Source organism: Anomaloglossus baeobatrachus, chromosome 2 (assembly GCF_048569485.1).
Source record: "Anomaloglossus baeobatrachus isolate aAnoBae1 chromosome 2, aAnoBae1.hap1, whole genome shotgun sequence".
Lineage (NCBI taxonomy): Eukaryota > Metazoa > Chordata > Amphibia > Anura > Aromobatidae > Anomaloglossus > Anomaloglossus baeobatrachus.
Window position 1 is genome coordinate 440625512 of NC_134354.1, and position 133271 is coordinate 440758782.

Here is a 133271-nt window from a genome sequence, read left to right on the forward strand (position 1 = left end):
ACGGACGTGTGAAGCACATCATAGAATAACATGGGTACGTGTGACATCCGTGTTAAAAACGGATGTCACACGTACCTAAAACACGGACGTCTGAAACCAGCCTATGGCAGCACACCGGATCCAACAAAGTGGAGAAAAGCCGGATGTGTGAAACCACTAGCTTACCCCGGCTCCTGGCACACGTGTGCCAGAGCCGGCGTACGCTGTTAACCAGCGTACACATCGGGTAACTATGGAAACCGCTTTGCATAGTTACCATATGTGTACCATGGTTACTAGCTTACCCCGGCTCCCTGCCCATTCAGATCGTTGGTCTCCCACTGTCAAACACGCCGATGCGTGCTGCACAGCAGGAGACCAACGAGCAAAAAATGAACCATCATTAGTCAAGACTTACTGATTATATTATTATTCAATCTGCTAACCTACATACACATTCTAGACTACCCGATACGTTAGAATCGGGCCACCTTCTAGTGTATATATATATATAATTAATTATATGTGTGTTTTTCCAAGAGTGGTGGCAGACTGTGGAAAGTTTGCGGGGTGGAGGCGGAGCAGGGGTGGAATCTGGGCGGAGTCTCAAGGGGGCCCCATAATTTTGCCAGTATGGGGTCCTGAAATTCCTAGTGGCGGCCCTGCCCTAATATAAACATGAGAAAGTTCTGGTGATACGACTAAGAATGAACAGTCCATGGCACATGCTGAAGGTCCCTCACTGCCAAATGGGTGTGGCTAGGGGCATGGTCAAAACTTTCCAAGCGCACTCAGTGCACTGCATACTTTGTCCCTCTGTATTCTTCAGAAGTTGGGAGGTTTGTCACCGTGTGCACGCTGCCTTACAAATACTGAGGTAAAAAAAATCACTCAGCGTATTCACGTGGGCTTTCAAATACTGAGGTATACTACTGAGCAAATACACAATGTCTGTACACGGCCTTATTCTCTCTTTATTATGACACCTGAAGTTTTGACCTCTGCGCAAGCGCACAACACTGCGCTGTACGACAGCGCACATGTGACTGAATTTCAGGCAATAGGGCGGTGTGTGGGCGTGGTTAGGGCTACAGTTTCAGGATTGGATGATTACAGCTGTTCTGTGGACTGCTCCGGCAGTATCACGTGGATACAGCGACTGTCGCGATTGGTTGGACAGGGAGTTGGTGACGTAGGAGGAAGAAACGAGGAAGTTTTGACGGTGAACGGTAACAACAAGTAATTACTCGTCGGTAGCTGCCTAGTGTCAACACCGGGGGGCTGTGAGCCGACGGCAGCATGTTTCGTGGTCTGGGAAGTTGGCTGGGCTTGGACGCAGAATCCGACTCACAGTGTACGGAAGAAAAGAGTCAACCAATACAAGCCACGAGCGAGGAACCCACGACTACGGAGCAGGGAGATGGCGGAGAACCCGAGGGGACGGCACTGGAGGAGGCGGAGGATGTGCTGCTCAGGCAGGCCAGAGGCTTCGGCAGTAAGTGATGGGCGCCATCTGTCTGCTGTGATGACGGAGGGGTCCGGCCGTCTGCTGTGATGATGGAGGGGTCCGGCCGTCTGCTGTGATGATGGTGGGGTCCGGCCGTCTGCTGTGATGATGGTGGGGTCCGGCCGTCTGCTGTGATGATGGTGGGGTCCGGCCGTCTGCTGTGATGATGGTGGGGTCCGGCCGTCTGCTGTGATGATGGTGGGGTCCGGCCGTCTGCTGTGATGATGGAGGGGTCCGGCCGTCTGTCTGTGATGATGGAGGGGTCCGGCCGTCTGCTGTGATGATGGTGGGGTCCGGCCGTCTGCTGTGATGATGGAGGGGTCCGGCCGTCTGCTGTGATGATGGAGGGGTCCGGCCGTCTGTCTGTGATGATGGAGGGGTCCGGCCGTCTGTCTGTGATGATGGAGGGGTCCGGCCGTCTGTCTGTGATGATGGAGGGGTCCGGCCGTCTGTCTGTGATGATGGAGGGGTCCGGCCGTCTGTCTGTGATGATGGAGGGGTCCGGCCGTCTGCTGTGATGATGGTGGGGTCCGGCCGTCTGCTGTGATGATGGAGGGGTCCGGCCGTCTGCTGTGATGATGGAGGGGTCCGGCCGTCTGCTGTGATGATGGTGGGGTCCGGCCGTCTGCTGTGATGATGGTGGGGTCCGGCCGTCTGCTGTGATGATGGTGGGGTCCGGCCGTCTGCTGTGATGATGGAGGGGTCCGGCCGTCTGCTGTGATGATGGAGGGGTCCGGCCGTCTGTCTGTGATGATGGAGGGGTCCGGCCGTCTGTCTGTGATGATGGAGGGGTCCGGCCGTCTGTCTGTGATGATGGAGGGGTCCGGCCGTCTGTCTGTGATGATGGAGGGGTCCGGCCGTCTGTCTGTGATGATGGAGGGGTCCGGCCGTCTGCTGTGATGATGGAGGGGTCCGGCCGTCTGCTGTGATGATGGAGGGGTCCGGCCGTCTGCTGTGATGATGGAGGGGTCCGGCCGTCTGCTGTGATGATGGAGGGGTCCGGCCGTCTGCTGTGATGATGGAGGGGTCCGGCCGTCTGTCTGTGATGATGGAGGGGTCCGGCCGTCTGTCTGTGATGATGGAGGGGTCCGGCCGTCTGTCTGTGATGATGGAGGGGTCCGGCCGTCTGTCTGTGATGATGGAGGGGTCCGGCCGTCTGTCTGTGATGATGGAGGGGTCCGGCCGTCTGTCTGTGATGATGGAGGGGTCCGGCCGTCTGTCTGTGATGATGGAGGGGTCCGGCCGTCTGTCTGTGATGATGGAGGGGTCCGGCCGTCTGTCTGTGATGATGGAGGGGTCCGGCCGTCTGTCTGTGACGATGATGGAGGGGTCCGGCCGTCTGTCTGTGACGATGATGGAGGGGTCCGGCCGTCTGTCTGTGACGATGATGGAGGGGTCCGGCCGTCTGCTGTGACGATGATGGAGGGGTCCGGCCGTCTGCTGTGACGATGATGGAGGGGTCCGGCCGTCTGCTGTGATGATGGTGGGGTCCGGCCGTCTGCAGTGATGATGGAGGGGTCCGGCCGTCTGCTGTGATGATGGAGGGGTCCGGCCGTCTGCTGTGATGATGGTGGGGTCCGGCCGTCTGCTGTGATGATGGTGGGGTCCGGCCGTCTGCTGTGATGATGGTGGGGTCCGGCCGTCTGCTGTGATGATGGTGGGGTCCGGCCGTCTGCTGTGATGATGGAGGGGTCCGGCCGTCTGCTGTGATGATGGAGGGGTCCGGCCGTCTGCTGTGATGATGGTGGGGTCCGGCCGTCTGCTGTGATGATGGAGGGGTCCGGCCGTCTGCTGTGATGATGGAGGGGTCCGGCCGTCTGCTGTGATGATGGTGGGGTCCGGCCGTCTGCTGTGATGATGGTGGGGTCCGGCCGTCTGCTGTGATGATGGTGGGGTCCGGCCGTCTGCTGTGATGATGGAGGGGTCCGGCCGTCTGCTGTGATGATGGAGGGGTCCGGCCGTCTGTCTGTGATGATGGAGGGGTCCGGCCGTCTGTCTGTGATGATGGAGGGGTCCGGCCGTCTGTCTGTGATGATGGAGGGGTCCGGCCGTCTGTCTGTGATGATGGAGGGGTCCGGCCGTCTGCTGTGATGATGGAGGGGTCCGGCCGTCTGCTGTGATGATGGAGGGGTCCGGCCGTCTGCTGTGATGATGGAGGGGTCCGGCCGTCTGCTGTGATGATGGAGGGGTCCGGCCGTCTGCTGTGATGATGGAGGGGTCCGGCCGTCTGTCTGTGATGATGGAGGGGTCCGGCCGTCTGTCTGTGATGATGGAGGGGTCCGGCCGTCTGTCTGTGATGATGGAGGGGTCCGGCCGTCTGTCTGTGATGATGGAGGGGTCCGGCCGTCTGTCTGTGATGATGGAGGGGTCCGGCCGTCTGTCTGTGATGATGGAGGGGTCCGGCCGTCTGTCTGTGATGATGGAGGGGTCCGGCCGTCTGTCTGTGATGATGGAGGGGTCCGGCCGTCTGTCTGTGATGATGGAGGGGTCCGGCCGTCTGTCTGTGACGATGATGGAGGGGTCCGGCCGTCTGTCTGTGACGATGATGGAGGGGTCCGGCCGTCTGTCTGTGACGATGATGGAGGGGTCCGGCCGTCTGTCTGTGACGATGATGGAGGGGTCCGGCCGTCTGCTGTGACGATGATGGAGGGGTCCGGCCGTCTGCTGTGACGATGATGGAGGGGTCCGGCCGTCTGCTGTGACGATGATGGAGGGGTCCGGCCGTCTGCTGTGACGATGATGGAGGGGTCCGGCCGTCTGCTGTGACGATGATGGAGGGGTCCGGCCGTCTGCTGTGACGATGATGGAGGGGTCCGGCCGTCTGCTGTGACGATGATGGAGGGGTCCGGCCGTCTGCTGTGACGATGATGGAGGGGTCCGGCCGTCTGCTGTGACGATGATGGAGGGGTCCGGCCGTCTGCTGTGACGATGATGGAGGGGTCCGGCCGTCTGCTGTGACGATGATGGAGGGGTCCGGCCGTCTGCTGTGACGATGATGGAGGGGTCCGGCCGTCTGCTGTGACGATGATGGAGGGGTCCGGCCGTCTGCTGTGACGATGATGGAGGGGTCCGGCCGTCTGCTGTGACGATGATGGCGGGGTCCGGCCGTCTGCTGTGACGATGATGGCGGGGTCCGGCCGTCTGCTGTGACGATGATGGCGGGGTCCGGCCGTCTGCTGTGACGATGATGGCGGGGTCCGGCCGTCTGCTGTGACGATGATGGCGGGGTCCGGCCGTCTGCTGTGACGATGATGGCGGGGTCCGGCTGTCTTTCTGTCGGTGACGATGATGGAGGGGTCCGGCTGTCTGTCTGTCGGTGACGATGATGGAGGGGTCCGGCTGTCTGCTGTGATGGAGTCAGTCTCTCTCTGTCTGATGTGATGGAGTCCATCTGCTGTGGTGATGGAAGACTCCGTCCATGTGTCTGCTTGCTGTGGTTATAGAGGAGTCTGTCTGTCCATCTGTCTGCTATGATGGAGTCCGTCTGTCTGTCGTGGTGGAGTCCGGCCATGTGTCTGCCTGCTGTGATATTGTTCTCTGTCATCACTGGCATGTGCAATGTATTGCAGGCTGTTGATTCCCCTAAACTGGGGCAGAGTATGGCACAAGATGCACTGGAAGCAAAAAGTGATCAGTACAGAAAGGGTTGGATATACTACACCGTTATCTGGGGTAGAGGCTGAACCTGCAGGACCCCAAACCTGGCACAGGCCTTTCTCCTGCACAGTGGTCTCTCTGACCACCCAACGTCCCATCAGATAAATACATCTACATGAGGGGTGGCTGAGAGCGCCGCTGTGCCAGGAAACTACAGTGCTTGTGCCCAATATAGTAAGTTATCCTCTACTGATTGTGGGGGTCCAACCGCTGGGACTCGCAGTGATTTGGGGAACAGGCATCTGGAACCCGGGAATTGGCTCTGAGACCCTCTCTTGTCTGGATAGGAGCTGCTCATTCTCATCTTCTGCTGCATTCACTCTCTATGGGACCCAGGAGAAAGCTGATCGCTGTACTGCACTATATCCCGCAGTACCATAGACAGTGAATAGAACAGAGGCCAAGCAGGAGCTTCTGCCCTCCATCCAAGAAGGCGCTCTGCGGGTTCACAGGTTTCACAGCCCCAATCTCAGCAATCAGTAAGTTATCCCCTATATCATGGGGACGGTATAAGTTGCGATTTAGGGAAGAACCCTTTAACTTGCTTCCTTTACTTTAGAGATCAGGGGTTTCTTGGAATATATTACATAGCTTAGGAAAACCTTGAGTACCATGGTGACACCTGCCATTAGTCTGATCTGCTACTCTTTACAACCCCGGGGGGGCCGGAGAGAGACTTCTCTAACTGCAATGGTTCATGGCTATAAATGATAATGACCAGGATCTTGTTTATTTTTATTTTTTATTTTATCATCTTACAAAATGCTTTATTGTGTATAGAAATAACACCATAAACTTCCCACATTTGTCCTCAGCTTGACCCTAACAAGCCAAACCATAAAATTGGGGCGTCACTGAACCTGCACGGTGAACGCAATAAACAAAACACTGATGCTTTGCACCATTAATTGTTCAGGCCATGCGACCTTTCTCCCGGTCCAAACTGTCAATCAGGAGCGCGCTGTCCGCAGCAAGCAGGAAGGCTGAGGAGGGGACAACCTGCCATGTGCTCCCTAATAATATTATAGATATTTTTATAAATATTACTCCCACAAAGACTTCATTCCATGTTTACAAAGTAGAGTGCATTATTGTGGGAGTGTATTATGCCTGCCTGTCATGTTCCACTGATTAGCGGCCTCATAGGCAAACCTAAGGGATATTATTGGAAGGAAGCTTTTCCAGCCGGAGACCTACGTACCCGAAGATTGCTTTAGGGAGATGCTGTGGTCGTCATTGACATAATATTAGATCAGTGCTGCCCCAATTCCTGCTGCTACAGCCGGCTCCCATTGCGGATATTGTAGAATTATAAATAGCTGTTTAGGGGTATATAACTTCTTTTTGACCTGACTTGTTGTTTTTCTCTTCTTCTTTGACGAGCTTTGATTAATCTGCCCCAGCTTGTCTTCTTTTGAAGTGACCCAGGGGTAGTTATCCGCACCACAGGGTAAGTCTATAGTTTCTTGTGACCTGCCAGCAGAATGGACCTGGAATTTTTTCCTACCCGGTGTCACTGGTCCCATACTAGTGTCCGTTTCTGCCTTCACTGGTTGAACATCTAAGAGCACAATATAATGGCCTGCTGTCATAGTGCGCAGACGTTCATCACTTCGCCGCCATCATTGTTCAGTGCATACAGCTGGATGTCCATCTGTCATGTTCTGTAATGAATACCCAGGGACAATAGCTGGATGACGTCTTGTGTCACTTGTTATAACCAGCCTTACTCATGAGTCATGGGTCACTAAACAAAAAGAAAATTCAATCAATAAATATAGCTCCATAAATTGTCTGTTTTTCAGGTTATCTCTTAAGCATGGCTTCAGTTGCAACAAAGAAGATCTCTGAATCAGTTACAGAAACTGCTCATACTATCAAGAAGTCTGTTGAAGAAGGAAAGATCGATGGCATCATTGATAAGGTTTGAAGGGTTATGATTTCGGCTCCTGGAAGGGCTTGTAATATCTGTTGCTTTATCCTCCGTGCAAGGAATGTTTGTCATCCTGTAAAGGCCCAGTCACACACAACGACTTACCAGCGATCCTGACAACTATACGACCTGTTAAGGATTGCTGGGAGGTCGCTGGTGGGATGTCACACAGTCAGCCCCTACCAACAACGCAGTGACTATGAGCAACCTGTATAACGATCTCGGCGGGCCTTGGGACCGTGTTAGGAGGTCGTTGGTAGGTTTCAAACACAGCGATGTGTCCTGCCCAGCAGGACATCGCCTTTGAAGAAAATGGTCCGGACCATTCGGCAACGACTAGCGATCTCACAGCAGGGGCCTGATCTCTGGTAGGTGTCACACATAACGAGATCGCTGGCGAGATCATTGCTACGTCACAGAAACTGTGACTCAGCAGCGATCTCGTCAGAGATCTCGTTTTGTGTGACGGGGCCTTAAGACATGCTAAAATCTTCAATGTTCATCTCTGAACTGGGCCTAAAAGAGCTTTTATCTGCCCATGTTTGCTTCTTTGATGAGTAATTCGCTTATCTAAGACTACCATTAACGGCAGTAAATGAGGACAATAACGTGCTTTTTGTGGACATTACAATTATTGAATCTTCTGTTCCCGTTGGCACTTGCCAGCCTGCATAATAGGCCCAGTAAACGGATGCCAGTACACTTGGGAACGGTTGTCTGATTACCTGATTTGTGGTAGTGACCTATGTACATCATGTGAAGGCCAGTCATTCAGCATTATGATGAATGCTCAGATATCTGGACCTTTGCCACATGACATCAGATCTGATGACACGTTCCAGTACAGCTTATTGTTTATCCTGCGGATTGTAGCTTATATCAGCACTTATCTTATACAGTGGAACCTTGGTTTACGAGAACAATCCGCTCTGGGAGTGTGCTTGTTAACCAAGTTACTCCTTCAGCAAAGCAAGATTTCACATAGGAAATCATTGCAATGCAGACAATTCGTTCCACAACTTGTTAAATGTCCCATCCTGGTCCCCTATTGTGCCATTCCACACATGCACAAACACACGCAAACACGCACATATTATGCTTACCTACTGTTCCAACGCCAGCCTCCTGGAACTTGCAGTTCACCGGTACAGGCTGTGTATCTGGTAACCATCGTGACGAGGGAGGAACTTCCGCTGCCAGCGCGCTGACGTCAAAGGCAGGAGCCGCTTGCCTCTGATTGGCCAACACGCTGTCTTTGAGTAGCGGCTGACAGCGGAAGTTCGTCCATCATCGCGATGGTTACCCGATACACATCCTGTACCAGCGGACTACAAGAACCAGGAGGCCGACGATGGAATGGAAAGTAAGGTGAGCATAATATGTGCGTGTTTGTGCGGACTGCGAGAGCGGGTTAGAGCACGGTGGATGTACGGAACCGGAAGTGCGTGCAGTATTTGCTCGTACGGCAAAGCTTGCTCGTAAACTGAGTTACAAATTTACAGCAAGCTTTGCTCGTTAAGCAAAATACTCACTAACTGGGTTACTCGTTAAGCGAGGTTCCACTGTATCTGAAAAGGCTCAGCAGCTAAAGTAAAGGCTGGCAGATATAAGGATCTCTGGTGCTGAAGTTCCAGTATTATATTTCCCTCTCATAAACCCCAAAAAGATTTATCATAAAATAATCTTTCCAAGGACACACTGCGCCTTCAGGCAGACAAAAACTCTAGTTGTTGACGTAGAAGACACCTCAGGAATCTCTTCCCCAATGAGGCGTCAGAGAAATTAACGATACTCCAGAAAAAAAGAGGACACAGGACCATGGGTGTTATGCTGCCTATCCATAGGAGGACACTAAGTAGATGCAAAAGCATAGCTCCTCCTCTGCAGTATACACCCCCTGGCCAGGCAGTCTCAGTTTTAGCTTAGTGTCTGTAGGAGGCACTTCCTTTCAAGGTTTGTTATTTTTTGAGGGCGACTGTTTCCTTTTGGGACCGATCTCCCACTACCATCAACGGGCGGGAACGTGAAGTGTTGCCTACACGTACCCCCTCCCGCAACGCTGGATCCTGGGCTGAACGACGGGTTCCATAGACACCGATTTTCCAAAGCCCAGGGCAGAGGCACAAATCCTCAGCCCCTCTCTTGCAGGCTCTGAGTTGAATATGGCATCAATTCCTCAGCCCCTCTTTGGAGGCTCTGAGTTGAATATGGCACCGTTGTGACCGTACACAGCAGGCTGACTCTGCTATTGTCACTGCCTGGATTGAAGCAGTGTTTAAGGTGAGATCCCCCTGACTGGTTTCCCAGACAAAGGGAGAAAAGGCTTTGCAGGAAAGGCTCCCAGGGCTGAATATACAGTATTTATTATGAGAAAGTCCCTGGCTAATGCAAGGAAGAGAGCCCAGGAATCCTGAACACACAGTGTTAACTTTTCCCTAGCTTGCTGGCTGGAGGAGGGGGGGGGGGGGGGGGAAGTCCCTCCTGTTTGCAAACTCCTGCACAGATAATTTCCCAGTGGCAGGGGGAAGGGGGTGGCTAGAGAATCACAGAGCTCAGGGACTCACGCTGTTTATTATCTGCTCTGTTTATTTGATCTAGCAGAAAAGCCGGCTGATAACCACCAGTGACATACTGTGTGCTGACTAGAGGGAGAGGGAGGAAAACGATCAGAAGCTCCTTTCCCGCCGTTTTTTACTACCCACAGCAGGGGGGGGACACTGACTACTTCTTCGCGCTCTTTTAGCGCTAAGCCCCCCCCCCGCGGCCGCGATAAGCCCCGCCCCCCCCGGAAAGCGTGGGAAGATCTCCAGCCACCGGCTGATTCTGGTACGGTGCTGCTCACTGTAGCTCTGCTGAGCATTGCTCCCCCTCCTAGTATACTCCTATCAGAAACATGCAGAATTCAAAAGGCACTAAGAGGGCTAAGGCTCACATAGTCTATTATTCAGCCTGCACTGCCTGCCACGTTGAGCTACCACGTAAACACACCTCTTCTCTCTGTGAGTCCTGTGCCCCTATAGCCCTCCAAGACCCCCCTGCCACCACCGCCGCCGCAACCGTCAGCCCAGAGCCTAGGGCTCCCAGCCCACCGGAATGGGCACAGTTTCTGTCCCAATCCATGGAAAAACTGTCACAGAACCTGGTGCTGGCTATGCAATGTCGTCCTCCACACCCTTCTGGGTCCCTGGACGGAACGCAGCCTGAGGATACCCCTATGGAGGATCCTTCTGAGGTAATCCGGGCACATGCTTCACCGGTTGCAGGGATCAGGAAAAGAGCACACGGCCGGGTGTCTCCAGCGGGCTCTCCCTCGGGAGCACACAGGGCAGGCTCTCCCATACGCTCCACGGCTTCTGAAGAGCTGGAGGAGGGAGAATGCTGTTTGTACCAGGAGGATTCCTTGATTTCAGCCTCCCCAGATGATCAAACTGCAATAGACTCCCTTATAGCAGCAATCAACCAAACTCTGCATGTGGAGGATCCCCCATCCACTACCACTGACCATGCGGTCTCCTTTAAGAGGGCAAGGAAACCACAAAAGGTTTTCGCTGCTCACCCTGAGTTTCAGGATATACTCACAAAGCAAAGGGAGAAGCCTGACAGGCGCTTCGGTAACCGAAAACTCATGGAGTCCCGGTACCCTTTTGCCTCACCTGCCCCTAAGGGCTGGGCCGATCTGCCCTCGGTCGACCCCCCCCCCCCCGGTCTCCTGCCTTACCACAAAGACGCTCCTGTTTTTACCCGATGGTTCCTCCATCAAGGACCCGACAGACAGACAGGTGGAGCACCCCGCCCGCTCTGCTTTTGAGGCTGCGGGTTCCTCCCTCTCGCCCTCCTTTGCCTCTGTATGGGTCACAAAGGCGATCTCGGTCTGGGCAGAATCCCTTAACACTTCGCTTGAGGAATCCCAGTTCACTAATACCTTCACAGAGGTAACTGCTCAAATTTCCGCTGCGGCAGAGTACCTCATGCAGGCCTCCATGGACGCTGCTACCTGTGCAGCGTTTGCCGCCTCAAATTCCATAGCCATCCGTAGAGCTCTCTGGCTCCAACAATGGCGAGCGGACTCTGCCTCCAAGAAGTCTCTCACAGGCCTCCCCTTTTTTCCAGACCGATTGTTTGGCGAGCGTCTGGACAAGCTCATTTCTGACGCCACGGGAGGAAAGAGTACCTCCCTCCCCCAGCTGAAGTCCAGGACGTCCTTCACCAGACGTCCACAGTCCTCGTTCCGCTCCTTTCGGAACTCATGTGGTTGGTCGACACCCCGTGCTATCCACGCCACCAGCCGTGGACTACGCAGGGACCGACCGACCTCAGCTCTCCCCGAAACCTACTTCATCATGGCAGCCTAGACCGAAACAGTCCAGGACTAGGGAGACTCTGCCATGACGTTTTCCCCCCTCATGACTCCTTCGGCACCCCGGAAGACACACTCATTGTAGGAGGTCGACTGCGGCTCTTTCAACAAATCTGGGCTCCCGCCTCAGACGACAAATGGGTGCGAGACCTTGTGTCTTCCGGTTACCACATAGAATTTCGGACCCGACCCCCGAGTCGGTTCTAACAGCAGGAGTGATAATACCTGTCCCAGACGAGAAGTTCGGGGGTTTTTATTCCAACCTTTTTGTGGTCCCCAAAAAGGATGGGTCAGTTCGACCCATCCTGGACCTCAAACACCTAAACAAGCATGTGCACGTACGGAGATTCAGAATGGAGTCCCTAAGGTCCATTATTGCATCCATTGTCGAATAGGAATTCCTCGCATCCATAGACATCAAGGACGCGTACCTGTACATACCCATCGCCCCAGATCACCAAAAGTTCCTACGCTTTGCAATTCAGGACTCCCACTTTCGATTCGTAGCTCTACCCTTCGGCCTTGCCACCGCACCAAGGGTCTTCACCGAAGTCATGGCGGCCGCCATGAGCGTCCTTCACGCCAGGGGAGTGGTCGTTCTCCCTTACTTGGACGACCTCCTCATCAAGGCCCCCTCCTTCCGCGACTGCTCAACCAGCGTACAGATCACTGTGGACACCCTATCCCGCTTAGGGTGGCTAGTGAATTTGGACAAATCATCCCCGGTCCCATCACGATCCATCACCTTCCTGGGCATGTCCCTGGACACCCGTCGGGGCTTGATCCTTCTCCCTCAGGACAAGGCGATCGCTCTTCAACGAGCGGTACGCTGTCTTCTACGTCCTCCGTCTCGCTCCATTCGATTCAGCATGAAAGTGCTCGGCAGGATGGTGGCGGCTATGGAAGCAGTACCCTTTGCTCACCTGCACCTCCGCCCACTGCAGCTAGCCCTTCTAGCGGCCTGGGACAAGAGCTCCTTCTCCCTGGACAGACATCTTCACCTGACGCCTTCAGTCAGGTACGCATTCCGCTGGTGGCTTAGGTCCTCATCCCTATCGAAGGGGAGATCCTTTCTCCCAGTGAACTGGCTGGTCCTGACCACGGACGCCAGCCTCCTAGGCTGGGGAGCAGGGTACCAGCACCACACTGCTCAAGGACGTTGGACGCCCCAGGAGTCTTCCCTACCCATAAACACCCTGGAACTCCGCGCGATCTTCCTCGCGCTCAGAGCGTTCTGCCCTCTGCTAGCGGGTCGTCAGATTCGAGTCCAATCGGACAATGCGTCAGCTGTAGCCTATAACAATCGGCAGGGGGGCACCCGCAGCAAAGCGGCTTATCTCGAGGCCCACAAGATCCTCAGCTGGGCCGAATTGACGGGATCAGTGATATCAGCGGTACACATACTGGGGGTAGAGAACTGGGCAGCAGACTTTCTAAGACGCCAAGGCCTGGCCGCCGGAGAATGGTCTCTCCACCCAGATGTGTTTCTACAGATCTGCACTCGCTGGGGCACACCAGACGTGGACCTAATGGCATCAAGGTTGAATGCAAAGGTACCCGCGTTCATAGCCAGGTCACGCGACTCGCAGTCTATCGGCGCAGATGCTCTAGTCTGCTCCTGGCACCAGTTCCGCCTGCCTTACATATTTTCACCTCTACCCCTGCTGCCGCGGGTGATCAGGAAGATCAAGGCAGAGGGAGTCCCGGTGATACTGATAGCACCGGACTGGCCCAGGCGCGCCTGGTACGCCGAATTAGTACAAATGCTCACAGACGCACCGTGGCGCCTTCCAGACATCCCAGACTTGCTCACCCAAGGGCCCATTTCCCATCAGAACTCCAGAGCCCTGAAGCTGATGGCATGGCCATTGAGACCTGGCTATTAACAAGATCAAGATTCTCCCCCGCGGTTATTTCCACCATGATCAGCACCCGAAAGCCTGCTTCATCCCGCATTTACCACCGTACGTGAAAAATCTTCCTTTCATGGTGCAGAGAAACTAACGTCCAGCCTATGCCTCTGGCCATCCCCAGAATTCTCGACTTTCTACAGTCTGGCTTGCAAACGGGGTTGGCTCTCAGTTCCCTTACAGGGCAGGTCTCAGCGCTCTCAATCTTCTACCAATGCCGCCTGGCTCAAAAACCGCAAGTCAAGACCTTCCTCCAGGGCGTTTTCCATCTAGTTCCCCCGTACAAACGGCCGCTGGACCCATGGGACCTCAACCTCGTTCTGGACGGTCTCCAGAGGTCTCCCTTTGAACCCCTCAAGGAATCCTCCCTTGCTCTTCTGTCCTGGAAGGTAACATTCCTGGTGGCAATTACGTCCATCAGACGGGTTTCGGAGCTAGCAGCACTCTCTTGCCGCGAGCCTTTCCTGGTCTTTCACCAGGACAAGGTGGTTCCGCGCCCCCTTCCGGATTTCCTTCCAAAGGTTCTTACCCCGTTTCATTTGAACGAGGACATTGTTCTGCCTTCATTTTGTCCACACCCAGTTCATAGGGTGGAAAGGTCTCTGCATTCGTTAGACCTTGTCAGAGCTCTCAGATATTGCATATCCAGGACAGCCCCCTTTAGGAAAACGGACTCTTTGTTCGTCATTCCTGAGGGGCCTAAGAAGGGGCAGGCAGCTTCAAAGGCGACTCTGGCTCGCTGGATTTGCTCTGCGATCCAGGAAGTCTACCGCCCGCAACTCAAGCCCATTCCTAGTGGGCTGCGGGCTCATTCCACGCGAGCAGTTGGCGCTTCGTGGGCCATTCGGCATCGGGCTTCAGTGGAACAGGTGTGTAAGGCTGCGACCTGGTCTAGCCTACATACGTTTTCAAAGCATTACAGAGTCCAACCCAGGTTTCAACTGAGGCAAATCTGGGTAGGAAAATTCAGAAAACTGCAGTAGAGCACCTCTCTCAGTAGGCGCTCCAGGCTGTCTGGGACTGGTTCCTAGTCCTTGGGTTGTGTTGTCTTCTTTTATGTTTCCCACCCATGGACTGCTTTAGGACGTCCCATGGTCCTGTGTCCCCCAATGAGGCGTCAGAGAAAAACGGATTTTTGTGTACTCACCGTAAAATCGTTTTCTCTTAGCCATCATTGGGGGACACAGCACCCACCCTGTTGCCCTGCGGGGCCTTGGTTCTCTCAGTACCTTATTTGGTTTTGACTCTTCTTTTCTCATGTTCCTCTGTTGAGAAGTTTTTTACTGCTTTTTTTCTCCTACTGCTTGTGTACTAAAACTGAGACTGCCTGGCCCGGCCAGGGGGTGTATACTGCAGAGGAGAAGCTATGCTTTTGCATCTACTTAGTGTCCTCCTACCGATAGGCAGCATAACACCCATGGTCCTGTGTCCCCCAATGATGGCTAAGAGAAAACGATTTTACGGTGAGTACACAAAAATCCATTTATTAAGCAACTATTTTTATTTATTTATTTTATTATTGTATTTTTTTTTATTATTATTTATTTTAGTATTTTTAGCATTTCATTAGTATTTTTTTTATTTTTTTTAAAGTGCTTTATTATGGTTGCTTTCCAGACTTTTTTTTTTTGTCATTAAACAAAAAAAAAATAAAAAGCTAGTATAGTATTTGCAAAGCAAAAAGACTCTTCGGCATCTTTAATCCATTTTTCTTTGTCGCTCCATTGGGAGACCCAGACAATTGGGGGTGTATAGGCTATGCCTCCGGAGGCCGCACAAAGTATTACACTAAAAGTGTAAAGCCCCTCCCCTTCTGCCTATACAACCCCCGTGCTCCCACGGGCTCCTCAGTTTTTTGCTTTGTGCGAAGGAGGCAGACATGCACGCATAGCTCCACAGCTTAGTCAGCAGCAGCTGCTGACTATGTCGGATGGAAGAAAAGAGGGCCCTTAACAGGGCCCCCAGCATGCTCCCTTCTCACCCCACTCTTGTCGGCGGTGTTGTTAAGGTTGAGGTATCCATTGCCGGTACGGAGGCTGGAGCCCACATGCTGTTTTCCTTCCCCATCCCCCTTAGGGCTCTGGGTGAAGTGGGATCCTAATCGGTCTCCAGGCACTGAGACCGTGCTCCATCCACAGCTCCTGAGGACTCTGCTGGATAGGAGCCGAGTATCGTTCAGGGACATGGCCCTGCTACTTTGAGGTACTCTGTGTCCCCGTGGGGACCGCGCACAGCAACACTCCAGCATTGCTGGGTGTGCTAGTGCATCGGGGACCGCGGCGCTGACCGCGTTTGTGCCATTACACACTGCAGCGTCGCTGAGTGTTAGTGTATGGGGACTACCGCGCTGACCGCCGCTGCCATTGTTATCACTGCGGCGCGGCTGGGACTGTTAGTTCGCCGGGGACTTCCGCGCCGACCGCGCTTATACGGCGGCCGCGCTTATAACTCGAGTCCCCGGCTTTTGCGGCCTAGTCTCTTTTTCTTCCCGCCCCCAGCCCTGCCAGTCAGGGGAAGGGCGGGACGCTGTACAGGACGGCAGCACTGAGGGCTGGAGCATGCTTTGCATACTCCACCCCCCTCACTGTGCACAGTGGGGCACCAGTTCCCGCACTTTCTGGGTCACGCCCACAGCTCCCTCCTCTCCTCAGGACGCCGTCAGCCATTCCTGTCAGCTCCTCTGACGCTGCAGAGGGGAGACAAGCTCTGGGGGACCCAGGCAGGGATTCTGGTGGCCACACAACCGCTTTAAGCGGGCGGTAAGCAGCACCTGAGGTGCTGGCCCCACTTGTGCAGAAGTGTAATTATAGATTATATGTTTATAGGCTATACTTTACACTGTATGGTGCACGGGTGATTTCTGGCTATATACCCTATTGTGTTGCTCAGGGGAGACAACAGCATGGCGCCCACAAGAAGCAGGGGTGCCAAAACACAGGCTTACTATGCTGCCTGCGCCGCATGTACGACCTCGCTACCGGCAGGTTCCACTGACCCTCATTGTGTGCACTGCTCGGCCCTTGTGGCACTTGCTCAGCCGGAGCCTCTGCTAAGGGGGGCCCAGGGGGAACCACCAGCTAACACTGTCCAGGTGACAGGGACGGAGTTTGCAGTTTTTACTGACAGACTTTCTGAGACTATGGCTAAGATTCTAGAAGCTTTGCAGTCCAGACCGGTATCTCAGACCATGGGCACTGTGGAATCATTGCCCCCTGGTTCCCCTCAGTTGGAACAACAATGTTCCCCCGGGGTGTCTCATAGATCCCAGGGTGAGGTCTCTGACACGGACCGCAGCCCCAGACCGCCTAAGCGAGCTCGCTGGGAAATCCCCTCGACCTCATCACATTGTTCAGGGTCTCAGAGGGAGGACTCTCTGTATGATGAAGCGGAGGTAGCTGATCAGGATTCTGATCCTGAGGCCGCTCTCAACCTTGATACTCCTGATGGTGACGCCATAGTGAATGATCTTATCGCGTCCATACATCAAATGTTGGATATTTCTCCCTCGGCTCCTCCAGTGGAGGAGTCAGCCTCTCAGCAGGAGAAATTCCGTTTCAGGTTCCCCAAGCGTACAACGAGTATGTTTCTGGATCACTCCGACTTCAGAGAGGCAGTCCAGAAACACCGAGTTATTCCAGATAAGCGTTTTTCCAAGCGCCTTAAGGATACACGTTATCCCTTCCCCCCTGACGTGGTCAAGGGCTGGACTCAGTGTCCCAAGGTGGATCCTCCAATCTCCAGACTGGCGGCTAGATCCATAGTTGCAGTTGAAGATGGGGCTTCGCTCAAGGATGCCACTGACAGACAGATGGAGCTCTGGTTGAAATCCATCTATGAAGCTATCGGCGCGTCTTTTGCTCCAGCATTCGCAGCCGTATGGGCACTCCAAGCTATTGCAGCGGGTCAAGCGCAAATTGACGCACTCACACGTACGTCTGCGCCGCAAGTGGCGTCCATAACTTCTCAAACGTCGGCATTTGCGTCCTACGCTATTAATGCTGTCCTGGACTCTGCGAGCCGTACGGCGGTTGCAGCCGACAATTCGGTGGCAATACGCAGGGCCTTGTGGCTACGGGAATGGAAGGCAGATTCGGCTTCCAAAAAGTGCTTAACCGGTTTGCCATTTTCTGGCGACCGTTTGTTTGGTGAGAGGCTGGATGAAATCGTCAAACAATCCAAGGGAAAGGAAACATCCTTACCCCAGGCCAAACCAAAATTACCCCAACAGAGCAGGGGACAGTCGAGGTTTCGGTCCTTTCGGGGTGCGGGCAGGTCCCAATTCTCCTCGTACAAAAGGCCTCAGAAGGATCAGAGGAACTCCGATCCATGGCGGTGTAAATCACGCCCTAAAAAGACCGCCGGAGGTGCCGCTACCAAGGCGGCTTCCTCATGACTTACGGCCTCCTCACACCGCATCCTCGGTCGGTGGCAGGCTCTCCCGCTTTTCCGACATTTGGCTGCCACAGGTAAAAGACCGTTGGGTGAGAGACATTCTGTCTCACGGTTACAGGATAGAGTTCAGCTCTCGTCCTCCGACTCGATTTTTCAGAACATCTCCGCCTCCCGAGCGAGCCGATGCTCTTCTGCAGACGCTGGGCACTCTGAAGACAGAAGGAGTGGTGGTCCCTGTTCCTCTTCAGCAACAGGGTCACGGTTTTTACTCCAACCTGTTTGTGGTTCCAAAGAAGGACGGGTCTTTCCGTCCTGTCCTGGACCTAAAACTGCTCAACAAACACGTAATGGCCAGGCGGTTCCGGATGGAATCCCTCCGCTCCGTCATCGCATCAATGTCCCAAGGAGATTTCCTTGCATCGATCGATATCAAAGATGCTTATCTCCACGTACCGATTGCTCCAGAGCATCAGCACTTCCTGCGCTTCGCCATAGGAGACGAACACCTTCAGTTCGTGGCACTGCCGTTCGGCCTGGCGACAGCCCCACGGGTTTTCACCAAGGTCATGGCTGCAGTAGTTGCGGTCCTCCACTCTCAGGGTCACTCGGTGATCCCTTACTTAGACGATCTGCTGGTCAAGGCTCCCTCTCAAGAGGCATGCCAGCACAGCCTCACCGCTACTCTGGAGACTCTCCAGAGTTTCGGGTGGATCATCAATTTTCCAAAGTCAAATCTGACACCGGCCCAATCGCTGACATATCTTGGCATGGAGTTTCGTACCCTCTCAGCGATAGTGAAGCTTCCGCTGAACAAGCAGCGTTCACTACAGACGGGGGTGCAATCTCTCCTTCAAGGTCAGTCACACCCCTTGAGGCGCCTCATGCACTTCCTGGGGAAGATAGTGGTAGCAATGGAGGCAGTCCCTTTCGCGCAGTTTCACCTGTGTCCTCTTCAATGGGACATCCTACGCAAATGGGACAGGAAGCCGACGTCCCTCGACAGGAACGTCTCCCTCTCTCAGGCAACCAAAGCTTCCCTTCGGTGGTGGCTTCATCCCACTTCATTATCGAAGGGGAAATCCTTCCTACCCCCATCCTGGGCGGTGGTCACGACGGACGCGAGTCTGTCAGGGTGGGGAGCAGTTTTTCTCCACCACAGGGCTCAGGGTACGTGGACTCGGCAAGAGTCCTCACTTCAGATCAATGTTCTGGAGATCAGGGCAGTGTATCTAGCCCTAAAAGCGTTCCAGCAGTGGCTGGAAGGCAAGCAGATCCGAATTCAGTCGGACAACTCCACAGCGGTGGCTTACATCAACCACCAAGGAGGAACACGCAGTCGGCAAGCCTTCCAGGAAGTCCGGCGGATTTTGATGTGGGTGGAAGCCACGGCCTCCACCATCTCCGCAGTTCACATCCCGGGCGTGGAAAACTGGGAAGCAGATTTTCTCAGTCGCCAGGGCATGGACGCAGGGGAATGGTCCCTTCACCCGGACGTGTTTCAGGAGATCTGTTGCCGCTGGGGGATGCCGGACGTCGACCTAATGGCGTCCCGGCACAACAACAAGGTCACGGCATTCATGGCACGTTCTCACAATCACAGAGCTCTGGCGGCAGACGCCTTAGTTCAGGATTGGTCGCAGTTTCAACTCCCTTATGTGTTTCCTCCGCTGGCACTGTTGCCCAGAGTGTTACGCAAGATCAGGGCCGACTGCCGCCGCGCCATCCTCGTCGCTCCAGACTGGCCGAGGAGGTCGTGGTACCCGGATCTGTGGCATCTCACGGTCGGCCAACCGTGGGCACTACCAGACCGACCAGACTTGCTGTCTCAAGGGCCGTTTTTCCATCTGAATTCTGCGGCCCTCAACCTGACTGTGTGGCCATTGAGTCCTGGATCTTAGCGTCTTCAGGATTATCTCAAGAGGTCATTGCCACTATGAGACAGGCTAGGAAACCAACGTCCGCCAAGATCTACCACAGGACGTGGAAAATATTCCTGTCATGGTGCTCTGATCAGGGTTTTTCTCCCTGGCCATTTGCCTTGCCCACTTTTCTGTCCTTTCTTCAGTCCGGATTGGAAAAGGGTTTGTCGCTTGGCTCCCTTAAGGGACAAGTCTCTGCGCTCTCTGTGTTTTTTCAGAAGCGCTTGGCCAGACTTCCACAGGTACGCACGTTCCTGCAGGGGGTTTGTCACATCGTCCCTCCTTACAAACGTCCGTTGGAACCCTGGGATCTGAACAGGGTGCTGATGGTTCTTCAGAAACCACCGTTCGAGCCAATGAGGGATATTTCTCTCGCACGCCTTTCGCAGAAAGTGGTTTTCCTAGTAGCAGTCACTTCACTTCGGAGAGTGTCTGAGCTGGCAGCATTGTCATGCAAAGCCCCTTTCCTGGTGTTTCACCAGGACAAGGTGGTTCTGCGTCCGGTTCCGGAATTTCTACCTAAGGTGGTATCCCCTTTTCATCTCAATCAGGATATCTCCTTACCTTCTTTTTGTCCTCATCCAATTCACCAATGTGAAAAGGATTTGCACTTGTTAGATCTGGAGAGAGCACTCAGACTCTACATTTCTCGTACGGCGCCCCTGCGCCGCTCGGATGCACTCTTTGTCCTTGTCGCTGGCCAGCGTAAAGGGTCACAGGCTTCCAAATCAACCCTGGCTCGGTGGATCAAGGAACCAATTCTCGAAGCTTACCGTTCTGCTGGGCTTCCGGTTCCCTCAGGGCTGAAGGCCCATTCTACCAGAGCCGTGGGTGCGTCCTGGGCTTTGAGGCACCAGGCTACGGCTCAGCAGGTGTGTCAGGCGGCTACCTGGTCGAGCCTGCACACTTTCACGAAACACTATCAGGTGCATACCTATGCTTCGGCGAATGCCAGCCTAGGTAGGCGAGTCCTTCAGGCGGCGGTTGCCCACCTGTAGGACGGAGCCGTTACGGCTCTATTATGAGGTATTCTTTACCCACCCAGGGACTGCTTTTGGACGTCCCAATTGTCTGGGTCTCCCAATGGAGCGACAAAGAAGAAGGGAATTTTGTTTACTTACCGTAAATTCCTTTTCTTCTAGCTCCAATTGGGAGACCCAGCACCCGCCCCTGTTTTTTTGTGTACACATGTTGTTCATGTTGAATGGTTTCAGTTCTCCGATATTCCTTCGGATTGAATTTACTTTTTTTTTGCACCAAAACTGAGGAGCCCGTGGGAGCACGGGGGGTGTATAGGCAGAAGGGGAGGGGCTTTACACTTTTAGTGTAATACTTTGTGCGGCCTCCGGAGGCATAGCCTATACACCCCCAATTGTCTGGGTCTCCCAATTGGAGCTAGAAGAAAAGGAATTTACGGTAAGTAAACAAAATTCCCTTCTTTGAGCTTTCCCATTGATAGTCATCTGATTTGTTATCTAAAGAATTAACAGGTCACTTCTTTTATCAGCTTGGCTTTTTTTTTTTTTTTTTTTTCCTCTTTAATCCTGAAGCGATTTAAAAGAAGCATGTGAACAAGAAATTTGTTTTTCTTAGAAATGCATTTGCTCATTCTTTTGCGCTTTTTCTGAGTCCTTTTTTGAGGCATATATGAATGTGGACCCCAAATTTGCCTGGGAAAAAAAAAAAGTGTGAACATACCTTTTAAGGTATGTGCACTCTCAGGTTTGTTTTTGTTTTTTAAATTTTTTTGTGGCTCCACTCTCCCAAAACAACCCTCTAAAAAAAAAGCTCAAAAGGTTCTTGAAGCATCCTCTTATTGATTTTGCTTTGTAAAACCACTTTGCTGTCCATATGTCAAGTCTTTTAAAGGGAACCTGTCAAACGATTTGGCGACTATAAGCTGTGGCCACCACCGCTGAGCTCTTATATACAGCATTCCAGAATACTGTATATAAGGGCCCAGGTCGCTCTGTGTAACGTAAAAACAACTTTTATAATACTCACCTGGGGGTGGGGGGGGGTCCAGTTCGATGGGTGTTGCTGCTCTCCTGTCCGGCATCTCCTCTGTCTGGCACCTCCTCTCTGCTGTGATCGCCGTCCTCCTTCTTCTGAGGTCCTTGTGCATGACTTATTCCTACGTCATTCACACTAGCCGGCATTGAGGTCCTGCGCAGGCACACTTTGATTTACCCTTTTAACCTTTCCTCGCTTGTTACAGCACTTTGAGTTGCCCTCAGCAGGGCAGATTAAAGTGCGCCTGTGCAGGACCTCAATGTCGGCCTGGGCTGGATAGGAGGAGGACGGAGATCACAGCAGAGAGAAGGCGCCGGATCGTAGAGCAGCGACAGCCATCGGACCTGACCTTCCCCTAGGTGAGTATTATAATGGTGTTTTTTTTCCGTTCTACCGCGCCGCCTTTGCTCTTATATACAGTATTCTAGAATGCTGTATATAAGACCTCAGTGGTGGCTGCAGTTTAGTTTCCAAATCTGGTGACCGGTTCCCTTTAAGTGTTTTTTTAGGTTTTGATAATGCCTGGTGGGGAGAAATGAAGGCACATATCCATTCTATGAAGTGTCTCTCTCTGAAATATACTACTATTAGGCACTTTTCTATCAAAAATCCGCTTCATGCCATGAAAAAGTCCTCTAAAACACTTCAAATTTTTTCAAAACAACTTCAAGAAACAAAAAACTTCTTATAAAAGGAACATTATTTGAATCAATTTCCATTAGAAAACTCATTGTTTTTGACCTCCTCAAAAAAAGACTCCATGTGCACATATCTATACTGCTTGTTACGTATAAGCACATAGAACAGGCACTGCTCACATGGCTGCTCGGAGCCTCCGGCTGGGTTCCAGCAAATATGAACCTAATGTGATGTCAGGAGATAGGTCTTTTTGGCATTTGTCATGCCCATGATGATCTCAGCACAGATTTGGAATAAACATTGGTTGATATGCTGTGTACGAGGGGTTGTCCCATATAAAATGTTTATCACCTAGTGATAGGTTTTAGATAAATGTATGCTTTTTGGACATCTGTTTTTTGACAACCCATTGTAAGGATGGAGTGGTGATGAGCATGTGAAGCCATGACCTCAGGCCACAAGTAGATTTTATTAATCTGCTGCTTATTTTCATTTTAGTATCTGCCCTGCAAATCTATAGTGTCTCCGCTTATATGTACGACGTTCACTGCCACTCAGTGAAATGTAATCCTTTTGTTTCTGTCGCTTACTATTTCCAGACCATCATTGGTGAATTCCAGAAAGAACAGGACAAATTTGTACAGGAGAAGTCAAATAAAAAAGCAGGTATGTCCTGTATAGCCTACAGAATCACAAGTGCCCATGCCTGACCGCTTTTCCATGGCTCTGTAGGGACACATTTCAGATCTTCGTTCCTTGCCTTTGTGTTGTTGTTATTGTACTAAATGGCACATTGCCATGTCTTTCCTGTTCCTCCTGCCTGATTCTGTTTGTACATCCTATTTACCCTCCTTGTAGTAAAGTAGTTGAACAGTTTTAAAGTGTACGCTCACGTTCTGGCAAACACAAAGAGGGGATCGATTTTATATACTGTATATATAACACACTTGTCAAGTGCAACATTAAAATGAAACATTTCAAGAAAATATACTTTTACTATGTTAGTCTGGGCCGGACCGGCGGGTCAATGTCGGCCCTTTGGCTGTTTTTATGCAGACCATGTCAGCCAAAAGGGTTGGAAGTAGTAACATCCTCCATGATGTGGCTGCCCTCCTCCAGGATGCAGATACCGGTGAACACAATGATTGAAAAGGGAGCGGTCAGGTTCCTCTTCCACCATTGAATCTGTGCGTCTGAGAGCGGAACAGGCGTGATGACTTCACTTCAGCGCAAAGTTGTGCGGAACTTCAGTACCCAGCACAGTCCAGAGTAGCACCTCGGGGGAATGGGGTTAGGCGAGTAGCTTAACTTTTTTTTTTTTTTTTACATTGTCAATAATTGTGGAAAACTGAGGACTTCATACTGCGTGGGTGGCTGTGTGGGCACATCTTACTGTGTGAGAGGACCTGGGGGGACATCTTTCTGCGTGGGAGGCAATATACTGTGTGAGCTGCTTTGTGGGGACATCATTCTGTTTAAGGGACTGTGTGAGGACATCTGGCTTTGTGGGGACATCATACTAGGGTGGGTCACTGTGGGGGAATCATGCTGGTTGATCAAGGTACAATGGCTGAATATCGGGAGCAGTCTGATTTCTAAACTTTATACAAAGCAGTAAATGATAAGGTCTCTTGTAACCTAACCTATTGGAAGCTATTCAGAACCATAGCGCAACATGTATTGGCAGTAGCAAGCTAGCAATGTGTCAGCAGATTTAATTCTGCTCAATATTAAGTGATAAAAATGATTAGAAAATAATAATAATTTGTTGCAGACCTAAAAGAACAGAATGACTGTTCATACTAACAGTGTGGTAGAAAAAAAGAGATGGCAGCACATCCAAAATTCGTAAGTTGATCTAATGCCGCTAGCCAAAAAAAATTAATACCCGAACATGAGGTTCTTGGTTTAACATTCTGATCAGACTGTATGAAGCCCACTGCCACGTCACGGTGAACCTCTGAGTGGGTCCCTAATCTATGCCTTAATGGTGCGGAACCGTGTGTCAACCATCGCCACAGCAACAACGCACCAGCAGGGTGCGTTAGAGTTGGGGACCCACTCAGAGGTTCGCCGTGACGTGGCAGTGGGCGTCATTCTGATCAGAATGTTAACCTCTTAACGACACATGACGTACTGGGTACGTCATGGATCGTGTGAGGTTAATCCCCGCTGCCTGCCATGGGCAGTCCGCAGCGATCCGCACACATATCAGCTGATTTCAACAGCTGACGCGTGCCTGCTAGTCACGAGTAAAATCGTGTCCCACCCGCAAGTATTAACCCCTTACATCTTGCTGCCAAAATCTGGCAGCGAGATGTATATGCGTGCCGCCATAACGGTAACTTACCCCCCCCTATCGAAAGTGATGACGTGATCACGTAACTTCCGGTGGTTGCCATGGTAGCACAGGGTTATGTGATGACACCTGTAGTTATCATGAGTTACTTCCTATTACACCCAGCAGACTGCGGTGTGTAATAGGAGAGCTCCTTTTCTGCAGATTGTAGCTGTGATCTGGAGAAATGGAAGAGCGATCAGACTGCTGATCGTTATAGTCCTCTAGGGGGACTAGTAAAATAAAAAAAAGTTAAAAGTTCTAAAAAATTTAAAAACAAAATAAAAAAAACAAAGTTCAAATCACCCCCACCATTCGTCCCATTGAAAATTAAAGAGTTAAAAAAATAAAAAATATACACATTTGGTATCGCCGCGTTCAGAAACGCCCGATCTATCAAAATATAAGGCCAATTAATTTGATGTGTTAACGGCGTAACGGCAAAAAAATTCCAAACGCCAAAATTACGTTTTTTTGGTTGCCGCAAATTTTGCGCAAAATGCAATAACAGGCGATCAAAACGTATCATTTGCACAAAAATGGTACCGTTAAAACGTCAGCTCTAGATGCAAAAGATAAGCAGTCACTGAGCCATAGATACCGAAAAATGAGAAGTCTACAGGTTTCGGAAAATGGCGCAAAACATGCAACACTTTTTTTTTTTTTGACAGACTTGTGCATTTTTTTTTAACCCCTTAGATACAAGTAACCCTATACATGTTTGGTGTCTACAAACTTGCACCGACCTCAGGCATCACACCCACATATCAGTTTTACCATACAGTGAACATGGTGAATAAAATATCCCAAAAACTAATGTGCAATCACACCTTTTTTTGCAGTTTCTCCGCTCTTGAAATTTTTTTGCTTTTTTCCAGTACACTGTATGATAAAACTTATGGTTTCATTTAAAAGTACAACTCATCCCGCAAAAAAACAAGCCCTCATATGGTAATACTGATGGAAAAATAAAAAAGTTACGGCTCTCGGAAGAAAGAGAGGAAAAAAAAAAAGGAAAAACGCCCGGGGGGTTAAAGGGTTAAACCAAGAACCTCATGTTAAGGTATTTAATTTTTTGCCTAGCGGAATTAGATCAACTTACGAATTTTGGATGTGCGGCCATTTCTTTTTTTCTACCACATTGTTGCTATACACAATGTCTCTCCTCATTTTTTTTGTTTTGCTTGGACCAGCACTCCTCCCATTCCGCACAGGTGGTTTTAATTGGCACGAGACTGCAGAGGGGTCTGCCTTTTCTTTGCTCCCAGTTCACATACTGGGAGTTGGTGTAAGATGAGTTAATCTGCTCCCTTCACAGGGTGTTTGTGCTGTGTGGCGGCCATTGTTGCAGTCATTTTGTGTCTGTGGGGTGGTGCGACCTGGAGCCATGGGGGCTCAGCCTTGCAGCATGGGTGCTGTGAGGCACCAGGTTATCTGCCCTGCTGGTGCATTGTCGTTGTGGCGATGGTTGACACACGGCACCGCACCGTTAAGGCTAGTTTCACACATCCGGCTTTTCGCCGGATTCAGCGCACTCCAGTACAGTGTATACAGTACAATGGCAACGCAACAAGCTCCGGTGACAAACTGTCATTTGACCGGACCATGTGACCTGGAAGTTGGCGCGCTGCCATCGTACTGTATCACACTGTACTGGAGTCCGCCGGATCCGGCAAACCGGCGAAAAGCCGAATGTGTGAAACTAGCCTAAGGCATAGATTAGGGACCCCCCTCAGAGGTTCGCCATGACGTGGCAGTGGGCTTCATACAGTCTGATCAGAATGTTAAACCAAGAACCGCCTGTTCAGATATTTAATTTTTTGCCTAGCGGAATTAGATCGACTGATGATTTTTGGATGTGCGGCCATTTCTTTTTTCTATCACATTGGGACTGTTCAAACTAAGCACAGCACTGTGAATCCCTGATAAAAATCTGTCCTTTAGAGTCAAAATCTGTTTCTACCTTTGTCAGAAATTGTTCCTCTTGCGAATATGGTGATCAGGTGTCCTGTGCACCCTTGGCTGGGCTAAAATGTCCATTGGTCCTACCCACTTACTTTCTTTGTCGCTCCATTGGGAGACCCAGACAATTGGGTGTATAGCTTCTGCCTCCGGAGGCCACACAAAGTATTACACTTTAAAAAGTGTAACCCCTCCCCTCTGCTATACACCCTCCCGTGCATCACGGGCTCATCAGTTTTTATGCTTTGTGTTGAAGGAGGCTGACACTCACACAATGCTCCACATTTTAGTCAGCAGCAGCTGCTGATTATATCGGATGGAAGAAAAGAGGGCCCTAACAGGGCCCCCGGCATGCTCCCTTCTCACCCCACTAAGTCGGCGGTGTTGTTAAGGTTGAGGTAACCATTGCGGGTACACAGGCCGGAGCCACATGCCGTTTTCCTTCCCCATCCCTTAGGGGCTCTGGGGAAGTGGGATCCTATCCGGTCATCCAGGCACTGGGATCGGCCTCCCTCCGCAGCCCCTGTGGGATTCTGCCGGACAGGAGACGGAGTATCTCAGGGACAGGGCCCTGCATCTACAGGTACTCTGTGTCCCCTTGGGGACGGTACATAGAGCACCTTGACCTCAGACGCTGCAGCGACTGCGGTGATTGGTATGACGCCGAGACTACCGCGCCGACCGCGCCTGCTTGCCGGCCGCGGTTTTAACTTTAGTCCCCGGCTTTTGCGGCCTAGTGCCTTACACTCCCGCCCCCGGCCCTGCCAGTCAGGGGGAAGAGCGGGACGGTCGGTCTAACGCCGACAGTGAGAGCTGGAGCACACTTGGCTGTCCTCCGCCACCCTCACTAAGCACTCTACGACACGGATCCCCGCACAGGTACTCAGTGTCCCCTTGGGGACGGTGCAGGGAGCACCTTAGCCTCAGACTTGGCTGCGCCTGCGGGGTTAGTACAGACTACCGCGCCGACCGCACCTGCTTGCCGACCGCGGTTTTAACTCTAGCCCCCGGCTTTTGCGGCCTAGCGCCTTAAACTCCCGCCCCCGGCCCTGCCAGTCAGGGGGAAGGGCGGGACGGTCAGTCTGAGGCCGACAGTGAGGGCTGGAGCACACTTGGCTGTCCTCCGCCTCCCTCACGTTTCACTCGGGGCACCAGATTCCCGCACTTTTGGGGTTACGCCCACGGCTCCCCCCTCCACTGTAAACGCCGACAGCCATGTTTTTAAGCAGCACACACTGCTTGAGTGGTCGGTACGCCAGGGGGCTTCTTCTCGGTGCTGGGCCCCCTAGAGTGCTGAACTGTATATATAGATATATAATGTTTGTATGCATTTTCACGGTTCGACTGTACATATGTATCCCTCAGTGATCACTGTGAGCATTGCTCGGGCCATGTGGCACTCGCTCAGCCGGAGCCGGGGGCACTGGTTGAGCTCCGCCGGCGTCCCCTGTCCAGGCGGCAGGGACAGAGTTGCAGCTTTTGCTGAGAAACTCTCTGAGTCATTTTCACTATCCATGACTCAGGCTATGGACAAATGGTCTGCTAAGATACTAGGAGCTTGCAGTCCAGTCCGGCCCCTTACACAGGCCCCGGGCACTGCGGGATCGCCCCCAGGCCTCTCTCGGTCTGCGACGAAGCGTGCTCCTGGGGTGGCCTCTAGTTATTACGTGGTGGACTCCGGCACGAACCGCAGTCCCAGACCGGCTAAGCGGCCTTGCTTAGAATCTTCCCCGACTTCATCAAGGGTCTCAGCTTGAGGACTCTATAGAGGACGAGGCGGAGGTCGCAACCCAGGACTCTGTCCGGACGTGGCTCTCAAGGCTTCAGAGATGCTGTCCAGAAGCACAGGGCTTTCCCAGACAAGCGTTTTTACTAAACGCCTTATAACACACGTTGTCCCTTCCCCTCTGACGTTGTTAAGGGTTGGGGCTCAGTGTCCCAAGGTGCCCCTCCAGTCTCTTGACTGGCGTCTAGATCAGTAGTAGCAGTGGCTGACGGTTCAACGCTCAAGAATGCCACGGACAGGCAGAGCTCCTAATGAGATCCATCTATGAAGCCATAGGCGCGTCCGTTGCCCCAGCCTTTGCAGCAGTATGGGCACTCCAGGCTATCTCAGCTGCTCGGTCTGAGATTAATGCGGTCATACTCTGCTCCGCAATTAGCGTCTTGACGTCTCAGGCGTCGGTATTTTCATCCTCCGCCGTGCATGCTGTCCTGGACTCGGCTAGCCGTACAGCGGTAGCATCCGCCACTCCGGTGGCAGTCCGCAGGGCCATGTGGCTACGCGAATGGAAGGCAGATTCTGCTTCCAGAAGCTCTTGTCCGGTTTGCTTTTTTCTGGCGACCGATTGTTTGGCGAACAATTGGAAGAAACGATTGAGCAGTCCAAGGGAAAGGACTCGTGCTTACCCAGCCCAAACCAAAGAGACCTCAGCACCCTCAGCTAGGTCCCAATCCTCATCGTCCAACAGGCCACAGAAGAACCAGAGAACCTCTTCTGCATGGCGGTCCAGGTCAGGGGAGCGGTCCCCACATGTCCAAGACCGATGGATGAGACATTCTGTCTTACGGTTACAGGATAGAGCTCAGTTCTCGTCCTCCGACTCGTTTCTTCAGAGCATCTCCGCCCCCCGAGCGAGCCGATGCACGTTTTCAGGCGGTGAACACTCCGACGGCAGGAGGAGTTGCGATCCCCGTTCCCCTTCAAGAACGTAGTCGCGGTTTTTACTCCAGCTTGTTCGTGGTACCAAGATAGGACGGATCACTCCGCCCCGTTCTGGACTTCACACTACTCAACAGACAGAGAACCTGACGGTTCCGGATGGAATCTCTCCGCTTTGTCATCGCCTCGATGGCCCAAGGAGACTTCCTAGCATCAATCGACATCAGGGATGCTTATCTCCATGTGCCGATTGCAACAGAGCATCAACGCTTCCTGCGTTTCGCCATCAGGTCGAGTCTTCACCAAAGTCATGGCAACAGTGGTGCCGGCCCTACACTCTCATGCCTCGTGTCGGAGTTTCATACCCTCTTAGCAATAGTGAAGCTTCCGCTGCATAAACAGCGCTCACTACAGACAGGGGTGCACTCTCTCCTTCGGACCCAGTCACACCCCTTAAGGCGCCTCACACACTTCCTAAGGAAGATGGTGGCAGCAATGGAGGCAGTTCCCTTGCGCAGATTCGTCTGCGTCCGCTTCTATCGGACACCGCAAATGGGACAGATCGACGTCCCTAAACAAGAACGCCTCTATTTCCCTTGCAAATCTTTCCGGCCCCAGCCGGGGCTGTGGTCACGACGGACGCGAGTCTGTCAGGGTGGGGAGCGGTCTTCCTCCGCCACAGGACTCAGGGAACCTGGACTCCGACAGAGTCTTCCCTTCAGATCAATGTTCTGGAGATAAGGGCAGTGTCTCTAGCCCTAAAGGCGTTCCAGCGGTGGCTGGAAGGCAGGCAGATCCGAAGTCAGTCGGACAATGCCACGGCGGTTGCGTACATCAACCACCAGGGCGGCACACGCAGTCGTCAAGCCTTCCGAGAAGTTCGGCGGACTCTGCTGTGGGCGGAAGCCACAGCCTCCGCCACCTCCGCAGTTCACATCCCGGGCGTAGAAAACTGAGAAGCAGATTTCTCAGTCGCCAGGGCATGGAAGCAGGGGAATGGTCTCTTCACCCGGACGTGTTTCTAGAGATCTGTTGCCGCTGGGGAACACCGGACGTCGATCTAATGGCGTCTCGGCACAACAACAAAGTCCCGGCATTCATGGCTCGGTCCAAGGATCACAGAGCTCGGGCGGCAGACACGTTAGTTCAGGACTGGTCGCAGTTTCGACTTATGTATTTCCTCCTCTGGCTCTACTGCCCAGAGGGTTACGCAAGATCAGGTCAGACTGCCGCCGCACCATCCTCGTCGCTCCAGACTAGCCGAGGAGATCGTGGTACCCGGATCTGTGGCACCTCACGGTGGGTCAACCGTAGGCACTCCCAGACCGACCAGACTTGCTGTCTCAAGGGCCTTTTTTCCATCTTAATACTGCGGCCCTCATCCTGATGGTGTGGCCATTGAGCCCTGGCCCCTAGCCTCATCAGGGTTATCTCAAGATGTCATCGCCACCATGAGACAGCCAAGGAAACAACGTCCGCCGAGATTTAGCCCAGGACTTGGAGGATCTTCTTATCCTGGTGCTCTGATCAGGGTTTTCCTCCCTGGCCGTTTGCCTTTTCCACTTTTCCCTTCTTTCTTTCACTTCAATCCGGAATGGACAAGGGCTTGTCTCGGCTCTCTCAAGGGACAAGTATCGGCGCTTCCGTGTTTTTTCAAAAGCGTCTAGCCAGGCTTCCGCAGGTCCGCACGTTCCTGCAGGGGGGTTGACCACATAGTCCCATATTACGAGCGCCCGTTCGCACCCTGGGATCTTAACAGGGTGCTGACGACTCTTCAGAAGCCATCTTTCGAGCCGAGGCGGGAGGTCTCTCTATCTCGCCCTTCGCAGAAGGTGGCCTTCCTAGTGGCAGTCTCATCACTCAGGAGAGTGTCTGAGCTAGCAGCGCTATCATGCAGAGCCCCCTTCCTGGTGTTTCACCAGGATAAGGGGTTCTGCGTCCGGTCCCGGACTTTCTCCCTAAGGTATCCCCGTTTCATCTCAAGCAGGATATCTTCTTACCCTTGGGCCCTCATCCAGTTCACCAATGTGAAAAGGATTTGCATTTATTAGATCTGGTGAGAGCACTCCGGCTCTACATTTCTCGCACGGCGCCCCGGCGCCGGTCGGATGCGCTCTTTGTCCTCGTCGCAGGTCAGAGTAAGGGATTTCAGGTTTTCAAGTCAACCTTTGCTCCGTGGATCAAGGAACCGATTCTTGAAGCCTACCGTTCTTGTGGGCTTCCAAATTCCTGCAGGGCTGTAAGCCCATTCTACCAGAGCCGTAGATGCTTCCTGGGCATTGCGACACCAGGCTACGGCTCAGCAGGTGTGTCAGGCGGCTACCTGGTCGAGTCTGCACACTTTCACGAAACACTATCAGGTGCATACCTATGCTTCGGCAGATGCCAGCCTAGGTAGGCGACTCCTTCAGGCGGCAGTTGCCCACCTATAAGAGGGGGCCGTTTTTGGCTCTTTTTATCGAGGTATTCTTTTACCCACCCAGGGATTGCTTTTGGACATCCCAATTGTCTGGGTCTCCCAATGGAGCGACAAAGAAGAAGGGAATTTCTTCAGCGCTCTATTGGGAGACCCAGACGATTGGGGTGTATAGCACTGCCTCCGGAGGCCACACAAAGCAATTACACTAAAAAGTGTAAGGCCCCTCCCCTTCTGGCTATACACCCCCAGTGGGATCACTGGCTCACCAGTTTTCTGCTTTGTGCGAAGGAGGTCAGACATCCACGCATAGCTCCACTGTTTGTAGTCAGCAGTAGCTGCTGACTATATCGGATGGAAGAAAAGAGGGCCCATATGGGGCCCCCAGCATGCTCCCTTCTCACCCGCGGTGGTGCTTGTAAGGTTGAGGTACCTATTGCTGGTACAGAGGCTGGAGCCCACATGCTGTTTTCCTTCCACATTCCCTGGAGGGCTCTGTGGAAGTGGGATCTTGCCGGCCCCCAAGCCCTGAGGCCGGGCTCCATCCACAGACCCAGAGAACCTGCTGGATTTGGAGCGGGAGTGCCGTTCAGGGACAAGGCCCTGCAACTTTCAGGTACTCTGTGTCCCCGGCAGGCACGGACACTCTCAAGGCTTGCTGAGCATTATAGTGCGCCGGGGACAGTAGCGCTGTGCGCTGGGGTTAGGTCACTACAGCTTTGCTGAGTGACGTTACATGTTGGGAACTACTGCGCCGACCGCTACTGGAGCGGCGGCGCAGCTGCGACTTGTGGTGCGCCGGGGACATTGCGCCGACCGCGCTTTTACAGCGGCGGCGCTTCTAACTTTAGCCCCCGGCTTCTGCGGCCTAGCGCCGCTTCGTTCCCGCCCCCACCCTGTCAATCAGGGTAGGGGAGAGACGCTGCTCAATTGGCAGCGCCGAGGGCTGGAGCTTTATTTACATGCTCCAGCCCTCTCACTAGGCACAGTGGGAAGCAGGCTTCCCGCTCTTCGTCTGTATACGCCCAGGGCCCGCCCCCCCTCTCCACAAGGACGCCGGCAGCCATTACACATGCGGTCTGGCTGGGGAAAGGCAGCAGGCTCTGGGAGACCCAGACTAAAGGGATTTCGGCGACCACACACCCGCTCCTAAGCGGGCGGTAAGCTGCACTTTAGTGCTGGCCCCACTAGTGCCTCAGTGTTATATTAGTGTACTTTTTTCTTGGTACCATATATATATATAGTTGCACTGTAAGGTCGCTCCTTGGCTGGACACCCTGTACTGCTCTGAGGAGGCAGCAACATGTCATCCGCAAAACGCAAGGGTGCCAAGGCACAGGCTGTGTACACTGTTTGTACTGCATGTGGGGCTGATCTACCGGCAGGCTCCAATGACTCACATTGTGTGCAATGTTCAGTCCCAGTGGCACTTCGTCAGCCAGAGCCTATGGTGGTAGTGGCCCAGGCAGAGACGCCTGTGAACCCTGCCCCGGTGACGGGGACAGACTTTGCAGTTTTTGCTGATAAAATGTCTGTGACTATGACAAAAATCCTGGAGACCTTGCAGTCCAGGCCAGTTACTCAGACCATGGACACTGCTGTGTCTATGCTCTCCGGTCCCCCTCAGTTGGAACTAATCCGTACTTCAAGGGGGTCTCAAGCATCACAGGCTGACGTCTCTGACTCAGATGACAGTCCCAGGCAGCCTAAGCGAGCTCGCTGGGAAAGACCCTCCACGTCATCACACTGTTCAGGGTCTCAGCGAGAAGAGTCTCTCTGTGATGAGACTGAGGACGGTGATCAGGATTCTAATCCTGAGGCCCCTCTCAATCTGGATGCCCCTGATGGTGACGCCATGGTTAATGACCTTATATCGGCAATTAATAGACTGTTGGATATTTCTCCCCCAGCCCCTTCTGCAGAGGAGGCAGCTGCACAGCAGGAGAAGTTCCATTTCCTGTATCCCAAGCGTAAATTAAGTGCTTTTTTGGACCACTCTGACTTCAGAGAATCGATCCAGAAACACGACGCTCATCCAGACAAGCGTTTCTCTAAACGTTCTAAGGATACCCGTTATCCTTTTCCCTCTGAGGTGGCCAAACGCTGGACCCAGTGTCCAAAGGTGGATCCCCCAATTTCCAAGCTTGCGGCTAGATCCATAGTCGCAGTAGAGGATGGCGCTTCACTTAAAGATGCCAACGACAGACAGATGGACCTTTGGTTGAAATCTGTCTATGAAGCTATCGGCGCGTCGTTTGCTCCAGCATTCGCGGCCGTGTGGGCACTCCAAGCTATTTCAGCTGGTTTAGCACAGGTGGATGCTATCATACATCCAGCAGTGCCGCAAGTGGCGTCCCTAACTTCGCAAATGTCTGCGTTTGCGACCTATGCTATCAATGCTGTCCTAGAATCTACGAGCCGTACCGCTATGGCGTCCGCCAATTCTGTGGTTTTGCGCAGAGCCTTGTGGTTAAAGGACTGGAAAGCAGATGCTGGTTCCAAAAAATGCTTAACCAGCTTGCCATTATCTAGAGACAGACTGTTTGGTGAGCCATTGGCTGAAATCATAAAACAGTCCAAGGGTAAGGACTCTTCCTTACCACAGCCCAGAGCAAGTAAACCTCAACAGAAAAAGTGGCAGTCGAGGTTTCGGTCCTTTCGAGGCTCGGGCAAGGCCCAATTCTCCTCGTCCAAAAGGACTCAGAAAGAACAAGGGAGCTCAGATTCCTGGCGGGCTCACTCACGCCCCAGGAAAGCAAATGGAGGAACCGCTTCCAAAGCGGCTACCTCATGACTTTCGGCCTCCTCCCTCCGCATCCTCGGTCGGTGGCAGGCTCTCCCGCTTTTGCGACATTTGGCTGTCACAGGTCAAAGACCGGTGGGTAACAGACATTTTGTCTCGCGGGTACAGAATCGAGTTCAGTTCTCGGCCTCCACTTCGGTTCTTCAGAACCTCCCCACACCCCAACCGAGCAGATGCCCTGCTGCAGGCGGTGGACTCTCTAAGAGCAGAAGGAGTCGTGATCCCTGTCCCCCCTCAGGAACGGGGGCGAGGATTTTACTCCAATCTCTTTGTGGTTCCAAAAAAGGACGGCTCCTTCCATCCTGTTCTGGACCTAAAACTGCTCAACAAGCATGTGAACGCCAGGCGGTTCCGGATGGAATCCCTCCGCTCAGTCATTGCCTCAATGTCTCAAGGAGATTTCCTAGCATCAATAGACATCAAAGATGCTTATCTCCACGTGCCGATTGCTACAGAGCACCAACGCTTTCTACGCTTCGTGATAGGAGACGACCATCTTCAGTTCGTAGCTCTGCCATTTGGTCTGGCGACAGCCCCTCGGGTGTTCACCAAGATCATGGCGGCAGTGGTAGCAGTCTTGCACTCTCACGGACACTCTGTGATCCCTTACTTGGACGATCTACTGGTCAAGGCACCCTCTCAAGAGGCATGCCAACTCAGCCTGAATGTTGCACTGGAGACTCTCCAGGCGTTCGGGTGGATCATCAACTTCCCAAAGTAAAATCTGTCACCGACCCAATCACTAACGTATCTTGGCATGGAGTTTCATACTCTCTCAGCGATAGTGAAGCTTCCGCTGGACAAGCAGCGGTCTCTACAGACTGGGGTGCAGGCTCTCCTTCAAAGTCAGTCGCACTCCTTAAGACGCCTCAGGCACTTCCTCGGGAAGATGGTGGCGGCAATAGAGGCGGTTCCGTTTGCGCAGTTTCATCTGCGTCCACTTCAATGGGACATTCTCCGCCAATGGGACGGGAAGTCAACATCCCTGGACAGGAAAATCTCCCTTTCCCAGACGGCCAAAGACTCTCTGCAGTGGTGGCTTCTTCCCACCTCATTATCACAGGGAAGATCCTTCCTACCACCGTCTTGGGCGGTGGTCACGACGGACGCGAGTCTGTCAGGGTGGGGAGCAGTCTTTCTCCACCACAGGGCTCAGGGTACGTGGACTCAGCGGGAGTCCACCCTTCAGATCAATGTTCTGGAAATCAGAGCAGTGTATCTTGCCCTACTAGCCTTCCAGCAGTGGCTGGAAGGAAGGCAGATCCGAATTCAGTCGGACAACTCCACAGCGGTGGCATACATCAACCACCAAGGGGGGACACGCAGTCGGCAAGCCTTCCAGGAAGTCCGGCGGATTCTGATGTGGGTGGAAGCCACAGCCTCCACCATGTCCGCAGTTCACATCCCCGGCGTAGAAAACTGGGAAGCAGACTTCCTCAGTCGCCAGGGCATGGACGCAGGGGAATGGTCCCTTCACCCAGACGTGTTTCAGGAAATCTGTCGCCGCTGGGGGGTGCCGGACGTCGACCTAATGGCGTCACGGCACAACAACAAGGTCCCAACCTTCATGGCACGGTCTCGCGATCAAAGAGCGCTGGCGGCAGACGCCCTAGTGCAAGATTGGTCGCAGTTCCGGCTCCCTTATGTGTTTCCACCTCTGGCACTCTTGCCCAGAGTGCTACGCAAGATCAGATCCGATTGCAGCCGCGTCATACTTGTCGCCCCAGACTGGCCGAGGAGGGCGTGGTATCCGGATCTGTGGCAGCTCACGGTCGGCCAACCGTGGGCATTCCCAGACCGACCAGACTTACTGTCCCAAGGGCCGTTTTTCCATCGGAATTCTGCGGCCCTGAACCTGACTGTGTGGCCATTGAGTCCTGGATCCTAGCGTCTTCAGGATTGTCCCAAGGGGTCGTTGCCACCATGAGACAGGCTAGGAAGCCCACGTCCGCTAAGATCTACCACAGAACGTGGAGGATATTCTTATCCTGGTCCTCTGCTCAGGGAGTGTCTCCCTGGCCATTTGCATTGCCTACCTTTTCTTTCTTTCCTGCAATCTGGGTTAGAAAAAGGTTTGTCGCTCGGCTCCCTTAAAGGTCAGGTCTCGGCGCTATCCGTCTTTTTTCAGAGGCGTTTGGCACGCCTTCCTAAGGTGCGCACGTTCCTACAGGGGGTTTGCCATATCGTACCCCCGTACAAGCGACCGTTAGATCCATGGGATCTGAACAGGGTACTAGTTGCCCTCCAGAAGCCGCCCTTCGAGCCTCTGAAGGAGGTTTCACTTTCTAGACTATCACAGAAAGTGGCTTTTCTGGTAGCGATCACATCTCTTCGGAGAGTGTCTGAGCTGGCAGCACTATCATCCAAGGCTCCCTTCCTGGTCTTCCACCAGGACAAGGTTGTGCTGCGCCCCATTCAGGAGTTTCTCCTGAAGGTGGTATCCTCTTTTCATCTTAATCAGGATATCTCTTTGCCTTTGTTTTGTCCTCATGCAGTTCATCGGTATGAGAAGGATTTACATTTGTTAGATCTGGTGAGAGCACTCAGAATCTACATTTCCCGCACGGCGCCCTTGCGCCGTTCGGATGCACTCTTTGTCCTTGTCGCTGGTAAGCGCAAAGGGTCGCAGGCTTCTAAGGCCACCCTGGCTCGATGGATCAAAGAACCAATTCTTGAAGCCTACCGTTCTGCTGGGCTTCCGGTTCCATCAGGGCTGAAGGCCCATTCTACCAGAGCCGTGGGTGCATCCTGGGCATTACGACACCAGGCTACGGCTCAACAGGTGTGCCAGGCAGCTACCTGGTCGAGTCTGCACACTTTCACCAAACATTATCAGGTGCATACCTATGCTTCGGCGGACGCCAGCCTAGGTAGAAGAGTCCTGCAGGCGGCAGTTGCCTCCCCGTAGGGGAGGGCTGTCTTGCAGCTCTAACATGAGGTATTTCTTTACCCACCCAGGGACAGCTTTTGGACGTCCCAATCGTCTGGGTCTCCCAATAGAGCGCTGAAGAAGAAGGGAATTTTGTTACTTACCGTAAATTCCTTTTCTTCTAGCTCTTATTGGGAGACCCAGCACCCGCCCTGTTGTCCTTCGGGATTTTTGGTTTGTTTGCGGGTACACATGTTGTTCATGTTGAACGGTTTTCAGTTCTCCGATGTTACTCGGAGAGAATTTCTTTAAACCAGTTATTGGCTTTCCTCCTTCTTGCTTTTGCACTAAAACTGGTGAGCCAGTGATCCCACTGGGGGTGTATAGCCAGAAGGGGAGGGGCCTTACACTTTTTAGTGTAATTGCTTTGTGTGGCCTCCGGAGGCAGTGCTATACACCCCAATCGTCTGGGTCTCCCAATAAGAGCTAGAAGAAAAGGAATTTACGGTAAGTAACAAAATTCCCTTCTTTGTTTACTTACCGTAAATTCCTTTTCTTCTAGCTCCTATTGGGAGACCCAGCACCCGCCCCTGTTCCCTTCGGGCTGTTGTTCTTTGTGTACACATGTTGTTCATGTTGAATTGTTCTCTTGGTTCATGGTTTCAGTTCTCCGAACATCCTTCGGATTGAATTTACCTTAGACCAATTTATAAGTTTCCTCCTTCCTGCTTTGGCACCAAAACTGATGAGCCCGTGATGCACGGGAGGGTGTATAGCAGAGGGGAGGGGTTACACTTTTTAAAGTGTAATACTTTGTGTGGCCTCCGGAGGCAGAAGCTATACACCCAATTGTCTGGGTCTCCCAATAGGAGCTAGAAGAAAAGGAATTTACGGTAAGTAAACAAAATTCCCTTCTTTTGTTTTCCCCTTTATCCATCCCTTTTATGACGGGCACTTGTGGGGACATTTACTACTCTGGTAGTGCAGTGTGGTATTAAGGTACCGTCACACTAAGCAACTTACCAGCGATCCCAACAACGATAGGGATCGCTGGTAAGTTGCTAGGAGGTTGCTGGTGAGCTGTCACACTGCGACGCTCCAGCGATCCCACCAGCAACCTGACCTGGCAGGGATCGCTGGAGCGTGGCTACACGAGTTGCTGGTGAGCTCACCAGCAACCAGTGACCAGCCCCCAGCGCCGCGTGGAAGATGCTGCGCTTGGTAACTAAGGTAAATATCGGGAAACCAACCCGATATTTACCTTGGTTACCAGCTCACGCAGCTACAAGTGCAGAGAGCAGGGAGCATCGCACACTGAGCGCTGGCTCCTTGCTCTCCTAGCTACAGCACACATCGGGTTAATTACCCGATGTATGCTGCAGCTAAATGTGCACAGAGCAGGGAGCAGCGCACACTGAGCGCTGGCTCCCTGCTCTCCTACTTACAGCACACATGGGGTTAATTACCCGATGTGTGCTGCAGCTACATGTGCACAGAGCAGGGAGCAGCGCACAATGCTTAGCGCTGGCTCCCTGCTCTCCTGGCTACAGCACACATCTGGTTAATTAACCCGATGTGTCCTGCAGCTAGCTACATGTGCACAGAGCAGGAGCCGGCAGCACAGGCAGTGAGAGCGGAGGAGGCTGGTATCAAAGGTAAATATCGGGTAACCAAGGACAGGGCTTCTTGGTTAGGGTACTTTCACACCTCCGGTTTTTCTTCTGCGGCACAATCCGGCACTTTGCAGGAAAATCGCAACCGGTTTTTTTTGCTGCCGGTTGCGATTTTCCTGCATAGACTTTAATTAGTGCCGCATTGTGCCGCATGGCCTTGCGTTCCATCCGGTTTTTGCCGCATGCGGCAGATTTAGCCGATGCGGCGGCCGGATGGAACGTTGCCTGGCACGTTTTTTCGTGCGGCAAAAAAAACCGCATCGCGCCGCATTCGGCCGATGCGGCGCATCTCTCAATGCATGCCTATGGCGGCCGGATGTGGCGCGATGCGGCAAATACCGCATCCGGCCGCCGTATGCGGTTTTTGCCACTGCGCATGCTCAGTAGCATGCCGCAAGCGGCAAAAACCGGGCGGGCCGCATGGGAAAAACTTATGCAAAGGATGCGGTGTTTTCACCGCATCCGTTGCATAGCTTGCACAGCCGGATTGAGCCGCAGGGCTCAAGCCGGATGTGTGAAAGTAGCCTAACCCGATGTTTACATTGGTTACCAGCCTCTGCAGAAGCCGGCTCCTGCTGCCTGCACATTTAGTTGTTGCTGTCTCGCTGTCACACACAGCGATCTGTGCTTCACAGCGGGACAGCAACAACTAAAAAATGGCCCAGGACATTCAGCAACAACCAACGACCTCACAGCAGGGGCCAGGTTGTTGCTGGATGTCACACACAGCAACATCGCTAGCAACGTCACAAAAGTTGTTCGTTAGCAGCGATGTTGCTAGCGATGTTGCTTAGTGTGACGGGGCCTTTAGAAGTACATCATCAGCATATAATGATATTTTGAATTGCTTATCCCTCACTCTTATCCTTTTTTATGTTGCATGGTGCCTAATCCTAGCCACCAGTGGCTCTATACAGAGAGCAAACACTTGTGCATTTTTTAAGTAGCTCACTTTAACTTTACAGCATGACTGTATTATTTAAGAGACCCTGACATCTGATTCATGTGCCTAATCCATGGTTGGCATGTATTAGACACCGTTACATATGCTCACAGCCAGGTATGTTTCACTCTGAAATGCTGTGGCCTTGCAGAGATCCTATGAGGACGAGCCATGCTATAGATTAGTCATACAGGCAGGTCTCCAGTGGCTTCTTCCCGTCCACTGTCTTAGATGGCAAGTCTCTGGCTACGTGTGCGCAGAGGCAGAGACCTGTCAGGGGGCAGCGGGCCAGAAGAAGCTGCCGGGGACCCATCTGTCTGACTAGTCTAGTTTCTAAAAAGGTGTGCCATCCGTGTTTTTCCGGTAGGGATAAAGAAATTTCAAAGCTTCTTCTATACTTTTCAATTTTAAAGACCTACAGCACACGGATTGTACACTGATGCCATCCATGTGCTGTACGTATCTTTCACATATTCATAGACCTTTATTGGCCGTTGTCATCCATTCTGCCGGAAAATAACAGACATGTCTCCATGTAGTACACACAGACACACGATGCATGGGAAAACACATAAGAACAGCCCCTTAGGTTATAATGGGAACTTGGGGCATCCAAGAAAAAAAATGGATGACAAACATACGGGAAATGCCGACATGTGAGGGGGGCCTTACGAGACCTTTGTCCAGTCTGATGTGTCTCTATTCTGGTTGACTGACGTTATGCACTCTATCGACTATTATTGGAAATGTAATTTTCCGGTCATCGTAGTTCCATGTGATCTACGTCTGTATTCATATTCTATTTTTCTGTACCCAATTTACCATATTTTTAGGTATGAAAAATGTCATAAAAATCACTGTTTAAAAAGAAAATGCAGAATTGACTTACTATTTTTCTTTTGCATTCCTCATTTCTCTTGCTCAAAAGTCATTCATTAATTGAGAAATAGTCCTAAAGTAATTCAGATAATACCGTCATGCCTTGGAAGCATGGTCTAGCTCTTATCCTCCAGTGTATACATTTCTCTGTATACATATGAATTGCAAGCAGATTTAAAAAATAAAACTAAATTTTTATATATATATATATATATATATATATATATATATATATATATATATATATATATATATATATATATATATATATATATATATATATATATATATATATATATATATATATATATATTATATATACATACATATACATATACATATACAAATAAGAAAGCCGCGGAGACACCATCACGTGTTTCTCACCGCTGGCAGGAAACTAGCCAGGTCTCCTTAAGGTCAACAATGCTTGCTTAAGTAGTCTTATACTAGGCATTGCCCCCACTAGCCAGATTCCTACTCCACACTGATGAGGGGCAAATACCCCGAAACGGCTGTCTGTGGATGGATACCATGTTTGGTACAGGTGGTCTCCTTGACTGGAGACTGCCCTTCCCGTGGTTGTTCCTTCCCGGTGAAAGACCTGGCTAGTTTCCTGCCAGCGTTGAGAAACACGTGATGGTGTCTCCGCGGCTTTCTTATTTGCATACTTCCCAGGGGGCAATGCTCTAGAATCACTGCGTTGAGAAACACGTGATGGTGTCTCCGCAGTGGATATGTTGATCTCCTTAAGGTCAACAATGCTTGTGTATATATATATATATATATATATATATATATATATATATATATATATATATATATATATATATATATATATATATATATATATATATATATATATATATATATATATATATATATATATATATATAATAATATAATATTTTCCACACTGGCGGTCTCATCACAGACAGGATTACGATGACCGGTAATACGATACACAGCAAATAAGACAAGATCCGCCAATCACCTTTAGCACATGTCACAGCTGACCCTGCTCCTTCACAATGACCTTTGTACATGCATGTTAGACACTTCAGTACAAAATATGTGGTCAGATTCTCTGTATTGCTGCTAATGTATTTGTGAATTTCCTGGAAGAGTAGGAAGCCTGAGTGTAGAACAGCCCCAGTAGCCTGTGTGAAAATTGCATGACTTCTAATTTCCATAAAAGGAAAAATAAAAAGTCAAATTTTACAACAAATATATTTAATATGGGGGAGGGGGGGTTTTGTTAGTTTTCTTTTAGTTTCATTAATGCATCATACATTTTGAATTCATACTTGAAAATAAACGGGTTGTTTTTTTAAAAAAAAACCCTAATATACAGGTGCATCTCAATAAATATACAGGTGCATCTCAATAAATTAGAATATCATCAAAAAGTTACTTTATTTCAGTAATTCAATACAAAAAGTGAAACGCATATATTATATGGAGTCATTACAATCAGAGTAATCTATTTCAAGCGTTTATTTCTTTGTCGCTCCATTGGGAGACCCAGACAATTGGATGTATAGCTTCTGCCTCCGGAGGCCACACAAAGTATTACACTTTAAAAAGTGTAACCCCTCCCCTCTGCCTATACACCCTCCCGTGCATCACGGGCTCCTCAGTTTTGTGCTTTGTGTTGAAGGAGGCACACATTCACGCAAGCTCCACATTTTAGTCAGCAGCAGCTGCTGATTGTATCGGATGGAAGAAAAGAGGGCCCCTAACAGGGCCCCCGGCATGCTCCCTTCTCACCCCACTAAGTCGGCGGTGCTGTTAAGGTTGAGGTACCCATTGCGGGTACAAAGGCTGGAGCCACATGCCGTTTTCCTTCCCCATCCCTTACAGGCTCTGGGAGAAGTGGGATCCTAACCGGTCATCCAGGCAATGGGACCGGGCTCCCTCCGCAGCCCCTGTGGGATTCTGACGGACAGGAGACTGAGTATCATCAGGGACAGGCCCTGCATCATAAAGGTACTCTGTGTCCCCTTGGGGACGGTGCATGGAGCACTTGGTCTCAGACGCTGCAGCGGCTGCTGTTTTTGTGTGACGACCGGGACTACCGCGCCGACCGCGCCTGCTTGCCGGCCGCGGTATTAAATTTAGTCCCCGGCTTTTGCGGCCTAGTGCATTAAACTCCCGCCCCCGGGCCTGCCAGTCAGGGGTAAGGGCGGGACGGTCGGCTTGATGTCGACAGTGAGGGCTGGAGCATACTTTAGTGTCCTCCTCCCCCCTCACTCATCACTCTGGGGCACCAGATTCCCGCACTTTATTAAGCACGCCCACGGCTCCCTCCTCCCCTTAGAACGCCGGCAGCCATGTTTTAAACACATTCTGCCGGTGGAGGACTTCTGGCTGCAGCTCTGGGAGACCCAAGGCAGGGAATCTGGTGGACACACACCGCTCTGGGCGGTCGGTAAGCCACACCGGTCACCCGATGCTGGTCCCCCTAGGGTGCCGAACTATATATATATATATATATATTTGTATACATTTTCTAGGTTCGGCCGCAGTGTTTAGCCTTTGGCTATATACCCTCTGTGATTACTCTCCTAGGAGAGAACAGCATGTCGGTCACAAGGAGCAAGGGTGCCAAGACACAGGGTTATTTTGCAACCTGTACCTCTTGTGCGGCTATGCTACCTGCAGGTTCCACCTACCCTCACTGTGAGCAATGCTCGGGCCCTGTGGCACTCGCTCAGCCGGAGCCTCGGGCACTGGTGGGACCCTCGGCCCAGGTAGAACCGCCGTCCTCCCCTGTCCAGGCGGCAGGGACAGAGTTTGCAGTTTTAGCTGAGAAACTCTCTGAGTCACTTTCACAATCCATGGCTCAGTCTATGGACAAATGGTCTGCTAAGATACTAGAAGCCTTACAGTCCAGACCGGCCCTTACACAGGCCCCGGGCACTGCGGGGTCATCGCCCCCAGGCCCCTCTCGGTCTGCGCCGCAGCATGCTCCTGGGGTGGCCCCTAGGTATCACGTGGAGGACTCCGGCACGGACCGCAGTCCCAGACCGGCTAAGCGGGCTCGCTGGGAATCTTCCCCGACTTCATCTCGCTGTTCGGGGTCTCAGCTTGAGGACTCTCTGGAGGATGAGGCAGAGGTCGCAGCCCACGGCTCTGACCCTGACGTTGCTCTCAATCTTGATACACCTGAAGGGGACGCCATAGTAAATGACCTTATAGCGTCAATCAACCAGGTGCTAGATCTATCTCCCCCGCCTCCACCTGTGGAGGAGTCGGCTTCACAGCAGGAGAAACACCAGTTTAGGTTTCCCAAACGTACACGGAGTGCTTTTTTCGATCACTCTAACTTCAGAGATGCTGTCCAAAAGCACAGAGCTTTTCCGGACAAGCGCTTTTCTAAGCGCCTTAATGACACACGTTACCCATTCCCCTCTGACGTAGTCAAGGGTTGGGCTCAATGTCCCAAGGTGGATCCTCCAGTCTCCAGACTGGCGGCTAGATCCGTAGTATCAGTGGCTGACGGTTCATCGCTCAAGGATGCCACTGACAGGCAGATAGCGCTCCTAATGAAATCCATCTTTGAAGCCACAGGCGCGTCTTTTGCCCCGGACTTTGCAGCCGTGTGGGCACTCCAAGCTATCTCAGCTTGTCTGTCTGAGATTAATGCGGTCACACGTACCTCTGCTCCGCAAGTAGCGTCTTTGACTTCTCAGGCGTCTGTTTTTTCATCCTACGCCATGAACGCCGTCCTGGACTCTGCTAGCCGTACAGCGGTAGCATCCGCCAATTCGGTGGCAGTCCGCAGGGCCATGTGGCTACGCGAATGGAAGGCAGACTCTGCTTCCAAGAAGTTCTTGACCGGTTTGCCTTTTTCTGGCGACCGATTGTTTGGCGAGCAATTGGATGAAATTATTAAGCAATCTAAGGGAAAGGACTCGTCCTTACCCCAATCCAAGCCAAAAAGACCTCAGCAACGGAAAATTCAGGCGAGGTTTCGGTCCTTTCGGCCCTCAGCCAGATCCCAATCATCCTCGTCCAACAGGCCACAGAAGAGCCAGAGGATCTCTTCTGCATGGCGGTCTAAGTCACGTCCTCCAAAGACCGCCGGAGGCACCGTCTCTAAGGCGGCCTCCTCATGACTTTCGGCCTCCACAAACCGCATCCTCGGTCGGTGGCAGGCTCTCCCGCTTTGGCGACGCCTGGTGGCCACATGTCCAAGACCGATGGGTGAGAGACATTCTGTCTCACGGTTACAGGATAGAGTTCAGCTCTCGTCCTCCGATTCGTTTTTTCAGAACATCTCCGCCCCCCGAGCGAGCCGATGCACTGGCTCAGGCGGTGGACACTCTGAAGACAGAAGGAGTTGTGATCCCCGTTCCCCTTCAGGAACGTGGTCGCGGTTTTTACTCCAACCTGTTCGTGGTGCCAAAAAAGGACGGATCATTCCGTCCCGTTTTGGACCTCAAATTGCGCAACAGACATGTGAGAACCAGACGGTTTCGCATGGAATCCCTCCGCTCTGTCATTGCTTCGATGTCACAAGGAGACTTCCTAGCATCAATCGACATCAGGGATGCCTATCTCCATGTGCTGATCGCACCAGAGCATCAACGCTTCCTGCGTTTCGCCATTGGGGACGAACACCTTCAGTTTGTGGCGCTGCCTTTCGGCCTGGCGACCGCCCCACGGGTCTTCACCAAGGTCATGGCATCCGTTGTGGCAGTCCTACACTCTCAGGGCCACTCGGTGATCCCTTACTTAGACGATCTACTGGTCAAGGCACCCTCCCGGGTGGCATGTCAACACAGCCTGGCCGTTGCTCTGGAGACTCTCCAGAGGTTCGGGTGGATCATCAATTTCCCAAAGTCAAAATTGACTCCGGCCCAATCACTGACTTACCTCGGGATGGAGTTTCATACTCTCTCAGCGATAGTCAAGCTACCGCTGGACAAACAGCGTTCGCTGCAGACAGGGGTGCACTCTCTTCGGGCCCAGTCACACCCTTTGAGGCGCCTTATGCACTTCCTGGGTAAGATGGTGGCAGCAATGGAGGCAGTCCCCTTTGCGCAGTTTCATCTGCGTCCACTCCAATGGGACATTCTCCGCAAATGGGACAGGAGGTCGACGTCCCTAGACAGGAACGTCTCTCTTTCTCTGGCAGCCAAAACCTCTCTTCAGTGGTGGCTTCTTCCCACTTCTCTGTCGAAGGGAAAATCCTTCCTGCCCCCATCCTGGGCTGTGGTCACGACGGACGCGAGTCTGTCAGGGTGGGGAGCGGTTTTTCTCCACCACAGGGCTCAGGGGACCTGGACTCCGACAGAGTCCGCCCTTCAGATCAATGTTCTGGAGATAAGGGCAGTGTACCTAGCCCTAAAGGCGTTCCATCGGTGGCTGGAGGGCAGGCAGATCCGCATACAGTCGGACAACGCCACGGCGGTCGCGTACATCAACCACCAGGGCGGCACGCGCAGCTGCCAAGCCTTCCAAGAAGTTCGGCGGATTCTGCTGTGGGCGGAGACCACAGCCTCCACCATCTCCGCAGTTCACATCCCGGGCGTAGAAAACTGGGAAGCAGACTTTCTCAGTCGCCAGGGCATGGACGCAGGGGAATGGTCTCTTCACCCGGACGTGTTTCAAGAGATCTGTTGCCGCTGGGGGACGCCGGACGTCGACCTCATGGCGTCTCGGCACAACAACAAAGTCCCGGCATTCATGGCACGGTCTCAAGATCACAGAGCTCTGGCGGCGGACGCATTAGTTCAGGATTGGTTGCAGTTTCGACTGCCTTATGTATTTCCTCCTCTAGCAATGCTGCCCAGAGTGTTATGCAAGATCAAGTCCGACTGCCGCCGCGCCATCCTCGTCGCTCCAGACTGGCCGAGGAGGTCGTGGTACCCGGATCTGTGGCACCTCACGGTGGGTCAACCGTGGGCACTCCCAGACCGACCAGACTTGCTGTCTCAAGGGCCATTTTTCCATCTGAATTCTGCGGCCCTCAACCTGACTGTGTGGCCATTGAGTCCTGGCTACTAGCGTCCTCAGGCTTATCTCAAGATGTCATTGCCACTATGAGACAGGCCAGGAAACCAACGTCCGCCAAGATCTATCATAGGACTTGGAGGATCTTCTTATCCTGGTGCTCTGATCAGGGTTTTACTCCCTGGCCGTTTGCCTTACCCACTTTTCTTTCTTTCCTTCAATCCGGAATTGACAAGGGGTTGTCTCTCAGCTCTCTCAAGGGACAAGTATCGGCGCTATCCGTATTTTTTCAAAAGCGTCTAGCCAGGCTTCCGCAGGTCCGCACGTTCCTGCAGGGAGTTTGCCACATAGTCCCACCTTACAAGAGGCCGCTGGAACCATGGGATCTTAACAGAGTGCTAAAGGCTCTTCAGAAACCACCTTTCGAGCCACTGCGGGATGTCTCCCTTTCACGTCTTTCGCAGAAGGTGGTCTTTCTAGTGGCAGTCACATCGCTCCGTAGAGTGTCGGAGTTGGCAGCGCTGTCATGCAAAGCCCCCTTCCTGGTTTTTCACCAGGATGAGGTGGTTCTGCGTCCGGTCCCGGAATTTCTCCCTAAGGTGGTATCCCCTTTTCATCTCAATCAGGATATCTTCTTACCTTCTTTTTGTCCTCATCCAGTTCACCAATGTGAAAAGGAGTTGCATTTGTTAGATCTAGTGAGAGCACTCAGGCTCTACATTTCTCGCACGGCGCCTCTGCGCCATTCTGATGCGCTCTTTGTCCTTGTCGCTGGCCAGCGTAAGGGGTCGCAGGCTTCCAAGTCAACCTTGGCTCGGTGGATCAAGGAACCGATTCTTGAAGCCTACCGTTCTTCTGGGCTTCCGATTCCTGCAGGGCTGAAAGCCCATTCTACCAGAGCCGTGGGTGCATCCTGGGCATTGCGGCACCAAGCTACGGCTCAGCAGGTGTGTCAGGCGGCTACCTGGTCGAGTCGGCACACTTTCACGAAACACTATCAGGTGCATACCTATGCTTCGGCAGATGCCAGCCTAGGTAGGCGAGTCCTTCAGGCGGCGGTTGCCCACCTGTAAGAGGGAGCCGTTGTCGGCTCTTTTTATTGGGGTATTCTTTTACCCACCCAGGGACTGCTTTTGGACGTCCCAATTGTCTGGGTCTCCCAATGGAGCGACAAAGAAGAAGGGAATTTTGTTTACTTACCGTAAATTCCTTTTCTTCTAGCTCCTATTGGGAGACCCAGCACCCGCCCCTTCGGGCTGTTGTTCTTTTGTGTACACATGTTGTTCATGTTGAATTGTTCTTTTGGTTCATGGTTTCAGTTCTCCGAACATCCTTCGGATTGAATTTACCTTAGACCAATTTATAACTTTCCTCCTTCCTGCTTTTGCACCAAAACTGAGGAGCCCGTGATGCACGGGAGGGTGTATAGCAGAGGGGAGGGGTTACACTTTTTAAAGTGTAATACTTTGTGTGGCCTCCGGAGGCAGAAGCTATACACCCAATTGTCTGGGTCTCCCAATAGGAGCTAGAAGAAAAGGAATTTACGGTAAGTAAACAAAATTCCCTTCTTCTGTCAACGTTGATGTTTATGGCTTACAGCCAATAAAAACCCAAAAGTCATTATCTCAGAAAATTAGAATATTATATAAGAGCAACTGAAAAAAAATTATTTTAAAATCAGAAATGTTGGCCTACTGGAAAGTATGTACAGTAAATGCACTCAATACTTGGTCGGGGCTCCTTTTGCATGAATTACTGTATCAATGCGGCGTGGCATGGAAGTGATCAGCCTGTGGTACTGCTGAGGTGTTATGGAAGCCCAGGTTGCTTTGATAGCAGCCTTTAGCTTATCTGCATTGTTGGGTCTGGGGTCTCTCATCTTCCGCTTGACAATAGCGGGATCTATGGGGATAGATTCTCTATGGGGTTTAGGTAAGGCGAGTTTGCTGGCCAATTAAGCACAGTGATACTGTGGTTATTAAACCAGGTATTGGTACTTTCTTTGTCGCTCTATTGGGAGACCCAGACAATTGGGTTGTATAGGCTATGCCTCCGGAGGCCGCACAAAGTATTACACTCAAAAGTGTTAAGCCCCTCCCCTTCTGCCTATACACCCCCCGTGCTCCCACGGGCTCCTCAGTTTGTTGCTTTGTGCGAAGGAGGTCAGACACACACAGCACAGCTCCACAGATTGGTCAGCAGCAGCTGCTGACCATGTCGGATGGAAGAAAAGTGGGCCCATATAGGGCCCCCAGCATGCTCCCTTCTCACCCCACTCTTGTCGGCGGTGTTGTTAAGGTTGAGGTATCCATTGCGGGTACGGAGGCTGGAGCCCACATGCTGTTTTCCTTCCCCATCCCCCTCAGGGCTCTGGGCGAAGTGGGATCCTATCGGTCTCCAGGCACTGAGACCGTGCTGCATCCACAACTCCTATGGAGCCTGCTGGATAGGAGCCGGGTACCATTCAGGGACATGGCCCTGCTACGTGAAGGTACTCTGTATCCCTGTGGGGACCGCGCACGGCAACACCTCAGCTTTGCTGGGTGTGCTAGTGCACCGGGCCGCGGCGCTGACCGGGTTAAATGTGCCATTACACACTCAGCGTCGCTGAGTGTGTTTATATGTAGGGGCTACCACGCTAACCGCCGCTGCCATGGGAAACTGCGGCGCGGCTGGGACTTGTAGTTCGCCGGGAACTTCGGCGTGTGCCGCGCTTTTACGGCGGACACGCTTATACTCGAGTCCCCGGCTTGGCTTGCGGCCTAGTTTTCCCTTTCTCCCGCCCTCAGCCCTGACAGGCAGGGGGAAGGGCGGGACGCTGCACGGAAAGAGCAGCACTGAGGGCTGGAGTATGATTTGCATACTCCACCCCCCCTCACTGTGCACAGTGCGGGCACCAGTTCCCGCTCTTTCTCGGCCACGCCCACGGCTCCCTCCTCTCGTCAGGACGCCGCAGCCATTCCTGTCAGCTCCTCCGACGCTGCAGAGAGGGACAAACCCTGGGAGACCCAGACACGGTCTCTGGTGGCCTCACAACCGCTTTAAAGCGGGTGGTAAGCAGCACCTGTTGGTGCTAGCCCCATAGTGCTGTAGTGTATTGATACGTTATTTGTTTATAGTATATACTCTACACTGTATGAGCACAGTTCATTCTGGCTATATACCCTATTGTCTTACACAGGGAAATCAATAGCATGGCGCCCACAAAAGGCAGGGGTGCCAAAACACAGGCTTATTATGCTGCCTGCGCCGCATGTATGACTCCACTACCGGCAGGTTCCACTGACCCTCATTGTGTGCACTGTTCGGCCCCTGTGGCACTTGTTCAGCCAGAGCCTCTGCTAAGAGGGGCCCAGGGGGAGCCACCTGTTGACACTGTCCAGGTGACGGGGACTGAGTTTGCAAAACTCTCTGAGACTATGGCTAAGATACTAGAAGCCTTGCAGTCCAGGCCGGTATCTCAGCAAAGGGACTCTGTTGAATCATTGTTCCCTGACCCCCCTCAGTTGGTCCAACAATGTCCTCCCGGGGTATCTCATACATCCCAGGCTGCGGGTTCTGACTTAGACCCCAGCCCCAGACCGAATAAGCGGGCTCGCTTAGAATTTCCCTCGACATCATATCGTTTAGGGTCTCAGCGGGGGGAATCTCTGGTTGATGATGCGGAGACAGCTGATCAGGATTCTGATCCTGAGGGAGCTCTCAATCTTAATACTCCAGACGGGGACGCCATAGTGAACGATCTTATTGCGTCCATCAATCAAATGCTGGATATTTCTCCCTCAGCTCCTCCGGCGGAGGAGTCAGCGTCTCAGCAGGAGAAATTCCGTTTCAGGTTCCCCAAGCGCACACAGAGTATGTTTCTAGACCACTTTGATTTCAGAGAGGCAGTCCAGAATCACCATGCTTGTCCAGATAAGCGTTTTTCTAGGCGCCTTAAGGATACACGTTATCCTTTTCCCCCTGACGTGGTTAAAGGTTGGACTCCGTGTCCCAAAGTGGACCCTCCAATCTCCAGACTGGCGGCTAGATCCATACTTGCAGTGGAAGATGGGGCCTCGCTCAAAGATGCCACTGACAGGCAGATGGAGCTCTGGTTGAAATCCATCTATGAAGCTATCGGAGCTTCTTTTGCCCCAGCATTCGCAGCCGTTTTGGCGCTACAAGCTATCTCAGCAGGTCAAGCGCAAATTGAAGCAGCCACATGCACGGCCGCGCCACAAGTGGCATCCATTACCACCCAGACCTCGGCAATTGCGTCTTACGCTATTAATGCGGTCCTGGACTCTGCGAGTCGTACGGTGGTTGCGGCCGCCAATTCGGTGGTACTCCGCAGGGCCTTGTGGCTACGGGAATGGAAGGCAGATTCTGCTTCCAAAAAGCGCTTAACCAGTTTGCCAATTTCTGGCGACAGGCTGTTTGGCGAGCGTCTGGATGAAATCATCAAACAATCCAAGGGAAAGGATACATCCTTACCCCAGCCCAAACAGAACATACCCCAACAGAGGAGAGGGCAGTCGAGGTTTCGGTCCTTTCGGGGCGCGGGCAGGTCCCAATTCTCCTCGTCTAAAAGGTCTCAGAAAGAACAAGGGAACTCTGATGCATGGCGGTCTAAGTCACGTCCTAAAAAGACCACCGGAGGCGCCGCTAACAAAGCGGCTTCCTCATGACTTTCGACCTCCTCTAGTAGCATCATCGGTCGGTGGCAGGCTCTCCCGCTTTTGCGACACCTGGCTGCCACAAATAACAGACCGCTGGGTGAGAGACATTCTGTCTCACGGTTACAAGATAGAGTTCACCTCTCGTCCCCCGACTCGATTCTTCAGGTCATCCCCGCCTCCCGAGCGAGCCGAGGCTCTTCTGCAGGCGCTGGGCACTCTGAAGGCAGAAGGAGTGGTGGTCCCTGTTCCTCTTCAGCAACAGAGCCAAGGTTTTTACTCCAACTTGTTTGTGGTCCCAAAGAAGGACGGGTCTTTCCGCCCGGTCCTGGACCTGAAACTGCTCAACAAACACGTAAAAACCCGACGGTTCAGGATGGAATCCCTCCGCGCCGTCATCGCCTCAATGTCCCAAGGAGATTTCCTTGCATCGATCGATATCAAAGATGCTTATCTCCACGTACCGATTGCTCCAGAGCACCAGCGCTTCTTGCGCTTCGCCATAGGAAACGAACACCTGCAGTTCGTGGCACTGCCGTTCGGCCTGGCAACAGCCCCACGGGTTTTTACCAAGGTTATGGCTACTGTAGTAGCGCTCCTACACTCGCAGGGTCACTCGGTGATCCCGTACTTGGACGATCTGCTGATCAAAGCACCCTCTCAAGAGGCATGCCAACGCAGCCTCGACGCTACCCTGGAGACTCTCCAGGGTTTCGGGTGGATCATCAATTTTCCAAAGTCAAATCTGACACCGGCCCAATCGCTGACATATCTTGGCATGGAGTTTCATACCCTCTCAGCGATAGTGAAGCTTCCGCTGATCAAGCAGCAGTCACTACAGAAAGGGGTACAATCTCTCCTTCAAGGCCAGTCACACCCCTTGAGGCGCCTCATGCACTTCCTGGGGAAGATGGTGGCAGCAATGGAGGCAGTCACTTTCGCGCAGTTTCACCTGCGTCCTCTTCAATGGGACATCTTACGCAAATGGGACAGGAAGCCGACGTCCCTCGACAGGTCCGTCTCCCTCTCTCAGGCGACCAAAGCTTCCCTTCGGTGGTGGCTCCTTCCCACTTCATTATCGAAGGGGAAATCCTTCCTACCCCCATCCTGGGAAGTAGTCACGACGGACGCGAGTCTGTCAGGGTGGGGAGCGGTTTTTCTCCACCACAGGGCTCAGGGTACGTGGACCCAGCAAGAGTCCTCGCTTCAGATCAATGTTCTGGAAATACGGGCAGTGTATCTTGCCCTGAAAGCGTTCCAGCAGTGGCTGAAGGGCAAGCAGATCCGAATTCAGTCGGACAACTCCACAGCGGTGGCATACATCAACCACCAAGGCGGCACACGCAGCCGGCAAGCCTTCCAGGAAGTCCGGCGGATTTTGATGTGGGTGGAAGCCACGGCCTCCACCATATCCGCAGTTCACATCCCAGACGTGGAAAACTGGGAAGCAGATTATCTCAGTCGCCAGGGCATGGACGCAGGGGAATGGTCCCTTCACCCGGACGTGTTTCAGGAGATCTGTTGCCGCTGGGGGGTGTCGGACGTCGACCTCATGGCGTCCCGGCACAACAACAAGGTACCAATGTTCATGGCACGGTCTCAAGATCCCAGAGCTCTGGCGGCAGACGCCTTAGTTCAGGATTGGTCGCAGTTTCAGCTCCCTTATGTGTTTCCTCCGCTGGCACTGTTGCCCAGAGTGTTACGCAAGATCAGGGCCGACTGCAGCCGCGTCATCCTCGTCGCTCCAGACTGGCCGAGGCGGTCGTGGTACCCGGATCTGTGGTATCTCACGGTCGGCCAACCGTGGGCACTACCAGACCGACCAGACTTGCTATCTCAAGGGCCGTTTTTCCATCTGAATTCTGCGGCCCTCAACCTGACTGTGTGGCCATTGAGTCCTGGATCCTAGCGTGTTCAGGGTTATCTCAAGACGTCATTGCCACTATGAGACAAGCTAGGAAACAAACGTCCGCTAAAATCTACCACAGGACGTGGAAAATTTTCCTGTCGTGGTGTTCTGCTCAGGGTATTTCTCCCTGGCCTTTTGCCTTGCCCACTTTTCTGTCCTTCCTTCAATCTGGACTGGAAAAGGGTTTGTCACTCGGCTCTCTTAAGGGACAAGTCTCAGCGCTCTGTGTTTTTCCAGAAGCGCCTAGCCAGACTTCCACAGGTACGCACGTTCCTGCAGGGGGTTTGTCACATCGTCCCTCCTTACAAGCGGCCGTTAGAACCCTGGGATCTGAACAGGGTGCTGATGGTTCTTCAGAAACCACCATTCGAGCCAATGAGGGATATTTCTCTCTCACGACTTTCGCAGAAAGTGGTTTTTCTAGTAGCACTCACTTCACTTCGGAGAGTGTCTGAGCTAGCAGCGCTTTCATGCAAAACCCCTTTCCTGGTGTTTCACCAGGACAAGGTGGTTCTACGTCCGGTTCCGGAATTTCTCCCTAAGGTGGTATCCCCCTTTCATCTCAATCAGGATATTTCCTTACCTTCTTTTTGTCCTCATCCAGTTCACCAATGTGAAAAGGATTTGCACTTGTTAGATCTGGTGAGAGCACTCAGAATCTACATTTCTCGTACGGCGCCCCTGCGCCGCTCGGATGCACTCTTTGTCCTTGTCGCTGGCCAGCGTAAAGGGTCACAGGCTTCCAAATCAACCCTGGCTCGGTGGATCAAGGAGCCAATTCTCGAAGCTTACCGTTCGGCTGGGCTTCCGGTTCCCTTAGGGCTGAAGGCCCATTCTACCAGAGCCGTGGGCGCGTCCTGGGCTTTGAGGCACCAGGCTACAGCTCAGCAGGTGTGTCAGGCGGCTACCTGGTCGAGTCTGCACACTTTCACGAAGCACTATCAAGTGCATACCTATGCTTCGGCGGATGCCAGCCTAGGTAGACGAGTCCTTCAGGCGGCGGTTGCCCACCTGTAGGAAGAGGCCGTTTTACGGCTCTCTTACGAGGTATTATTTTACCCACCCAGGGACTGCTTTTGGACGTCCCAATTGTCTGGGTCTCCCAATAGAGCGACAAAGAAGAAGGGAATTTTGTTTACTTACCGTAAATTACTTTTCTTCTAGCTCTAATTGGGAGACCCAGCACCCGCCCCTGTTTTTTTGTGTATACATGTTGTTCATGTTGAATGGTTTCAGTTCTCCGATATTCCTTCGGATTGAAGTTACTTTAAACCAGTTTATAATTCTTTTTCCTCCTTCTTGCTTTTGCACCAAACTGAGGAGCCCGTGGGAGCACGGGGGGTGTATAGGCAGAAGGGGAGGGGCTTAACACTTTTGAGTGTAATACTTTGTGCGGCCTCCGGAGGCATAGCCTATACAACCCAATTGTCTGGGTCTCCCAATTAGAGCTAGAAGAAAAGGAATTTACGGTAAGTAAACAAAATTCCCTTCTTTGGCAGTGTGGAAAGGTGCCAAGTCCTACTGGAAAATTAAATTTCCATCTCTAAAAAGCTTGTCGGCAGAGGAAAGCATGAAGTGCTCTAAAAATTTTTGGTAGACAGCTGCACTGACTTTGGTCTTGATAAAACATAGTGGACCTACACCAGCAGAAGATATGGCTCCCCAAACCATCACTGATTGTGGAAACTTCACACTAGACCTCAAGCAGCCAGGATTGTGGCCTCTCCACTTTTCCTCCAGACTCTGAGACCTTGACTTCCAAATGAAATGCAAAATTTACTTTCATCTGAAAACAACACCTTGGACCACTGAGCAACAGTCCAGTTCTTTTTCTCCTTAGCCAGCTTCTGGCGTTGTTTATTGGTCATGAGTAACTTGACACAAGGAATGTGACGGTTGTAGCCAATGTCCTTGATACGTCTATGTGTGGTCGCTCTTGAAGCACTGCCTCCAGCAGCAGTCCACTCCTTGTGAATCTCCCTCAAATTTTTGAATGTCAATTTCTTAACAATCCTATCAAGGCTGCAGTTATCCTGGTTGCTTGTGCACCTTTTTTAACCACACTTTTTCTTTCCACTCAACTCTCCATTAATATGCTTGGATACAGCACTCTGTGAAAAGCCAGCTTCTCTAGCAATGACCTTTTGTGGCTTTTACCCTCCTTGTGGAGTGTGTCAATGACTGCCTTCTGGACATCTGTTAAGTCATCAGTCTTCCCCATGATAGTGTAGCCTACTGAACCAGACTAAGGGATCATATTAAACACTTAGGAAGCCTTTTACAATTGTTTTGTCGTAATTATTCTAATTTTCTGAGTTAATTACTTTTAGGTTTTCATTGGCTTTAAGCCATAATCATCAACATTAACAGAAAGAAACATTTTTGAAATAGATGACTCTATATAATATATGCATTTCCCTTTTTTGTATTGAATTACTGAAATTAACTTTTTGATATTCTGATTTATTGAGATGCACCTGTGTATAATATAGATGTATGTGTATAAAATATATATAATATAAAAATATGCATGCATACACCCCCCCTCCCCCCCCCGCACAATTATATTCTACTCCGCTAGGGTTTGAAGGGAACGAATCATCACAAAACGTCATGCTGTGTTAAATCTGGTTTCATGATTGTACATATCTCAATCATAAATCCAGATTTAACACAGCAGGACATTTTGTGATTTGTCCTCTTTAAACTCTGGTGGAATAGAATAGAGTTGTGCAGCCCTGTGTCTGGTTCCACGCGTGACGTCAGGCGGGAGCTCTTACTTAGCCTTATCAGAGCCTATAGTTATCCACAGAAGTCTGGTGCTACCGTCTTTGTGTTCTCACCCATTACAGCCAACTATTTTATAAATGTGTGTAACTATTCATTTTCATTTAGAACTGCTGCACAACTTCTTTAACCCCTTCAGCCCCGGGGCACTTTCCGTTTTTGCGTTTTTGTTTTTTGCTCCCCTTCTTCAGAGAGCCGTAACTTTTTTATTTTTCCGTCAATCTTGCCATATGAGGGCTTGTTTTTTGCGGGACAAGTTGTACTTTTAAATGAAACCATAAGTTTTACCATATGGTGTACTGGAAAACAGCAAACAAATTCCAAGTGTGGAAAAACTGCAAAAAAATTGTGATGGCACAATAGTTTTTGGGATGTTTTATTCACGGTGTTCACTATATGGTAAAACTGATGTGTGGGTATGATGCCTGAGGTCGGTGCGAGTTTGTAGACACCAAACATGTATAGGTTTACTTGTATCTAAGGGGTTAAAAAAAATTCACAAGTTTGTCCAATAAAAGTGGCGCACGTTTTGCGCCATTTTCTGAAACACGTAGCGTTCTCATTTTTTGGGATCTATGGCTCAGTGATGGCTTATTTTTTGCGTCTCGAGCTAACGTTTCTAATGGTACTATTTTTTGCGCAGATGCTACGTTTTGATCGCCTGTTATTGCATTTTGCGTAAAACTTGCAGCGACCAAAAAACATAATTTCTTTATCGTTCCTTTGGGAGACCCAGACCATGGGTGTTTAGCTTCTGCCTCCGGAGGACACACAAAGTACTACACTTAAAAGTGTAGCTCCTCCCTCTGAGCTTATACACCCCCTGGTAGCCAGTCCTAGCCAGTTTATTGCTTTGTGTCAGGAGGCATACATCCACACATGCATTTTCATCTGATTTGTTTGACTTTTGGAAAGAGTTTGAAGAAAAGCGGGTCCATGTCTGGACTCCCGGCATGTCCCTTCTCACCCCACTGTGTCGGCGGTGTTGTTAAGGTTGATTTACAAGGCTGAAGCCTTACATGCCGCGTCCTTCACCATCCCTTCTGGGCTCTGGCTTGAAGTGGGAGCCAGCATGGTCTCCATGCCTGGCAGGAGTCCGGTCTCCATCCACAGCCCCTTGAGGATTCTGTTGGACCGGAGCACTCATCCCCAGGGACATGGCCCTGCGTCTCAGCAGCTAAGTACCTGAGACGTTTATGTTGGGGGTCCCGGTTCTTTATTGTAAGGGGAGAGTATGCTGTATGTGATTGTTTTAACTTTTCCGGCGGGTTCTCTAGCTTTTGCCTGAGAACCGCGCCGATGGTGCCTGCTTGTCGGCCTCGCCGCTTAAATTTAGGCCCCGGCTTCGCCGGAGGCCTAGTTTCATTTTCCTGCCCTCGCATGTCACTCATGGAGAGGGACAGGTTCGGCTCCTCCCGGCGGCCGTTCTACACAGGGGAGGGACACTCCCCACTGCTGGGGCGTCCCTCCTTCCCTGCAGGTCTCTAAAGCCCTCCAGTTCCCGCTCTTTTATAGGAACACCCCCTAGTCCCGCCCCCTCTCTTCGCTCCGGCGGCCATTTCTCAGGCAGAGTTCACTCTGCTCTGGGACATCCTGCATTCTGCATCTCTGCTGAGGTGCTGCGACTGGGGGACCGGGCTTCGGGATCTGGAGGGCACACAACACCGCGCTCAGCGGTCTGGTAAGCCACAGCCGTTCTCCGGTTGTGGACCTCTGTATATTCTCCCTGGGGTTCATTCTCTGCAAAGCCCCCACTCCAGCAGCATGTCTCACACAAGGAGCAAGGCTCCAAAGCTTTATTCTGCATGCACTGCATGTAAGCTCCTGCTGCCTGAGCCGAGCATTTATCCACACTGTGATGGTTGCTCTAACTTGGCGGTGCCACAGCCTGGAGTCTCACCCCCAGTGGTCTCTCAGGCTGCTGCTGCACCTGTGACTGAACCCCCGGTCTGGGTAGAGTCCTTTTCTAGGTCCATATCCCAGTCATTTGCTGAGTCCATGGGACTTTTGTCCAGGACTTTGATGAATATGCATCAGCCTCCCTCACAGGGTGCCTCTAATACTCTTGACAGAGGACTCCTATCCTCTGACCTCCGTCCATCGGAGCTCACGGAGGATTCATCATCTGATCCCAGACCCCGTCCTTCTAAGAGAAGACGCAGGGTTTCCTCCCCCTCCTCATCCCACGGCTCTGTCTCAAGAGCTGACTCTCGAGATGAGGAGGATGCCCTCACTGGGGGCTCGGAGGCTATGTATCCCATCGATTTCTCTGAGGGTGACTCAGATCTTAGTGATTTGATTGCTTCTATTAGTTCTGTGCTGGATCTCAATCCGCCAGTGTCAGAGGAGCAACTCTCTTTGGCAGAAAAACATCAGTTTACCTCGCCTAAGAGAGTGAAGAGTGTGTTCTTTAACCACTCCAGTTTTCAGACCGCTGTGACCAAACCCAGGGCCTGCCCTGACAAACGCTTTCCAAAGCGTGGTTCTGATGACCGGTTTCCATTTCCACCTGAGGTGGTCAAGGAGTGGTCTCACTCCCCAAAGGTAGACCCTCCGGTGTCTAGGCTATCAGCCCGGACCGTTGTGTCGGTGGCTGACGGCACCTCACTTAAGGATTCCACTGACCGTCAGATTGACCTTCTGGCCAAATCTGTGTATGAAGCTGCGGGGGCTGCGTTTTCCCTGACTTTTGCAGCAGTGTGGGCTCTCAAAGCCATCTCTGCTTCTCTAGAGGAGATGCATTCCCTCACCAAGGAATCTGTGCCTGAGATGGTTACCTTAACTGCTCAGGCTTCAGCTTTTTCATCTTATGCCATGTCTGACATGCTAGAGGCTTCTCACCGCACTGCGGTGGCTTCAGCTAATTCTCTTGTTATCCGCAGGATTTTGTGGCTTCGAGAGTGGAAGGCAGATGCTTCTTCCAAGAAGTTTCTTGCTGGGCTCCCTTTTGCTGGTTCACGGCTGTTTGGTGAACAGCTGGATGAAATTATTAAAGAAGCTACTGGCGGGAAGAGTACTTCCATGCCACAAACCAAGACCAGGAAACCCGCCCAGGGTAGGAATCAATCGAGGTTTCGTTCCTTTCGTTCCTCCAACTGGTCATCCTCTAAGCCTTCCGCCTCGACCGCTAACTCCGCCAAGGATCAGAAATCCAACTGGCGCCCAAAAGCGCGTCCGCAGAAGACCGCAGGAGGTTCTGCCACTAAGGCAGCTTCCTCATGACTCTCGGCCCGCTCCAGCCACGTCCTTAGTCGGTGGCAGGCTCTCCCACTTTGGCGATGCTTGGTTAAAGCAAGTCTCCGATCAGTGGGTGAGAGACATCATCTCACGGCTACAGGATAGAATTCTCTTCCAGCCCTCCAAACAGATTTTTTTTTCTCAACTCCCCCCTGCTCCAAGGCCGCCGCCTTCTCGCAGGCCGTGGCGTCCTTGCAGGCAAACGGAGTGATTGTCCCAGTTCCCGCTCAGGAACGGTTCAGAGGTTTTTACTCAAATCTCTTCCTAGTTCCAAAAAAGGACGGTACCTTCCGGCCCATCCTGGATCTCAAGCTTGTCAACAAGCATGTCCGGGTGCGACATTTTCGCATGGAGTCTCTGCGATCAGTCATTGCCTCTATGACCCAAGGGGAGTTCCTGGCGTCCATCGACATCAGAGATGCCTATCTACATGTGCCATTCGCAGTGTCACATCAGCGTTGGTTACGTTTTGCGATAGGAGAGGATCATTTCCAATTCGTGGCTCTTCCCTTCGGGTTAGCCACGGCCCCTCGGGTATTCACCAAGGTCATGGCGGCAGTGATTGCGGTCCTGCACCTCCAGGGGTTAGCAGTGCTTCCTTATCTGGACGACCTTCTGGTCAAGGGTACATCCAGCGCAGACTGTCAGCGGAGTGTTTCGCTCACTCTCGCCACCCTAGCCCACTAGCGGTGCGCTCTCTCCTGAGGCCCCGCCGTTATTCCCTCAGGCGCCTGATGCAGGTGCTGGGTCAAATGGTGGCCTCCATGGAGGCGGTTCCCTTTGCCCAGTTCCATCTGCGTCCTCTGCAGCTGGACATTCTCCGCTGTTGGGACAAGCGGCCTTCCTCCTTACAGAGGTTAGTGGCTCTGTCGCCACGGACCAGGAGCTCTCTTCAGTGGTGGCTTCGACACCTCTCCCTGTCCCAAGGGCGCTCCTTCATGACTCCGTCCTGGGTGATTCTCACCACGGATGCCATTCTCGTTGCCGACCCTTCTGTCTTTTTTACAGTCCGGTCTGCAGCTAGGACTGTCCCTCAACTCTCTCAAGGGACAAGTCTCAGCTCTATTAGTGCTGTTCCAGCGGCGTCTCGCCCGGCTGGCTCAGGTCCGCACCTTCATGCAAGGTGCGTCTCACATCATTCCGCCTTATCGGCGGCCCTTGGATCCCTGGGACCTTAACTTGGTCCTCACGGTATTGCAGAAACCCCCTTTCGAGCCCCTTAGGGAGGTTTCTTTGTATCGTCTTTCTCAAAAGGTGGCCTTTCTAGTTGCCATAACTTCTCTCAGGAGAGTCTCTGATTTGGCTGCGCTCTCCTCGGAGTCACCTTTTTTGGTTTTTCACCAAGACAAGGTAGTTCTCCGTCCGACCCCGGACTTTCTTCCTAAGGTGGTCTCTCCCTTCCACCTTAACCAGGATATTTCCTTGCCTTCCTTCTGTCCGGCCCCTGTTCATCGCTTTGAGAAAGCGCTGCATACTCTAGATCTGGTGCGTCTCTCCGGATTTATGTGTCTCGCACCGCTGCGCTTAGGCGGTGCACCTCTCTTTGTGCTAACCACAGGGCGGCACAAGGGTCTCTCTGCTTCTAAGCCGACCTTGGCCCGTTGGATTAGATCGACCATTTCGGACTCCTACCAGAGTACTCAGGTGCCTCCCCCGCCGGGGATCAAAGCACACTCGACCAGAGCTGTCGGTGCCTCTTGGGCTTTTAGGCACCAGGCTACGGCTCAACAAGTCTGTCAGGCTGCCACTTGGGCTAGCCTGCATACCTTTTCGAAGCACTACCAAGTGCATGCTCATGCTTAAGCAGATGCGAGCTTGGGCAGACGCATCCTTCAGGCGGCTGTCACCCACTTGTGAAGTTAGGCTCCGCCTACTTCTTAGTTTTTTTTTTTCTGTTTATTCCCACCCAGGGACAGCTTTGGAACGTCCCATGGTCTGGGTCTCCCAAAGGAACGATAAAGAAAAAGAGAATTTTGTTACTTACCGTGAATTCTTTTTCTTTTAGTTCCGTATTGGGAGACCCAGCTCCCTCCCTGTTGCCTGTTGGCAATTTTCTTGTTCCGTGTGTTATCACCGGCTGTTGTCATGGACAGAGTCTCCGGTTGTTCCGGTTCTTACTCGGTTCTACTTGTGGGTGGCTATTCTCCTTCAGCTTTTGCACTAAACTGGCTAGGACTGGCTACCAGGGGGTGTATAAGCTCAGAGGGAGGAGCTACACTTTTAAGTGTTGTACTTTGTGTGTCCTCCGGAGGCAGAAGCTAAACACGCATGGTCTGGGTCTCCCAATACGGAACTATAAGAAAAAGAATTTACGGTAAGTAACAAAATTCTCTTTTTTGGTGTTTGGAATTTTTTTGCCACTACGTCGTTTACCAATCAGATTAATTGATTTTATATTTTGATAGATCGGGCATTTCTGAACTCTGCGATACCAAATGTGTATTTTCATTTATTTTTTAACCCTTTAATTTTCATAGGGGGGTGATTTGAACTTTTAGGTTTTTTTGTTTTTTTTTTTTTTACTTTTTTTTTTTTAATTTTACTTGTCCCCCTAGGGGGCTATAGCGATCAGCAATCCGATCGCTCTTTTCTATCTGCTGATCACAGCTATACAGCTGTAAACAGCAGATTCAGTCACTTTCTTTTTCTCTCTGCTCGCGGCCGAGGGAAAACGAAAGTGAAACTTCATAGCTGCAGGCGTCATCACATGACCCTGTGCTATGATGGCAACCACCTAAAGTCACGTGATCATGCACATGACTTCTGGTGCAGGCAGCGGTAAGTAAAAAACATGGCCGCGCGCATTTAGATCTTGCTGCCAGACTTTGGCAGCGAGATTTAAGGGGTTAATGGCCGCGGGTGGAAGCGATTCCCCCCTCGGCTAGCAGGCACACATGTCAGCTGTTGAAAACAGCTGATGTGTGCCGACCGCCGCCTGCTCGCGGCAGGGGGCGGGGCTTAACGGGACACGCTCCATGACGGATATATCCGTCCATGGTCGTGAACTGGTTAACAGTGCAATTATTGAAAATAATTTTTTTTTTTTTTTTTTTTTTTTTTTATAATAGAAGCTGCTGTTCCTCCTTGGGTGGGCTATAACGAGGAAGAGACCATTCAGCAGCAAATCTTGGCCCTGTCAGCGGTAAGACTTGTCATTTAATGATACTTGTATGCCACTCTTCATGCATACTATAAATGTATGCTCTATGCCTGCTGCAACTGGGCACTGTATTGTATGTATACTTCAGGAAGAGCTCCCTGTGTATATACTTCAGTTGTATCCATAGGTCCACCAATGCAACTCCATCGCTGCTACTCGTCTGATGCGAGCTGTGCCGTACAGAGCCTTTTAATAGGATAATAAAGTGTTAATTCTTCAGTATGTTATTCTCCTTATTAATGGAATAAAAATATATCCACATGAGCCAGTTTTCTAGTCTGTAATAGTGAGCACTCTCTATGCATATAATTTATGTTTCTTTGTCGCTCTATTGGGAGACCCAGACAATTGGGTGTATAGCTACTGCCTCCGGAGGCCACACAAAGTATTACACTAAAAAGTGTAAGGCCCCTCCCCTACTGCCTATACACCCCCCGTGGGATCACGGGCTCCTCAGTTTTCATGCTTTGTGCGAAGGAGGCTGACATCCACGCATAGCTCCACTGTTTAGTCAGCAGCAGCTGCTGACTTTGTCGGATGGAACAAAAGAGGGCCCATACTAGGGCCCCCAGCATGCTCCCTTCTCACCCCACTTTTGTTGGCGGTGTTTGTTAAGGTTGAGGTACCCATTGCGGGTACGGAGGCTGGAGCCGACATGCTGCTTTCCTTCCCCATCCCCTTAGGGCTCTGGGTGAAGTGGGATCCTATCGGTCTCCAAGCACAGGAGACCGTGCTCCGTCCACAGCCCCTGGGAATCTGCTGGACGTGGAGATGAGTATCGTCAGGGACAGGGCCCTGCTACATTAAGGTACTCTGGGTCCCCGTACAGATCGCGCACACACACCAGCATTGCTGGGTGTGTTAGTGCGCCGGGGACAGCAGCGCGGCGCGCTGGTGCTTTACTCACTGCAGCTTTGCTGAGTGAGTTTCTGTATTAGGAACTGCCGCGCCGGCCGCTGCTGGCGGTTTTTTACACTGCGGTGCGGCTGGGACTTGTGGTGCGCCGGGGACTTTCGCGCTGGCCGTGCTTATACGACGGCCGCGCTTATAAATCGAGTCCCCGGCTTTTGCGGCCTAGTTCCGTTTCGTTCCCGCCCCCAGGCCTGCCAGTCAGGGGAAGGGCGGGACGCTGGTCAGAACATCAGCGCCGAGGGCTGGAGTCTGCTTAGCATACTCCAACCCCCCTCACTAGGCACAGTGGGACGCTAGTTTCCCGCACTTTGTCTGGGGCACGCCCACGGCCCGCCCCTCTTCACAGGACGCCGGCAGCCATTCCTGTTTGCAGTCTGAGTGGAGAAGGGACACGAGCTCTGGGAGACCCAGGCACGGGATTCTGGCGGTCACACACCCGCTTTTCAGCGGGCGGTAAGCAGTCCTCGAGGGCTCACCCCACTAGTGCCGCAGTGTTCATTTGTACTGTATGCTATACATTGCATTGTACGGTCGCTTTTCTTGGCTATATACCCTCCTAGATTGCTAGACAACAGCATGTCGTCCGCAAAAAGCAAAGGGGCCAAGACACAGGCTTTCTATGCTACTTGTACCGCATGTAAGGCTGTTCTACCGGCAGGTGCCACTGACCCCCATTGTGTGCAATGTTCGGCCCCTGTAGCACTTGCTCAGCCGGGGCCTCTGCTAGAAGGGGCCCAAGGAGAACCACCTGTGAACACTGTCCAGGTGGCAGGGACGGAGTTTGCAGTTTTTGCTGATAAACTGTCGGTGACTGTGTCTAAAATCCTTGAGACTTTGCAGTCCAGACCGGTAACTCAGACCATGGGCACTGTTGATTCAATGCTCCCTGGTTCCCCTCTTTTGGAACACATCCGTGCTCCGGGGGGGTCCCATGCATCCCGGGGTGATGGCTCTGACACGGACGACAGTCCCAGACAGCCTAAGCGAGCTCGCTATGAGCGACCCTCGACTTCATCACACTGGTCAGGGTCCCAGCAGGAAGGCTCTCTGTTTGATGAGACAGAGGTTGCTGATCAGGATTCTGATCCTGAGACCGCTCTCAATCTGGATACACCTGATGGGGACGCAATGGTGAATGATCTCATAGCGTCCATCAATAAAATGTTGGATATTTCTCCCACAGCTCCTCCAGTGGAGGAGTCAGCTTCACAGCAGGAGAAATTCCATTTCAGGTATCCTAAGCGTAAATTGAGTACCTTTCTGGACCACTCTGACTTTAGAGAGTCAGTCCAGAAACACCACGCTTATCCAGATAAGCGTTTCTCCAAACGTCTTAAGGATACACGTTATCCCTTTCCCCCTGACGTGGTCAAAGGCTGGACCCAGTGTCCAAAGGTGGATCCCCCAATCTCCAGGCTTGCGGCTAGATCCATAGTTGCAGTGGAAGATGGGCCTTCACTTAAAGATGCCACTGACAGACAGATGGAACTCTGGTTGAAATCCATCTATGAAGCTATCGGCGCGTCGCTTGCTCCAGCATTCGCAGCCGTATGGGCACTCCAAGCTATTTCAGCTGGTTTGGCGCAGATTGACACTGTCACACGTACATCTGTTCCGCAAGTAGCGTCCTTAACCTCTCAAATGTCTGCATTTGCGTCTTACGCTATTAATGCTGTCCTGGACTCTACAAGCCGTACGGCAGTGGCGTCCGCCAACTCCGTGGTTTTACGCAGAGCATTGTGGTTAAGGGAATGGAAGGCAGATTCTGCTTCCAAGAAGTGCTTAACCAGTTTGCCATTTTCTGGTGACAGACTGTTTGGTGAGAGATTGGATGAAATCATTAAACAGTCCAAGGGTAAGGATTCATCCTTACCTCAGCCCAGACCAAATAAACCCCAACAGAGGAAGGGACAGTCGAGGTTTCGGTCCTTTCGAGGCTCGGGCAGGTCCCAATTCTCCTCGTCCAAAAGGACTCAAAAGGATCAGAGGAGCTCAGATTCTTGGCGGGCCCAGTCACGCCCAAAGAAAGCAGCCGGAGGAACCGCTACCAAAGCGGCTTCCTCATGACTTTCGGCCTCCTCTCTCCGCATCCTCGGTCGGTGGCAGGCTCTCCCGCTTTGGCGACATTTGGCTGCCACATGTCAAGGACCGTTGGGTGAGAGACATTCTGTCTCACGGGTACAGGATAGAGTTCAGTTCTCGTCCTCCAACTCGATTCTTCAGAACTTCTCCGCCTCCCGGCCGAGCCAATGCTCTTCTACAGGCGGTGTGCTCTTTAAAGGCAGAAGGAGTGGTGATCCCTGTTCCTCTTCAGGAGCAAGGTCACGGTTTTTACTTCAATTTGTTTGTGGTGCCAAAAAAGGACGGGTCTTTCCGTCCTGTTCTGGACCTAAAACTGCTCAACAAGCATGTGAAAACCAGGCGGTTCCGGATGGAATCCCTCCACTCCGTCATCGCCTCAATGTCTCAAGGAGATTTCCTAGCATCAATAGACATCAAAGATGCTTATCTCCACGTGCCGATTGCTCCAGAACACCAGCGTTTTCTACGCTTCGTTATAGGAGACGAACACCTTCAGTTCGTAGCCCTGCCTTTCGGTCTGGCGACAGCCCCAAGGGTCTTCACCAAAGTCATGGCAGCAGTAGTAGCAGTCCTGCACTCTCAGGGTCACTCTGTGATCCCTTACTTGGACGATCTACTTGTCAAGGCACCCTCTCAAGAGGCATGCCAACACAGCCTGAACGTTGCGCTGGACACTCTCCAGAGTTTCGGGTGGATCATCAACTTTTCAAAGTCAAATCTGACCCCAACCCAATCGATAACATACCTTGGCATGGAGTTTCATACTCTCTCAGCGATAGTGATGCTTCCGCTGGACAAACAGCGTTCACTACAGACAGGGGTGCAATCTCTCCTTCAGAGCCAGTCGCATCCCTTGAGACGCCTCATGCACTTCCTGGGGAAGATGGTAGCAGCAATGGAGGCAGTCCCTTTCGCGCAGTTTCATCTGCGTCCATTACAATGGGACATTCTCCGCCAATGGGACGGGAAGTCGAAGTCCCTGGACAGGAACGTCTCCCTTTCTCAGGCGGCCAAGGATTCTCTTCAGTGGTGGCTTCTTCCCACCTCATTGTCAATAGGAAAGTCTTTCCTACCCCCATCCTGGGCGGTGGTCACAACGGACGCGAGTCTATCAGGGTGGGGAGCAGTTTTTCTCCACCACAGGGCTCAAGGTACGTGGACTCAGCAAGAGTCCACACTTCAGATCAATGTTCTGGAAATCAGAGCAGTGTATCTGGCCCTACAAGCCTTCCAGCAGTGGCTAGAAGGCAAGCAGATCCGAATTCAGTCGGACAACTCCACAGCGGTGGCATACATCAACCACCAAGGAGGGACACGCAGTCGGCAAGCCTTCCAGGAAGTCCGGCGGATTCTGACGTGGGTGGAAGACACGGCATCCACCATATCCGCAGTTCACATCCCGGGCGTAGAAAACTGGGAAGCAGACTTCCTCAGTCGCCAGGGTATGGACGCAGGGGAATGGTCTCTTCACCCGGACGTGTTTCAGGAGATCTGTCGCCGCTGGGGGAGGCCGGACGTCGACCTAATGGCGTCTCGGCACAACAATAAGGTCCCAGCTTTTATGGCACGGTCTCACGATCACCGAGCTCTGGCGGCGGACGCCTTAGTTCAAGATTGGTCGCAGTTCCGGCTGCCTTATGTGTTCCCACCTCTGGCGCTGTTGCCCAGAGTGCTACGCAAGATCAGGTCCGACTGCCGCCGCGCCCTCCTCGTCGCTCCAGACTGGCCAAGGAGGTCGTGGTACCCGGATCTGTGGCATCTCACGGTAGGACAACCGTGGGCAATACCAGACCGGCCAGACTTGCTGTCTCAAGGGCCGTTTTTCCATCAGAATTCTGCGGCCCTGAGCCTGACTGTGTGGCCATTGAGTCCTGGATCCTAGCGTCTTCAGGATTATCTCAAGAGGTCATTGCCACCATGAGACAGGCTAGGAAACTATCCTCTGCCAAGATCTACCACAGGACGTGGAAGATATTCTTAACCTGGTGCTCTGCTCAGGAAGTTTCTCCCTGGCCTTTTACTTTGCCTACCTTTCTTTCCTTCCTGCAATCCGGGTTGGAAAAAGGTCTGTCGCTCGGCTCCCTTAAGGGACAAGTCTCTGCGCTATCTGTATTTTTTCAGAAGCGCCTAGCACGACTTCCTCAGGTACGCACGTTCCTGCAGGGAGTTTGTCATATCGTCCCTCCTTACAAGCGGCCGTTAGAGCCCTGGGATCTGAACAGGGTTCTAATTGCTCTCCAGAAGCCGCCTTTCGAGCCTTTGAGGGATGTTTCCCTGTCTCGCCTTTCACAGAAAGTGGCCTTTCTAGTAGCGGTCACGTCTCTTCGGAGAGTGTCCGAGCTAGCAGCGCTGTCATGCAAATCTCCCTTCCTGGTGTTTCACCAGGACAAGGTGGTTCTGCGCCCGATTCCGGAATTTCTCCCTAAGGTGGTATCCCCCTTTCATCTCAATCAGGATATCTCCTTACCTTCTTTGTGTCCTCGTCCAGTTCATCAATGTGAAAAGGATTTGCATTTGTTGGATCTGGTGAGAGCACTCAGAATCTACATTTCCCGCACGGCACCTCTGCGCCGCTCGGATGCACTCTTTGTCCTTGTCGCCGGCCAGCGTAAAGGGTTGCAGGCTTCCAAATCCACCCTGGCTCGGTGGATCAAGGAACCAATTCTTGAAGGCTACCGTTCTGCGGGGCTTCCGGTTCCATCAGGGCTGAAGGCCCATTCTACCAGAGCCGTAGGTGCGTCCTGGGCATTACGGCACCAGGCTACGGCTCAGCAAGTGTGCCAGGCGGCTACCTGGTCGAGTCTGCACACTTTTACCAAGCATTATCAGGTGCATACCTATGCTTCGGCGGACGCCAGCCTAGGTAGACAAGTCCTTCAGGCGGCGATTGCTCACCTGTAGAAAAGGGCCGTTTTTATGGCCCTATCACGAGGTATTATTTTACCCACCCAGGGATTGCTTTTGGACATCCCAATTGTCTGGGTCTCCCAATAGAGCGACAAAGAAGAAGGGAATTTTGTTTACTTACCGTAAATTCCTTTTCTTCTAGCTCTAATTGGGAGACCCAGCACCCGCCCCTGTTTTTTTTTTGTATACACATGTTGTTCATGTTGAATGGTTTCAGTTCTCCGATATTCCTTCGGATTGAATTTGCTTAAACCAGTGTATTGGCTTTCCTCCTTCTTGCTTTTGCACTAAAACTGAGGAGCCCGTGATCCCACGGGGGGTGTATAGGCAGTAGGGGAGGGGCCTTACACTTTTAAGTGTAATACTTTGTGTGGCCTCCGGAGGCAGTAGCTATACACCCAATTGTCTGGGTCTCCCAATTAGAGCTAGAAGAAAAGGAATTTACGGTAAGTAAACAAAATTCCCTTCTTTACAGAATGTGTTTTTATTTAATTTTTAAGGACAGGAGAAACTTCCTCAGAGACCCTCCAGCCGGTGTCCATTATAACTTTGACTTTGATCAGATGTTCCCCGTCGCCCTCGTGATGCTTCAGGAAGACGAGCTGCTGAATCGTATGAGATTTGATCTGGTTCCAAAACTGTGAGTGTTGTGAAAGTTTGCCGATCAGTCTCTACACTGTGCAGGAAACCAGTCACATAGCCAGCAGTCGTAATTCAGACCGCTGACTGCGCTGACCCCCAAGTGTCCCAAACCTTGGTCTGCAAGGCTGTCTGAATTAGAGCAGTATCTGACTTAATACAATTGGGTCTGCTTCTGGTCTGTCGATTGCAGCATCCTGGAATGTTTTCATCCACTAAAAACAAGCAGTCAGCTTTACAATTTCTAAAGGAGCACTCCATTTTTTTTTTTTTAATATTATTATTATTATTATTAATTTATTTATTATTTATTTTTTTTATTTATATATTTTTACAGTGTCTTTAAATCTAAGCCCCTTGTCATATACTCACCTTTGGGTGGTTTCACCTTTCACAGATGCCACTCCTTTCCATGGTGCCATCTTGTGCCCGTAACTTCTGACTGGCTGGAAGTCAAAAGTCACGTCACCAGCAGCCAGTGCACTCCTATGAGAGCCAGAACGAGGCTTTCATAGAGGTGCATGGAGTTGTGACCTCCTGCACGCTCCATAAAACACTGGAGCTGCTGACAGGTCACAAATCATAGGAGACCAACCGGAGCGACGGTGATGGAAGAGGAAGCCGCCGGAAGGGGAGTATAAGATGGGGCTAAGGGACTTAGATTTAAAGCACTACTCCAGCTGGGAAATACAGTGCTATGCAGAAGTTTTTGTGAACAGTTAATAAAGTTGAAAATGAAATGATCTCTAAAAGGCATAAAGTTAAAGATCACACATTTCCTTTATATTTTAGGTAAGAACAAAAACAAATATTTTCATCTTTAACATTTTAAAAACTACAAAAATGAAAATGGGCCAATGCAAAAGTTTGAACACCCTTTGAGATTTGTGTGCTCAGATAACTTTGACTATCATTTCAGACCTTAATTAGCCTGTTAGGTTTGTGGCTTGTTCATTATCATAGTTAGGAAAGGGCAGGTGATGCAAATTTCACAGCTTTATAAAAACCCAGCTTCCTCTAAGCAAATAAAACAGCCATAGGTTTTTCAAAGCAGCTGCCTAGCACTCTGAAAATCAAAATGGTGAAGGGCAACAAAGCAGAAGAAAGCTAGAAGAAAATAGCAAAGCATTTTCAAGTTGCCCTTTCCTCAGTTCAAAAAGTAATTCAGAAATGGCACTTACAGAAACAGTGGAGGTCAGGATAAGGTCTGGAAAACCAAGCAAAATTTCTGTGAGAGCTGCTCGTAGGATTGCTAGAGTGGCAAATCAAACCTTCACTTAACTGCAAAAGTCCTTCAGGAAGATTTAGCTGACTTTGGAGTTGTGGTACATTGTTCTACTGTTCAGAGACACCTACAGAAAAATGGCCTTCATGGAAGAGTCATCTGAAGAAAACCTCTCCTGCGTCCTAACCATAAAATTTAGCATCAGAAGCATAACCTCTAAACAAGACTGATGTATTTTGTAAACAAGTCGTGTTAACTGATGAGGTTAAAAGAGAACTCCTTGGCCACAATGATCAAACCAAATGTTTGGGGTAAAAAAGGAGACAATGTCATGACAAGAATATCTCGCCAACCATTAAGCATGGGGGTGGATTAATCATGTTTTGGGTTGTGTTCTATCCAATGGCACTGGGAACATTTCACGGGTAGAGGGAAGAATGGATTCAATTAAAGTTTAACAAATTCTTCAAGCAAACATAACACTATCTGTAAAAAAAGCTGAAGTTGAAAAGAGGATGACTTCTACAAATGGATAAGGATCCTAAACACAATTCAAAATCCACATTAGCCTATGTCAAAAGGTACAAGCTGAAGGTTTTACAATTGCCCTCACAGTCCCCTGTCTGAACATCATTGAAAATCTGTGGCTAGACCACAAAAGAGCAGTGCATGCAAGAGGACCCAGGAATCTTACAGAACAAGAAGACTTTTCCAAGGAAGAAAGCATGAAAATCCCTCAAACAAGAATTGAAAGACTCTTGGCTGGCTACAAAAAACACTTGCAAGCTTTGATACTTGCTAAAGGGGGTGCTGCAGGGTATTAATCATGCAGGGTACCCAATATTTTGCATTGGCCAACTTTATTTTCTGTTGTGAATTTAAAAATGTAAAAAAAAAATTATATATATATATATATATATATATATTATTTTTTTTTTTGTCTAAAATGCAGAGGATATGTGTTATCCTTAACTTTATGGCTTTTACAGATAATTTCATCTTCAACTTGCTTAACCCCATTACGACCGCGTTACGTTTTAAAACGGCACCAAAAAGGGTCCTTATTCCTTTCTGCCGTTTTTAAAACGGCGGGCAGAAATAAGTGTATAGCGCCCCCCAGCGTCAGAAAATCTCCGGGGTTTCAGCTACCGGGGGTAATAAATGGGGTGCGGGATGTGCTGGGGCGAAGCGCCAGAATTGGCACATCTAATGGATGCGCCATTTCTGGGGCGGCTGCGGCCTACTATTTTTAGGCTGGGAAGAGTCCAATAACCATGGCTCTTCCCATCCTGAGAATACCAGACCCCAGCTGTCAGCTTCACCTTGGCTGGTGATCTAATTTGGGGGGACCCCACGTTTGTTTTGTTTTAATTATTTATTTATAAATAATTAAAAAAAAAAAACAGCTTGGGGAGCCCTCCAAATTGATCACCAGACAAGATGAAGCTGTCAGCTGTGGTTTGCAGGCTACAGCTGTCTGCTTTACCCTAGCTGGCTATCAAAAATAGGGGGGACCCCACGTCATTTATTTTAATTTTTTTTTTTCTTTTGGGCTAAATACAAGGCTAGGCACCCTTTAGTGCCACATGAAAGGCACTAAAGGGCGCCAGCTTAGAATATGCAGGGGGTGGGACGTTATATATATATTTTGACATCTATCCATTCATCCATTGTAGCATTTTAGGCTATGTGCCCACAATCAGGGTTTGCAGCGTTTTGGGCGCAGAGTGTTTTCCCTGCATCCATAACGCTGCGTTGTGCAGTAGAAGCACAGTGGAAGGATTTTTAGAAATCCCGTGCCCACTGTGTTTCTTTTCTCTGCAGCATAAACCGACCTGTGGCGCAGCTTCCCGAGCCTCAGCATGTCAATTTATGCTGCGGAGATGAGTTTTTTTCTGCAGATAGAATAGAGCTAAAGTCCACAGCAGCCTGAACCCAAATCGTGGGCATGGGCAGCTGCGTTCTCCCGTGGACAACACTCACATCTCTGCAGGAAGGCTGACACTGTGTACTAGACGCCGTGTCGCTGGATCATGGCCACATAGCCTAACAGTGAGAAATTTGTTGCTACAGCAATATTTTTGTGAAGTACCTGTGGATTCAAAATGCTTACTATACGCCTGAATAAAATCCTTGAGGGGTCCAGTTTCCAAAATGAGGTCACTTGTGGGGGGTTTCTGATGTATAGGTACCCAAGGGGCCCTGCTAATGTGACATGGTGCGCGCAATTTACTTCAACTTTTCCAAAATTCAAATGGTGCTCCTTCCATTCCAAGCACTCCCATTTATCCAAACAAAGGTTTTTGGCCACATGTGGAGTATCGCTGCGCTCACAAGGAATTAGATAACAACCTGTGGGGTACACGTTTTGTTGTTGCCTCTTGAAAAAGTGAGAAATGTGTCGCTAAATCAACATTTTTTGAAAAAAATGAAAATTTCAATATGGCAACCTAAGCTTATCAAATTCTGTGAAGTATTCGTGGATTCAAAATGCTCAATATACACCTCGATAAAAGCCTTGAGGTGTCTTGTTTCCAGATTGGGGTCACTTGTGGGGGACCTCCACTGTTTAGGCACCTAAGGGCCTTTCCAAATATTGCTCCTTCTGTTCCGAGCCCTCCCATTTGTCCAAACAAAGGTTTCTGACCACATGTGGGGTGTTGCCTCGTTCATAAGAAAGTGGGTAACAAGTTTTGGGGTTCATTTTGTTGTTTTATTTCTTCTAAAAGTGAATAAATTTGGGGTAGAGCAACATTTTAGGTAAAATTTTATTTTTTGCTTTTTTTCATTCCACTTTGCTTTAGTTCCTGTGACACACCTGAAGGGTTAATAAACTTCTTGGATGTGGTTTTGAGTGCTTTGAGGGGTGCTGTTTTGAGAATGGTGTCACTTTTAGGTATTTTCTGTCACTTAGGCCTCTCAAAGTCACTTCAAATGTGATGTGGTCCCTAAAAAAATGGTTTTGTGAATTTTGTTGAAAAAATGGGAAATTGCAGATGAACTTTGACCCCTTCTAACTTCCTAACCCCAAAACATTTTGTTTCAGAAATTGCGCTAATGTAAAGTAGACATGTGGGAAATATTATTTATTAACTGTTTTGTGTGACATAACTCTCTGGGTTAAGGGCATAAAAATTAAAAGTTTGAATATTGCAAAATTTTCAAACTTTTCATCAAATTTCCAATTTTTTTCACAAATAAAAGCAAAAAATATCGTTCTAAATTTATAACTATCATGAAGTACAATATGTCACGAAAAAACAATGTCAGAATCACCGGGATCCGTTGAAGCATTCCAGAGTTATAACCTCATAAAGGGACACTGGTCAGAATTGCAAAAAATGGCCTGGGCATTAAGGACAAAACTGGCTTCGTCCTTAAGGGGTTAATTGTTCAGAATATCAGTAAACGACCAGGGGTGCTCAAACTTTTGCATGCCACTGTATAAAAACATTGGAGTGGTGCTTTAAAGGGAATCTGTCACCAGGTTCTTGCTACCTCATCTGAGAGCAGCAGAATGTAGAGACAGACCCTGATTCCAGTGATATGTCACTTACTGAGCTGTTTGCTGTCATTTTGATAAAATCACTGTATTTTCTTCTGTAGATCTAGCTGTTAGTCCAGCATATTCATGATCTCTGTATATCTGGCAGCACGACAAGTAGTCCTCAAATGATAAAATCACTAGTGATAAAATCTAATGATCAATCTAATGATAAAATCAGCAGTAGGTTTATCAAATTTTCAAAACGACACTAAGCAGCCCAGTAAGTGAAACACTGAGATGTAAATTTATTTACTGTATTTTTCGCTTTATAAGACGCACTTTTGTTCCCCCAAGTTTTGGGGGAAAGTAGGGGTTCGAAATCAGAATATACGGATTATATACTGCATGGTCCAGGGGAGGTGGGGGCCGCTCTGGAGCGGTGCTGGAGGCTGAGGGAGGCTTGTAGAGGCTGGTGAGCTGGGGAAGGCTACAGCGAGAGATCTCCTGCTGCCGCTCATATAATATGCACAGCCGCTGTCCATCACCGCGGTGCTGAGACCGCACCGCGGTAACGGGCTGGGGGAGCGGCGCATATTATATCTGCCTGTGCTCCCTTTGATCGCACATGCACCCCAGTGTTAGCTATGGCCCGCATGCTGCTGCCCATAGTAAAATAAAAAACTCTATACTCACCTCCTCCTGCGTGTCTCCCCGCTGCCGCTGTGATCAGGCACGCAGAGATATTTCTCTGCTGTGCCGATCACATGACCGGACCGAGAACCAGGAAGTAGGAAGTGCAGGAGACAGGAGGAGCTCAACCCCACGGAGGGAGACAAGGAAAGACAGTGCTGGAGAAGGTAAGGAAAGAGTTTATTTTACTAAAAGCAGCAGCATGGGGGCGATATCTAACACAGGGGGCCGTGTGCCAGCCACAGGGGACATGTGGCATCACTGGGGGATGTGTGCCAGCGCAAGGGGGTTATATTCAATATAAGGTGGCCATATCCAGATTAAGCGGGCTAATTTTAGGATGGGGGGGCTATGAGGGACATATATCCTATATGATTTGTTAGATGGACACTGGCATTATAAGACGTACCCCATTTATTAAAAAATTCTCTATTCTGTCACCAAATTTGGGGGTTCGTCTTATAATCAGGTGCGTATTATAAAGCGAAAAATACGGTATTCGTAATATATTTTTCTATTAATTATAATCTCCTGCAACTAATTATATAATGATGTTGTTTGGGCGGTTGATAAAAAGACACGTCATCCATTTAAAGGGAACCTGTAACCGGATGTTCATAATACTCAACGGTTGGTGTGGAGCAGAGTGGTCGGATGGGCATCTCCGTTCTCCGGTTCCCGTAGGGCAGATCAAAGTGCGCCTGTGCAGGACTTCAATGTCAGCTACTGTAGATGACGTAGAACGCGTCATCCACACTAGCTTCAGAAGGAGGACAAAGATGACTAAAAGAGGAGGCGCAGGACCCGGAGAACGGAGATGCCCATCCAACCAGTCTGCTCCGCGCCGACCGTTAGGTGAGTATTATAAACATCTGTTGACAGGTTCCCTTTAAGATTGAATTGTTATTCATACATTACATAAAGAAATAGTATGTGAGCTTAAAAGGAATTTATTAATATATGATAGCAGAGAAATCTGCTTCTGTCTCCACTTATCTGTTACTACTTCCCTTCCTGCCTTACCATCGAAAAAGGTTATGGGCAGCATGTATCAGACCATGGTTATATGATTGCAGCCATATATCTTTGACTCTGAAACGCTGCGGTACTTAAAAGAAAAACATATCTTAAAAGCTGGCTGGGGACTAAGCCACACAGATGACCAGTTGAAAATGCTCGCTATGGCTTCTCCCCACTCCTTACCTGATTTTTCCTTTCTTACATGCATGTGTATGGAAAGACCTGTCAGTCAGCGGCAGCTGGCTTGAACAGTACACCAGGGACCAACCTTTTCAACTAGTCTCCCATGCGGCTTAGTGCTTGGCCGGCTTTTAAAGTATGTTTCTTCGGCGCTCCATTGGGAGACCCAGACGATTGGGTGTATAGCTACTGCCTCCGGAGGCCACACAAAGCATTACACTAAAAAGTGTAAGGCCCCTCCCCTTCTGGCTATACACCCCCCGTGGGATCACGGGCTGCTCAGTTTTCAAGCTTTGTGCGAAGGTCAGACATCCACGCATAGCTCCACTGTTTTTAGTCAGCAGCAGCTGCTGACTATGTCGGTTGGAAGAAAAGTGGGCCCATATGGGGCCCCCAGCATGCTCCCTTCTCACCCCACTTTTGTCGGGTGTTTGTTAAGGTTGAGGTACCCATTGCGGGTACGGAGGCTGGAGCCCACATGCTGTTTTCCTTCCCCATCCCCCCTCAGGGCTCTGGGTGAAGTGGGATCTTACAGGTCTCCAGGCACTGAGACCGGGCTCCATCCACAGACCCAGAGAACCTGCTGGATATGGAGCTGAGTATTGTCAGGGACAGGGCCCTGCTACATTAAGGTACTCTGTGTCCCCGGGCAAGCGCGCACACACACACCAACATTGCTGGGAGTGTTAGTGCGCCGGGGGCAACAGCGCGGAGCGCTCGTGCTATTATTCACTGCAGCTTTGCTGAGTGAATTTATGTATTGGGAACTGCCGCGCCGGCCGCTGCTGGGTGTTTTTTACACTGTGGCGCGGCTGGGACTTGTGGTGCGCCGGGGACTTCCGCGCTGGCCGTGCACATGGACGGCCGCGCTTATTACTCGAGTCCCCGGCTTTGCGGCCTAGTTTTCACTTCGTTCCCGCCCCCAGCCCTGCCAGTCAGGGGAGGGGCGGGACGCTGTACAGAAAGTCAGCGCCGAGGGCTGGAGTCTGCTTTGCATTCTCCAGCCCCCTTCACTGGACACAGTGGGACGCCAGTTTCCCGCTCTCGTCTGGGGCACGCCCACGGCCCGCCCCTCTTCACTGGACGCCGGCAGCCATTCCTGCACGCAGTCCGAGCTGGGGAACGGAGACAAGCTCTGGGCAACCAGTCACAGGGCTCTGGCGACCACACACCCGCGTTATAGGCGGGCGGTAAGCAGCACCTGAAGTGCTGACCCCACTAAATACCGAAGTGTCCATTTGTATTTTATGCTTGTATGCTATACACTGCACTGTAGGTCGCTATTTTTGGCTATATGCCCTCCTAGATGGCGAGATAACAGCAGCAAAAAAGCAACGGTGCTAAGGCACAGGCTTTCTATGCTGCTTGTATTGCATGTGCTGAAGTGTTCATTTGTACTTATGCTTGTATGCTATACATTGCACTGTACGGTCGCTACTCTTGGCTATATTCTCCTAGATGGCTGGACAACAGCAGCAAAAAAGCAAGGGTGCCAAGGCACAGGCTTTATAGGCTGCTTGTATTGCATGTGCTGAAGTGTTCATTTGTACTTATGCTTGTATGCTATACATTGCACTGTACGGTCGCTACTCTTTGCTATATTCTCCTAGATGGCTAGAATACAGCAGCAAAAAAGCAACACAGGCTTTCTATGCTGCTTTTACTGCATGTGATACTGTTCCACCGGCAGGTTCCACTGACCCCCATTGTGTGCAAATGCTCCCCTGTAGCACTTGGTCAGCCGGGGTCTCTACTAGAGGTGGCCAAAGAACCCTGTCCAGGGACAGGGACGGAGTTGCAGTTTCGGCTGATAGATTGTCATGGGATAGAGACTTTGCAGTCCAGACAGGCCATGGGCAATCTTGATCAATGCTCCCTGGCCACCCTCATTTGGAACATAATCAGTGCTCCGGGGGGGTCCCAGGCATTCCAGGGTGAAGGCTCTGACACGGACGACAGTCCCAGACAGCCTAAGCCAGCTCGCTGGGTGCGGCACTCGGCTTCATCACTGGTCAGGGTCCCAGCAGGAGGACTCTCTGTATGATGAGGCAGACGTAGCTGATCAGGGCTTTGATCCTGACACCGCTCTCAATCCGGATACACCGGATGGTGACGCCATAGTGAATGATCTTATAGCGTCCATCAATGGAATGTTGGATATTTCTCCCTCAGCTCCCCCAGTGGAGGAGTCAGCTTCACAGCAGGAGAAATCCCTTTTCAGTATCTCATGCGTATATTGAGTACTTTTCTGGCCACGCTGACTTCAGAGAAGCAGTTCAGAAACACCACGCTTACCAGATAAGCGTTTCTCCAAACGTATTAAGGATACACGTTATCCCTTTCCCCCTGACGTGGTCAAGCGCTGGACCCAGGGTCCAAAGGTGGATCCCCCAATCTCCAGGCTTGCGGCTAGATCCATAGTTGCAGTGGAGATGGGACTTCACTTAAAGATGCCATTGACAGACAGATGGACCTCTGGTTGAAATCTGTCTGTGAAGCTATTAGCGTGTCGGTTGCTCCGGCATTCGCAGCCGTAGGGGCACTCTAAGCTATTTCAGCTGGTCTTGCGCAGCTGGTCTTGAGCACATGTACATCTGTGCCGCAGGTGGTGTCCTTAACCTCGCAATGTCTGCATTGCGACTTACCCTATTAATGCTGTCCTGGAGGGACAGTCGAGGTTTCGGGCCTTCCCAGGCTCGGGCAGGTCCCAATTGTCCTCGTCCAAAAGGGCTCAAAAGGCTCAGAGGGGCTCAGATTCCGGCCGGGCTCAATCACGCCCAAGGAAGGCAGCCGGAGGAACCGCTACCAAGGCGGTCTCCTCATGACTTTCAGCTCTCTCTCTCCGCATCCGCGGTTGGTGGCAGACTCTCCCGCTTGGCGACATTTAGCTGCCACAGGTCACAGACCGGTGGGTGAGAGACATTGTGTCTCACGTGTACAGGATAGAGTTCTGTTCTCGTCCTCCGGCTCGATTCTTCAGAACTTTCCCACCCCCCCCCCCCCCCCCGAGCCGATGCTCTTCTGCAGGCAGAAGGAGTGGTAATCCCTGTTCCTCTTCAGGAACAAGACACGGTTTTTCCTCCAATCTGATTGGGGTGCCAAAAAAGGATGGCTCTTCCCGTTCCGTTCTGGACCTAAAACTGCTCACCAAGCACGAGAAGGCCAGGCGGTTCCGGATGAAACCCTCCGCTCCGTCATTGCCTCAATGTCTCAAGGAGATTGCCTAGCATCAATAGACATCAGGATGCTTATCTCCACGTGCCGATTGCTCCAGAGCACCAGCGTTTGCCACGTTTCGTTATTGAAGACGAGCATCTTCAGTTCGTAGCCCTGCCCTTCGGTCTGGCGACAGCCCTACGGGTTTTCACCAAGTTCAGGGCAGCAGTGGGAGCAGTCCTGCACTCTCAGGGTCACTCTGTGATCCTTACTGGGACGATCCACTTGTCAAGGCACCCTCTCAAGAGGCATGCCAACACAGCCTGAACGTGGCGCTGGAGACTCTCCAGAGTTTCGGGTGGATCATCAACTTTTCAAGGTTGAATCAGGCACCGACCCAATCGCTGACATATCTGGGCATGGAGTTTCACACTCCCTCAGCGATAGTGAAGCTTCCGCTGGACAAGCAGCGTTCACTACAGACGGGGGTGCAGTCTCTCCTTCAAGGCCAGTCACACCCCTTAAGACGCCTCATGCAGAGGCAGTCACTTTCGCGCAGTTTCATCTGCGTCCACTTCAATGGGACATGCTTTGCCAATGGGTTGGGGAGTCGACGTCCCTAGAAAGGAACGTTTCCCTTCTCAGACGGTCAAGGACTCTCTCCAGAGGAGTCCATCCTTCAGATCAATGTTCTGGAAATCTGGGCAGTGTATCTTGCCCTGCAAGCCTTCCAGCAGTGGCTGGAAGGAAAACGGATCCGAATTCAGTCGGACAATTCCACAGCGGTGGCATACATCACCCACCAAGGCGGAACACGCATCGCCAAGCCTACCAGGCAATCCGGCGGATTCTGATGTGGGTGGAAGACAGAGCATCCACCATATCCGCGGTTCACATCCCGGGCGTAGAAAATTGGGAAGCAGACTTCCTCAGTCGCCAGGGCATGGACGCAGGGGAATGGCCTCTGCACCCAGAAGGGTGTCAGGAAATCTGTAGCCGCTGGGGGATCCCGGACGTCGACCTAATGGCGTCTCGGCACAACAACAAGGTCCCGATTTTCATGGCGCGGTCTCACGAGCAAAGAGCTCTGGCGGCAGGCGCCTTAGTTCAGGATTGGTCGCAGTTCCAGCTACCCTATGTGTTTCCACCTCTGGCACTGTTGCCCAGAGTGCTACGCAAGCTCAGCTCCGATTGCCGCCGCGCCATCCTCGTCGTCCCAGACTGGCCGAGGAGGTCGTGATTCCCGGATCTGTGGCATCTCACGGTCGGCCAACCGTGGGCACTCTCAGACCGGCCAGACTTACTGTCCCAAGGGCCGTTTTTTCCACTGAATTCTACGGCCCTGAACCTGACTGTGTGGCCATCGAGTCCGAGATCCTAGCGTCTTCAGGATTATCTCAAGACGTCATTGCCACCATGAGACGGGCTGGGAAGCCGACGTCTGCTAAGATCTACCACAAGACGTGGAAGTTATTCTTATCTTGGTGCTCTGCTCAGGGAGTGTCTCCCTGGCCATTTGCATTGTCTCCTTTTTCCTCCCTTCCTGCAATCTGGTCTGGGAAAAGGTTTGGCGCTCGGCTCCCTTAGAGGACAAGTCGCAGCGCTGTCGGTATTTTTTCAGAAGCGCCTAGTACGACTTCCTCAGGTACGCACGTTCCTGCAGGGGGGTTATCACATTGTCCCTCCGTACAAGGGGCCGTTAGACCCATGGGATCTGAACAGGGTATTAATTGCTCTCCAGGAGCCGCCCTTCGAGCCTCTGAGGGATGTTTCACTTTCTCGACTTTCACAGAAAGTGGCCTTTCTGGTAGCGGTCACGTCTCTTCGGAGAGTGTCCGAACTAGCAGCGCGGTCATCCAAAGCTCCCTTCCCGGTGTTCACCAAGACAAGGTAGTGCTGCGCCCGATCCCAGAGTTTCTCCCTAAGGTGGTATCCCCTTTTCATCACAATCAGGATATCTCCTTACCTTCCTTTTATCCTTATCCATTTCATCGATATGTAATGGCTTTGTTGGATCTGGTGTAGAGCACCCAGAATCTACATTTCCCGCACGGCGTCCCTGCGCCGCTCGGATGCACTCCTTGTCCTTGTCACTGGTCAGCGCAAGGGGTCGCAGGCTGCAAAATCCACCCTGGCTTGATGGATCAAGGAACCAATCCTTGAAGCCTACCGTTCTACTGGGCTTCCGGTTCCATCAGGGCTGAAGGCCCATTCTACCAGAGCCGTGGGTGCGTCCTGGGCATTACGGCACCAGGCTACGGCTCAGCAGGTGTGCCAGGCGGCTACCTGGTCGAGTCTGCACACCTTCACCAAGCATTTTCAGGTGCATGCCTGCGCTTAGGCGGATGCCAGCCTAAGTAGATGAGTCCTGCAGGCGGCGGTTGCCTCCATGTAGGGAAGGGCTGTTTTTACAGTCCAAACTTGAGGTATTCATTTACCCACCCAGGGACTGCTTTTGGACGTCCCAATCGTCTGGGTCTCCCAATGGAGCGCCGAAGAAGAAGGGAATTTTGTTACTTACCGTAAATTCCTTTTCTTCTAGCTCCAATTGGGAGACCCAGCACCCGCCCCTGTTTCCTTCGGGATTTTTGGTTTGTTCGGGTACACATGTTGTTCATGTTGAATGGTTTCAGTTCTCCGATGTTCCTTCGGATTGAATTTGTTTAACCAGTTATTGGCTTTCCTCCTTCTTGCTTTTGCACTAAAACTGAGCAGCCCGTGATCCCACGGGGGGTGTATAGCCAGAAGGGGAGGGGCCTTACACTTTTTAGTGTAATGCTTTGTGTGGCCTCCGGAGGCAGTAGCTATACACCCAATCGTCTGGGTCTCCCAATTGGAGCTAGAAGAAAAGGAATTTACGGTAAGTAACAAAATTCCCTTCTTTGCTCTGAAATGCCGCAGCACTTCAAAGTCAATCTTGCATGGCTGAATTTCTACAGCCAGGGTCTAATACATCTTGCCCTTGGTTGACAGCTGTCACGTTCTCTTTTAATCTGTCTTGGTCAACACATACCTCACTGTGCTGGCAGACTGTTATCAGCTTACACCTCTATTCAGACTACCAGCACAGTGAGGTGTCAGGTTACACCTCTATTCAGACTGCCAGCACGGTGAGGTGTCAGGTTACACCTCTGTTCAGACTGCCAGCACGGTGAGGTGTCAGGTTACACCTCTGTTCAGACTGCCAGCACGGTGAGGTGTCAGGTTACACCTCTGTTCAGACTGCCAGCACGGTGAGGTGTCAGGTTACACCTCTATTCAGACTACCAGCACAGTGAGGTGTCAGGTTACACCTCTATTCAGATTGCCAGCACGGTGAGGTGTCAGGTTACACCTCTTCAGATTGCCAGCACGGTGAGGTATCAGGTTACACCTCTGTTCAGACTACCAGCACAGTGAGGTGTCAGGTTACACCTCTGTTCAGACTGCCAGCACGGTGAGGTGTCAGGTTACACCTCTGTTCAGACTGCCAGCACGGTGAGGTGTCAGGTTACACCTCTGTTCAGACTGCCAGCACGGTGAGGTGTCAGGTTACACCTCTGTTCAGACTGCCAGCACGGTGAGGTGTCAGGTTACACCTCTGTTCAGACTGCCAGCACGGTTAGGTGTCAGGTCACACCTCTATTCAGCCTGCCAGCACGGTGAGGTGTCAGGTTACACCTCTATTCAGACTGCCAGCACGGTGAGGTGTCAGGTTACACCTCTGTTCAGACTGCCAGCACGGTGAGGTGTCAGGTTACACCTCTGTTCAGACTGCCAGCACGGTGAGGTGTCAGGTCACACCTCTATTCAGCCTGCCAGCACGGTGAGGTGTCAGGTTACACCTCTATTCAGCCTGCCAGCACGGTTAGGTGTCAGGTCACACCTCTATTCAGCCTGCCAGCACGGTGAGGTGTCGGGTTACACCTCTCTTTATCTGTTGAGAGGATCAGAGTGAGAAAACAGGCCAATGGAGCCACAGAAATGTCAAGTCTTTCATCTCACCTGCAGAGCTGGATTCACATCTACACTGACCAGTTCAGCTGTATAATTTCCTTTATACTGCAGTTTCCATCTTTGTGGCAGTTAAGGAATGAAGAGCAGGAATTGGGGCTCTTAGTGCACTGTAATGGAAACCTCATTGCAGCTCTTCCACCCACCAGCTCCGTCAACTGAGCAGAGGGGAAAATAACTGAAAAAGCAGGGTACAAGTCATATAATGGCCATTTTAACAGATGGGAAAAGGGATTTGCCTTTTTGACGGATTTGACCACATATAGAGCTTGTATATTTTAAGTATAAGACTTTTTTGTTTTCTTTTTAGCGTGAAAGAAGAGGCATTTTGGAGGAATTATTTTTATCGGGTGTCCCTGATAAAGCAGTCTGCACAACTGACTGCCCTAGCTGCCCAGCAATCCACTGACAAATCTGATAAGACAAACGGCAAGCAAAGTGATGAAGGCTTAGAAGGTAAAACCATGAGGAAGTATATCGGACATATAGAAATTAGTTACACAATATTGTTTATACTATGATGTTGCATTGTGATGTTAGAAGATAACTTCTTGATTGTTGTAGAGCTGCGGACTTGCTGCTTACAGTCATTATATAGTCTCTTGGTCCATTATTATGCTTCTGAAATGATGGTCACAATATTGACATTTCATTATTCCAGCTATGGCCCATACTGCAAATGATCTTGCGCTTGTATTCAATCCGCATAGTAATCCTCTACAGTAGGACTAATGAAGGGCACCCATCAGAAGCTATGGTTACAGTACCTAACAGCTGTCTGGAGGCAGGTGATTTTACTACATAGCATTAATGACAAAAAACCTGAGACTGACACCGTAAAGGACCCTACTCTCTCGCAAAAGTCGGGTCTGAACTTGAGACCCCTTTACAAATTGCAGCCCCCCTCCCTGGTACAGCACGAGATCTCGCTCTTCAAATTAATACCGCATTACCACATTTTGTACACAGAAGTTACAGATAGGTAATATTGTTTTAGCAGTGACAGATCTGTATCTTTTCTGTGTATAATGGGACAGCACTGTGTTAGTTAAAAGCATGAGATCTTGCACTTTGCCAAGTGAGGGGTCCATGGAGGGCTGAGCCATCCAACGTACTGATGGGGAACTTAGATTGTGAGCCCCAATGGTGACAGTGTTGCTGATTATGTAAAGTGCTGCAGAATATGTTGGCGCTATGTACATATAAAGATTATTATTGGATGTGGCACACCATGCCATGATGCAGTGTTACAAATGCTCTGGTTCTTGGTTATTTTCTCATGCAATGATTTTCAATCCTCCGCCTCCTCATTGGGTGCTTAACAGCAGGAATGTCGACGCATAATGATGTTCACTTACTCCACTGTCTTGGAGGCAAATGTTGCAAAATTACAAGCTCTTTCTGTAGAGCTTGTACGTGCTGCTCTGAAGCTGCTCAGTTCCCTGGATTTTGCCAGATTCAGTTCCACTGCAATTCTCCAATGCTGCAGAGGCAAAGCTACCTCATATTGCTGCATCTGACCACACACAGTTAAAGGGAATCTGTCACAGGTTTTTGCTACCCCATCTGAGAGCAGCAGAATGTAGAGACAGAGACCCTGATTCCAGTGACGTGACAATTACTGAGCTGTTTGCTATTGTTTTGATAAAATCAATGTTTTCTCTGCTGCAGATCTAGCAGGTTATACAGAGCTCATGAATATGCTGGACTACCGGGCAGCACACCAAGTAGTCCTCTAATGATCTCCTGTTGATTACCGTATTTTTCGGACTATAAGACGCACCGGACTATAAGACGCACCCTGGTTTTAGAGGAGGAAAATAGGAAAATAAAACTTTAAGCAAAAAAATGTGGTCATGACACACTGTTATAGGGCGAGGATCTGCTGCTGACACTGTTATGGGGGTAATGTCCCCAAATTCTCTACTAAGGTACCCCATCCTGGTAATGATCCTCCTGCCTTGTATATGATCCTGCTTATATACCCCCATCCTGCTCATATACCCCCATCCTGCTCATATACCCCCATCCTGCTCATATACCCCCATCCTGCTCATATACCCCCATCCTGCTCATATACCCCCATCCTGCTCATATACCCCTATCCTGCTCATATACCCCCATCCTGCTCATATACCCCCATCCTGCTCATATACCCCCATCCTGCTCATATACCCCCATCCTGCTCATATACCCCCATCCTGCTCATATACCCCCATCCTGCTCATATACCCCCATCCTGCTCATATACCCCCATCCTGCTCATATTCCCCCATCCTGTTCATATACCCCCATCCTATTGATATACCCCCATCCATCCTGCTCATATTCCCCCATCCATCCTGCTCATATTCCCCCATCCATCCTGCTCATATTCCCCCATCCATCCTGCTCATATTCCCCCATCCATCCTGCTCATATTCCCCCATCCATCCTGCTCATATTCCCCCATCCATCCTGCTCATATTCCCCCATCCATCCTGCTCATATACCCCCCATCCTGTTCATATACCCCCCATCCATCCTGCTCATATACTCCCATCCTGTTCATATACCCCCCATCCATCCTGTTCATATACCCCCCATCCATCCTGCTCATATACTCCCATCCTGCTATATGCCCCATCGTGCTCATATACCATCCTGGTATATGGCCTGTATCCTATAGCACAGAGAAAAAAATACAAACGTTTATACTCACCTGTTCCTCACTTCCTGCAGCTGATCATCTTCCTCTCTGCACCACTGACCTGTGTGTGTGTGTGTGTGTGTGGAGCCGTCCCCCTGCAGCACGCGATGTCTTCCTGTCTGTGCCGGTCAGCTGACCGGCACAGATCAGCTGACCGGCACAGACAGGAAGACATCGCGTGCTGCAGGGGGACGGCTCCACACACGGGGACGGGTGAGTGTACTGATTCACTGCACCCCGCGCTGATGATGACGCGCGGGGGGCAGTGAACACAGCCGCACATGATCATTCCAGGCTGTAGTTGCCAGGGGTGATCATGCGGACCGGCTCTTTACTATGCGCACGTCCCCGCTCGTCCTCCCGCCCACCTGTCAGCGCCGGCTTCTGCGCTGAGAAATGGGCGGGAGGATGGGCGTGCATATGTAATGAGCGGGCCCACGTGGTCACGGCAGGTGCTGCTGCTGCCTGCTCGTGCCCCCGATGACCCGCAGCACCCTCATTCCCGGCCGCAGCCCTACAGTCAAACCATAAGATGCCGCCCTAACTTTCCCCCAACATTTGAGGGGAAAAAAGTGCGTCTTATGGTCCGAAAAATATGGTAATCAGTGATTTTAGCCAAACTGCACTAAGAAGCCTAGTAAGTGACACATCATTGGAATCCGGATCTCTGCCCCTTCATTATGCTGCTCTCAGATTCGGTGGCAAAAACCTGGTGACAGATTATTTTTAAGGCTGCTGATCCCAACTGTGAATGAGTTAGGAGCGCACTGCCCTCTCATGTCAAACATTACTTGAGCAGAATAACGGTATAGTTCTGCATTATATTCTGATACATAGAGAAATGGCTGCTTTCCTTTATGCTGTTCAGGAGTGGAGTTTTCTGTGGGTGAACACTGGCCGGTACCTCCTGCTGTTAGTCAGAATTAACTATTTATAGGTGGAGCCAGCGTCTGAGGGATGTATTGCATTGACAGTGTATGGTGTTCTTGGTGCTTCTTGTATCCGCTATTGAATATGTCACACAAGTTTCTAATGACTTATTTCATTAAACTGTTCTAGAAACTGTAAGACCCAAGACTCCACCGGTAGCCATCAAGTCCTCACATAAAAATCAGGAGGTAACGTTCAACTTTTCTTCATTACTCTCTTGTGTTGTCCTCATTGTTGTGTATTTACTCCTTTCTTAACCAGTTTGTGACCTTTTCTTATAGTCTATCTTTCCAAAACAGTAGCCAGTAAAAGTCACTGTCCGTCCTAGCAGCTTTGTAGGAACAATAAGGGACAAGGCAAACAAGGTCCATGGTATTGTGAACCTGTAGCTCAGGAGCCACATGTGACTCGAGTGCCCCTGATGTGACTGCAGCTTTCATTACCAAACGGCTATGATGAGCAGGTTTCTAGATGGTGACTTGTTAGTATCTGCACAGAAGAGCAGATCTGGATGGGCATATTCTGGTTTTGGTACAGGGTGATACTGCCAGTCAGAGGAGGTGCATGAAGCTGGATGTTACAATTGGGTGGGAGAGCTTGATATGAGGATATTGAATGGGGGTATTGCGGGAACCCCTCATTCTTGGTATACTGCCTTGGTGTTATTTCTGTGGATAAGCTTTTGCTGTTACTATACTGATAATGGGGGCTCTTGGTGTCACTACTTCACAGGGTTGGCTTGATCTGCTACTTGGGGGGAGGGGAGGACTGCTCTGGATGCAATTTCTGACCCTCTAACAGACCTGAATGTGAGACTCAATGTATGAAAGGTTATGGACCACTAATATAGCGCATCAGGCAGGAATCATTTCTGTTAGGTACAGTAGTAACGTACAATAGCTATTCTACTGACAAAAAGAAGCCTTTGAGGTGATTTAATATTTAAATCCATTAACCCATGGACTAGTGTGGTTCATGTAGGAATAAACCTGGTAAGTGGTGGAATTAGGACAGTGGCAATGTTAAAGTTAATATTTCAACGTAAAACAGATTTGGGGCCCAATTCATTAAGGCTACATTCACACGACCGTCCCGTCTTTGTGGTCCGCAAAAAAAGGTCCTGTTTTTTTCACGGATGCATACGTGTGGCATCTGTGTGATATCTGTTCTGTTCCGTGTACGGACTGTGTGTCATCCGTGTACCTTCCGTTTTTTTGGGGACCGCAAAAAAAAAGGAAGCAGCTAGATGAATAGATGGATAGGGATAGATAGAGAGATATATAGATGGAGAGATAGATAGATAAAGGGATAGATGGATACATAGAGGCGTGAGAGGGATAAATAGAGAGAGAGAGAAGAATGAATAGAGGGATAGAGAGATAATGAGAAAGACATATATAATGTTCCACTCCCCAGCATTTGTAATCTTGCACACTTTAGTGCCTTTCATGTAGCACTATAAAGGGTGCTTAGCCTTGTATTTAGCCAAAAAATAAATAATTAAAAAAAACGTGGGGTCCCCCATATCTTTTGTAGCGAGCTTGGGTAAAGCAGATGGCTGCAGCCTGCAGACCACAGCTGGCAGCTTCACCTTGGCTGGTAATACAAAACAGAGGTCATGCCACCCTGTTATTTTAAATTAAATAATTTAAAATAAAAAAACATGGGTTCCCCCCCCCAAATTGGATCACCAGCCAAAAGGTAAAGCGGACAGTTGTGGTCTGGTATTCTCAGACTAGGGAGATCCGCGGTTCTTGGACTCTCCCCAGCCTAAAAATAGCAGGCCGCAGCCACCCCAGAAGTGGCGCATCCATTAGATGCGCCAATCCTGGTGCTTTTCCCCAGCTCATCCCGATGCCCTAGTGCGGTGGCAAACGGGGTAATATATGGGTTGATACCAGCTGTGTAATGTCACCTGGCATCAGTGATGTCACGGCGTCTATCAGATACCCGACATCTTAAACCCAGTAATAAAAAAAAAAAAAAAGTTGGGGACAAACAAATTTTTATTTGAAAAAACACTCCCCAACACATTCCCCCTTTCACCAATTTATTGGAAAGAAAAATTCAATCGGGTCTGATGTAATCCAATAAGGGGGTCCCACAACGATCCATACTCTCACTGTCCCAGTGAATGAAGAAAAGAACGTTCCCCATTGACTGGGATAGTAGTGCAGTGACCTGCGCTAACATCAATAGGTCAGCCCAGGTAGCTGCAGGGCATGATGAGCGCTGACTTCAGGAGGTTAGTTAGGTTCATTACCTGCGTTGATGGAAGCTGCTGCACTCCTGACATCAGCGCTGGTCACTGAGTTCAATGACCGCCGCGTTCACAAGTATCGTGAGCTGCCCGTGACGTCACCACTAGTCATTCTCGGGCCGCCCGCGAGAGGTGACCTGAGAATGCGGCAGGCATAGAAGGCAGTGATGAGCGCTGACATCAGGAGTGCAGGACTTCATCACCGCACGTAATGAACTTTCCTAACCTCCTGACTGCAACGCTCATCATCCCTACGGCCGCTCACACACTGCTGTTTGCGGGGCTGGCGGGGATCGGGACACATACTGCAGGGGCACCCGACAGAGGTCACACGGAAGTGCTTCCGTGGATTTTGCGGACCCACTGACTTGTATTGAGTCACGGTCCGTTATTACGGAACAGAATAGGACATGTTCCATATTAACGGAATGGACATACGGCATCCGATGTTTGTTTGTTTTTTTTTTTTTTTTTTTTTTTGTAGGATCGGATGGACACGGAAGTGCCTCAGTCTGCCATCCGATCCTACACAAAAGACATTAAAAAGATGGTCCTGCCAGTAGGTCCGCAAAAAAACAGGAACTGACCAGGACAGACGGAACGGCCGTCTGAATGAGCCCTAAGACCGACGTTGTTCTCTAGTTTTGAAGAGGGGGCATGCTGAGGTTAGATAATAATAATAATAATAATAATAATTTTATTCATTTATATAGCGCTATTAATTCCACAGCGCTTTACATACATTGGCAACACTGTCCCCATTGGGGCTCACAATCTAGGTTCCCTATCTGTATGTCTTTGGAGTGTGGGAGGAAACCGGAGTACCCGGAGGAAACCCACGCAAACACGGGGAGAACATACAAACTCCTTGCAGATAGTGTCCTTGGTGGGATTTGAACCCAGGACCCCAGCGCTGCAAGACTGCAGTGCTAACCACTGAGCCACCGTGCCGATGCCGATGCCATGCTCCCGATTCATGAAGAGCTGCACGCCTCTTCATAAATTGGCAATGTCTGACGAGTGCAGTGCGCTACTCCAGAAATCTAACTCAGATCCTGTAATGAGGTTTTGGAGTACGGGTCGCCACAGCTAGTCAGGAATTAAAGAGCTGTGGTGTCATGCTCCGACCGCGCCATTGTCCTACCTCAGCTCTGCCCATTTTGTCAGAGCTGGGGAAACTCATGAATTCCCAAAATTCACTAAATTTAGGCATAACTCAGCTTCTTTTACATCAGAATTCTAGCTTGAAAGCTTTGATGAATTGGGCGCTCAGTCCCTGTGGTGTACGGCTTCAGAATTGCCCTATCTGTTGTACAAGTATTAGGAACGTTACTGCAGAATATGGCACCTTGTAAACTGCCAGTGAGCCCTGTTCTGCCACTGTACAACAGATTTTTTTTTTTTTTTTAAATCCATACAACTATAGTAGTATCAGATCACACAATACAGCTAACCGTCCATAGGGCTGCTGGTTGGTCACGGTGCACATGGTGACCACCGTCTACAGCCAAAAGCACGTACGATTCATATGTGAGCATTAGAACTGGACCAAGGAGAAATGGTCTGATGAATCCCGTTTTCTTCTATGTTGGGTTGATGTGCAAAGCCTCTTCAGAGACAGAGCAGGGTCTATAGTGTCACCTGTTAGAGGGCACGTCTCGGGGATATACAGCCAAATCATAATTTGTGTGAATATGGTTCAGTGTGTTTTTTGGTTTTTTTTTTACCCTTGATCAGCAGAAAGCACTAGAACTGGTTGGCTGAGTGACAGCTCTGTGGCAAGGCTCCTTAACTGACTCCCAACATTTGGCACTAGAAAGCCTGCTCTCTTTCCCTGTGAAAAGGCAAAAGGGAAGCATTGTATGGCCGATAAGACCAAAACACCAACTTGATACTGTCCAGAAAGCGAGGCTTTACCCCCTTAGATTCACCATGCAATGTGGCACCAGAATGCAGTATGGGAGGAAGGCAAGCAACTGGAGGCAGTGAGATGCTTTTGGCAATCTCCTTCTGGGAAACCTTTCATCATAGCGTTCATGTGGATATTACTTTGACACATGATTGTTGGGACCCTCGCAGTCATGAGAATGCTATAATGTTGTGCCGTTACTACTCAGGAGGAAGAGGAGATCTCTACCAGCCCAGGAATGTCAGAATTTGTGAGTGAAGCTTTTGACTCTTGCAACATAAACCAAGAAGACCTGAGGAAAGAAATGGAACAGTTTGTTCTTGACAAAACAGATGAAGTTGACACAGCAGAAGGTAAAAACCTTTAATTGCGGTGAAATATGTATTGTTATACTAACCATTTTGTGGTATATCCAGTAACATCTGCTTGTAGACCTGTGACCCTCATTCACAGCTGGATCAGGTCTTCATATAAATGTCAGTGTAGTGGTGACCCTTGTGAGCGGTCCACTTCATGATGTCCATATGACCTGTCTAAATCAGCGAATAGGCGAAGGGATCAGATGTGAGACCCTTACTTATCAAGCTTTTATGGCATGTTGTGTGAATATGCAATAAATGTTTATGATGCGAATGTCCCTTTAGTTAGATGGGTGGTAAAATGCTCAGGGATACTTCTTGGCAGGTATAACTTGTGATCTGCTTGTTTTCCAATGTGGGGTTAATAAGTTACTGCAATAATCGAGAGCCATCCGGATGTAAAACATTAAGTGAGTTATACATACACTGTGCACAGAATTGTTTCCAGAAGACGAATTTCTATATTGAGCCATAAAATCGACACCTGACCGGTTTTTTTTCTTTTTCTTTTCTTTCCTTTAAGGTGTATCTAGAAATTAAAGGGATCTCTGGGACTTTGGTTATTTGTTCCTATGGACCTAAGCACTTAGGCCATCTCTGCTCGTTCAGAGTGATGACAGACTGCTCTTACTGCTGATTCTCTTTTTTTCCAGTGAGATTACGTCCACAGAGCAGCACCTTTTTTATCTGCTCTGTTGTGGGGCATCTCTGCCATTGTTATGCTGATTGATGGCCAGCTCCCTGCTGCCTAACTGTGGGGAGCCAGCTGTCAATGAGCATGATGCTGGCAGTGACGCCCCATCAGAGCAACCTGGAAGACATGAGGAAAAAGGAGGAGCTTTATCATCTGAGCCAGCAGAGATCATCGCTGGGCTGAACAGTCAGGTAGTTGACAACTACCTGCCTGTAAGTTCTTAGTTCCATAGGAGAAAAGTAATTAAAGTCCCGGATCACCCCTTTAGTGAACTAAGTCTACCTGCTGATTAACGTCATCTGTGGTTCTTTAAGGCCTGGCTCATGCAGCTGGTAGAGTTCCCTACTGTCAATTACTAGATGACAAAACACACCGCTAAAAACCACACTGAAATGCAGAAAGGGTTACCACGCTGCTGGGCATGTGAACTCCGCCTTAGGTCTCGGTCCCACTTGCACATTACTTAAGACATGTAAACATCGGAAGCAAAATGCTAATGACTCTCTGTTTATGCTCTGCTGCAAGCGTGAGCAGAGTGTCATGTGACACAGCTGTGGAGAAGAGGGAGGGAGCACTTTCTCCCTCTTCTCCACGGCCTGTCACTGCATATATCGCACTGCACTCAGATGACATCCGAGTGCAGTGCGATGTTTCACATGCACCCATATACTTGTATGGGTGCGTGTGAGCCGAGACACTCTCTACCAAGCGCAGCATGCTGTGATTCTTTTCTCATGGTCATATTGGCCTGAGAAATCAATCACAGATACACTGCCCTATACTTTTGCACTGGTGCGATTGCAATCTGTTGATTTATCGGATTGCACTCGTCTGTGCAAAACACAAGTGGAACCGAGGCCTTAGTGTTAAATGTAAGTAGTCTTAAAGGCATTGTACACCAAAATGAGTTTTGTAGCTTACAAGTAGTTATCAAGTATCAAAACAGCATTGATGATCATATGTGACCACTGCACCATTCATTGTGTTAATAAGAGCGGCGGTACACATACACACTGCCAGGCCACACAGGGGACTTTGGGCTCCCATTTTCTGGACCTGTGGGGGTCTCCGCAACAGACCTCCAGCCATTATGCTTTTATCATCCGTCTGATGGATAGGTGGTAATGTTTATATGGCTTCTAGTTTAATTGCTATGACCTCTCACGGTCAACTGCTAGGAGTAGCTGTGAGGCATAGATCCTCTATAAAGCGAGGTATTCTTTATAGCGTTCCTCTCTGGCTCATAGAAGGGGTTCATAATCCCGATATCTCCTCTATTAACCAAGAATGTGTAAACCCAGGACATGAAAGAGTATATTGTGCAAACAAATGTATTAAGCAAGCATATAAGAGGTGGTGCACAATGTACAATAATACACGAGATCAAATCCAAAAAGGTGGGGCAGCCTGAATCATTCCTTCCCCCCTGATGAAGCAAGTGTGAGATAGAAGAGAAACGTGGGACTTTTCCTTGGGGTGCTGGCTCATCCACCTGGGAGCGTGCCTGACTGTCCTTTAGCAATTTATGATTGGTATGGTCTTTTTACTCACCTGATACAACAATGTACATTGCAGCTCATAGCTTTATATACCTTTTGAATTTTACAACGCATTGTTGTGCTTATGCTTATAGTGACCCCTGTTTAAAAATGCTACCTATGCATATAGGCACTTTAGGTATAATATACTATGCATTATGATTCAGGTGTAGATCACTGAAGTACGTACCTCCTATATTATCCCCAGGTACAGCCAGGTTGCCCCACTTTTTGGGACTTTATATGATTATTATTGTACATTGTTCACCACCTCATCTATATGCTTTTTTAACAATTACATTTCTTTGCACAATATATACTTTCTTCTCCTGTGTTGATATGTTTATTAAATGCCTGCTGATGATTATTAGAAACAATGTAATCATCAGGATTACCTTACAATGGTTGCCTGGAGTTTTTTTCCTAAGAATGTGCTATTTTTTATCATTCCTATTACATCTACTTCTGGCTTTGAGTGAATTTACTCCAAATTTGACTGTTTTCTGCAGAGGAATCAGAAGACTGGATAAAGGAACTGCAGCAAGTGGTCCAGGAATATGAAGTGGTCTCTGGCGCTGACAAACTGAAGGACGAGAACTGGGACAAGGAGATTGAGGAACTTCTCCAGGAAAATTAACTGTTTCCTTACCCTGTTGTTTAATAGAAAGCGGATTTGCTGAAATATAACCTTACATCATTCCTGCACAATGCAAAATAAAATACCACCGACTCAGTGAAATGACCTTTTGGGATTTTATTGCGGTTTTCTACGATGGACTCTGAGGATTGCATTGAACTTTTCATTTTGGGATCTAGAAAAGTAATGCAATTTGCATGGATATATGGGAAACCTTTTCTGTTATGTTTTGTTTTTTTTTTTCTGTTCTGGTTTTATAATGTAAGAATATTTCATAATTGATCATTTAATAACTAAAGCAACAATCTCACCCTGCGTGGTATCTCTGCTCAGAGTTGTATGAGACTTTTTACAAATTGTGATCAGATTTTACTTCAGTTAGAAACCATTTCTCACCTAATATAAATAAATAAAAAAAAATTATTATATATATATATATATATATATATATATATATATATATATATATATATATATATATATATATATATATATATATATATATATATATATATATATATATATATATATATGAAATGTTTCCTCTAGCAATTTTCTGATGCCAAATGAGAAGTTATATGTACTTTGGTAATTAAATGGCCACTGTTATGAGTTCTGGAAAAATGCTTTAAATTTGTTTTTTATTGACTCCATTGTTCCTAATCATGCCTCATAGGTTGTTTGGGATGTAAAAGCAAACAAAAATATCTGCCTTTTTCAGAAACTGCCCCTTATCGGTCAATGGGTGGATCTTGCAGTTGAGTCTCATTCACTTGAATTTGGAGGAGCTCCAAGTCGAGACCAACCCATGTACCCGAGTTACTCTATCTGGAGACAAAAGCCGATCCTTTTATGTTACCATTCTACTTTCATGCTTGTGGAAAACACTAAAATATATGTAACAGACGAGGTGGAGGAAAGCTTGACACGCCCAATGGAATAGGTCACCACACATCCATGGAGTGCAATGATATGAAGTCCGCCAGGTGGACTATAACTTGAATAGAAGGAAAAGATATCGGCACATCCAACATAAAATAATTTCTTTCTTTATTGTCACATGGTATTAAAAAAGTCCATCCATATTTAGAAGACCCTAATTCAAACTTACAAAATTGAAGCACTAGATTGCTATAATGCAATAATTAGTAATTAAATCAACCAACACATTTAAAATAATGAGTGATGTTTTGCAGGTGCTTTCTCTAATATACAGCACCTATTACTTAGTAAATGTCAATGAGCTTAGTAGTGCAAAGGTATTATGTGGGACTGTAAATACTCCAGTGCCTTGCAATGATAAAGGTCTGTTTTAATATAATATTGCATTGCTTATAATATATTGTTAAACAGATCTGCAACCAGCGTTCACAATATTATCTGTATGTAATACTAAACTGATCTTACACCTAATGAGGCTGGTGTGATACTTTGATAATCCTTCAGAATGGCTGTATATGTTTTCCCGATATTTTTTCCCCCAATGTATTTTAGCTAGCGCTAACGTTTTCATAAAGGTTTATACAACCATTCTGACAAATTTTTAAATTAAGTACACTACAGTTGAAAAGTTTGGGGTCACCCAGACAATTGTGTCTTTTCCATGAAAAATCCGTTTTATTTATCAAATGAGTTGCTAATGAATAGAAAATATAGTCCAGACATTGATGAGGTTAGAAATAATGATTTTTACTTGAAATAATAATTTTCTCCTTCAAACTTTGCTTTCGTCACAGAATGCTCCTTTGCAGCAATTACAGCTTTGCAGACCTTTGGCATTGTAGCTGTTAATTTGATGAGGTAATCTGGAGATATTTCACCCCATGCTTCCAGAAGCCGCTCCGACAAGTTGGGTTGGCTTGATGGGCACTTTTTTGCGTATGATACGGTCAAGCTGCTCCCACAACAGCTCAATAGGGTAGATATCTGGTGACTGGACTGGCCACTCCATTACAGATAGAATAGCAGCTGCCTGCTTGTTCCCTAAATAGTTCATGCATAATTTGGAGGTGTGCCTTGGGTCGTTGTCCTGTTGCAGGATGAAATTGGCTCCAATCAAGCGCTGTCCACAGGTAATGGCATGGCGTTGCAAAATGTAGTGATAGCCTTCCTTATTCAAAATCCCTTTTACCAAATGTAGAACTTGTGGAGGAAGGTTGAACTAGATGGACCTAGGTCTTTTTTCAACCTTAGTAACTATGTAACCTTGTACAAATCTCCCACTTTACCACCACCAAAGCAACCCCAGACCATCACATTACCTCCCACCATGCTTGACAGATGGCATCAGGCACTTTTCCAGCATCTTTTCAGTAGTTTTGCGTCTCACAAATGTTCTTCTGTGTGATCCAAACACCTCAAACTAATAAATTAATGAAGTTGCCAGTAGATTGTCGAGTTTCACATGAAAGTTATCTTTTTCTGGCCATTTTGAGAGTTTAATGGAACCAAGAAATGTAATGCTCCAGATTCTCAACTAGCTTAGGCCCCTTTCGCACGTCAGTGATTCTGGTACGTTTGTGCTTTTTTTTAAACGTACCAGAATCACTGACATACGCAGACCCATTCTAATGAATGGGTCTGCTCACACGTCAGTGATTTGTCACTGCACGTGTCTCCGTGCAGCGTACCCGTGTGTGCGTGATTGCTGCACGGAGATATGTCCATTTTTTTCTGGCATCACTGATGTTCCACGGACCACGCAGTGGTGTGGTCCGTGAAACGCGTGCCAGAAAAAAACGTGCTTTTAAAATAATAAACATTTTAACTCACCCGGCGTCCAGCGATGTCCTCTGCAGCCCGTTCTCCCTGCTCCTTCTGTGCCGGCTGATTACTGTCGCGCATATTCATTATGCGCGACACAGCCGACCCGGAAGCAGCTCCTGCAGGGGTCACCGCCGGCCGGATGCTGCGTCGCGGGAGGATTCAGCACCACGGACAGCGGGAGCGGGCGCAGGTGAGTGAATCTCTAAGTGCAATCACGGGCCACGGAGAACGGAGCCCGGATTGCACTTAGACAACCCACGTGTGCCGTGATTTTCGGCACACGCAGGGACATGTGCGTGTTTTACACGCCAGTGAAAAACGCCTGTGTTTTTCACTGACGTGTGAAACGGGCCTTAAAGGAAGGTTAGTTTTATAACTTCTCTAATCAGCAAAACTGTTTTCAGGTGTGCTAACATACGTGCACAAGGGTTTTCTAAACATCTGTTAGCCTTCTAACACAACAATCACAATGTACCATTAGAACACTGGAGTGGTGGTGGTTGGAAATGGGCCTCTACACACCTATGTAGATATTGCATTAAAAACCAGACGTTTGCAGCTAGAATAGTCATTTACCACATTAACAATGGAAAGAGTGTATTTCTGTTTAATTTAATGTTGGCTTTGTTGAAAAAAAAAAGTGCTTTTCATTCAAAAATAAGGAAATATTTAAGTGACCCTATACTTTTGAACTGTAGTGTATATGCCGCCTCATGTCCAATATTGCATCCTGTTTGCATTGTGAAATTCGTTCACAAATCTTCTTAATAATTCCCATTATGCAAAGTTATTGCTTCTGACTGGACCAGAGGTGGCGGGAGATAGATGGAAAGTTGCACTTAAATGTTATTTGTCCCCGCCCTGATGCACCAAGGGCCTGTACTTGGTTGGAACTTTGGTTGCTCTGTGCTGACCGTCACTTTAAAGGGTCTCTCAGCACAGAATGACTGTTCAAACCAAGTACAGGCGCTCGGTGCATCATGGTGGGGCCAAACATTTAAAGGTACCTCCCCACCTGCTTGTTTTCCCTCTCTAGCTCCTCCTCTGATGGGTCTAGCTACATAGAACCAGAGATGGGAAGAGATAGATGGAAAACCAGCAGGTGGGAAGATGCAGTTAAATGTTTGGCCCTGCCATGATGCACTGAGCGCCTGTACTTGGTTTGAACAGTCCTTTGTAAATGTCTCCTGAAAGTAAAACCCTGTGCTATCTTTACTTTGTCATATATACTGTTTTTACTTTTGCACCACAAAAATCTGCTTTACACATTGACCCCATGCTCTTTTAAAAGAAAGATCAAAAATCTTGAGACAATTCTCTGACACCTTTGGGGTATGTGGCTACAATACATAGCAGAGTTTCTAGTCTCAAAATGTGTTACATATTATTGCAGAAGCGTTGTGAATGGGACCTCACATAACCTTAATCCACATGCTGTAATCTGCCAGAAACAACTGTCCTTTCTATAAATGCAACACAGAATGAAAATACAGATGCTTTTGTTGGACCTGATAGTGAGCATGTGGGCAGTAATGTAAAATTATTAAAGGGATTAGAGAACACGGCTTTTTAAGAACTATAAATATGTATCAAAAATACCCCTAAATAAGAGTCCATAAGGATGCAAAAAATAAAGGAATTGGTGATCAAAATGTTAAAAATTACTGTTTTATTAATTTTTTTTATAAAACTAGACATATATTACATGTTCATGATAAATATAAGGCAGGAGAGATTCCCAGAAATTATAGCTACGGTTTACTGGATAATAAATAGCATAATGCAGAAACTGATATTTTGAGGTTATCAATTATTCATATATAACAAAGTGCATTGTGCAGAAATTAATATCAAAGTAATGAATTAAAAATATAGCACCCCCTGAGGAAAAGAAAGCTTGAAACGCGCGTTGGGGCATAGCAGTACGCTGGATTTTTGTGACCATTTGAAAGGTGTATATGCTCTTTATTGATTAGCACATTCATTAGCACTTTATAACTTATAAAGTACACACTTTACATCTTATTTATAAATAATTCATTACTTTGATATTAATTTCTACACAATGCACTTTGTTATATATGAGTAATTGATAACCTCACAATATCGGTCTCTGCATTATGCTATTTATTATCCAGTAAACCGCTGCTATAATTTATGGGAATCTCTCCTGCCTTATATTACATGTTCATAATAAATATGTCTATTTTTATAAAATACTAATTTTTAACATCATTTTGATCACCAATTCCTTTATTTTTTTTGCATCCTTATGGATTCTTATTTAGGGGTATTTTTGATACATATTTATATTTAATGGTGATTTTATATGGATTTTTTTTTTACCATCTTTTTAAGAGCTATGCCAGTGTGTATCCAGAGACGGCACTAAACTATGGCCAGGTTTGATGCTGCCTTTGAAGGAAAACAGCCATGTTAGTGTTGTCCAGGATTCCTAGGAAAAGTGCCAGTTAGAACCCACGATAAACAAAACGATTGGAAGTGTGTGGATTATACAGGTCTGCCGAACCCCATGCAGTACATTGCTCTTCAACGATTATTTTCTTTTACTTTGTTGTACTCAGATTTACTCAGTATTTATCCAGATAAGACAATAGAACAGCCCATGCTGTATAAAAAAAGGCATGGGACCGCTAATTCCATTAATAGTCTTTATTTAGAATTTTTCACAATATGCAAAATTCAACTAAAACATTTACACTAAGTATATATTTCATACAGTTGCAGTGGAGCTTTCTGTTAATATATGCCTCTTCCACATGCATATGTGGAGGTATAGTATGTAGATACTGTGTAGCAGATGCTTACATCCTTCAAGGGAAAGTGTTATCACAATATATTTAATAGCTTTTTTTTTTTCTTTATGGTAATTGTATTATTGGGTCAAAGATTCAATAATCTAAAATACAAATCAGCTACAATATTATTGACCATAATGGAAGCACAACATCATGCGGACACATGCTTCATACACAACCACACGTGTCCGCATGGTGTCTCGCTTCAATTGTAAATGAATGTAACTGTACTGCATTTGTGCCGGGTCCGGCTTTCGGCAAAATACCGGAGATGTGAAACTAGCCTAACTGTCACTGTAAGACAAAGGGAAAAAGGGCAGATGATGTAATATGAGTGAAAAGAAGGTGAGTCTAAATGCAGCAATCATATACAGTATATTGTGGCTACAGTTGCTATATCATTATAATGATGTGAACAGACTATTGGTGTTGTTGGGGACCAGGTAAAGATATTGCCAATAGTGCATGCACTAGTTTACAGTGTGTCCACCCATGTCCTGTTCACTGCCATTAACTTGAGAACGGCAGCAGCTATAGGCATAGAAGTGGTGTCTAGGTATAGTAAAGTAGCCATGCGCTACGCAGTGAAACAATCTATAGCGCCACCTGGTGGAAAACAACAGAGTTAGCATTTTTATCTTGAACGAGAGAGAGAAAAAAAGTGAATTAAAAAATTGTAGGGCATCATCCATTCAATACGAATCAACACCTTGCATACAGAAATGCTATGATATGAAACCCATGACCCCCCCCCAAAACATTGAATGCTGGTCACGCATATGGCGCTCATTTAACTTTGATGCTCAAAGTGGCCACCGTCAGCTGCAATGCACATCTGGACTCTGGACAGCATACTGTATCTTGCTGCACGTTGTGCAATATGGTAGGTGACACGTTTGCACAAGCATCTGTGCTACGTCGTCGTAGGTCCTGCAATGTTGGTGGAGGGGGTCGCATGCACCTGCTGTTTGATGTGACCTCACAGAAAGAAGTCCAATGGGGTCAGGTCAGATGAGCGTGGAGGCCACTCCACGTAGCAACCATACCCAATGACTTGTAGGAAGGTCTCCATGAGGTATCGCTTCACGTCCGCAGCCTTGTGAGTTTTACACATTCTAATCATAGCATTTCTGTATGCAAGGTGTCGATTCGTATTGAATTGATGATGTGCTACAACTTTGTAATTCACTTTTTTTCTCTCTCGTTCCGTTTTCGAGATAAAAATGCTAACTCCGTTGTTTTCCACCAGGTGGCGCTATATGTGGTTTCATTGCGTAGCACATGGCTACTTTACTATATCTAGACACCACTTCTATGCCTATAGCTGCCGCTGTTCTCAAGTTAATGGCGGTGGACACACTGCATACAGCAACTGTGGCTTTAGTGCATGTTACTATTGTGAACAGAGCTAATGATAGAAGTATGGTTAGAAGTTACGCCTCGTAACATGTATGAGAATAGCTATGGAGAAAAACATAGTGCAGATAAAGCATAAAGTGCTTTAAGGCTATCTGTCCACGGTAGAATGTTGCTACGGAATTTTCTGCATGAAAATCCGCAGCAAATCCGCACCTTTTTTTGCCGCGGAATTGCCGCGGATTTTGATGCGGATTTTTTTTTTCCCCCATTCTATAGCCAAAATCCGGATCAAAATCCGCAACAATAATTGACATGCTGCAGATTTTTCCGGATCAAAATCCGCGGCAAATCCGCCGCGGAAAAACCCGCAGCATGGACACCGCATTTCCAAAATGCCATTGAAATGGCTTGGAAGTGCCGCTGCTGCAGATTTTCGGAAAATCCGCGGCTTTTCCGCAGCGTGGACACATAGCCTTACTGTAGCATGTACTGTTCATAATGTATCAAGAAAACCAGATATGAGAGGAAGCCTCCTAGATATAAACATAAAAGGATATGTACCTGGGCAGAATAGGACCTACGTGTACATGTGACGCCAACCCTGACGCGCAAGTTTCAGCGTCACCTTAGTCAGGGATCATGCATTTAGACTCATACCTTCTTTTCACTCATATTACATCATCTGCCCTTTTTCCCTTTGTCTTACGCTATGTGCACACGGGAGTTTGTACCTGCGTTTCCCGCAGCTGCTCGCCGGAATATGTAGCTATTTTTAGCTGCGGTAGTACAGCGAAATAGCTGCGGTAAACCTGCGGGCATTCGTGCGGCTTACCTGCGGAAGTCCCGGCCTCTATCTCCATAGTGGAGGGCCGGGATTTCCGCAGGTAATTCTGCAGAAAGAATTGACATGCAATTACGTGCGGCTGCATCCGCAGCATGTTCCGCAACCGCACGTATCCGCAGTATGGACACAGCACTCCCCATGTCCCATAGGACAACATGGGGAGTGTCTGTACATGCTGAAACCTGCCGATTTATCTGGAAAATACAGAAAATCCGCGGATTTTCCACAGATAAATCCGCAGGTTTAATCTCCCGTGAGCACATAGCCGTACAGTGATAGTTACTGAGACTACTGCTGTCATAAAATTTTCTATCACAAAAACTCTTTTCTGTCACAATTAATTCCATACATCCTTGCATAACTAAAAGATATAATACAGCTGAGTATATCTACACTCCTATTATATCCCTGACTCACATGTCTTTCTTTTTTGAACTTTGTATTGTTCTAATTCTTTTCCCTATTATTGTGTTGTACCTGTACTGGCCCTGGTCTTCTCAGTAACTTGTTCTTCCTCCTACATATAATAATTATCGGACCTTACACTCTTGCAGAATACCTGTGCCTGATTTTTAATGTATTTTTACATGTGATGCCCCTGTCTCTAGTCATACTGCCAGTTGGCGGTCATTATTTTTATTCATTAATAAAAATTGTTATATTTGATCCAATCGGTTTTCTTCTTAGAATTTGTTCTAAAACATTTTGGTGTCTTTCATATACCAGTAGAGTTGAGCGAATCTGAGGGTTGGTGTTCGGACCGAACAGACTTTACAAACAAAAAAAAACAAAACAGAGTTTGGGAAATTTAAATATGCAATCTACTTACTCAAGCATCGCTGTGCTAGGGAAACTCTCATTGCTCAGCCCAGTGTGAGGCGCTTGCACTGTTTGAACCGCTAGCACTGGAGATAACAGTATGATTGGAACTGTAAAGAGCGGGGTTAAAATTTCCCCTCGAAACATAGCCTATGACGCTCTCGGGGTCCAGACGTGTGAGTGTGCAAAATTTTGTGGCTGTAGCTGCGACGGTGCGGATGCCAATCCCGGAAACACACACACACACACACACACACACACACACACCCCTACACCTTTATATATTAGATGAGCGGCTCAGTGGTTAGCACTGTAGTCTTGCAGCGCTGGGGTCCTGGGTTCAAATCCTACCAAGGACAACATCTGCAAGGAGTTTGTATGTTCTCCCCATGTTTCGTGGGTTTCCTCCCACACTACAAAGATATACAGACAGGGACTCTAGATTGTGAGCCCCAATGGAGACAGTGTTGCCTATGTATGTAAAGCGCTATGGAATTAATAACGCTATATAAATGAATAATTTTATATATATATATATAATATATAAAGCTGAGTGTGTGTGTCCGGGATTGGCATCTGCACTGTCGCAGCTACAGCCACAAAATTTTGCACACTCACACATCTGGACCCCGAGAGCGTCATAGGCTATGTTGTGTGGCGAAATTTTAACCCTGCATGTTCCCATTTACCAATCAATTTTGCTCTTATCTATATAATGGGGGAAAAGTGAAACGAAATGTGTATCCGCACCGTCGCATTCTCAATCACGAAATTTTGCACAGACACCTCATGTGACCATGGAACGTCGTAGACTATGTTTTGACAGGAAAATTTAACCCCGCACTTTACAGTTACTCTCCAAAAAACATGCCTCCATTAAAGTAAATGGAGCCTGGAACTACAGGTTATTAGTAGGAGCTGTGATTGGTTGCTATAGGAACAAAAGACATTCATAGTATAAGAAGCTTATATGTGAGGTAATAAGATGTCGGTGGGGATACGGATAGAGAGAGACAGACAGTGAGACAGACAGAGAGACGGGGAAAGAGACAGACAGAGACAGATGGGGAAAGAGACAGACAGAGAGACGGGGCAGGAGACAGACAGAGACAGTCTGGGAAGGAGACAGACAGACAGACGGGGAAAGAGACAGACAGACAGATGGGGAAAGAGACAGACAGAGAGACGGGGCAGGAGACAGACAGAGACAGACTGGGAAGGAGACAGACAGAGACAGACAGGGAAAGAGACAGACAGAGACAGATGGGGAAAGAGACAGACAGAGAGACGGGGCAGGAGACCGACAGAGACAGACTGGGAAGGAGACAGACAGAGACAGACAGGGAAAGAGACAGACAGAGACAGATGGGGAAAGAGACAGACAGAGAGACGGGGCAGGAGACAGACAGAGACAGACTGGGAAGGAGACAGACAGAGACAGACAGGGAAAGAGACAGACAGAGACTGGGCAGGAGACAGACAGAGACAGACTGGGAAGGAGACAGACAGAGACAGACAGGGAAAGAGACAGACAGAGACAGACGGGGAAAGAGACAGACAGAGACAGATGGGGAAAGAGACAGACAGAGACGGGGCAGGAGACAGACAGAGACAGACTGGGAAGGAGACAGACAGAGACAGACAGGGAAAGAGACAGACAGAGACAGATGGGGAAAGAGACAGACAGAGAGACGGGGCAGGAGACAGACAGAGACAGACTGGGAAGGAGACAGACAGAGACAGACAGGGAAAGAGACAGACAGAGACAGATGGGGAAAGAGACAGACAGAGACGGGGCAGGAGACAGACAGAGACAGACTGGGAAGGAGACAGACAGAGACAGACAGGGAAAGAGACATGGCGAAAGAGACAGACAGAGACAGACGGGGAAAGAGACTGACCTGGAAAGAGACTGACCTGGAAAGAGACTGACGGGAAAAGAAACAGAGATAGAGACAGACAAAAAAAGAAACAGACAGGCAGGCAGACGGGGAAAGAGACAGACCTGGAAAGAGACAGACAGAGCACATTACTTGGCCAATTTAGGTAAATCTGTGTGGAATATCTGTGGTGTTGAAATTTATGTTGTGAAATGCTTCTATTAGCTTAGTTTTTGCCTTTTAATAATTACATTTCTATCTGTTTGTTTTGTTGTTTTTGAGTGCAGAATACATTTTTGTTAACAACAGTTATCTACCCGGGCGAAGCCGGGTAGTACAGGTAGTCTAATATATAAAGCTGAATGTGTGTGTGTGTGTATGTATGTATGTATGTCCGGGATTGGCATCTGCACCGTTGTAGCTACAGCCACAAAATTTTGCACACTCACACGTCTGGACCCCAAGATCGTCATAGGCTATGTTGTGAGGCAAAATTTTAACCCCGCGCGTTCCAATTTACCAATCAATTTTGTACCTATCTACATAATGGGGAAAAAGTGAAACGAAAAGTGTATCCACACCGTCGCATTTACAATCATGAAATTTTGCACAGACACCTCATGTAACCCAGGGAATATCATAGACTATGTTTTGACAGGAAAATGTAACCCTGTGCTTTACAGTTACTCTCCAAAAAACATGCCTCCATTAAAGTAAATGGAGCCTGGAACTACAGGTTATTAGTAGGAGCTGTGATTGGTTGCCATAGGAACAAAATACATTCATAGTATAAGAAGCTTATATGTGACGTAATAAGATGTCGGTGGGGAGACGGATAGAGAGAGACAGAGAGAGACAGACAGGGAAAGAGAAAGACAGAGACAAACGGTGAAGGAGACAGACAGAGACAGACGGTGAAAGAGACAGACAGAGACAGACCTGGCAAGAGACAGACCTGGAAAGAGACAGATGGGAAAAGAGACAGATGGGAAAAGAGACAGACAGACATGCAGACAGGGACAGAGACAGGCAGACAGGGAAGGAGGAGACAACCAGAGAGACAGACAAAGATAGATGGGGAAAGATACAGACGTTGATAGAGACAGACGGGGAAAGAGACAGAGAGAGACAGACCTTGAAAGAGACAGACCTGGAAAGAGACAGACAGAGACAGACCTGGAAAGAGACTGACCTGGAAAGAGACAGACAGAGACAGACGGCGAAAGAGACAGACAGAGACAGACGGTGAAAGAGACAGACAGAGAGAGACGGTGAAAGAGACAGACAGAGACAGACGGTGAAAGAGACAGACAGAGACAGACCTGGAAAGAGACAGACCTGGAAAGAGACTGACCTGGAAAGAGACTGACAGAGACAGACGGCAAAAGAGACAGACAGAGACAGACGGTGAAAGAGACAGACAGAGAGAGACGGTGAAAGAGACAGACAGAGACAGACCTGGAAAGAGACAGACCTGGAAAGAGACTGACCTGGAAAGAGACAGACCTGGAAAGAGCCACAGACAGAGCACATTACTTGGCCAATTTAGTTAAATCTGTGTGGAATATCTGTGGTGTTGAAATATATGTTTTGAAATGCTTCTATTAGCTTAGTTTTTGCCTTTTAATAATTACATTTCTATCTATTTGTTTTGTGTTTTTTGTGTGCAGAATAAACTTTTGTTAATACATTCTATTTTGTTAACAACAGTTATTAAAGAGGCGAAGCCGGGTAGTACAGCTAGTATACTGTATATATATGTATCCTGAGAGGGAGGTTGCAATTGAATATATAGAAATGTATATAGATAGTGAAGGTAGTATAATCGTATACTATGGGTAATTAGTATAGTATGGTATACTACCTGTCAAGGTGGTTCAATGTCCTTAGAGAAGGCTAACTATAAAGATAATCAACAGAGATTATGTGAAAACAGCATAATATATCTACATATTAAAAGGACTTGGTATAGGTATTACCTGTCATAGTAGTAGTAAAGGGATAAGAGCATGGTTAGTCTGTCCCAGATGTATAGGATGTACGAGCTGAGAGTTATGTAAAGTTCAGTTAGTGCAGCTCTGTATTGAATATATGTGGGTAAAACCCTCCTTGAAGATGTCTACCTGAGTCATGTAATTGCCGGCGCTTCCACACCTCGGCTCCGTGTGAAGACTGCTTATGAGCTGTATCGATGTTGTTTAAATGCAGTGAGTGCTGAGTATGGTCATGACATCACACGCATGCGCAGTCGTCAATCCCCTTACTAACGCTGTTTGTTGATTATTTGTTGCCATGGTGTGGTGCTGACATCACACACCATTATTAGACATAACTGAATTTATGGACATCTATGGTTTGATTTTGTTGCCTGTGTAGATTTGATGGGTTGTTACCAATTTTCTGTTTCACCCTTGGGGAGAATGAAGTTGCTGCAGATCGATAGCAGGGCTCGCCTGATGTAACACTGCATAACAATCCTGAAAGAGACAGTGCCGACATTGCTGGCTGGCTCCGAAGGTGCATATAAGTGTTGTTTTGAAAAGGTTAAATATCCACCTTAAGAAGGGGTTGTCTGAGTAGTGGACAACCCCTTTAAAGGTATCACTATGAAAATGAGCAACGGTTTTTGGATAATAGAACATTCCCACAAACAATGGAAAATATCTGCCTGTGGGGTTTGACACTTGGAGCAATAGTAACTCTGTGAAGGATTCATCTTGGGCTTAATCTTTGCTGTAATAAAAGCTCTATGAAATATCATTAGGGCCATGGAGTTATAATTATTACATAGAAGCATTATATCGGTTTAATTCACAGTGTCTAGTGTATCTTGTAATGATAAAGTGGGTAGCTGAAGGCACCATTTACCTGGATCTAGAGATGCATCAGACCATTTAATTTCTAGTTTAATGATTCTATAAACCAGGGGTGGGGAACCTCCAGCATGCGGCCCGCGATGACCTTTTATGTGGCCCCCGGGCAGATTCCCGGGGGGCTGCAGTGCTGGGGCTGCCGGCCCTTTAAATCACCACATGCGCTGCTTGTGCGAACCAATGGGCTCTCCCGCTGTCCAGTGTCAGTGTGCTCAGCGGTGTGTGGCCACTGGAGATGAGCGAACCGGTCACGGTTCAGCTCGAGTTCGGTTCGCCGAACGGAGGTTTCGTTCGAGTTCGGCGAACCGTTTCGGCGAACCACTCGAACCGCATAGGAAACAATGGGAGGCAATCACAAACACATAAAAACACCTAGAAAACACCCTCAAAGGTGTCCAAAAGGTGACAAACAACTCACAACACAACACAAACACATGGGAAAGTGACAAGGACATATACTCATGCGAAAACAAAAGAGCTGGACAAGGAAAAAGAGGAGGAGACACAGATATAGGCATGGCATGCCCTTCTAAAATCATGTAAAACACCGCAAGGTTACTCCAAGCGGAGTCTCCCTTTTTTCCAAAAATTGGGCCACACAGACACCCACCCCTTCAGGGGCAGCACTTGTGCCCCAGTTGTACACTTCACAGCTAGATTTGCATCAAGCACATTCAAAAGTACGCCATCCTTAACCGTCCCCAGGATGACACTGGGGTAGGTAGCAAAGTCTTTGCTGAACCATGACTTGTTCATCTTGGCTCCTTTTTAAAAACACAGTAAGAAAGAGTTACTCCAAGCAGAGTCTCCCTTTTTTCCAAAAAGTGGGCCACACAGACACCCACCCCTTCAGTGGCAGCACTTGTGCCCCAGTTGTACACTTCACAGCTAGATTTGCATGAAGCACATTCAAAATTCACAAGCATTTACTCTCCCCAGGATGATACAGGGGTAGTAAATTCCTTGTGGATCCATGACTTGTTCATTTTGATGAACGTTAGTCTGTCCACATTGTCACTGGACAGATGCATGCGCTTATCTGTCAGCACACACCCAGCAGCACTGAAGACACGTTCCGAGACAACGCTGACAGCTGGACACGACAAAATCTCCAAGGCGTAAGTGGAGAGCTCTGGCCATTTTTCAAGATTTAAAGCCCAAAATGAGCAAGGCTCCATTTGCAAAGTCATGGCATCGATGTTCATTTGGAGATACTCCTGTATCATCCTCTCCAGCCGTTGACTATGTGTCAGACTTGTTGTCTCTGGTGGCCTTGCAAAGGATGGTCTAAAAAAATTATAAAAAGATTCAATAAAATTGCTGTTACCAGCACCAGATACGGTGCTACTGGTACGGGTAGACTGTTGAAGATGACGAGACCGTCCCATGTTTGTCAAGTTACAACTGGGAGATTCACTCCCTGCACCACGGTTGTTTGGTGGAAAAGCCGAGCTAAGATCGAGTAACAGCTTCTGCTGAAACTCCTGCATATGTGCGTCCCTTTCTATGGCTGGAATTATGTCACAAAATTTGGACTTGTACCAAGGATCTAATAGTGTGGCAAGCCAGTACTCATCATCACTTCTAATTTTGACAATACGAGGGTCATGTTGGAGGTAGTGCAGCAAGAAGGCGCTCATGTGTCTTGCGCAGCCATGCGGACCAAGTCCACGCTGTGTTTGTGGCATAGAGGTGCTAACCGTTCTTTCTTCCTCTGACATCTCCCCCCAACCTCTTGCAACAGAAATTTGACCAAGGTCTCCCTCATCCGCTGAGTCTTCCATGTCCATGGGCAGTTCGTCCTCCATTTCTTCATGTTCTCCTGCACCTTCCTCAACATTTCGCCTGCTACTATGCGCCCTTGTTGATCCCTGTCCCCCATGGTCCCATGCCTGCCGCATTGGTGATGATGAACGTCTGGACCTTGGTGATGTTGTTGTGTCTTGCGCATATGAATCCTCCTGTAGTTCCTCCCTTTCCTGTTGTCCCACCCCCTGACTCCGAATATTGTTTAGCGTGTGCTCCAGCATGTAAATGACTGGAATTGTCATGCTGATAATGGCATTGTCAGCGCTAAACATATTCGTCGCCATGTCGAAACTGTGCAGAAGGGTGCATAGGTCCTTGATCTGAGACCACTCCATCAGGGTGATCTGCCCCACCTCTGCATCTCGTTGGCTCAGGCTATACGTCATGACGTATTGCACCAGGGCTCGATGGTGCTGCCACAGTCGCTGTAACATGTGGAGAGTCGAATTCCAGCGTGTCGGCACATCGCATTTCAGGCGATGAACCGGCAGGCCGAAAGACTTCTGGAGCGATGCAAGTCACTCAGCTGCGGTGGTTGAACGGCGGAAGTGAGCAGACAGTTTTCGTGCCCTGTTCAGAAGGCCATCTAGGCTGAGATAGTGTGTTAAAAATTGCTGGACAACAAGGTTCAACACGTGAGCCATACAAGGCACGTGTGTCACCTTGCCCAGGCGAAGGGCCACACCCAGGTTTGCAGCATTGTCGCACACGGCCTTACCAGGCTACAGGTTGAGTGGAGACAACCATTTATTGTTCACATTAAGTCATCAGGCTTTGTCCACAGGCTATTTACTTCATGCAGCATTTGCTTGGACCTGTCCCGCCCACAGCCATGACTCAGTCATGGGTACGGGATTGAAATAGACCAGGTGAGTGCTGCTAAGAGCAGTTCTACTATTCATATGTGAGGCCGTATGGCACATTTTATAAAAATATTTTAGTGTAGGACTGCTTCAAATGAGATTTGCCGTGACGTGGCGAAGCAGCTCAAGAAATTGCAATTTTTTGCCAAAAATCTCAAAATTTTTAAAATAAGTACAGTTTGGAATGTTTAGTGCCGCAGTGCACATTTGGTGCTGGCTTTTTGTTTTTTCTTCATTTATTAAACTCAGTCTCCAGAGCTGCCCACAACTCAGCCACTGTGTGACTCTTATTTCCAAGACATTTCAAGCTAAAGACCACCTGATGCCGTTGCGCTCTGCTGTCAGCATAGTAATGAGGGGTGCGTGATTCCTTCTGCGCAGTTACAACGCTGGTGGCCTGACCAGGCAGGCTTGGGGCGCAGGTGGAGGACCCAGATGAGGTGGAGGAGGCAGAAGCAGTGGCGGAACTTGGACAGACTGAGGATTGACACACAAGTCGTGGGGACGCACAAAACTTGTGCTGCAGACCCTTCACCATCTATCACCATAGTTACCCAGTGCCCAGCCAGCGACATGTAACGTCCCTGTCCATGCTTACTGGTCGAAGTATCGGTGGTGAAATGCACCCGTTCACACACAGAGTTTCTCAAGGAAGCGGTGATGTTGTGTGCGACATGCTGGTGTAGCGCAGGCACACCTTTCTTAGAGAAGTAGTGGCGACTGGGCATCTGGTACTGGGGCACAGCGACAGACATAAGGTCACTAAAATCCTGTGTGTCCACCAGGCGGAAAGGCAGCATTTCGGTAGCCAAGAGCTTACAGAGGGATAAAGTCAACCTCTTAGCTTTGTCATGGGTCACAGGAAATTGCCTTTTATTTGTCCACATCTGAGGGACAGAGATCTGGCTGCTGTGTGTAGACGGTGGTGAGTAGGGTGTCCATGAAAACATGTAGGTTTGTGAGGAAAGTGCAGGCGTAGACATGATGTTGCCTTCATCCAACGTTGATGCTATCGATGTCTGAGAGAGATGTACACACGCACTTGTTTCCCCTTCCAAACCAACTGACGACCTACCAAGCAAACTGCCTGTTGCGGTTACAGTGGTGGAAGTTGTGCGTGGAAAACCAGGTGTGACAGCTGTCCCCACAGTCCTAGAAGATGAAGAGCGCACGGATGCACTTGAAGGGGCAGGCGGTGGATGGTTCGCTCCGCTAGACCGCATTGCAGCACGGTGAGCTTCCAACTGGGACATATGATATTTATTCATGTGACGATTCATGGAAGAAGTTGTCAAACTCCTGAGGTTTTGCCCTCTACTAACAGAATCACGACAAATTTTACATATCACATGATTTGGGCAATCTTTTGCTATGTCAAAAAAGGTCCAGGCTAGGCAAGGCTTAGAGGGCATGCAACCTGCTGAGCCCCCCAACTAGTGCTCAGAGGCAGAGTGGTGGCTGAGGATGCAGTTGTAGACGTGCTACCAGTACTACTTCTCTGTCCAGGAAGGCGCAAGGTAACTTCGTCGTCAGTAGCATCCTCCTCCACCGCCTCTGTTGACCTCCTCGAGTGCCTGACTGTGGGTTGACAGTAGGTGGGATCTAGAACTTCCTCATCAAGCGTTGTGTTTGCACTCCCCTCATCCTCAGACCGAGCCTCTTCCTGACGTGAACCAATATTTAAGTTGTCATCCCAATCTGGTATCTGCGTCTCATCGTCATCAGTATGTTCCTCATTGTCTATTACAACAGGTGTTTCAGTTTGTGAATAAGGGTCAACATTATGCTCAGAAACTTGGTCCTCACAGCTTGAATTAGAGTCACAAAGGTTCTGGGCATCACTGCAGACCATTTCCTGGTCTGTACTCACTTTAGCTTGGGAGCAGACCTCTGATTCCCAGGCTATAGTGTGACTGAACAGCTCTGCAGACTCAGCCATCTCAGTTCCACCATACTGTGCAGGGCGGATGGAGACTTCAGAGCTGGGAGAAAGCAAGTGTGATTGGGATGACAACTCAGAGGACTGGTGTTTTTTGGATGCGGTAGTTGAGGTGGCGGAGAGGGCACTTGTTGGACAACTTGAGATCCATTCAAGCATTTTCTTTTTTTGGCCATCATCTACCTTTGTTCCAGTTGCTTGTGTCCGTAAAAAAGGGAGCACATCGGATTGTCCACGGTAAGTAGTAGACATCTTACTTTTGCTGGAAGATGGTCTATCTTTAGCAGATGTTAATGGAGCTTTGCCACCTTCCCCACGGACAAACCCTTTTTTTTCCTTTTCCAACACGCCTCTTCCCCTTTCCACCAGCATCTGTCATTTTGCCACTCATTTTGATTGCGACAAGATTGTGCACTTAAAATGTGGTAGTAAAAATTGAGAGGTGGTGTAGATTGCAGCGGTGGTGAATCTTTATTAACAGCAGAATAAACAACAATAACTATCCCTGACAATGCAGCTATGGCCCTTAAACTGGCAGCATAGTTTGCTAGTATAATGGCTTAGTAACAATGAGATTGAGTGTACAATGCAGAGGTGCTGCAAATAGATTTGCACTAGTGGGACACTAATGGAAGTCCAACAGCCACTTTTAGGATGCCACTAAGTTTACTCAGTGTTTGCTAGTATAATGGCTTAGTAACAATGAGTTTGAGTGTGCAATGCAGAGGTGCTGCAAATAGATTTGCACTAGTGGGACACTAATGGAAGTCCAACAGCCACTTTTAGGATGCCACTAAGTTTACTCAGTGTTTGCTAGTATAATGGCTTAGTAACAATGAGCTTGAGTGTGCAATGCAGTGGTGCTGCAAATAGATTTGCACTAGTGGGACGATAATGGAAGTCCAACAGCCACTTTTAGGATGCCACTAAGTTTACTCAGTGTTTGCTAGTATAATGGCTTAGTAACAATGAGCTTGAGTGTGCAAAGGGCAGGAGGGTACAGTGGCAGGGTTGTGGGTCAGTGTACAGGAAAGGAAGCCTCACTTTCTATCCCTCCTAATGGGGAAATGCAGCGAGGAAGTCCCTGACCTTAGCTACACAGACTCTGTTATCTGTAGCTGTTACAATCTGTTTCCACGGACCTGACTGTCACCTATGGCTCTGAGCCTGCTGTTATTAGCCCTTACAAGGGCTAATAGAAACGTATATCCCTATTCTGTATAGCGCTGTGTGTAGAGCGTACACAGCAGTATCGGAGACAGGAGCTACGCCAGCGGTGACTGACACCCAGACGCAGAAGAGATAATGGCGTCCGGACGGGCAGATACCCGTATTTATAATGCAGGGACATGTGACATGGACATCCTATCACACATGCCGTTGCTTCTCTGGCTAAAAGTCCACTTAGCTGTGTGTGTGTCTGGAATTGGCTGACATGCTGGCCCGCCCCACTACACGTGCACGCTTAGGGAAGGAAGACAAGGAGAAAAAAAAAAATGGCGATCGCCATTATCCCAGCAGCAATGATCTGAATGCGCTGTTCCCGCACACTATATGCTGAAATTTCATAATAGTGTGAGTCATAGAGTGACTTACACTATTACAGCGGAAAGCCAGCTAGTAATTAGCTTGGCTTTTTGCTGCTAGAACCGTTCTCGAACGTAACTAGAACTATCGAGCTTTAGCAAAAAGCTCGAGTTCTAGTTCGATCTAGAACAGCCCCCAAAATCTTTCGAACCGCGAACTGGAGAACCACGAACCGCGCTCAACTCTAATCATGACCTCTCTTTTTGAAAGTCCAAGAGCAAGCAAACTCTTCCTCCAGGAGAGGGAGCCAACAGAACACTAAAGACATCATCATTACTCAAAGAAAACACCAAAAAAACAATGCATGGTAGGAATAAAGAGGTAACTTTAATTGGAGTGGAAGCGGAGAGATAGCACCCGATGCCAATTCTAGATCTTCTCACACCTGTGGTCACTGCAGCAGAAGCTGAATCCACTTTGTCCAAAAGGGATCTATTCCATTCAATTGCAAATGATCTAGATAAGACTGAGAACAAGATACTGCACGGGACATAGCAGAGTTGGTCAAGTTGAGTGGAGATGAGTTTGCTATTTGGCGCAGCTTTTGGATGAATAAAGCAAGTAAAAGGTGTGAAAGATAAAAAAAAAAAAGGTGAAAGTGTGAAAAGTGAATTGGCCAAATTGAGGTGCATATGAACTTATTTGCTTTCTTTAAATTCATTAATCGGGCTCATTTGAATTAGGTGAATTGAGTTCTGTTTTTGGAAACTGGGTTAAGAAGGGGTGCACCGGTCCTGGAGGTACTGCAATACCAGGTCAATGCGTGGAGTGGACAGAGCAAGCTCTTTTTCCATCTCCCTGTTCTAAAAATCCATTTAATATATGGTCCCCAGATAGGGGACGTATCAGATATTAAACTGATAAGAACAGATTTTTTTTTTTTTTTTTAAACCATTCAGGTTGCGTAATCTTCCAGAATCAGAAGTGTCACCTCAGAGAGGTTTCACAACTTATCCGGATGCAACATAAACTCATCCTCATGGCCATTTTATATCAAAAGAGTGATAGAAATGTGTATAACACACCCATAGCCGTAAATCAGTAACCAAAAGCAGAAAAGTAAAAACCATTACACCCAGTGTTTCCATTTCAGAAATTTCCATTCACCCTCAGCATCCATACCTCTTTCACCATCCCATTTATAGCAGAAATACAGTTTGTCCAAAACCATCCTGACACAATCATTCACTTCAAGATTCTCATTCCTATATACATACAAATTCCTGGTATTCCACAGAACTTCCTTCACACATGCCAGAAACAACCAAAACACTCGTTCTTTCCTCGTGCTCAAGCTACACAGACCAAACAGCCATTTTAGCTGTTAAAGCTCTTACACCCGTCAACTCCCAACACAACTTTCCCAAATTACTCCATACATCCTTTGCATGTCCACAAGACCAGAAAACATGTTCCACATCCTCAGTATCACCACATCCTGTCCTCGGGCACCTCTCTGAGGGTACCAATCCCCTTCTCTTCTGAACAGATCTTACCAGCAGCACACCATGCCAAGACATCCATAACAGATCTTTCTGTTTGTTAGAAATTTCATACTTTTCCAGTTTCTCCCATACTTTCTCATACTCAGCAGATTTCAAACCACCGATACCACATGCAAAACCGTCCACACACAACCTTTTTATGTCCTTTTTCGCCTTCATGAACTGACTCACAGTAAACTTCTCAAGTCTGAACTTCTTCACAAACTTCTCCACAAACAGGTACCACTCAGGACAAATGAAGGCAAAAGGTTTCCTTAGATCCTGCACAGTCCACTTCAACCTTCCTAGCATAGAACCTGCTTGATACTTCAACATACAAGAGGCTTTAGTATCTTTAGAAAAAACCTCACAGAAAAAAGCCACATAGTTTATACCAATAAAAACCTCCAAGTTCGGAAAATCCAAACCACCATGCTTTTTCTTTTTCATCAATATCTCCCGTTTCGCCCTTTCCATGCCACATCCCCGCAAAAACAAGACAGCACCCGATTTATCTTTTTCAAAACCACAGTTGATGGAGGAAAAACCAAAGCAATATAAAGTATCATAGGCAAAATGATACTCTTCACAATCAAGACCTTCCCTGTAAAGGACAAATCCCTCAACCTCCAGCACTCCAATTTTTTAGCTATTTTACCCCCTAACTCCTCCCAACTTTCCTTACCTTTCAGCTCTTCATCAAAATCCATACCTAAGATCCTAACACTGGAACTGACACACTCCATTTGATCATCATGTAAAACACCTGGCAGACCAAAACCTTTCATCTTACTTTTGGCCCAATTAATTTTAAAGGCAGAAGCCACACAAAACAAATTAACCAGAAGCTTGACTCTCGACACGTCACAGTCATTCTCACAGAGAATACAAATGTCATCCATATACCCTAAAGCTTTAACATGTTTTCCTCCACTACCCGGAACCAATAGACCTTTAACCACTTTATCCTTCCTAATAGATTGTAACAACGGCTCTATAGCACAAATAAACAAAATGGGTGACAGAGGGCACCCCTGCCGAACCCCAGAAAGTATCTCAAAGCTATCAGTAAAAAAGCCATTCACCTGAATCTTACTCCTTGCCCCTTCATAGAGCCCATACAATAAACTAACCAAATGCTCTGGAAAGCCCATTTTCCTCAACACACAAAACAAATACACATGCGCCACCCTATCAAACGCCTTCTCAAAATCAAGCACACACACAATCACCCCTTTCTTCCTCGCCATACAATCCCCAATCATATCTCTCACTAATATCACATTCTCATGAATCCTCCTCTTAGGAACCGCACACCCCTGATCCTCCATAATAACATGTGAGATTACCTCCCTCATGCGATTGGCTAAAAGCTTGGCAAATATTTTATAATCCACATTCAGTAGCGTGATCGGACGCCAATTACCCACCATTCGCCTGTCACCTTTCTTAAACAGCAATACCACCACTCCTTGCTTCATACTGTCAGTCATCCTGCAACCAGAAAACAAACACTTCATAATAGACACCACATCCTTCCCAACAATATCCCAATACTCACTATAGAACTCCCAAGGGATCCCATCACCCCCTGGAGACTTGTTTTTAGCAGACTTAAAAATCACCTCCTTCACTTCATCCTCCGTAATGTCACTTAGCAAAAAAGGAAACTCAGATTCAGGTACAAAGTTGTCAATCACATTCAGAACCTCCTCATCCTCCCCCAGATCGCAGTCCTTCACGCCATACAGGGACTTATAATAGTCAGCCACTACACCGATCGCATCCTTCCCATGCACCTCACTACCATTCTCATCCAACATTACATTCATCTCTCGCCCACCCCCACACATCTTCTTAAAGAAGAAACTGGTACACTTCTCATTCTTCTCTCTCACCTCAATTTTAGATCTCAGAATAATTTTCCTGCCCTCCTCCCCAAACCACTCCTTCATCTCACTTTTAGCTTTCTCCAGCTCATACTTTACATCCAGACCCAGAGATTTGCATTTATGCAGGTAGGAAATCCTCCTATTCTGCCTCTTGTACAGATTTCTCCTCTTTCTGGCTTTCTTGTACCCAGCTTTCCTGAAAAACACACTGATTCTCACTTTCCCCCAATCCCACCATAACAATACATTTCGAAACCCTGTTTTCCTTGCAGCCAACCATGCATACTGCCTTACAAAATCCTTCTTCACCCTTTCATCCTGCAACAGACTGACATTCATTTTCCACACACCACGTCCATAAAACAAATTAGCAATTTCAAAACTCCCCACCAGACACTCATGATCAAAGAAAACAACCCTTTCTTGCGAGTAATTAACACTTTACCCCAGTGGAAGAAAAGAAAAAAATAGTCCAAACAGGACTCGGTCTGACCATCATCTGCATGGTAGGTAAAGGGTCCTGGCTTGGAATCCACAGCGTCCTTTAACGAAAACTCTGAAATTAAACGATTCCATAAATTTCCGGTCACGTCCACCTTGGACACGTATGAACCGGCTCTGCCCCTTTTGTCCAGGATGCAGTTTAAATCACCAACAACAAAAATAGGAATTTTACCATGCAGAAAAAAATGCAACTTCTCAAAAATGGCGAGTCTCTGATTTTTATCAGCAGGGGCATAGATATTAATAAGCTTAAATTCCCACCCCCTATAACATAAAATAACACACACACATCTACCCTCTTCTACAATTACAGTTTGCTTTATCCTAATGTCCTTATTTTGAATCAAAACCCCCACCCCATCATTCTTATTAATAGCAGAAAATGACCACACCACCTCCCCAAAACCCCACTCACTCTTCTTAGGTTCCCTATTCAGCCCACATTCCTGCACACGCACCACATCACAATGTTTTGAAGATAAGAAATCAAGCACACGTGCACGCTTATATGACGACTGAAACACTCTCACATTCTGAGAGGCAATATTCAGTTGTAAAGCCATGCTGAAAAATTAAACAAAGGAAAAAAGCATCAAAACAGAAAACATTCAAGTCCCACTGGCAAAGTGGATAACATCTGCTAACCCTGCCACATCTTCATTAGATAGGAAGCATTGGCCTGGAGATATAGGGTCTTCAATGACCCCTGAAAGAGAAGTAGTGCTGGCATTGGAGTCTGGACTTAGAACCTCAAAGGGGTTTTGGGAGTAGAAATCAACTTTCTCCCGTGGCCCCGTCTTCAGCCTCTTCACTGGTCTCTTGTCTTTTCTCTTAGAGACCACCTTGTGGAAGCAGGCCACTAGCTCAGCAGGGGAATACTTGCTGTTACCTGCAGCGTCCTCCTCGGATGATGACATGGCGATTTCCCCAGGGGCAGACAGGTCAGCAGTACTGGTGTCCATCTCAGGGCTGCTCAGCTGGGGGAAGTCAGTGCTGATTGCAGCATTCCCCTGAGCAGCCTCTGGAGTCTCAGCCACCTCACATAGCACAGGTGCAGAATCAGCGGAGGCCTGCAGCACCTGCAAGTCACCAGTGACCTCCTGCAGAGCACTACACTCCCCAACAGACACAGGCTCAGCAATAGCAGGAGCAGGTGGAGGATGGGAATCCCCCGCTGCAGCAGGCATTACAGGCTCCATTCCAATGCCTGCAGGTTTTTCAACAATTTTTGCAGGTTGAATGTTTGCACGCACATTAAATCTAGCCTGTTTCCTGTCAAAATTTCTCCTCTCCAGAACGTACTGATCCCCAAGGGTCGGGCAGAACTTACATGTATGATCCCCATCCCCACACAGGTCACATACAGGGGGGGAGGGGCAGTTGGCAGCCTCATGCCCTGCTTTCTTGCAGTTTCTGCAGATAATTCCCTGCTGGCAATTTTCTTTAATGTGTCCATATCGGAAACAACTTCAGCAAAAGGATGGTTGCTCAGGGTAATGGAGAAACCCCCTATTCCCACCAATTGAAAAATTGGCCGGGGGGTGCATGATACTTCCAACACCCTTTGGGTTAGGTCAAAAACGTACCCAAAATTTAATATTTCCATTGAATACATTAAAGACATTTCTCTGGGGAATGCCACCTTTCACAGAGGAGCAGTATCTTGCCAAAAAAGCCTTTACCATGGTGGTCTCAGTAAATGGATTATACAAATGAACAGTCAGGGGTCTCTCCACTGCTTAAAATAATGGAGTAACAGAAATGTACCTCATATACTCATGCTTATGGTGCCTCTGCATGTCTTGGTAAAAATTCAGACAGACAGTCTTCCTCATGGTAAAATGAAATGTCATACTGACCAGTAGATGGGAACTCCTGCATACAAAACACTTTATCCAGCTCAATGCCGCCCAGCTCCATGATCACGCTCTCCACTATATGTCCTAACTGTAGGGAATTCTTCTTCTCCACCGAGACAGTCAGACGAACCGTGTTCTTTATAGCAGCCATTACAAGAAATATGCCCAAGGCACACGATCGCAGTCTTCACAGCGTCGGAAGTCGCCTTCCACGTAAAAGCCCACAGGCCAGACCCAGAAAGATTTCCCTCACTGGATCTTAGTCAAAAGGCCGAGAAGCAATAACCCGAATTGGTTTCGGCTTTTAGTAGCACCCTGGCCTATGCCGGACACATCTTAGGGAGAGGGAGACAAACCCACGCCTACAGAAGACATTTTGTCACCCAAGCCAACCCTTGAAAAGGCTGTTTTGCAGAGCAAAAACAAGAAGAATGGTGCGTTTTGCAGCCGCCGCCCACTGCAATGAATCTGAATAACTCCTCCTTTTGGGCACAAGCACCTCCCCTCCCCCTTGTAGTCTTTCCAATTCATGATACAAAAAGACAGACAGGACAGGACAGGTTGCCTGACTTTCCGTCACTGCCACCCTTTGCTATCCTTACCCATAGAAAGCCCTTAAACTATCCCCAAACCCTAATCTTTTCCCTTCCCCTCCCAGCCCCCAATCCCTGCCCTCTGAACCCCTCCCACCACCCGCATCCCTTCCCCTGTCATCCCCCTACCACCCGGGAAAAAAAGTGCTTGCCCCCTCCTTCCACTAGCCCACCATCCCACCCAAAGAGCAACTTCTGCTGCGCAGCTGGCTTTCTAGGCAGCAGCGCTATTGTGATGTCAGCGGGGGGCATCGTCACAAGCCAGGGTTCCGTCTCTTCATGTTGTGCACTGTTCAAACGGAAAATACATCAACAGGCAGACTACAGAAAAGCTTACTAACAAAGGTTAGAGAGAGGCTTTCTGAGAGGGCTTTTTACAGTTTGTCTATTCCCAATTAGCTGTTTAAGTATGCTTAATGAAAGTACTAATTCTTTCATAGGCCGCCCATTCTTAGTATTAGACGTTCCTTATATTGCGGTATCAGGCTTCACAGCAGGTTGCAACACATTCATCACCAATTGGCTGTCCCCAATTGGGCTCAGAAGCTAAATGTCTATCATGACTAGAGATGAGTGAACCGGCCGCGGTTCGGCTCGCCGAACCGAGGTCTGGTCCGAGTTCGGTTCGGCGAACCGGTTCGGCAAACCGCTCGAACCCCATAGGAAACAATGGGAGGCAATCACAAACACATAAAAACACAATATAAATGTACACATACAGTTAATAAACATTGCCATAACACTTACCTGTCCCCGTGATCCGTCCTGCACTCTGTCTCCTGCCGCTATTGCATCTGATGATCGATGAATCTTCCCAGTAACTAGCACTGCCAGCAGTGATGCAGGACCTATTGTGACGTTAAAATAGCCATGTGACCAGTCACTTGTCTATTATCTCATTGTTTATAGAATAAGGGGGCACCTTTCCCCTATTGGGATCACCATCAGCAAAATTGGGGCAAATTAAGACAGTAGAAAAAGAGTTGCTGTATATAGGGATCAACCAATGCGTTTTTGTTCAATTCAAAAAAAAAATTTTCAAAAAATTTTTTTTTTATTGGTACAAAAATTTGTGCATACATACAATCCACACAAGACAGTGAAAGGGTTAAAAACATTTAAAATATGTATAATTAACGAACACCCCAATACAAGGTTCCATGTCAGGAACCTGACACCGAAATTCTGAATACCACTATACTAGATGTACCATACAATAATAAATCCAGGTGGGATACAGATCATAAATGTCATCAGTTACTGCAATCATATACCCAACAGTACATAAAAGTATAGAATACTATCTGACAACACCATTGTTAAATACAATGTAATAATTATAGACCACCACCAGGACAAAAAAGACCTTATATAAAGGAAATCAGCATACAACAGACACCGATTTAAGTAAGGTAAAACACCAGCTAACCAAAGGCGTCCGGGATGAAACACCAGGTTATATTACCACCTGCTGAGGTCCAGATTTAAAGCAGTGCAAGGTCCCAGGATTGGTGTGGGTATGGGGTGTTGCCCCACGCGTATCGCCACAGAGAATGTGGCTTCCTCAAGGGCCAAAAAATAAATGATACCATCACTGATCGTAGTGCAATTTATCTCCTGAGCTGAGCACTTACCAGCTGTATCTAATCCTGCTGGAATGCCATGTGAGGCATTACATCAGGGTCCAGAAGCAACCAGGTCAGTAAAGCAAGCTGAATTAGCACCTGTCCCACATATATAAGGCTACTTTCACACATCCGGCTTTTGCAATGCGGCACAATCTGGCACTTTGCAGGAAAACCGCAACCGGTTTTTTTTGCTGCCGGTTGCGTTTTTCCTGCATAGACTTTAATGAGTGCCGCATTGTGTCCGGTTTTTGCCGCATGCGGCAGATTTAGCCGATGCGGCGGCCGGATGGAACGTTCCCTGGCACGTTTTTTGCTCTGGCAAAAAAAAACGCATCGCGCCGCATCCGGCCGATGCGGCGCTTTCCCCAATGCATCCCTATGGATGCCGGATGCGGCGCGATGCGGCAAAAACCGCATCCGGCCGCCGCATGCGGTTTTTGCCACTGCGCATGCTCAGTAGCATGCTGCAAGCGGCAAAAACCGGACCGGCCGCATGTAAAAAACTTATGCAAAGGATGCGGTGTTTTCACCACATCCGTTGCATAGGCTTCACAGCCGATTGAGCCGCAGAGCTCAAGCCGGATGTGTGAAAGTAGCCTAATAGAGCATGCACGATGGTAGGAGATTGGCAGTGGAAATGTTAACTTACTCACAAGAAATCGTATATGCCAGAGAAGTAGTAAATCAAATCTCATATTTGCCCACCAAAATACAATGTTAACCAGGAGTAAATACATATAGTTTTCAAAGTGACTCCAGCCCTCAGTGGACTGCCAGTAGCACGCGTGTCTGGTAACCCAGCAACGCAGGTAAACAGGCAACGATCCATACATGCATTATCACAGCGAATCGATCAGCGCATATGTATGTATCATTTGGAAAATGCCTCATATCATAAAACCAGCAGATAATCCCACCTAATAAGCATATAAAATGGACTTAAACAAATGTAGAGTGATTTTGCACATGGTAGGACAAGAATAATCATATTGTAACAGTTAAATTAACCTGTAGAACAGATTCGGTTTGAAAAGCACAGGTTATCCAGGTACATCACATATACATCCCAATGTATTTGCTCAACACTAATACCCTGTGGAGCAAGTTCAATATTCACTGATGAAAGCAAATATAACTTTATAAGACCATTTTATCGACTGATGGCCAGCAATACAGATATCTAAAAGCCTGGTAGCATAAATGCACAGATCTATATCACAGCGCATACTGACACAATACATCGTACAGATCCTAGAGAACCAGCCCGCTTATACACTTATCAGATGAAAAATTCTTTATATTAAAGTATTTGAACCAAATACCCACTCATGAATATATGAGAAAAAAAACAACAAAAAAAACAAACAGAGTTTGTTCATAGGGAGAAATAATGACTGTAAAGCAAGTTCAATGTCCACCAGAAGTAAATATATTGTTGTATATTTATACTCGCAGTAAATTGTCGGCAAATTATTATATCTGGTCACCTGGTAGCATAAATTAACAGGTCAGAGTCAAACCACACACTGCCATACATCATACAATTCTTGAGGACCAGACAATGTGTGCATAAATCGGATGGAAATTTATCTATATTATGGTCTCTACAAAAAATACCTACTTGTGAATAAATAAGATTGTATGTGGATTACATGAAGGAGTAGCCTGTGACAATACGGGCAGGTTATTGTCACAGGCTACTCCTTCTCTTCACTTGTTCCCTGCCATTCAAATATTCTTTGATAAAACATGCAAGGATATTCAGGGATTGAGTGAGGGGGCAACTGGAAATAATAACCTCACCAGAGAGGAACTGAGGGTTTTGAATAAACTAAATAGGGAGGACTCCTTCCTTATAAGAGAGGCGGACAAAGGGGGCAATATAGTTCTGTAGCCCATTGAACTATATCTCAAAGAAGCTAAGAAACAACTATCTAACACTTTCTGTTATCAGGTGATGCCCTCTAACCCCATGGCCATTTTCAAGAAGAAATTGGACCAACTATTGGAGAATGCGTTTAAACTTCACATCATTACGCAGAAGGAATTGAAGTTCTTGACCACCAACAAACCAGTGTCACTGACCTTTTACATGCTCCCGAAGGTGCATAAGGATATGATTGAGCCCCCAGGTTGGCCAATTGTGTCGGGGATGGGGGGGCTCTTTGAGCGCCCCTATATTTATCTGGATTATTTTTTGCAACCCTTTGCCCAGTCATTACCATCTTATGTTAGGGACTCCACACACCTCATCTTACAATTGGAGGATGTGACTGTACCGGCGGGTACTTTACTTGTCACATTAGATGTGGAGTCCCTATATTCAAATATTCAACATGATTTGGGCATTGCGGCAGTGGCCTTCTTTATGGACCTTCAGACAACTAGGGATAGGGGTCATGACTCCTTTCTGATTGAGCTACTACGCTTTGTTTTGGAGAGAAGCTATTTTGTTTTCGACCACACCTACTATAGGCAGGCAGCTGGCACAGCGATGGGCGCACGCTGTGCCCTGGCCTATGCTAATACCTTTATGGGGTGGTGGGAGGACACAATTGTACGTACGCAGAACCTGTTCAGGGAGCATGTCATACAATGGTTTCGATTTATAGATGATATTTTGTTCCTTTGGGCAGGTCCACGTGAAACATGTGAGGAATTCATCGCTGCGCTGAATGCCAACCCCCATCATATCAAATTGACCTCGACAATTTCAGAGGCATCAGTGGAATATTTGGATCTGAAGATCTCCTTAGATGGTTGCAAATTGGTTACTTCTCTCCATCGTAAACCAACGGCTACAAATAAAATCTTGCATTTATCGAGTTTTCATCCTTCGCATGTCCGGAAGGGGATCCCTAAAGGGCAGTATATGCGGATTAGAAGAAACTGCAGTAACATAGAGGACTTCAATCATCATGCCCTGGATCTGACTCAAAGACTCCGCAAAAGGGGCTATCCACGGAAAGTTGTATCAGGGGCCTTTCAGTTCTCCAAACATGTGGATAGGTCTGAACTCTGGGTTACAAGGAAGAAGAACCAGCCTAACACTGTGAATTTGATTACAACGTATAATACACAGTGGGAAGACATTCGGAACATCTTGGATCGCAATTGGGGTATTCTACAGAGCGATGAAAGATTATTACATCATATTTCTGTACGACCCACGTTGATTGCAAGGCGAGCTGAAAATTTGAAGAGCCTTTTGACAAAAAGCCATTTTAGGAGACCAGTGACAAGAGCGGGCTCGGGTACCAGGCTGAAGGGTACGTACCCATGTGGGTCATGTAATGTGTGTCCTTTTATGGCGGCCAGTGATAATGTGGAATTATCTATTTTCCCCAGAAACATTAAGGCTAAGAGGTACCACAATTGTCGCTCACGGAATGTTATTTATGTTTTGATATGTGCTTGTCCAAAATTGTATGTAGGACAGACAACGCAGGAACTATGCAGAAGACTGCAGGAACATCTCTCGAACATCGGCACAGCCAGAGCACACAGAGAAAAGGGTAAGAGCATCTCATCAGTAGCCTCACATTTTTTGGAACATCATTCAGCACGCCCCGGGGCACTAAGAGTCATTGTGATTGACTCAGTGAGCCCAAATATTCGAGGGGGTGATGTCAGCAAGGAACTACTGTGCCGGGAGTCCAGACATATTTTTGAATTACGGAGTCTGGTACCGCAGGGACTTAATGAAGAACTTTTGTATACCAGCTTCTACAAGACAATGTGAACATATGAACTTATGCCCTTTTTCTTCTTTGTAGTTCCTGAGGTGACATTATCAGTACTGGATTGGAATTGGACATCTGATTGTGGAAGTTTGAAACATCCGAATACGGCCAATCAATGATCCTTTTTAATATATCTGATTTAACGGGAACTATCAATTATGGAATTTGAGACCGAACTGCGAAATCTTGAGACACCTTGATACGTCAATTCAATGAACTCTCTTGAATGTATTTTACAAACGGGCTCTATTGTCATCTGACACCACCATTGCATACCATATTGGGTATTGATACCAATATAATATAAAGAGGGGAGAATTTTTTTTTTTAATCTGGAATTAATAACTTAAATTAATGATATCTTAAACCTACATGTACTTTTCTGATTAAAATGCACTGTAATCTATGTTGTATGGACATCTGTAGCCCACCATTAATCTGGCATTATTGCGCGCAGTGCCCTTTTTTTTTTTCTGCAGTGAAAGGTCCCAAGATGGGGTTGGATTTCTTCCCCAGGGGAAAAGGTCTTGATTTGCGTATGTTATATTATCCCAACAACTTGTGTTTGCAATTGAAGTTTGATAGGTGTGTTGGTTTAGTATTGAATACTTGCAACACTGATACTTTTCTACATGATCAAACTTATTCTATATACAATCTTTTTTATCCATGAACTGGTATTGGTGATAGATAATATAACACAAAAAGGGAAGAAAAAAGGGAAAGGAAAGGAAGGGAAGGGAGAAGAAAGAAAAGGGAAAGGGGAGAAAAAAAAAAGTTTTATCTAGTGACTTTCCGAATCTGTTCTACAGCTGATATTTTTCTTCATGTAATCCACATACAATCTTATTTATTCACAAGTAGGTATTTTTTGTAGAGACCATAATATAGATAAATTTCCATCCGATTTATGCACACATTGTCTGGTCCTCAAGAATTGTATGATGTATGGCAGTGTGTGGTTTGACTCTGGCCTGTTTATTTACGCTACCAGGTGACCAGATATAATAATTTGCCGACAATTTACTGCGAGTATAAGTTTACAACAATATATTTACTTCTGGTGGACATTGAACTTGCTTTACAGTCATTATTTCTTTATTTCTCCCTATGAACAAACTGGCTCTGTTTGGTTTTTTGGTTTTTTTTTTTCTCATATATTCATGAGTGGGTATTTGGTTCAAATACTTTAATATAAAGAATTTTTCATCTGATAAGTGAATAAGCAGGCTGGTTCTCAAGGATTTGTATGATGTATTGTGTCAGTATGCGCTGTGATATAGATCTGTGCATTTATGCTACCAGGCTTTTAGATATCTGTATTGCTGGCCATCAGTCGATAAAATGGTCTTATAAAGTTATATTTGCTTTCATCAGTGAATATTGAACTTGCTCCACAGGGTATTAGTGTTGAGCAAATACATTGGGATGTATATGTGATGTACCTGGATAACCTGCGCTTTTCAAACCGAATCTGTTTTACAGGTTAATTTAACTGTTACAATATGATTATTCTTGTCCTACCATGTGCAAAATCACTCTACATTTGTTTAAGTCCATTTTATATGCTTATTAGGTGGGATTATCTGCTGGTTTTATGATATGAGGCATTTTCCAAATGATACATACATATGCGCTGATCGGTTCGCTGTGATAATGCATGTATGGATCGTTGCCTGTTTACCTGCGTTGCTGGGTTACCAGACACACGTACTACTGGCAGTCGACTGAGGGCTGGAGTCACTTTGAAAACTATATGTATTTACTCTTGGTTAACATTGTATTTTGGTGGGCAAATATGAGATTTGATTTACTACTTATCTGGCATATACGATTTCTTGTGAGTAAGTTAACATTTCCACTGCCAATCTCCTACCATCGTGCATGCTCTATTATATGTGTGGGGACAGGTGCTAATTCAGCTTGCTTTACTGACCTGGTTGCTTCTGGACCCTGATGTAATGCCTCACATGGCATTCCAGCAGGATTAGATACAGCTGGTAAGTGCTCAGCTCAGGAGATAAATTGCACTACGATCAGTGATGGTATCATTTATTTTTTGGCCCTTGAGGAAGCCACAGTCTCTGTGGCGATACGCGTGGGGCAACACCCCATAAACACACCGATCCTGGGACCTTGCACTGCTTTAAATCTGGACCTCAGCAGGTGGTAATATAACCTGGTGTTTCATCCCGGATGCCTTTGGTTAGCTGGTGTTTTACCTTACTTAAATCGGTGTCTGTTGTATGCTGATTTCCTTTATATAAGGTCTTTTTTGTCCTGGTGGTGGTCTATAATTATTACATTGTATTTAACAATGGTGGTGTCAGATAGTATGCTATACTTTTATGTACTATTGGGTATATGATTGCAGTAACTGATGACATTTATGATCTGTATCCCACCTGGATTTATTATTGTATGGTACATCTAGTATAGTGGTATTCAGAATTTCGGTGTCAGGTTCCTGACATGGAACCTTTTATTGGGGTGTTCGTTAATTATACATATTTTAAATGTTTTTAACCCTTTCACTGTCTTGTGTGGATTGTATGTATGCACAAATTTTTGTACCAATAAAAAAAAAAAATTTTTTTTGAATTGAACAAAAACGCATTGGTTGATCCCTATATACAGCAACTCTTTTTCTCCTGTCTCTATTATCTCATTGGCTACAGACTGGTCACATGACTATGACACGTCATGCTAGGACCTGTCATTGCATCTCTCTGTTACACGGTGCACGTTTTGTGTATCGCCGTGTACCGGCGACATTCTCTAGCACACGGTTGACTCCCCGCTCTGCTTCCCCGTTCCCTTAAGGTACCGTCACACTAAGCGACGCTCCAGCGATCCCACCAGCAACCTGACCTGGCAGGGATCGCTGGAGCGTCGCTACACGGGTTGCTGGTGAGCTTTCAGGCAGATCTCACCAGCAACCAGTGACCAGCTCCCAGCCAGCAGAGCCGCGTGGAAGCGATGCTGCGCTTGGTAACTAAGGTAAATATCGGGTATCCAATCCGATATTTACCTTGGTTACCAGAGCACATCGCATAGCGCTGGCTCCCTGCACTCCTAGCCAGAGTACACATAGGGTTCATTTTACCCGATGTGTAATCTGGCTATGTGTGCACGGAGCAGGGAGCCGGCACTGACAGCGTGACAGCGGCGGACGCTGGTAACTATGGTAAACATCGGGTAACCAAGGAAAGGGCTTCTTGGTTACCCAATGTTTACCGTAGTTACCAGCGTCCGCAGAAGCCGGCTCCTGACTGGAGATGAGCGAACCGGTCGCGGTTCGGCTCGAGGTCGGTTCGCCGAACGGGGGTCCCGTTCGAGTTCGGTTCGTCGAACCGAACTCGAACCTATAGGCTATAATGGGAGGCAATCACAAACACATAAAAATGCATTATAAATGTACACAAACAGTTAATAAACATTGCCATAACACTTACCGGTCCTCGCGATCCCTTCTGCACTCTGTCTCCTGCCGCTATTCCATCCGATGATTGCTGAATCCTCCCGGTGACGGCACTGCCAGCAGAGATGCAGGACCTATCGTGACGTCAAAATAGCCATGTGACCAGTCACGTGGCTGTTATCTCATTGGCTACAGACTGGTCACATGACTATGACGCGTCATGTAGGACCTGCGAGTGCATCTCTCCGGTACACGGTGCACATATGTGTATCGCCGTGTACCGGCGACATGCTCTAGCACACGGTCGACTCCCCGTTCCGTTAGGGACCGGCTGACACAGCCGGTCATTAACGGAGATCACCGTTGCCATAGCAACGCAGTTAGCGGTGACGTCACCGCTAACCGCGGCTCCGAGAGCACCGTTGCTATGGTAACGCGTCTGTCAGCGTTACCGCTGTTACCGCTGACAGCCAGCAGCACTGATCTCTCACTGAGTGAAGGCTGCACGATGCTTCCCGATTGTAGTGAGGATTGTACTGAGGATGAGGTTCCCCAGCCCCAAGTGATGAGCTGGTGAACCTTATCCTCACTACAATCGTCACTACTACTGCACTAGTGAGGATTGTAGTGAGGATGAGGTTCCCCAGCCCCAAGTGATGGGCTGGTGCACCTCATCCTCACTACAATCGTCACTACTACTACACTAGAAAGAAAGAAGACAGAAGAGCAGGATCGTGGAGGGCTGACAGGGGGTAATAAAGATGGAGTCTCTAATGTGTCTGTGTATTTATTTCTATTAAAGTATTTTTTCTCTGAGTGGTGTTTTTTTTTTTAACCCTTTATTGGAGATTCTTAATGGCCGGGTCAAACGTGCCTGACATTAAGAATCTCTGGATTAATACTAGCTAGTAAAACAAAGCCAGTATTAACTCATGATTACCCAACAAGCCACCCGGCTCCAGGGCTGTTGGAAGAGTTGGATACAGCGCCAGATGATGGCGCTTCTATGAGAGCGCCATTTTCTGGGACGGCTGCGGACTGAAATCCGCAGCAGAGGCGCCCGGAAACCTCGGTCTAGCCTGTGCTGCGGATTCCAATCCCCAGCTGCCTAGTTGTACCCGGCTGGACACAAAAATGGGGCGAAGCCCACGTCATTTGTTTTTTAATTATTTCATGAAATAAGTGAAATAATTAAAAAAAAAACGGGCTTCCCTATATTTTTGGTTCCCAGCCGGGTAAAAATAGGCAACTGGGGGTTGGAGGCAGCCCGTGGCTGCCTGCTGTACCTGGCTAGCATACAAAAATATGGTGAAGCCCACGTCATTTTTTTGGTGGGCAAAAAAATTCTGCATACAGTCCTGGATGGAGTATGCTGAGCCTTGTAGTTCTGCAGCTGCTGTCTGCTCTTCTCCATACAGACAGACAGCAGCTGCAGAACTACAAGGCTCAGCATACTCCATCCAGGACTGTATGCAGAAGTTTTTTGCCCCCTGAAAAAATTATGTGGGCTTCGCCATATTTTTGTATGCTAGCCAGGTACAGCAGGCAGGTATGGCTGCCCCCAACCCCCAGTTGCCTATTTGTACCCGGCTGGGAACCAAAAATAAAGGGAAGCCCTTTTTTTATTATTTCATGAATTTCATGAAATAATTAGAAAACAAATTACGTAGGCTTCGCCCCATTTTTGTGTCCAGCCAGGTACAACTAGGCAGCTGGGGATTGGAATCCGCAGCACGGGTTGGCCTGAGCTTTCTGGGCCCCACTGCTGCGAATTGCAGTCTGCAGCCGCCTCAGAAAATGGCACTTTCATAGAAGCGCCATCTTCTGGCGCTGTATCCAACTCTTCCAGCACCTGCCTGCTATACCTGGCTAGCATACAAAAATATGGCGAAGCTCACGTCCTTTTTTTGTAGTTTTTTGGCAAACAAAATAAAAAATGCTTCCCTGGATTTTCCATTGCCAGTGAAGGTAACACCAAGCAGTGGGGGTTAGCAGCCAGTAGCTGCTTGGATTACCCTTAGCTAGCAATACAAAAAATGCAGCGGGAGCCCATATATATTTTTTTTAATTATTTATTTAAATAACTAAAAATAAAATGGGCTTCCCTGTATTTTGATTGCTGGACATCACAGTGCTGTAAAAATAAATCTTTAAAAAAATGACGTAGCGCTCCGCGGTATTTTTGATTCTCAGCGCAGATAAAGCAGACAGCTATGGGTTGCCACCCCCATCTGCCTGCCGTTACCTTGGTTGGCAATCAAAATACAGGGAAGCCCATTAATTTTTTCTATTTAAAAAATAGTTAAAAAAAAAAATGACGTTGGGTCCCCCCATTTTTGATAGCCAGCTAGGGTAAAGCAGACGGCTGTATTTTATAAATATTAATAATTACACAATAAAAGTAGGGTCCCCCCCCAAATTGGATCACCAGCCAAGGTAAAGCGGACAGCTGTGGTCTGGTATTCTCAGGGTGGGAAGGTCCATAGTTATTGGGCCTTCACAGCCTAAAAATAGCAGGCCGCAGGCACCCCAGACGTGGCGCATCCACTAGATGCGCCAATCCTGGCGCTTCACCACAGCTCATCCCGTGCCCTGGTGCAGTGGCAAACGGGGTAATAAATCGGGTTGATACTAGCTGTAAAGTAACCTGAGATCAAGCCCAGCAGTTTGTGATGTCATGGCGTCTATTAGATACTCAACATCATAAACTGTCAGTACTAACAAAAAAAAAAAAAATCGACAAAAGAAATTTATTTGAAAAAACAGTCCCCAAAACATTTCCTCTTTCACCAATTTATTGTAAGAAAAAAAATAAAGGGGTCCCACGACGACTCTGGACCGTCTAGAATATGGGGGGGAGAAACTCAGGGAACGTATCCCCCATTTTCTAGGAGTGCGGACCCTTCATGTGAGGAGTGTGGGTGCAATGAATCTGCACTCACTCTTCTCGGGTCCACAGCAGCAGAGTCCATGTCGTAATGGTTGCTACCAAAGCTGCAATGCCCTGCTCATGAGGTAAGGGCATGCCTAATCAGGAGAACTACTGTAGAGGAAGCTCTGCTCACTGGTATATAGGTGCTCAGAGGTAATAATAGATAAAATTAGTGAGTAACCTTGGCACTCTAAATCTCCCAGACTAAAGCCTGCTACACACGCTTCAATATATCTCACAATCCGTCGTTGGGGTCAAGTTGTAAGTGACGCACATCCGGCATCGTTTGTGAGGTATCTGCGTGTGACATCTACGTGCGATCAGGATTGAACGCAAAACCGTTGATCGCAAACACATCGTATCATTCTCTAGAATTGAGCGTTTTGTTGCACGAACCTAGTCAATTGTAACGTGTGACATCCCTCATACGATTTTGGTGTCTGAGGCTATGTGCGCAGGTGTGCGCTCGGCACCGCAGCTTTAAAAAGGTCTGCTTCAGAGCTGAAAAGCTGCGTTCTGAAGCGCCTCACAATGTCTGTCATTCACTAATCTCTGTCAGTCGGTCACTATCTCTGTCCCTCACTCTCTGTCCATGTCAGTCTATCCCCCTCTCTCATATACTCACTGATCCCCGATCCCCGGCGCTGCACGGCGTTCACACTGCTCCGGCGGCTTTTACTGTTTTGAAAAAGCCGGCCGCCCATTAAACAATTTCGTATTCCCTGCTTTCCCCGCCCACCGGCGCCTATGATTGGTTACAGTGAGACACGCCCCCACTCTGAGTGACAGGTGTCACACTGCACCCAATCACAGCAGCCGGTGGGCGTGTCTATACTGTGTAGTGAAATAAATAATTAAAAAAATCGGCGTGCGGTTCCCCCCATTTTTAAAACCAGCCAGATAAAGCCATACGGCTGAAGGCTGGTATTCTCAGGATGGGGAGCCCCCCACCCTAACAATATCAGCCAACAGCCGCCCAGAATTGCCGCATACATTATATGCGACAGTTCTGGGACTGTACCCGGCTGTTCCCGATTTGCCCTGGTGCGTTGGCAAATCGGGGTAATAAGGAGTTATTGGCAGCCCATAGCTGCCAATAAGTCCTAGATTAATCATGTCAGGCGTCTATGAGACACCTTCCATGATTAATCTGTAAATTACAGTAAATAAACACACCCACTCGAAAAAATCCTTTATTAGAAATAAAAACACAAACATATACCCTGGTTCACCACTTTAATCAGCCCCAAAAAGCCCTCCTTGTCCGGCGTAATCCAGGATGATGCAGCGTCGCTTCCAGCGCTGCTGCATGGAGGTGACCGGAGCTGCAGCAGACACAGCCGCTCCGGTCACCTCCACACAGCAAATGAAGACAGCCGCGCGATCAGCTGATCTGTCACTGAGGTTACCCGCTGTCACTGGATCCAGCGGTGGATGCAGCGGTGGCCGCGGGTAACCTCAGTGACAGCTCAGCTGATCGCGCGGCTGTCTTCATTTGCTGTGTGGAGGTGACCGGAGCGGCTGTGTCTGCTGCAGCTCCGGTCACCTCCATGCAGCAGCGCTGGATGCGACGCTGCATCATCCTGGATTACGCCGGACAAGGAGGGCTTTTTGGGGCTGATTAAAGTGGTGAACCAGGGTATATGTTTGTGTTTTTATTTCTAATAAAGGATTTTTTCGAGTGGGTGTGTTTATTTACTGTAATTTACAGATTAATCATGGAAGGTGTCTCATAGACGCCTGACATGATTAATCTAGGACTTATTGGCAGCTATGGGATGCCAATAACT

General features: G+C 48.6%; 1 protein-coding gene and 1 pseudogene across 1 annotated transcript; one reads left to right on the forward strand and one right to left on the reverse strand.

The window, feature by feature from the left end:
* The first annotated feature begins 1142 nt into the window (after positions 1-1142).
* SYAP1 (synapse associated protein 1) lies at positions 1143-94157 on the forward strand. Its single transcript, XM_075334192.1, has 9 exons — positions 1143-1474; positions 6949-7067; positions 22906-22972; positions 62469-62542; positions 68962-69101; positions 83162-83307; positions 86600-86658; positions 90848-90992; positions 93740-94157. Exons 1-9 carry the CDS (start codon positions 1279-1281, stop codon positions 93865-93867), a joined length of 1074 nt encoding a protein of 357 aa, XP_075190307.1. The 5' UTR covers positions 1143-1278; the 3' UTR covers positions 93868-94157.
* A 19986-nt stretch (positions 94158-114143) lies between these two features.
* Positions 114144-114320, reverse strand: LOC142292618 (U2 spliceosomal RNA; annotated as a pseudogene).
* Between the last annotated feature and the right edge of the window lie 18951 nt (positions 114321-133271).

Bases quoted from the DNA above. Each gene is read 5' to 3' on its own strand.
- SYAP1 (XM_075334192.1), top strand. From the start codon at position 1,279: ATGTTTCGTGGTCTGGGAAGTTGGCTGGGCTTGGACGCAGAATCCGAC. The intron at 69,102-83,161 runs GTGAGTGTTGTG...TTTTCTTTTTAG, and splicing joins TTTGATCTGGTTCCAAAACT to CGTGAAAGAAGAGGCATTTT. The intron at 86,659-90,847 runs GTAACGTTCAAC...GTTACTACTCAG, and splicing joins CCTCACATAAAAATCAGGAG to GAGGAAGAGGAGATCTCTAC.